We start from the raw sequence: 140,820 nt of genomic DNA, 5'->3' as shown, positions 1-140,820 counted from the left end.
TATCCCAGTGTCAGAGGCTGCCTCCCCAAGGTCAGGGAATGTATTTCTCGGACTTCCCCGAACAGGGAACCCCTGTGACTGAAGAGAGCTTCTTGGAGTTGTCCCTCGTGTTCCCCCACGCACTGACAATGGTTCCGGAATCCTGAGAGTGGGGAGGTTCCACCAACAGTCGACAGCGCGTGGGATCTAACGGAATGTTTAAAGTCGTCTCCCGTGAGGGTTTTCCTAATGTCTCTGTGCCAGGGAATGCTAGGGGTGATTGCAGGATATCCCAGTGTCAGAGGCTGCCTCCCCAAGGTCAGGGAACGTATTTCTCGGACTTCCCCGAACAGGGAACCCCTGTGACTGAAGAGAGCTTCTTGGAGTTGTCCCTCGAGTTCCCCCACGCACTGACAATGGTTCCGGAATCCTGAGAGTGGGGAGGTTCCAACAACAGTCGGCAGCGCGTGGGATCTAACGGAATGTTTAAACTCGTCTCCCGTGAGGGTTTTCCTAATGTCTCTGTGCCAGGGATAGCTAGGGGTGATTGCAGGATATCCCAGTGTCAGAGGCTGCCTCCCCAAGGTCAGGGAAGTTATTTCTCGGACTTCCCCGAACAGGTAACACCTGTGACTGAAGAGAGCTTCTTGGAGTTGTCCCTCGAGTTCCCCCACGCACTGACAATGGTTCCGGAATCCTGAGCGTGGGGAGGTTCCACCAATGGTCGGCAGCGCGTGGGTTCTAACGGAATGCCTAAGCTCGTCTCCCCTGAGGGTTTTCCTAATGTCTCTGTGCCAGGGAATGCTAGGGGTGATTGCAGGATATCCCAGTGTCAGAGGCTGCCTCTACAAGGACAGGGAAGTTATTTCTCGGACTTCCGCGAACAGGGAACACCTGTGACTGATGAGAGCTGCGTGGAGTTGTCTCTCGACCTTCCCCACGCACTGACAATCGTTCCGGAATCCTGAGCGTGGGGAGGTTCCACCAACGGTCGGCAGCGCGTGGATTCTTACGGAATGCCTAAGCTCGACTCCCCTGAGGGTTTTCCTAATGTCTCTGTGCCAGGGAATTCTAGGGGTGATTGCAGGATATCCCAGTGTCAGAGGCTGCCTCCCCAAGGTCAGGGAAAGTATTTCTCCGACTTACGCAAACAGGGAACACCTCTGACTGAAGAGAGCTGCGTGGAATTTTCTCTCGAGCTCCCCTAAGCACTGACAATGATTCCGGAATCCTGAGTTTGGGGAGGTTCCACCAACGGTCGGCAGCGCGTGGGTTCTAACGGAATGCCTAAGCTCGTCTCCCCTGAGTCTTTTCCTAATGTCTCTGTGCCAGGGAATGCTAGGGGTGATTGCAAGATATCCCAGTGTCAGTGGCTGCCTCCCCAAGGCCAGGGAAGAAATTTCTCGGACTACCCCGAACAGGGAACACCTGTGACTGAAGAGAGCTGCGTGGAGTTGTCTCTCGAGATCACCCACGCACTGACAATATTTCCGGAATCCTGAGCGTGGGGAGGTTCCACCAACGGTCGACAGCGCGTGGGTTCTAACGGAATGCGTAAGCTCGTCTCCCCTGAGTGTTTTCCTAATGTCTCTGTGCCAGGGAATGCTAGGGGTGATTGCAGGATATCCCAGTGTCAGACGCTGCCACCCCAAAGTCAGGGATGGTATTTCTCGGACTTCCCCGAACAGGGAACACCTGTGACTGAAGAGAGCTGCGTGGAGTTGTCTCTCGAACTCCCTCACGCACTGACAATGGTTCCGGAATCCTGAGCGTGGGGAGGTTCCACCAACGGTCGGCAGCGCCTGGGTTCTAACGGAATGCTTAAGCTCGTCTCCCCTGAGGGTTTTCCTAATGTCTCGGTGCCAGGGAATGCTAGGGGTGATTGCAGGATATCCCAGTGTCAGACGCTGCAACCCCAAGGTCAGGGAAGGTATTTCTCGGACTTCCCCGAACAGGGAATATCTGTGACTGAAGAGAGCTGCGTGGAGTTGTCTCTCGAGCTCCCCCACGCACTGACAATGGTTCCGGATCCTGAGAGTGGGGAGGTTCCACCAACGGTCGGCAGCGCGTGGGTTCTAACGGAATGCCTAAGCTCGTCTCCCCTGAGGGTTTTCCTAACTTCTCTGTGCCAGGTAATGCTAGCGGTGATTGCAGAATATCCCAGTGTCAGAGGCTGCCTCCCCAAGGTCAGGGAAGGTATTTCTCGGACTTCCCCGAACAGGGAACACCTGTGACTGAAGAGAGCTCCGTGGATTTCTCTCTCAAGCTCCCCCACGCACTGACAATGGTTCCGGAATCCTGAGCGTGGGGAGGTTCCCCCAAAGTTCGGCAGCGCGTGAGTTCTAACGGAATGCCTAAGCTCGTCTCTCCTGAGGCTTTTCCTAATGTCTCTGTGCCAGGAAATGCTAGGGGTGATTGCAGGATATCCCGGTGTCAGAGGCTGCCTCCCCAAGGTCAGTGAAGATATTTCTCGGACTTCCCCGAACAGAGAACTCCTGTGACTGAAGAGAGCTGTGTGGAGTTGTCTCTCGAGCTCCCCCACGCACTGAAAACGGCTGCGGAATCCTGAGCGTGGGGAGGTTCCACAAACGTTCGGCAGCGCGTGGGTTCTAACGGAATGCCTAAATTCGTCTCCCTGAGGGTTTTCTTAATATCCCTGTGCCAGGGAATTCTAGGGGGGTTTGCAGGAAATCCCACTGACAGACGCTGCCTCCCCAAGGTCAGGGAATGTAGTTCTCGGTCTTCCCCGAACAGGGAACACCTGTGACTGAAGAGAGCTGCGTGTAGTTGCCTCTCGAGCACCCCCACGCACCTACAATGGCTGCGGAATCCTGAGCGTGGGGAGGTTCCACCAACAGTCGGCAGCGCGTGGGTTCTAACGGAATGCCTAAGCTCGTCTCCCCTGTGTGTTTTCCTAATTTCCCTCTGCCAGGGAATGCTAGGGGTTTTGCAGGAAATCACAGTGTCAGAGGCTAACTCCCCAAAGTCAGGGAAGATATTTCGCGGACTTCCCCGAACAGGGAAAATCTGTGACTGAAGACAGCTGCGTGGAGTTGCCTCTCGAAGTCCCCCACGCACTGACAAAGGCTGCGGAATCCTGAGAGTGTGGAGGTTCCACCAACGGTCGGCAGCGTGAGGGTTCTTACGGAATGCCTATGCTCGTCTCCCCTGAGGCTTTTCCTTATTTCCCTGTGCCAGGGAATGCTAGGGGATATTGCAGGATATCCCAGTGACAGAGGCTGCCTACCCAAAGTCAGCTAAGTTATTTCTCGGACTTCCCCGAACGGGTAAGACCAGTGACTGAAAAGAGAAGCGTGGAGTTGCCTCTCGAGCTCCCCCACGCACTGACAATGGCTGCGGAATCCTGAGCGTGGGGAGGTTCCACCAACGGTCGGCAGCGCGTGGGTTCTAACAGAATGACTAAGCTCGTCTCTCCTGAGGGTTTTCCTAATGTCTCTGTGCCAGGGAATGCTAGGGGTGATTGCAGGATATCCCAGTGTCAGAGGCTGCCTCCCCAAGGTCAGGGAATGTATTTCTCGGACTTCCCCGAACAGGGAACCCCTGTGACTGAAGAGAGCTTCTTGGAGTTGTCCCTCGAGTTCCCCCACGCACTGACAATGGTTCCGGAATCCTGAGAGTGGGGAGGTTCCACCAACAGTCGACAGCGCGTGGGATCTAACGGAATGTTTAAAGTCGTCTCCCGTGAGGGTTTTCCTAATGTCTCTGTGCCAGGGAATGCTAGGGGTGATTGCAGGATATCCCAGTGTCAGAGGCTGCCTCCCCAAGGTCAGGGAAGGTATTTCTAGGACTTCCCCGAACAGGGAACCCCTGTGACTGAAGAGAGCTTCTTGGAGTTGTCCCTCGAGTTCCCCCACGCACTGACAATGGTTCCGGAATCCTGAGAGTGGGGAGGTTCCAACAACAGTCGGCAGCGCGTGGGATATAACGGAATGTTTAAACTCGTCTCCCGTGAGGGTTTTCCTAATGTCTCTGTGCCAGGGATAGCTAGGGGTGATTGCAGGATATCCCAGTGTCAGAGGCTGCCTCCCCAAGGTCAGGGAAAGTATTTCTCCGACTTACGCAAACAGGGAACACCTCTGACTGAAGAGAGCTGCGTGGAATTTTCTCTCGAGCTCCCCTAAGCACTGACAATGATTCCGGAATCCTGAGCTTGGGGAGGTTCCACCAACGGTCGGCAGCGCGTGGGTTCTAACGGAATGCCTAAGCTCGTCTCCCCTGAGTGTTTTCCTAATGTCTCTGTGCCAGGGAATGCTAGGGGTGATTGCAGGATATCCCAGTGTCAGACGCTGCCACCCCAAAGTCAGGGATGGTATTTCACGGACTTCCCCGAACAGGGAACACCTGTGACTGAAGAGAGCTGCGTGGAGTTGTCTCTCGTACTCCCTCACGCACTGACAATGGTTCCGGAATCCTGAGCGTGGGGAGGTTCCACCAACGGTCGGCAGCGCCTGGGTTCTAACGGAATGCCTAAGCTCATCTCCCCTGAGGGTTTTCCTAATGTCTCGGTGCCAGGGAATGCTAGGGGTGATTGCAGGATATCCCAGTGTCAGACGCTGCAACCCCAAGGTCAGGGAAGGTATTTCTCGGACTTCCCCGAACAGGGAATATCTGTGACTGAAGAGAGCTGCGTGGAGTTGTCTCTCGAGCTCCCCCACGCACTGACAATGGTTCCGATTTCCGGAAAGTGGGGAGGTTCCACCAACGGTCGGCAGCGCGTGGGTTCTAACGGAATGCCTAAGCTCGTCTCCCCTGAGGGTTTTCCTAATGTCTCTGTGCCAGGGAATGCTAGGGGTGATTGCAGGATATCCCAGTGTCAGAGGCTGCCTCCCCAAATTCAGGGAAGTTATTTCTCGAACTTGTCCGAACAGGGAACACTTGTGCCTGAAGGGAGCTGCTTGGAGTTTTCTCTCGAGCTCCCCCACGCACTGACAATTTTTCCGGAATCCTGAGCGTGGGGAGGTTCCACCAACGGTCGGCAGCGCGTGGGTTCAAACGGAAAGGCTAAGCTCCTCTCCCCTGATGGTTTTCCTAATGTCTCTGTGCCAGGGAATGCTATGGGTGATTGCAGGATATCCCAGTGTCAGAGGCTGCCTCCCCAAAGTCAGGGAAGGTATTTCTCGGGCTTCCCCGATCAGGGAACCCCTGTGACTGAAGAGAGCTGAGTGGAGTTTTCTCTCGAGCTCCCCCACGCACTGACAATGGTTCAGGAATCCTGAGCGTGGGGAGGTTCCACCAACGGTCGGCAGTGCGTGGGTTCTAACGGAATGCTTAAGCTCGTCTCCCCTGAGGGTTTTGCTAATGTCTCTTTGCCAGGGAATGCTAGGGGTGATTGCAGGATATCCCAGTGTCAGAGGCTGCCTCAACAAAGTTCAGGGAAGGTATTTCAGGGACTTCCCCGAACAGGGAATACCTGTGACTGAAGAGAGCTGCGTGGAGTTGTCTGTCGAGCTCCCCCACGCACTGACAATGGTTCCGGAATCCTGAGCGTGGGGAGGTTCCACCAACGGTCGGCAGCGCGTGGGTTCTAAAGGAATGCCTAAGCTCGTCTCCCCTGAGGTTTTTCCTAATTTCTCTGTGCCAGGGAATGCTATGGGTGATTGCCGGGTATCCCAGTGTCTGAGGCTGCCTCCCCAAGTTCAGGGAAAGTATTTCTCGGACTTTCCCGAAAAGGGAACACCTGTGACTGAAGAGAGCTGCGTGGAGTTGTCTCTCGAGCTCACCCACGCACTGACAATGGTTCCGGAATCCTGAGCGTGGGGAATTTCCCCAACGGTCGGCCGTGCGTGGGTTCTAACGGAATGCCTAAGCTCGTCTCCCCTGAGGGTTTTCCTAATGTCTCTGTGCCAGGGAATTCTAGGGGTGATTGCAGGATATCCCAGTGTCAGAGGCTGCCTCCCCAAGGTCAGGGAAAGTATTTCTCCGACTTACGCAAACAGGGAACACCTCTGACTGAAGAGAGCTGCGTGGAATTTTCTCTCGAGCTCCCCTAAGCACTGACAATGATTCCGGAATCCTGAGTTTGGGGAGGTTCCACCAACGGTCGGCAGCGCGTGGGTTCTAACGGAATGCCTAAGCTCGTCTCCCCTGAGGTTTTTCCTAATTTCTCTGTGCCAGGGAATGCTATGGGTGATTGCCGGGTATCCCAGTGTCTGAGGCTGTCTCCCCAAGTTCAGGGAAGGTATTTCTCGGACTTTCCCGAAAAGGGAACACCTGTGACTGAAGAGAGCTGCGTGGAGTTGTCTCTCGAGCTCACCCACGCACTGACAATGGTTCCGGAATCCTGAGCGTGGGGAATTTCCCCAACGGTCGGCCGTGCGTGGGTTCTAACGGAATGCCTAAGCTCGTCTCCCCTGAGGGTTTTCCTAATGTCTCTGTGCCAGGGAATTCTAGGGGTGATTGCAGGATATCCCAGTGTCAGAGGCTGCCTCCCCAAGGTCAGGGAAAGTATTTCTCCGACTTACGCAAACAGGGAACACCTCTGACTGAAGAGAGCTGCGTGGAATTTTCTCTCGAGCTCCCCTAAGCACTGACAATGATTCCGGAATCCTGAGTTTGGGGAGGTTCCACCAACGGTCGGCAGCGCGTGGGTTCTAACGGAATGCCTAAGCTCGTCTCCCCTGAGTCTTTTCCTAATGTCTCTGTGCCAGGGAATGCTAGGGGTGATTGCAAGATATCCCAGTGTCAGTGGCTGCCTCCCCAAGGCCAGGGAAGAAATTTCTCGGACTACCCCGAACAGGGAACACCTGTGACTGAAGAGAGCTGCGTGGTGTTGTCTCTCGAGATCACCCACGCACTGACAATATTTCCGGAATCCTGAGCGTGGGGAGGTTCCACCAACGGTCGACAGCGCGTGGGTTCTAACGGAATGCGTAAGCTCGTCTCCCCTGAGTGTTTTCCTAATGTCTCTGTGCCAGGGAATGCTAGGGGTGATTGCAGGATATCCCAGTGTCAGACGCTGCCACCCCAAAGTCAGGGATGGTATTTCTCGGACTTCCCCGAACAGGGAACACCTGTGACTGAAGAGAGCTGCGTGGAGTTGTCTCTCGAACTCCCTCACGCACTGACAATGGTTCCGGAATCCTGAGCGTGGGGAGGTTCCACCAACGGTCGGCAGCGCCTGGGTTCTAACGGAATGCTTAAGCTCGTCTCCCCTGAGGGTTTTCCTAATGTCTCGGTGCCAGGGAATGCTAGGGGTGATTGCAGGATATCCCAGTGTCAGACGCTGCAACCCCAAGGTCAGGGAAGGTATTTCTCGGACTTCCCCGAACAGGGAATATCTGTGACTGAAGAGAGCTGCGTGGAGTTGTCTCTCGAGCTCCCCCACGCACTGACAATGGTTCCGGATCCTGAGAGTGGGGAGGTTCCACCAACGGTCGGCAGCGCGTGGGTTCTAACGGAATGCCTAAGCTCGTCTCCCCTGAGGGTTTTCCTAACTTCTCTGTGCCAGGTAATGCTAGCGGTGATTGCAGAATATCCCAGTGTCAGAGGCTGCCTCCCCAAGGTCAGGGAAGGTATTTCTCGGACTTCCCCGAACAGGGAACACCTGTGACTGAAGAGAGCTCCGTGGATTTCTCTCTCAAGCTCCCCCACGCACTGACAATGGTTCCGGAATCCTGAGCGTGGGGAGGTTCCCCCAAAGTTCGGCAGCGCGTGAGTTCTAACGGAATGCCTAAGCTCGTCTCCCCTGAGGCTTTTCCTAATGTCTCTGTGCCAGGAAATGCTAGGGGTGATTGCAGGATATCCCGGTGTCAGAGGCTGCCTCCCCAAGGTCAGTGAAGATATTTCTCGGACTTCCCCGAACAGAGAACTCCTGTGACTGAAGAGAGCTGTGTGGAGTTGTCTCTCGAGCTCCCCCACGCACTGAAAACGGCTGCGGAATCCTGAGCGTGGGGAGGTTCCACAAACGTTCGGCAGCGCGTGGGTTCTAACGGAATGCCTAAATTCGTCTCCCTGAGGGTTTTCTTAATATCCCTGTGCCAGGGAATGCTAGGGGGGTTTGCAGGAAATCCCACTGACAGACGCTGCCTCCCCAAGGTCAGGGAATGTAGTTCTCGGTCTTCCCCGAACAGGGAACACCTGTGACTGAAGAGAGCTGCGTGTAGTTGCCTCTCGAGCACCCCCACGCACCTACAATGGCTGCGGAATACTGAGCGTGGGGAGGTTCCACCAACAGTCGGCAGCGCGTGGGTTCTAACGGAATGCCTAAGCTCGTCTCCCCTGTGTGTTTTCCTAATTTCCCTCTGCCAGGGAATGCTAGGGGTTTTGCAGGAAATCACAGTGTCAGAGGCTAACTCCCCAAAGTCAGGGAAGATATTTCGCGGACTTCCTCGAACAGGGAAAATCTGTGACTGAAGACAGCTGCGTGGAGTTGCCTCTCGAAGTCCCCCACGCACTGACAAAGGCTGCGGAATCCTGAGAGTGTGGAGGTTCCACCAACGGTCGGCAGCGTGAGGGTTCTTAAGGAATGCCTATGCTCGTCTCCCCTGAGGCTTTTCCTTATTTCCCTGTGCCAGGGAATGCTAGGGGATATTGCAGGATATCCCAGTGACAGAGGCTGCCTACCCAAAGTCAGCTAAGTTATTTCTCGGACTTCCCCGAACGGGTAAGACCAGTGACTGAAAAGAGAAGCGTGGAGTTGCCTCTCGAGCTCCCCCACGCACTGACAATGGCTGCGGAATCCTGAGCGTGGGGAGGTTCCACCAACGGTCGGCAGCGCGTGGGTTCTAACAGAATGACTATGCTCGTCTCTCCTGAGGGTTTTCCTAATGTCTCTGTGCCAGGGAATGCTAGGGGTGATTGCAGGATATCCCAGTGTCAGAGGCTGCCTCCCCAAGGTCAGGGAATGTATTTCTCGGACTTCCCCGAACAGGGAACCCCTGTGACTGAAGAGAGCTTCTTGGAGTTGTCCCTCGAGTTCCCCCACGCACTGACAATGGTTCCGGAATCCTGAGAGTGGGGAGGTTCCACCAACAGTCGACAGCGCGTGGGATCTAACGGAATGTTTAAAGTCGTCTCCCGTGAGGGTTTTCCTAATGTCTCTGTGCCAGGGAATGCTAGGGGTGATTGCAGGATATCCCAGTGTCAGAGGCTGCCTCCCCAAGGTCAGGGAAGGTATTTCTAGGACTTCCCCGAACAGGGAACCCCTGTGACTGAAGAGAGCTTCTTGGAGTTGTCCCTCGAGTTCCCCCACGCACTGACAATGGTTCCGGAATCCTGAGAGTGGGGAGGTTCCAACAACAGTCGGCAGCGCGTGGGATATAACGGAATGTTTAAACTCGTCTCCCGTGAGGGTTTTCCTAATGTCTCTGTGCCAGGGATAGCTAGGGGTGATTGCAGGATATCCCAGTGTCAGAGGCTGCCTCCCCAAGGTCAGGGAAAGTATTTCTCCGACTTACGCAAACAGGGAACACCTCTGACTGAAGAGAGCTGCGTGGAATTTTCTCTCGAGCTCCCCTAAGCACTGACAATGATTCCGGAATCCTGAGCTTGGGGAGGTTCCACCAACGGTCGGCAGCGCGTGGGTTCTAACGGAATGCCTAAGCTCGTCTCCCCTGAGTCTTTTCCTAATGTCTCTGTGCCAGGGAATGCTAGGGGTGATTGCAAGATATCCCAGTGTCAGTGGCTGCCTCCCCAAGGCCAGGGAAGAAATTTCTCGGACTACCCCGAACAGGGAACACCTGTGACTGAAGAGAGCTGCGTGGAGTTGTCTCTCGAGATCACCCACGCACTGACAATATTTCCGGAATCCTGAGCGTGGGGAGGTTCCACCAACGGTCGACAGCGCGTGGGTTCTAACGGAATGCGTAAGCTCGTCTCCCCTGAGTGTTTTCCTAATGTCTCTGTGCCAGGGAATGCTAGGGGTGATTGCAGGATATCCCAGTGTCAGACGCTGCCACCCCAAAGTCAGGGATGGTATTTCACGGACTTCCCCGAACAGGGAACACCTGTGACTGAAGAGAGCTGCGTGGAGTTGTCTCTCGTACTCCCTCACGCACTGACAATGGTTCCGGAATCCTGAGCGTGGGGAGGTTCCACCAACGGTCGGCAGCGCCTGGGTTCTAACGGAATGCCTAAGCTCATCTCCCCTGAGGGTTTTCCTAATGTCTCGGTGCCAGGGAATGCTAGGGGTGATTGCAGGATATCCCAGTGTCAGACGCTGCAACCCCAAGGTCAGGGAAGGTATTTCTCGGACTTCCCCGAACAGGGAATATCTGTGACTGAAGAGAGCTGCGTGGAGTTGTCTCTCGAGCTCCCCCACGCACTGACAATGGTTCCGATTTCCGGAAAGTGGGGAGGTTCCACCAACGGTCGGCAGCGCGTGGGTTCTAACGGAATGCCTAAGCTCGTCTCCCCTGAGGGTTTTCCTAATGTCTCTGTGCCAGGGAATGCTAGGGGTGATTGCAGGATATCCCAGTGTCAGAGGCTGCCTCCCCAAATTCAGGGAAGTTATTTCTCGAACTTGTCCGAACAGGGAACACTTGTGCCTGAAGAGAGCTGCTTGGAGTTTTCTCTCGAGCTCCCCCACGCACTGACAATTTTTCCGGAATCCTGAGCGTGGGGAGGTTCCACCAACGGTCGGCAGCGCGTGGGTTCAAACGGAAAGGCTAAGCTCCTCTCCCCTGATGGTTTTCCTAATGTCTCTGTGCCAGGGAATGCTATGGGTGATTGCAGGATATCCCAGTGTCAGAGGCTGCCTCCCCAAAGTCAGGGAAGGTATTTCTCGGGCTTCCCCGTTCAGGGAACCCCTGTGACTGAAGAGAGCTGAGTGGAGTTTTCTCTCGAGCTCCCCCACGCACTGACAATGGTTCAGGAATCCTGAGCGTGGGGAGGTTCCACCAACGGTCGGCAGTGCGTGGGTTCTAACGGAATGCTTAAGCTCGTCTCCCCTGAGGGTTTTGCTAATGTCTCTTTGCCAGGGAATGCTAGGGGTGATTGCAGGATATCCCAGTGTCAGAGGCTGCCTCAACAAAGTTCAGGGAAGGTATTTCAGGGACTTCCCCGAACAGGGAATACCTGTGACTGAAGAGAGCTGCGTGGAGTTGTCTGTCGAGCTCCCCCACGCACTGACAATTGTTCCGGAATCCTGAGCGTGGGGAGGTTCCACCAACGGTCGGCAGCGCGTGGGTTCTAACGGAATGCCTAAGCTCGTCTCCCCTGAGGTTTTTCCTAATTTCTCTGTGCCAGGGAATGCTATGGGTGATTGCCGGGTATCCCAGTGTCTGAGGCTGCCTCCCCAAGTTCAGGGAAGGTATTTCTCGGACTTTCCCGAAAAGGGAACACCTGTGACTGAAGAGAGCTGCGTGGAGTTGTCTCTCGAGCTCACCCACGCACTGACAATGGTTCCGGAACCCTGAGCGTGGGGAATTTCCCCAACGGTCGGCCGTGCGTGGGTTCTAACCGAATGCCTAAGCTCGTCTCCCCTGAGGGTTTTCCTAAAGTCTCTGTGCCGGGGAATGCTAGGGGTGATTGCAGGATATCCCAGTGTCAGAGGCTTCCTCCCGAAGGTCAGGGAAGCTATTTCTCGGACTTCCCCGAACAGGGAACACCTGTGACTGAAGAGAGCTTCGTGGAGTTGTCTCTCGAGCTCCCCCACGCACTGACAATATTTCCGGAATCCTGAGCATGGGGAGGTTCCACCAACGGTCGACAGCTCTTGGGTTCTAACGGAATGCCTAAGCTCGTCTCCCCTGAGGATTTTCCTAATGTCTCTTTGCCAGGGAATGCTATGGGTGATTGCCGGGTATCCCAGTGTCTGAGGCTGCCTCCCCAAGTTCAGGGAAGGTATTTCTCGGACTTTCCCGAAAAGGGAACACCTGTGACTGAAGAGAGCTGCGTGGTGTTGTCTCTCGAGCTCACCCACGCACTGACAATGGTTCCGGAATCCTGAGCGTGGGGAAGTTCCCCAACGGTCGGCCGTGCGTGGGTTCTAACGGAATGCCTAAGCTCGTCTCCCCTGAGGGATTTCCTAATGTCTTTGTGCCAGGGAATGCTAGGGGTGATTGCAGGATATCCCAGTGTCATAGGCTACCTCCCCAAAGTCAGGGAAGGTATTTCTCGGACTTCCCCGTACTGGGAACACCTGTGACTGAAGAGAGCTTCGTGGAGTTGCCTCTCGAGCTCCCCCACGCACTGACAATGGTTCCAGAATCCTGAGCGTGGGGAGGTTCCACCAACGGTCGGCAGCGCGTGGGATCTACCGGAATGCCTAAGCTCGTATCCCCTGAGGGTTTTCCTAATGTCTCTGTGCCAGGGAATGCTAGGGTGATTGCATTATATCCCAGTGTCAGAGGCGGACTCCCCAAGGTCAGGGAAGATGTTTCTCGGACTTCCCCGAACAAGGAACACCTGTGACTGAAGAGAGCTGCGTGAAGTTGTCCCTCGAGGTCCCCCACGCACTGACAATGTTTCCGGAATCCTGAGCGTGGGGAGGTTCCACCAACGGTCGTTAGCGCCTTGGTTCTATCGGAATGCCTAAACTCGTCTCCCCTTAGGGTTTTCCTAATGTCTCTGTGCCAGGGAATGCTAGGGGTGATTGCAGGATATCCCAGTGTCCGAGGCTGCCTCCCCAAAGTCAGGGAAGCTATTTCTCGGACTTCCCCGAACAGGGAACACCTGTGACTGAAGAGAGCTGCGTGGAGTTGTCTCTCGAGCTCCCCCACGCACTGACAATGGTTCCGGAATCCTAAGCGTGGGGAGGTTCCACCAACGGTCGGCAGCGCGTGGGTTCTAACGGAATGCCTAAGCTCGTCTCCCCTGAGTGTTTTCCTAATGTCTCTGTGCCAGGGAATGCTAGGGGTGATTGCAGGATATCCCAGTGTCAGAGGCTGTCTCCCCAAGGTCAGGGAAGATATTTCTCGGACTTCCATGAACATGGAATACCTGTGCCTGAAGGAGATGCGTGGAGTTGTCTCTCGATTTCCCCACGCACTGACAATGGTTCCGGAATCCTGAGCGTGGGGAGGTTCCACCAAATGTCGGCAGCGCGTGGGTTGTAATGGAATGCCTAAGCTCGTCTCCCCTGAGGTTTTTCCTAATGTCTCTGTGCCAGGGAATGCTAGGGGTGATTGCAGGATATCCCAGGGTCCGAGGCTGCCTCCCCAAGTTCAGGGAAGGTATTTCTCGGCTTTGCCCGAAGAGGGAACACCTGTGACTGAAGAGAGCTGCGTGGAGTTGTCTCTCGAGCTCCCCCACGCACTGACAATGTTTCCGGAATCCTGAGCGTGGGGAGGTCCCACCAACGGTCGTCAGCGCGTGGGTTCTAACGGAATGCATAAGCTTGTCTCCCCTGAGGGTTTTCCTAATGTCTCTGGGCCAGGGAATGCTAGGGTTGATTGCAGGATATCCCAGGGTCAGAGGCTGCCTCCCCAAGGTCAGGGAAGGTATTTCTCGGACTTCCGCGAACAGGGAACACCTGAGACTGAAGAGAGCGGCGTGGAGTTGTCTCTCGAGCTCCCCCACGCACTGACAATGGTTCCGGAATCCTGAGCTTGGGGAGGTTCCACCAACGGTCGGCAGCGCGTGGGTTCGAACGGAATGCCTAAGCTCGTCTCCGCTGATAGTTTTCCTAATGTCTCTGTGCCAGGGAATGCTAGGGGTGATTGCAGGATATCCCAGTGCCCGAGGCTGCCTCCCCAAGGTCAGGGAAGTTGTTTCCCGGACTTCCCCGAACAGGGAACACCTGTGACTGAAGAGAGCTGCGTGGAGTTGTCTCTCGAGCTCCCCCACGCACTGACAATTGTTCCGGAATCCTGAGCGTTGGGAGGTTCCACCAACGGTCGGCAGCACGTGGGTTCTAACGGAATGCCTAAGCTCGTCTCCCCTGAGGGTTTTCCTAATGTCTCTGTGCCAGGGAATGCTAGGGGTGATTGCAGGATATCCCAGTGACCGAGGCTGCCTCCCCAAGATCAGGGAATTTATAACCCAGACTTCCACGAACAGGGAACACCTGTGACTGAAGAGAGCTGCGTGGAGTTGTCTCTCGAGCTCCCCCACGCACTGACAATTGTTCCGGAATCCTGAGCGTGGGGAGGTTCCACCAACGGTCGGCAGCGCGTGGGTTGTAACGGAATGCCTAAGCTCGCCTCCCCTGTGGGTTTTCCTAATGTGTCTGTGCCAGGGAATGGTAGGGGTTTTGCAGGATATCCCAGTGATATACGCTGCCTCCCCAAGGTCAGGGAAGTTATTTCCCGGACTTCCCCGAACAGGGAACTCCTGTGAATGAAGAGAGCTGCGTGGAGATTTCTCTCGATCTCCCCCACGCACTGAAAATGTTTCCGGAATCCTGAGCGTGGGGAGGTTCCACCAACGGTCGGCAGCGCGTGGTTTCTAACGGAATGCCTAAGCTCGTCTCCCCTGAGGATTTTCCTAATGTCTCTGTGCCAGGGAATTCTAGGGGTGATTGCAGGATATCCCAGTGACCGAGGCTGCCTCCCCAAGGTCAGGAAAGCTATTTCTCGGACTTCCCGCACAGGGAACTCCTGTGAATGAAGAGAGCTGCGTGGAGTTTTCTCTCGAGCTCCCCCACGCACTGACAATGGTTCCGGAATCCTGAGCGTGTGTAGGTTCCACCAACGGTCGGCAGCACGTGGGTTCTAACGGAATGCTTAAGCTCCTCTCCACTGAGGGTTTTCCTAATGTCTCTGTGCCAGGGAATGGTACGGGGGTTTGCAGGATATCCCAGTGACATACGCTGCCTCCCCAAGTTCAGGGAAGGTATTTCCCGGACTTCCCCGAACAGGGAACTCCTGTGAATGAAGAGAGCTGCGTGGAGTTGTCTCTCGAGCTCCCCCACGCACTGACAATGGTTCCGGAATCCTGAGCGTGGGGAGGTTCCACCAACAGTCGGCAGCGCGTGGGTTCTAACGGAATACTTAAGCTCGCTTCCACTGAGGGTGTTCCTAATGTCTCTGTGCCAGGGAATGCTAGGGGTGATTGTAGGATATCCCAGTGACCGAGGCTACCTCCCCAAGGTCAGGAAAGTTATTTCCCGTACTTCCCCGAACAGGGAACTCCTGTGAATGAAGAGAGCTGCGTGGAGTTTTCTCTCGAGGTCCCCCACGCACTGACAATATTTCCGGAATCCTGAGCGTGGGGAGGTTCCACCAACGGTCGGCAGCACGTGGGTTCTAACGGAATGCCTAAGCTCGTCTTCCCTGAGGGTTTTCCTAATTTCTCTGGGCCAGTGAATGGTAGGTGGGTTTGCAGGATATCCCAGTGACATACGCTGCCTCCCCAAGTTCAGGAAAGTTATTTCCCGGACTTCCCCAAACAGGGAACTCCTGTGAATGAAGAGAGCTGCGTGGAGTTGTCTCTCGAGCTCCCCACGCACTGACAATGTTTCCGGAATCCTGAGCGTGGGGAGGTTCCACCAACGGTCGGAAGCACGTGGGTTCTAACTGAATGCCTAAGCTCGTCTCCCCTGAGGATTTTCCTAATTTCTCTGTGCCAGGGAAGCTAGGGGTGATTGCAGGATATCCCAGTGACCGAGGCTGCCTCCCCAAGGTCAGGGAAGGTTTATCCCAGACTTCCACGAAAAGGGAACACCTGTGACTGAAGAGAGCTGCGTGGAATTGTCTCTCGAGCTCCCCCACGCACTGACAATGGTTCCGGAATCCTGAGCGTGGGGAGGTTCCACCAACGGTCGGCAGCGCGTGGGTTCTAACGGAATGCCTAAGCTCGTCTCCCCTGAGGGTTTTCCTAATGTCTCTGTGCCAAGGAATGGTAGGTGGGTTTGCAGGTTATCCCAGTGACATACGCTGTCTCCCCAAGTTCAGGGAATGTATTCCCCGGACTTCCCCAAACAGGGAAATCCTGTGAATGAAGAGATCTGCGCGGAGTTGTCTCTCGAGCTCTCCCACGCACTGACAATGTTTCCGGAATCCTGAGAGTGGGGAGGTTCCACAAACGGTCGGCAGCGCGTGGGTTCAAACGAAATGCCTAAGCGCGTCTCCCCTGAGGTTTTTCCTAATGTCTCTGTGCCAGGGAATGGTAGGGGGGTTTGCAGGATATCCCAGTGACATACGCTGCCTCCTCAAGGTCAGGGAAGGTATTTCCCGGACTTCCCCGAACAGGGAACTCCTGTGACTGAAGACAACTTCGTGGAGTTGTCTCTCGAGCTCCCCCACGCACTGACAATGGTTCCGGAATCCTGAGCGTGGGGAGGTTCCACCAACGCTCGGCAGCGCGTTGGTTCTATCGGAATGCCTAAGCTCGTCTCCCCTGAGGGTTTTCCTAATTTCTCTGTACCAGGGAATGGTAGGGGGGTTTGCAGGTTATCCCAGTGACATACGCTGCCTCCCCAAAGTTAGGGAATGTATTTCCCGGACTTCCCCGAACAGGGAACACCTGTGACTGAAGAGAGCTGCGTGGAGTTGTCTCTCGAGCTCCCCCACGCACTGAAAATGTTTCCGGAATCCTGAGCGTGGGGAGGTTTCAACAACTGTCGGCAGCGCGTGGGTTCTAACGGAATGCCAAAGCTCGTCTCCCCTGAGGGTTTTCCTAATATCTCTGTGCCAGGGAATGCTAGGGGTGATTGCAGGATATCCCAGTGCCCGAGGCTGCCTCCACAAGGTCAGGTAAGGTGTTTCCCGGACTTCCCCGAACTGGGAACACCTGTGACTGAAGAGAGCTGCGTGGAGATGTCTCTCGAGCTCCCCCACGCACTGACAATGATTCCGGAATCCTGAGCGTATGGAGGTTCCACCAACGGTCGGCAGCGCGTGGGTTCTAACGGAGTGCCTAAACTCGTCTCCCCTTAGGGTTTTCCTAATGTCTCTGTGCCAGGGAATGCTAGGGGTGATTGCAGGATATCCCAGTGTCCGAGGCTGCCTCCCCAAAGTCAGGGAAGCTATTTCTCGGACTTCCCCGAACAGGGAACACCTGTGACTGAAGAGAGCTGCGTGGAGTTGTCTCACGAGCTCCCCCACGCACTGACAATGGTTCCGGAATCCTAAGCGTGGGGAGGTTCCACCAACGGTCGGCAGCGCGTGGGTTCTAACGGAATGCCTAAGCTCGTCTCCCCTGAGTGTTTTCCTAATGTCTCTGTGCCAGGGAATGCTAGGGGTGATTGCAGGATATCCCAGTGTCAGAGGCTGTCTCCCCAAGGTCAGGGAAGATATTTCTCGGACTTCCATGAACATGGAATACCTGTGCCTGAAGGAGATGCGTGGAGTTGTCTCTCGATTTCCCCACGCACTGACAATGGTTCCGGAATCCTGAGCGTGGGGAGGTTCCACCAAATGTCGGCAGCGCGTGGGTTCTAATGGAATGCCTAAGCTCGTCTCCCCTGAGGTTTTTCCTAATGTCTCTGTGCCAGGGAATGCTAGGGGTGATTGCAGGATATCCCAGGGTCCGAGGCTGCCTCCCCAAGTTCAGGGAAGGTATTTCTCGGCTTTGCCCGAAGAGGGAACACCTGTGACTGAAGAGAGCTGCGTGGAGTTGTCTCTCGAGCTCCCCCACGCACTGACAATGTTTCCGGAATCCTGAGCGTGGGGAGGTCCCACCAACGGTCGTCAGCGCGTGGGTTCTAACGGAATGCATAAGCTTGTCTCCCCTGAGGGTTTTCCTAATGTCTCTGGGCCAGGGAATGCTAGGGTTGATTGCAGGATATCCCAGGGTCAGAGGCTGCCTCCCCAAGGTCAGGGAAGGTATTTCTCGGACTTCCGCGAACAGGGAACACCTGAGACTGAAGAGAGCGGCGTGGAGTTGTCTCTCGAGCTCCCCCACGCACTGACAATGGTTCCGGAATCCTGAGCTTGGGGAGGTTCCACCAACGGTCGGCAGCGCGTGGGTTCGAACGGAATGCCTAAGCTCGTCTCCGCTGATAGTTTTCCTAATGTCTCTGTGCCAGGGAATGCTAGGGGTGATTGCAGGATATCCCAGTGCCCGAGGCTGCCTCCCCAAGGTCAGGGAAGTTGTTTCCCGGACTTCCCCGAACAGGGAACACCTGTGACTGAAGAGAGCTGCGTGGAGTTGTCTCTCGAGCTCCCCCACGCACTGACAATTGTTCCGGAATCCTGAGCGTTGGGAGGTTCCACCAACGGTCGGCAGCACGTGGGTTCTAACGGAATGCCTAAGCTCGTCTCCCCTGAGGGTTTTCCTAATGTCTCTGTGCCAGGGAATGCTAGGGGTGATTGCAGGATATCCCAGTGACCGAGGCTGCCTCCCCAAGATCAGGGAATTTATAACCCAGACTTCCACGAACAGGGAACACCTGTGACTGAAGAGAGCTGCGTGGAGTTGTCTCTCGAGCTCCCCCACGCACTGACAATTGTTCCGGAATCCTGAGCGTGGGGAGGTTCCACCAACGGTCGGCAGCGCGTGGGTTGTAACGGAATGCCTAAGCTCGCCTCCCCTGTGGGTTTTCCTAATGTGTCTGTGCCAGGGAATGGTAGGGGTTTTGCAGGATATCCCAGTGACATACGCTGCCTCCCCAAGGTCAGGGAAGTTATTTCCCGGACTTCCCCGAACAGGGAACTCCTGTGAATGAAGAGAGCTGCGTGGAGATTTCTCTCGATCTCCCCCACGCACTGAAAATGTTTCCGGAATCCTGAGCGTGGGGAGGTTCCACCAACGGTCGGCAGCGCGTGGTTTCTAACGGAATGCCTAAGCTCGTCTCCCCTGAGGATTTTCCTAATGTCTCTGTGCCAGGGAATTCTAGGGGTGATTGCAGGATATCCCAGTGACCGAGGCTGCCTCCCCAAGGTCAGGAAAGCTATTTCTCGGACTTCCCGCACAGGGAACTCCTGTGAATGAAGAGAGCTGCGTGGAGTTTTCTCTCGAGCTCCCCCACGCACTGACAATGGTTCCGGAATCCTGAGCGTGTGTAGGTTCCACCAACGGTCGGCAGCACGTGGGTTCTAACGGAATGCTTAAGCTCCTCTCCACTGAGGGTTTTCCTAATGTCTCTGTGCCAGGGAATGGTACGGGGGATTGCAGGATATCCCAGTGACATACGCTGCCTCCCCAAGTTCAGGGAAGGTATTTCCCGGACTTCCCCGAACAGGGAACTCCTGTGAATGAAGAGAGCTGCGTGGAGTTGTCTCTCGAGCTCCCCCACGCACTGACAATGGTTCCGGAATCCTGAGCGTGGGGAGGTTCCACCAACAGTCGGCAGCGCGTGGGTTCTAACGGAATACTTAAGCTCGCTTCCACTGAGGGTGTTCCTAATGTCTCTGTGCCAGGGAATGCTAGGGGTGATTGTAGGATATCCCAGTGACCGAGGCTACCTCCCCAAGGTCAGGAAAGTTATTTCCCGTACTTCCCCGAACAGGGAACTCCTGTGAATGAAGAGAGCTGCGTGGAGTTTTCTCTCGAGGTCCCCCACGCACTGACAATATTTCCGGAATCCTGAGCGTGGGGAGGTTCCACCAACGGTCGGCAGCACGTGGGTTCTAACGGAATGCCTAAGCTCGTCTTCCCTGAGGGTTTTCCTAATTTCTCTGGGCCAGTGAATGGTAGGTGGGTTTGCAGGATATCCCAGTGACATACGCTGCCTCCCCAAGTTCAGGAAAGTTATTTCCCGGACTTCCCCAAACAGGGAACTCCTGTGAATGAAGAGAGCTGCGTGGAGTTGTCTCTCGAGCTCCCCACGCACTGACAATGTTTCCGGAATCCTGAGCGTGGGGAGGTTCCACCAACGGTCGGAAGCACGTGGGTTCTAACTGAATGCCTAAGCTCGTCTCCCCTGAGGATTTTCCTAATTTCTCTGTGCCAGGGAAGCTAGGGGTGATTGCAGGATATCCCAGTGACCGAGGCTGCCTCCCCAAGGTCAGGGAAGGTTTATCCCAGACTTCCACGAAAAGGGAACACCTGTGACTGAAGAGAGCTGCGTGGAATTGTCTCTCGAGCTCCCCCACGCACTGACAATGGTTCCGGAATCCTGAGCGTGGGGAGGTTCCACCAACGGTCGGCAGCGCGTGGGTTCTAACGGAATGCCTAAGCTCGTCTCCCCTGAGGGTTTTCCTAATGTCTCTGTGCCAAGGAATGGTAGGTGGGTTTGCAGGTTATCCCAGTGACATACGCTGTCTCCCCAAGTTCAGGGAATGTATTCCCCGGACTTCCCCAAACAGGGAAATCCTGTGAATGAAGAGATCTGCGCGGAGTTGTCTCTCGAGCTCTCCCACGCACTGACAATGTTTCCGGAATCCTGAGAGTGGGGAGGTTCCACAAACGGTCGGCAGCGCGTGGGTTCAAACGAAATGCCTAAGCGCGTCTCCCCTGAGGTTTTTCCTAATGTCTCTGTGCCAGGGAATGGTAGGGGGGTTTGCAGGATATCCCAGTGACATACGCTGCCTCCTCAAGGTCAGGGAAGGTATTTCCCGGACTTCCCCGAACAGGGAACTCCTGTGACTGAAGACAACTTCGTGGAGTTGTCTCTCGAGCTCCCCCACGCACTGACAATGGTTCCGGAATCCTGAGCGTGGGGAGGTTCCACCAACGCTCGGCAGCGCGTTGGTTCTATCGGAATGCCTAAGCTCGTCTCCCCTGAGGGTTTTCCTAATTTCTCTGTACCAGGGAATGGTAGGGGGGTTTGCAGGTTATCCCAGTGACATACGCTGCCTCCCCAAAGTTAGGGAATGTATTTCCCGGACTTCCCCGAACAGGGAACACCTGTGACTGAAGAGAGCTGCGTGGAGTTGTCTCTCGAGCTCCCCCACGCACTGAAAATGTTTCCGGAATCCTGAGCGTGGGGAGGTTTCAACAACTGTCGGCAGCGCGTGGGTTCTAACGGAATGCCAAAGCTCGTCTCCCCTGAGGGTTTTCCTAATATCTCTGTGCCAGGGAATGCTAGGGGTGATTGCAGGATATCCCAGTGCCCGAGGCTGCCTCCACAAGGTCAGGTAAGGTGTTTCCCGGACTTCCCCGAACTGGGAACACCTGTGACTGAAGAGAGCTGCGTGGAGATGTCTCTCGAGCTCCCCCACGCACTGACAATGATTCCGGAATCCTGAGCGTATGGAGGTTCCACCAACGGTCGGCAGCGCGTGGGTTCTAACGGAGTGCCTAAGCTCGCCTCCCCTGAGGGTTTTCCTAATATCTCTGTGCCAGGGAATGCTAGGGGTGATTGCAGGATATCCCAGTGACCGAGGCTGCCTCCCTAAGTTCAGGGAAGTTATATCCCAGACTTCCACGAACAGGGAACACATGTGAATGAAGTGAGCTGCGTGGAGTTGTCTCTCCAGCTCCCCTACGCACTGACAATGGTTCCGGAATCCTGAGCGTGGGGAGGTTCCACCAACGGTCGGCAGCGCGTGGGTTCTAACGGAATGCCTAAGCTCGTCTCCCCTGAAGGTTTTCCTAATGTCTCTGTGCCAGGGAATGCTAGGGGTGATTGCAGGATATCCCAGTGACCGAGGCTGCCTCCCCAAGTTCAGGAAAGCTATATCCCAGACTTCCACGAACAGGGAACACTTGTGACTGAAGAGAGATGCGTGGAGTTGTCTCTCGAGCTCCCCTTCGCACTGACAATGGTTACGGAATCCTGAGCGTGGGGAGGTTCCACCAACGGTCGGCAGCGCGTGGGTTCTAACGGAATGCCTAAGCTCGTCTCCCCTGAGGATTTTCCTAATATCTCTGTGCCAGGGAATGCTAGGGGAGTTGCAATGTATCCCAGTGACCGAAGCTGCCTCCCCAAGTTCAGGGAAGTTATTTCCCGGACTTCCCCGAACAGGGAACTCCTGTTAATGAAGAGAGCTGCGTGGAGTTTTCTCTCGAGCTCCCCCACGCACTGACAATGTTTCCGGAATCCTGAGCGTGGGGAGGTTCCACCAACGGTCGGCAGCGAGTGGGTTCTAACGGAATGCCTAAGCTCGTCTCCCCTGAGGGTTTTCCTAATGTCTCTGTGCCAGGGAATGCTAGGGGTGATTGCAGGATATCCCAGTGTTCGAGGCTGCCTCCCCAAGATAAGCGAAGGTATATCCCAGACTTCCACGAACAGGGAACACCTGTGACTGAAGAGAGCTGCGTGGAGTTTTCTCTCGAGCTCCCCTACGCACTGACAATTGTTCCGGAATCCTGAGCGTGGGGAGGTTCCACCAACGGTCGGCAGCGCGTGGGTTGTAACGGAATGCCTAAGCTCGCCTCCCCTGTGGGTTTTCCTAATGTGTCTGTGCCAGGGAATGGTAGGGGTTTTGCAGGATATCCCAGTGACATACGCTGCCTCCCCAAGGTCAGGGAAGTTATTTCCGGACTTCCCCGAACAGGGAACTCCTGTGAATGAAGAGAGCTGCGTGGAGATTTCTCTCGATCTCCCCCACGCACTGAAAATGTTTCCGGAATCCTGAGCGTGGGGAGGTTCCACCAACGGTCGGCAGCGCTTGGTTTCTAACGGAATGCCTAAGCTCGTCTCCCCTGAGGATTTTCCTAATGTCTCTGTGCCAGGGAATTCTAGGGGTGATTGCAGGATATCCCAGTGACCGAGGCTGCCTCCCCAAGGTCAGGAAAGCTATTTCTCGGACTTCCCGCACAGGGAACTCCTGTGAATGAAGAGAGCTGCGTGGAGTTTTCTCTCGAGCTCCCCCACGCACTGACAATGGTTCCGGAATCCTGAGCGTGTGTAGGTTCCACCAACGGTCGGCAGCACGTGGGTTCTAACGGAATGCTTAAGCTCCTCTCCACTGAGGGTTTTCCTAATGTCTCTGTGCCAGGGAATGGTACGGGGGTTTGCAGGATATCCCAGTGACATACGCTGCCTCCCCAAGTTCAGGGAAGGTATTTCCCGGAGTTCCCCGAACAGGGAACTCCTGTGAATGAAGAGAGCTGCGTGGAGTTGTCTCTCGAGCTCCCCCACGCACTGACAATGGTTCCGGAATCCTGAGCGTGGGGAGGTTCCACCAACGGTCGGCAGCGCGTGGGTTCTAACGGCATACTTAAGCTCGCTTCCACTGAGGGTGTTCCTAATGTCTCTGTGCCAGGGAATGCTAGGGGTGATTGTAGGATATCCCAGTGACCGAGGCTACCTCCCCAAGGTCAGGAAAGTTATTTCCCGTACTTCCCCGAACAGGGAACTCCTGTGAATGAAGAGAGCTGCGTGGAGTTTTCTCTCGAGGTCCCCCACGCACTGACAATATTTCCGGAATCCTGAGCGTGGGGAGGTTCCACCAACGGTCGGCAGCACGTGGGTTCTAACGGAATGCCTAAGCTCGTCTTCCCTGAGGGTTTTCCTAATTTCTCTGGGCCAGTGAATGGTAGGTGGGTTTGCAGGATATCCCAGTGACATACGCTGCCTCCCCAAGTTCAGGAAAGTTATTTCCCGGACTTCCCCAAACAGGGAACTCCTGTGAATGAAGAGAGCTGCGTGGAGTTGTCTCTCGAGCTCCCCCACGCACTGACAATGTTTCCGGAATCCTGAGCGTGGGGAGGTTCCACCAACGGTCGGAAGCACGTGGGTTCTAACTGAATGCCTAAGCTCGTCTCCCCTGAGGATTTTCCTAATTTCTCTGTGCCAGGGATGCTAGGGGTGATTGCAGGATATCCCAGTGACCGAGGCTGCCTCCCCAAGGTCAGGGAAGGTATATCCCAGACTTCCACGAAAAGGGAACACCTGTGACTGAAGAGAGCTGCGTGGAATTGTCTCTCGAGCTCCCCCACGCACTGACAATGGTTCCGGAATCCTGAGCGTGGGGAGGTTCCACCAACGGTCGGCAGCGCGTGGGTTCTAACGGAATGCCTAAGCTCGTCTCCCCTGAGGGTTTTCCTAATGTCTCTGTGCCAGGGAATGGTAGGTGGGTTTGCAGGTTATCCCAGTGACATACGCTGTCTCCCCAAGTTCAGGGAATGTATTCCCCGGACTTCCCCAAACAGGGAAATCCTGTGAATGAAGAGATCTGCGCGGAGTTGTCTCTCGAGCTCTCCCACGCACTGACAATGTTTCCGGAATCCTGAGAGTGGGGAGGTTCCACAAACGGTCGGCAGCGCGTGGGTTCAAACGAAATGCCTAAGCTCGTCTCCCCTGAGGTTTTTCCTAATGTCTCTGTGCCAGGGAATGGTAGGGGGGTTTGCAGGATATCCCAGTGACATACGCTGCCTCCTCAAGGTCAGGGAATGTATTTCCCGGACTTCCCCGAACAGGGAACTCCTGTGACTGAAGACAACTTCGTGGAGTTGTCTCTCGAGCTCCCCCACGCACTGACAATGGTTCCGGAATCCTGAGCGTGGGGAGGTTCCACCAACGCTCGGCAGCGCGTTGGTTCTATCGGAATGCCTAAGCTCGTCTCCCCTGAGGGTTTTCCTATTTTCTCTGTACCAGGGAATGGTAGGGGGGTTTGCAGGTTATCCCAGTGACATACGCTGCCTCCCCAAAGTTAGGGAATGTATTTCCCGGACTTCCCCGAACAGGGAACACCTGTGACTGAAGAGAGCTGCGTGGAGTTGTCTCTCGAGCTCCCCCACGCACTGAAAATGTTTCCGGAATCCTGAGCGTGGGGAGGTTTCAACAACTGTCGGCAGCGCGTGGGTTCTAACGGAATGCCAAAGCTCGTCTCCCCTGAGGGTTTTCCTAATATCTCTGTGCCAGGGTATGCTAGGGGTGATTGCAGGATATCCCAGTGCCCGAGGCTGCCTCCACAAGGTCAGGTAAGGTGTTTCCCGGACTTCCCCGAACTGGGAACACCTGTGACTGAAGAGAGCTGCGTGGAGATGTCTCTCGAGCTCCCCCACGCACTGACAATGATTCCGGAATCCTGAGCGTATGGAGGTTCCACCAACGGTCGGCAGCGCGTGGGTTCTAACGGAGTGCCTAAGCTCGCCTCCCCTGAGGGTTTTCCTAATATCTCTGTGCCAGGGAATGCTAGGGGTGATTGCAGGATATCCCAGTGACCGAGGCTGCCTCCCTAAGTTCAGGGAAGTTATATCCCAGACTTCCACGAACAGGGAACACATGTGAATGAAGTGAGCTGCGTGGAGTTGTCTCTCCAGCTCCCCTACGCACTGACAATGGTTCCGGAATCCTGAGCGTGGGGAGGTTCCACCAACGGTCGGCAGCGCGTGGGTTCTAACGGAATGCCTAAGCTCGTCTCCCCTGAAGGTTTTCCTAATGTCTCTGTGCCAGGGAATGCTAGGGGTGATTGCAGGATATCCCAGTGACCGAGGCTGCCTCCCCAAGTTCAGGGAAGCTATATCCCAGACTTCCACGAACAGGGAACACCTGTGACTGAAGAGAGATGCGTGGAGTTGTCTCTCGAGCTCCCCCTCGCACTGACAATGGTTACGGAATCCTGAGCGTGGGGAGGTTCCACCAACGGTCGGCAGCGCGTGGGTTCTAACGGAATGCCTAAGCTCGTCTCCCCTGAGGATTTTCCTAATATCTCTGTGCCAGGGAATGCTAGGGGAGTTGCAATGTATCCCAGTGACCGAAGCTGCCTCCCCAAGGTCAGGGAAGTTATTTCCCGGACTTCCCCGAACAGGGAACTCCTGTTAATGAAGAGAGCTGCGTGGAGTTTTCTCTCGAGCTCCCCCACGCACTGACAATGTTTCCGGAATCCTGAGCGTGGGGAGGTTCCACCAACGGTCGGCAGCGAGTGGGTTCTAACGGAATGCCTAAGCTCGTCTCCCCTGAGGGTTTTCCTAATGTCTCTGTGCCAGGGAATGCTAGGGGTGATTGCAGGATATCCCAGTGTTCGAGGCTGCCTCCCCAAGATAAGCGAAGGTATATCCCAGACTTCCACGAACAGGGAACACCTGTGACTGAAGAGAGCTGCGTGGAGTTTTCTCTCGAGCTCCCCTACGCACTGACAATGGTTCCGGAATCCTGAGCGTTGGGATGTTCCACCAACGGTCGGCAGCGCGTGGGTTCTAACGGAATGCCTATGCTCGTATCCCCTGAGTGTTTTCCTAATTTCTCTGTGCCAGGGAATGGTAGGGGGGTTTGCAGGATATCCCAGTGACATACGCTGCCTCCCCAAGGTCAGGGAATGTATTTACAGGACTTCCCCGAACAGGGTAATCCTGTGAATGAAGAGAGCTTCGTGGAGTTGTCTCTCGAGCTCCCCCACCCACTGACAATGGTTCCGGAATCTTGAGCGTGGGGAGGCTCCACCAACTGTCGGCAGCGCGTGGGTTTTAACGGAATGCCTAAGCTCGTCTCCCCTGAGGATTTTCCTAATGTGTCTCTGCCAGTGAATGGTAGGGGGGTTTGCAGGATATCCCAGTGTCATACGCTGCCTACCCAAGGTCAGGGAAGTTATTTCCCGGACTTCCCCGAACAGGGAACTCCTGTGACTGAATAGAGCTGCGTGGAGTTGTCTCTCGAGCTCCCCCACGCACTGACAATGGTTCCGGAATCCTGACCGTGGGGAGGTTCCACCAACGGTCGGCAGCGCTTGGGTTCTAACGGAATGCCTAAGCTCGTCTCCCCTGAGGGTTTTCCGAATGTCTCTGTGCCAGGGAATGGAAGGGGGTTTAAAGAATATCCCAGTGACATACGCTGCCTCCACAAGGTCAGGGAAGGTATTTCACGGACTTGCCCGAACAGGGAACTCCTGTGAATGAAGAGAGCTGCGTGGAGTTGTCTCTCGAGCTCCCCCACGCACTGACAATTGTTCAGGAATCCTGAGCGTGGGGAGGTTCCACCAACGTTCGGCAGCGCTTGGGTTCTAACGGAATGCCTAAGCTCGACTCCCCTGTGAGTTTTCCTAATATCTCTGTGCCAGGGAATGGTAGGGGGGTTTGCAGGATATCCCAGTGACCGAGGCTGCCTCCCCAAGATCAGGGAAGCTATATCCCAGACTTCCACGAACAGGGAACACCTGTGACTGAAGAGAGCTGCGTGGAGTTGTCTCTCGAGCTCCCCCATGCACTGACAATGGTTCCGGAATCCTGAGCGTGGGGAGGTTCCACCAACGGTCGGCAGTGCGTGGGATCTAACGGAATGCCTAAGCTCGTCTTCCCTGAGGGTTTTCCTAATGTCTCTGTGCCAGGGAATGGTAGGGGTGATTGCAGGATATCCCAGTGACCGAGGCTGCCTCCCCAAGGTCAGAAAAGTTATTTCTCGGACTTCCCCGAACAGGGAACCCCTGTGAATGAAGAGAGCTGCGTGGAATTGTCTCTCGAGCTCCCCCACACACTGACAATGGTTCCGGAATCCTGAGCGTGGGGAGGTTCCACCAACGGTCGGCAGCGCGTGGGTGCTAACGGAATGTCTAATCTCGTTTCCCCTGATGGTTTTCCTAATGTCTCTGTGCCAGGGAATGGAAGGGGGGTTTGCAGGATATCCCAGTGACATACGCTGACTCCCCAAGTTCAGGGAAGGTATTTCCCGGACTTACCCGAGCAGGGAACTCCTGTGAATGAAGAGAGCTGCGTGGAGTTTTCTCTCGAGATCCCACACGCACTGACAATGATTCCGGAATCCTGAGCGTGGGGAGGTTCCACCAACGGTCGGCAGCGCGTGGGTTCTAACGGAATGCCTAAGCTCGTCTCCCCTGAGGATTTTCCTAATTTTTCTGTGCCAGGGAATGGTAGGGGGGTTTGCAGGTTATCCTAGTGACATACGCTGCCTCCCCAAGGTCAGGGAAGGTATTTCCCGGACTTCCCCGAACAGGGAACTCCTGTGAATGAAGAGAGCTGCGTGGAGTTGTCTCTCGAGCTCCCCCACGCACTGACAATTGTTCCGGAATCCTGAGCGTGGGGAGGTTCCACCAACGGTCGGCAGCGCGTGGGTTCTTACGGAATGCCTAAGCTCGTCTCCCCTGAGTTTTTTCCTACTGTCTCTGTGCCAGGGAATGGTAGGGGGGTTTGCAGGATATCCCAGTGACATACGCTGCCTCCCCAAGTTCAGGAAAGGTTTTTCCCGGACTTCCCCGAACAGGGAACTGCTGTGAATGAAGAGAGCTGCGTGGAGTTGTCTCTCGAGCTCCCCCACGCACTGACAATGGTTCTGGAATCCTGAGCGTGGGGAGGTTCCACCAACGGTCGGCAGTGCGTGGGTTCTAACGGAATGTCTAAGCTCGTCTCCCCTGAGGGTTTTCCTAATATCTCTGTGCCACTGAATGTTAGGTGGGATTGCAGGATATCCCAGTGAAATTCGCTGCCTCCCCAAATTCAGGGAAGGTATTTCCCGGACTTCCCCGAACAGGGACACCTGTGAATGAAGAGAGCTCCGTGGAGTTGTCTCTCGAGCTCACCCACGCACTGACAATGGTTCCGGAATCCTGAGCGTGGGGAGGTTCCACCAACGGTCGGCAGCGCGTGGGTTCTAACGGAATGCCTAAGCTCGTCTCCCCTGAGGGTTTTCCTAATGTCTCTGTGCCAGGGAATGTTAGGGGGGTTTGCAGGATATCCCAGTGACATACGCTGCCTCCCCAAGGTCAGGGAAGTTATTTCCCGGACTTCCCCGAACAGGGAACCCCTGTGAATGAAGAGAGCTGCGTGGAGTTTTCTCTCGAGATCCCCCACGCACTGACAATGGTTCCGGAATCCTGAGCGTGGGGAGGTTCCACCAACGGTCGGCAGCACGTGGGTTCTAACGGAATGCATAAGCTCCTCTCCCCAGAGGGTTTTCCTAATGTGTCTGTGCCAGGGAATGGTAGGGGGGTTTGCAGGATATCCCAGTGACATACGCTGCCTTCCCAAGGTCAGGGAATGTATTTCCCGGACTTCCCCGAACAGGGAACTCCTGAGAATGAAGAGAGCTGCGTGGAGTTGTCTCTCAAGCTCCCCCACGCACTGACAATGGTTCCGGAATCCTGAGCGTGGGGAGGTTCCACCAACGTTCGGCAGCCCGTGGGTTCTAACGGAATGCCTAAGCTCGTCTCCCCTGAGGGTTTTCCTAATGTCTCTGTGTCAGTGAATGGTAGGTGGGATTGCAGGATATCCCAGTGACATACCATGATTCCCCAAGATCAGGGAAGTTATTTCCCGGACTTCCCCGAACAGGGAACTCCTGTGAATGAAGAGAGCTGCGTGGAGTTGTCTCTCGAGCTCCCCCACGCACTGACAATGGTTCCGGAATCCTGAGCGTGGGGAGGTTCCACCAACGGTCGGCAGCCCCTGGGTTCTAACGGAATGACTAAGCTCGTCTCCCCTGAGGGTTTTCCTAATGTCTCTGTGCCAGGGAAAGCTAGGGGTGATTGCAGGATATCCCAGTGTCCAAGTCTGCCTCCCCAAGGTCAGGGAAGTTATTTCCCGGACTTCCCCGAACAGGGAACACCTGTGACTGAAGAGAGCTGCGTGGAGTTGTCTCTCGAGCTCCCCCACGCACTGACAATTGTTCCGGAATCCTGAGCGTGGGGAGATACCACCAACGGTCGGCAGCCCCTTGGTTCTAACGGAATGCCTAAGCTCGTCTCCCCTGAGGGTTTTCCTAATGTCTCTGTGCCAGGGAAAGCTAGGGGTGATTGCAGGATATCCCAGTGTTCAAGTCTGCCTCCCCAAGGTCAGGGAAGTTATTTCCCGGACTTCCCCGAACAGGGAACACCTGTGACTGAAGAGAGCTGCGTGGAGTTGTCTCTCGAGCTCCCCCACGAACTGACAATGGTTCCGGAATCCTGAGCGTGGGGAGGTTCCACCAACGGTCGGCAGCGCGTGGGTTCTAACGGAATGCCTAAGCTCGTCTCCCCTGAGGGTTTTCCTAATGTCTCTGTGCCAGGCAATGCTAGGGGTGATTGCAGGAAATCCCAGTGACCGAGGTTGCCTCCCCAAGGTCAGGGAAGGTATATCCCAGACTTCCACGAACAGTGAACACCTGTGACTGAAGAGAGCTGCGTGGAGTTGTCTCTCGAGCTCCCCCACGCACTGACAATGGTTCCGGAATCCTGAGCGTGGGGAGGTTCCACCAACGGTCGGCAGCGCGTGGGTTCTAACGGAATGCCTAAGCTCATCTCCCCTGAGGGTTTTCCTAATGTCTCTGTGCCAGGGAATGGTAGGGGGGTTTGCAGGATATCCCAGTGACATACGCTGCCTCCCCATGGTCAGGGAAGGTATTTCCCGGACTTCCCCGAACAGGGAACTCCTGTGAATGAAGAGAGCTGCGTGGAGTTGTCTCTCGAGCTCCCCCACGCACTGACAATGGTTCCGGAATCCTGAGCGTGTGGAGGTTCCACCAACGGTCGGCAGCGCGTTGGTTATAACGGAATGCCTAAGCTCGTCTCCCCTGAGGTTTTTCCTATTTTGTCTGTGCCAGGCAATTGTAGGGGGGTTTGCAGGATATCCCAGTGACATAGGCTGCCTCCCCAAGGTCAGGGAAAGTATTTCCAGGACTTCCCCGAACAGGGAACTCCTGTGAATGTAGAGAGCTGCGTGGAGTTGTCTCTCGAGCTCCCCCACGCACTGACAATGGTTCCGGAATCCTGAGCGTGGGTAGGTTCCACCAACGGTCGGCAGGGCGTGGGTTCTAACGGAATGCCTAAGCTCGTCTCCCCTGAGGGTTTTCCTAATGTCTCTGTGCCAGGGAATGGTAGGGGGGTTTGCAGGATATCCCAGTGACATACGCTGCCTCCCCAAGGTCAGGGAAGGTATTTCCCGGACTTCCCCGTACAGGGAACTCCTGTGAATGAAGAGAGTTGCGTGGAGTTGTCTCTCGAGCTCCCCCACGCACTGACAATGGTTCCGGAATCCTGAGCGTGGGGAGGTTCCACCAAAGTCGGCAGCGCGTGGGTTCTAACGGAATGCCTAAGCTCGCCTCCCCTGAGGGTTTTCCTAATGTCTCTGTGCCAGGGAATGTTAGGCGGGTTTGCAGGATATCCCAGTGACATACGCTGCCTCCCCAAGGTCAGGGAAAGTATTCCCCGGACTTCCCCGAACAGGGAACTCCTGTGAATGAAGAGAGCTGCGTGGAGTTGTCTCTCGAGCTCCCCCACGCACTGACAATGGTTCCGGAATCCTGAGCGTGGGGAGGTTCCACCAACGGTCGGCAGCTTGTGGGTTCTTACGGAATGCATAAGCTCGTCTCCCCCGAGGGTTTTCCTAATGTGTCTGTGCCAGGGAATGCTAGGGTTGATTGCAGGATATCCCAGAGCCCGAGGCTGCCTCCCCAAGTTCAGGAAAGTTATTTCTCGGACTTCCCTGAACAGGGATCTCCTGTGAATGAAGAGAGCTGCGTGGAGTTGTCTCTCGATCTCCCCCACGCACTGATAATGGTTCCGGAATCCTGAGCGTGGGGAGGTTCCACCAAAGGTCGGCAGCGCGTGGGTTCAACGGAATGCCTAAGCTCGTCTCCCCTGAGGATTTTCCTAATATGTCTGTGCCAGGGAATGTTAGGGGGGTTTGCAGGATATCCCAGTGACATACGCTGCCTCCCCAAGGTCAGGGAAGGTTTTTCCCGGACTTCCCCGTACAGAGAACTCCTGTGAATGAAGAGAGCTGCGTGGAGTTGTCTCTCGAGCTCCCCCACGCACTGACAATGGTTCCGGAATCCTGAGCGTGGGGATGTTCCACCAACGGTCGGCAGCGCGTGGGTTCTAACGGAATGCCTAAGCTCGTCTCCCCTGAGGGTTTTCCAAATGTCTCTGTGCCAGGGAATGCTAGGGGTGATTGCAGGATATCCCAGTGACCGAGGCTGCCTCCCCAAGGTCAGGGAAGTTATGTCCCGGACTTCCCCGAACAGGGAACACCTGTGACTGAAGAGAGCTGCGTGGAGTTGTCTCTCGAGCTCCCCCACGCACTGACAATGTTTCCGGAATCCTGAGCGTGGGGAGGTTCCACCAACGGTCGGCAGCGCTTGGGTTCTAACGGAATGCCTAAGCTCGTCTCCCCTGAGGATTTTACTAAAATCTCTTTGCCAGGGAATGGTAGGGGTATTTGCAGGATATCCCAGTGACATACGCTGCCTCCCCTAGTTCAGGGAATGTATTTCCTGGACTTCCCCGAACAGGGAACTCCTGTGAATGAAGAGAACTGCGTGGAGTTGTCTCTCGAGCTCCCCCACGCACTGACAATGGTTCCGGAATCCTGAGCGTTGGGAGGTTCCACCAATGGTCGGCTGCGCGTGGGTTCTAACAGAATGCCTAAGCTCGTCTCCCCTGAGGGTTTTCCTAATATCTCTGTGCCAGGGAATGTTAGGGGGGTTTGCAGGATATCCCAGTGTCATACGCTGCCTCCCCAAGGTCAGGGAAGGTATTTCCCGGACTTCCCCGAACAGGGAACTCCTGTGAATGAAGAGAGCTGCGTGGAGTTGTCTCTCGAGCTCCCCCACGCACTGACAATGGTTCCGGAATCCTGAGCGTGGGGAGGTTCCACCAACGGTCGGCAGCGCGTGGGTTTTAACGGAATGCCTAAGCTCGTCTCCCCTGAGGGTTTTCCTAATGTGTCTGTGCCAGGGAATGGTAGGGGGGTTTGCAGGATATCCCAGTGACATACGCTGCTTCCCCAAGTTCAGGGAAGGTATTTCCCGGACTTCCCCGAACAGGGAACTCCTGTGAATGAAGAGAGCTGCGTGGAGTTTTCTCTCGAGCTCCCCCACGCACTGACAATGGTTCCGGAATCTTGAGCGTGGGGAGGTTCCACCAACGGTCGGCAGCGCGTGGGTTCTAACGGAATGCCTAAGCTCGTCTCCCCTGAGGGTTTTCCTAATGTGTCTGTGCCAGGGAATGGTATGGGGGTTTGCAGGATATCCCAGTGACATACGCTGCCTCCCCAAATTCAGGGAAGCTATTTCCCGGACTTCCCCGAACAGGGAACTCCTGTGAATGAAGACAGCTGCGTGGAGTTGTCTCTCGAGCTCCCCCACGCACTGACAATGGTTCCAGAATTCTGAGCGTGGGGAGGTTCCACCAACGGTCGGCAGCGCGTGGGATCTAACGGAATGCTTAATCTTTTCTCCCCTGAGTGTTTTCCTACTTTCTCTGTGCCAGGGAATGCAAGGGGTGATTCCAGGATATCCCAGTGACCGAGGCTGCGTCCCCAAGTTCAGGAAAGTTATTTCCCGGACTTCCCCGAACAGGGAACTCCTGTGAATGAATAGAGCTGCGTGGAGTTGTCTCTCGAGCTCCCCCACGCACTGACAATGGTTCCGGAATCCTGAACGTGGGGAGGTTCCACCAACGGTCGGCAGCGCGTGGGTTCTAACGGAATGCCTAAGCTCGTCTCCCTTGAGGGTTTTCCTAATTTCTCTGTGCCAGGGAATTGTAGGGGGGTTTGCAGGATATCCCAGTGACATACGCTGCATCCCCAAGGTCAGGGAAGGTATTTCCCGGACTTCCCCGAACAGGGAACTCCTGTGAATGAAGAGAGCTGCGTGGAGTTTTCTCTCGAGCTCCCCCACGCACTGACAATGGTTCCGGAATCCTGAGAGTGGGGAGGTTCCACCAACGGTCGGCAGCGCGTGGGTTCTAACGGAATGCCTAAGCTCGTCTCCCCTGCGGGTTTTCCTAATGTCTCTGTGCCAGGGAATGCTAGGGGTGATTGCAGGATATCCCAGTGACCGAGGCTGCCTCCCCAAGGTCAGGAAAGTTATTTCTCGGACTTCCCCGAACAGGGAACTACTGTGAATGAAGAGAGCTGCGTGGAGTTGTCTCTCGAGCTCCCCCACGCACTGACAATGGGTCCGGAATCCTGAGCGTGGGGAGGTTCCACCAACGGTCGGCAGCGCGTGGGTTCTAACGGAATGCCTAAGCTCGTCACCCCTGAGGGTTTTCCTAATGTATCTGTGCCAATGAATGTTAGGTGGGTTTGCAGGATATCCCATTGATATACGCTGCCTCACCAAAGTCAGGGAAGTTATTTCCCGGACTTCCCAGAACAGGGAACTCCTGTGAATGAAGAGAGCTGCGTGGAGTTGTCTCTCGAGCTCCCCCACGCACTGACAATGGTTCCGGAATCCTGAGCGTGGGGAGGTTCCACCAACGGTCGGCAGCGCGTGGGTTCTAACTGAATGCCTAAACTCGTCTCCCCTGAGGGTTTTCCTAATGTCTCTGTGCCAGGGAATGCTAGGGGTGATTGCAGGGTATCCCAGTGACCGAGGCTGCCTCCCCAAGTTCAGGGAAGGTATTTCCCGGGCTTCCGCGAACAGGGAACACCTGTGACTGAAGAGAGCTGCGTGGAGTTGTCTCACGAGCTCCCCCACGCACTGAAAATTTTTCCGGAATCCTGAGCGTGGGGAGGTTCCACCAACGGTCGGCAGAGCGTGGGTTCTAACGGAATGCCTAAGGTCGTCTCCCCAGAGGGTTTTCCTAATGTCTCTTTGCCAGGGAATGGTAGGGGGGTTTGCAGGATATCCCAGTGTCATACGCTGCCTCCCCAAGTTCAGGGAAGGTATTTCACGGACTTCCCCGAACAGGGAAATCCTGTGAATGAAGAGAGCTGCATGGAGTTGTATCTCGAGCTCCCCCACGCACTGACAATTTTTCCGGATTCCTGAAGGTGGGGAGGTTCCACCAACGGTCGGCAGCGCGTGGGTTCTAACGGAATGCCTAAGCTCGTCTCCCCTGAGGGTTTTCCTAATGTCTCTGTGCCAGGGAATGCTAGGGGTGATTGCAGGATATCCCAGTGACCGAGGCTGCCTCCCCAAGATCAGGGAAGCTATATCCCAGACTTCCACGAACAGGGAACACCTGTGACTGAAGAGAGCTGCGTGGAGTTGTCTCTCGATCTCCCCCATGCACTGACAATGGTTCCGGAATCCTGAGCGTGGGGAGGTTCCACCAACGGTCGGCAGTGCGTGGGATCTAACGGAATGCCTAAGCTCGTCTTCCCTGAGGGTTTTCCTAATGTCTCTGTGCCAGGGAATGGTAGGGGTGATTGCAGGATATCCCAGTGACCGAGGCTGCCTCCCCAAGATCAGGGAAGCTATATCCCAGACTTCCACGAACAGGGAACACCTGTGACTGAAGAGAGCTGCGTGGAGTTGTCTCTCGAGCTCCCCCATGCACTGACAATGGTTCCGGAATCCTGAGCGTGGGGAGGTTCCACCAACGGTCGGCAGTGCGTGGGATCTAACGGAATGCCTAAGCTCGTCTTCCCTGAGGGTTTTCCTAATGTCTCTGTGCCAGGGAATGGTAGGGGTGATTGCAGGATATCCCAGTGACCGAGGCTGCCTCCCCAAGGTCAGAAAAGTTATTTCTCGGACTTCCCCGAACAGGGAACCCCTGTGAATGAAGAGAGCTGCGTGGAGTTGTCTCTCGAGCTCCCCCACACACTGACAATGGTTCCGGAATCCTGAGCGTGGGGAGGTTCCACCAACGGTCGGCAGCGCGTGGGTGCTAACAGAATGTCTAATCTCGTCTCCCCTGATGGTTTTCCTAATGTCTCTGTGCCAGGGAATGGAAGGGGAGTTTGCAGGATATCCCAGTGACATACGCTGACTCCCCAAGTTCAGGGAAGATATTTCCCGGACTTACCCGAGCAGGGAACTCCTGTGAATGAAGAGAGCTGCGTGGAGTTTTCTCTCGAGATCCCACACGCACTGACAATGATTCCGGAATCCTGAGCGTGGGGAGGTTCCACCAACGGTCGGCAGCGCGTGGGTTCTAACGGAATGCCTAAGCTCGTCTCCCCTGAGGATTTTCCTAATTTTTCTGTGCCAGGGAATGGTAGGGGGGTTTGCAGGTTATCCTAGTGACATACGCTGCCTCCCCAAGGTCAGGGAAGGTATTTCCCGGACTTCCCCGAACAGGGAACTCCTGTGAATGAAGAGAGCTGCGTGGAGTTGTCTCTCGAGCTCCCCCACGCACTGACAATTGTTCCGGAATCCTGAGCGTGGGGAGGTTCCACCAACGGTCGGCAGCGCGTGGGTTCTTACGGAATGCCTAAGCTCGTCTCCCCTGAGTTTTTTCCTACTGTCTCTGTGCCAGGGAATGGTAGGGGGGTTTGCAGGATATCCCAGTGACATACGCTGCCTCCCGAAGTTCAGGAAAGGTTTTTCCCGGACTTCCCCGAACAGGGAACTGCTGTGAATGAAGAGAGCTGCGTGGAGTTGTCTCTCGAGCTCCCCCACGCACTGACAATGGTTCTGGAATCCTGAGCGTGGGGAGGTTCCACCAAAGGTCGGCAGTGCGTGGGTTCTAACGGAATGTCTAAGCTCGTCTCCCCTGAGGGTTTTCCTAATATCTCTGTGCCACTGAATGTTAGGTGGGATTGCAGGATATCCCAGTGAAATTCGCTGCCTCCCCAAATTCAGGGAAGGTATTTCCCGGACTTCCCCGAACAGGGACACCTGTGAATGAAGAGAGCTCCGTGGAGTTGTCTCTCGAGCTCACCCACGCACTGACAATGGTTCCGGAATCCTGAGCGTGGGGAGGTTCCACCAACGGTCGGCAGCGCGTGGGTTCTAACGGAATGCCTAAGCTCGTCTCCCCTGAGGGTTTGCCTAATGTCTCTGTGCCAGGGAATGTTAGGGGGGTTTGCAGGATATCCCAGTGACATACGCTGACTCCCCAAGGTCAGGGAAGTTATTTCCCGGACTTCCCCGAACAGGGAACCCCTGTGAATGAAGAGAGCTGCGTGGAGTTTTCTCTCGAGATCCCCCACGCACTGACAATGGTTCCGGAATCCTGAGCGTGGGGAGGTTCCACCAACGGTCGGCAGCACGTGGGTTCTAACGGAATGCATAAGCTCCTCTCCCCAGAGGGTTTTCCTAATGTCTCTGTGCCAGGGAATGGTAGGGGGGTTTGCAGGATATCCCAGTGACATACGCTGCCTCCCCAAGGTCAGGGAATGTATTTCCCGGACTTCCCCGAACAGGGAACTCCTGAGAATGAAGAGAGCTGCGTGGAGTTGTCTCTCAAGCTCCCCCACGCACTGACAATGGTTCCGGAATCCTGAGCGTGGGGAGGTTCCACCAACGTTCGGCAGCCCGTGGGTTCTAACGGAATGCCTAAGCTCGTCTCCCCTGAGGGTTTTCCTAATGTCTCTGTGTCAGTGAATGTTAGGTGGGATTGCAGGATATCCCAGTGACATACCATGCTTCCCCAAGATCAGGGAAGTTATTTCCCGGACTTCCCCGTACAGGGAACTCCTGTGAATGAAGAGAGCTGCGTGGAGTTGTCTCTCGAGCTCCCCCACGCACTGACAATGGTTCCGGAATCCTGAGCGTGGTGAGGTTCCACCAACGGTCGGCAGCCCCTGGGTTCTAACGGAATGACTAAGCTCGTCTCCCCTGAGGGTTTTCCTAATGTCTCTGTGCCAGGGAAAGCTAGGGGTGATTGCAGGATATCCCAGTGTCCAAGTCTGCCTCCCCAAGGTCAGGGAAGTTATTTCCCGGACTTCCCCGAACAGGGAACACCTGTGACTGAAGAGAGCTGCGTGGAGTTGTCTCTCGAGCTCCCCCACGCACTGACAATTGTTCCGGAATCCTGAGCGTGGGGAGATACCACCAACGGTCGGCAGCCACTGGGTTCTAACGGAATGCCTAAGCTCGTCTTCCCTGAGGGTTTTCCTAATATCTCTGTGCCAGGGAAAGCTAGGGGTGATTGCAGGATATCCCAGTGTTCAAGTCTGCCTCCCCAAGGTCAGGGAAGTTATTTCCCGGACTTCCCCGAACAGGGAACACCTGTGACTGAAGAGAGCTGCGTGGAGTTGTCTCTCGAGCTCCCCCACGAACTGACAATGGTTCCGGAATCCTGAGCGTGGGGAGGTTCCACCAACGGTCGGCAGCGCGTGGGTTCTAACGGAATGCCTAAGCTCGTCTCCCCTGAGGTTTTTCCTAATGTCTCTGTGCCAGGCAATGCTAGGGGTGATTGCAGGAAATCCCAGTGACCGCGGTTGCCTCCCCAAGGTCAGGGAAGGTATATCCCAGACTTCCACGAACAGGGAACACCTGTGACTGAAGAGAGCTGCGTGGAGTTGTCTCTCGAGCTCCCCCACGCACTGACAATGGTTCCGGAATCCTGAGCGTGGGGAGGTTCCACCAACGGTCGGCAGCGCGTGGGTTCTAACGGAATGCCTAAGCTCATCTCCCCTGAGGGTTTTCCTAATGTCTCTGTGCCAGGGAATGGTAGGGGGGTTTGCAGGATATCCCAGTGACATACGCTGCCTCCCCATGGTCAGGGAAGGTATTTCCCGGACTTCCCCGAACAGGGAACTCCTGTGAATGAAGAGAGCTGCGTGGAGTTGTCTCTCGAGCTCCCCCACGCACTGACAATGGTTCCGGAATCCTGAGCGTGTGGAGGTTCCACCAACGGTCGGCAGCGCGTTGGTTATAACGGAATGCCTAAGCTCGTCTCCCCTGAGGTTTTTCCTATTGTGTCTGTGCTAGGCAATTGTAGGGGGGTTTGCAGGATATCCCAGTGACATAGGCTGCCTCCCCAAGGTCAGGGAAATTATTTCCCGGACTTCCCCGAACAGGGAACTCCTGTGAATGTAGAGAGCTGCGTGGAGTTGTCTCTCGAGCTCCCCCACGCACTGACAATGGTTCCGGAATCCTGAGCGTGGGTAGGTTCCACCAACGGTCGGCAGGGCGTGGGTTCTAACGGAATGCCTAAGCTCGTCTCCCCTGAGGGTTTTCCTAATGTCTCTGTGCCAGGGAATGGTAGGGGGGTTTGCAGGATATCCCAGTGACATACGCTGCCTCCCCAAGGTCAGGGAAGGTATTTCCCGGACTTCCCCGTACAGGGAACTCCTGTGAATGAAGAGAGTTGCGTGGAGTTGTCTCTCGAGCTCCCCCACGCACTGACAATGGTTCCGGAATCCTGAGCGTGGGGAGGTTCCACCAAAGTCGGCAGCGCGTGGGTTCTAACGGAATGCCTAAGCTCGCCTCCCCTGAGGGTTTTCCTAATGTCTCTGTGCCAGGGAATGTTAGGCGGGTTTGCAGGATATCCCAGTGACATACGCTGCCTCCCCAAGGTCAGGGAAAGTATTCCCCGGACTTCCCCGAACAGGGAACTCCTGTGAATGAAGAGAGCTGCGTGGAGTTGTCTCTCGAGCTCCCCCACGCACTGACAATGGCTCCGGAATCCTGAGCGTGGGGAGGTTCCACCAACGGTCGGCAGCTTGTGGGTTCTTACGGAATGCATAAGCTCGTCTCCCCCGAGGGTTTTCCTAATGTGTCTGTGCCAGGGAATGCTAGGGTTGATTGCAGGATATCCCAGAGCCCGAGGCTGCCTCCCCAAGTTCAGGAAAGTTATTTCTCGGACTTCCCCGAACAGGGATCTCCTGTGAATGAAGAGAGCTGCGTGGAGTTGTCTCTCGATCTCCCCCACGCACTGATAATGGTTCCGGAATCCTGAGCGTGGGGAGGTTCCACCAAAGGTCGGCAGCGCGTGGGTTCAACGGAATGCCTAAGCTCGTCTCCCCTGAGGATTTTCCTAATATGTCTGTGCCAGGGAATGTTAGGGGGGTTTGCAGGATATCCCAGTGACATACGCTGCCTCCCCAAGGTCAGGGAAGGTTTTTCCCGGACTTCCCCGTACAGAGAACTCCTGTGAATGAAGAGAGCTGCGTGGAGTTGTCTCTCGAGCTCCCCCACGCACTGACAATGGTTCCGGAATCCTGAGCGTGGGGATGTTCCACCAACGGTCGGCAGCGCGTGGGTTCTAACGGAATGCCTAAGCTCGTCTCCCCTGAGGGTTTTCCAAATGTCTCTGTGCCAGGGAATGCTAGGGGTGATTGCAGGATATCCCAGTGACCGAGGCTGCCTCCCCAAGGTCAGGGAAGTTATTTCCCGGACTTCCCCGAACAGGGAACACCTGTGACTGAAGAGAGCTGCGTGGAGTTGTCTCTCGAGCTCCCCCACGCACTGACAATGTTTCCGGAATCCTGAGCGTGGGGAGGTTCCACCAACGGTCGGCAGCGCTTGGGTTCTAACGGAATGCCTAAGCTCGTCTCCCCTGAGGATTTTACTAAAATCTCTTTGCCAGGGAATGGTAGGGGTATTTGCAGGATATCCCAGTGACATACGCTGCCTCCCCTAGTTCAGGGAATGTATTTCCTGGACTTCCCCGAACAGGGAACTCCTGTGAATGAAGAGAACTGCGTGGAGTTGTCTCTCGAGCTCCCCCACGCACTGACAATGGTTCCGGAATCCTGAGCGTTGGGAGGTTCCACCAATGGTCGGCTGCGCGTGGGTTCTAACAGAATGCCTAAGCTCGTCTCCCCTGAGGGTTTTCCTAATGTCTCTGTGCCAGGGAATGTTAGGGGGGTTTGCAGGATATCCCAGTGTCATACGCTGCCTCCCCAAGGTCAGGGAAGGTATTTCCCGGACTTCCCCGAACAGGGAATTCCTGTGAATGAAGAGAGCTGCGTGGAGTTGTCTCTCGAGCTCCCCCACGCACTGACAATGGTTCCGGAATCCTGAGCGTGGGGAGGTTCCACCAACGGTCGGCAGCGCGTGGGTTCTAACTGAATGCCTAAGCACGTCTCCCCTGAGTGTTTTCCTAATTTCTCTGTTCCAGGGAATGTTAGGGGGCTTTGCAGGATATCCCAGTGACATACGCTGCCTCCCCAAGGTCAGGGAAGATATTTCACGGACTTCCCCGAACAGGGAACTCCTGTGAATGAAGAGAGCTGCGTGGAGTTGTCTCTCGAGCTCCCCCACGCACTGACAATGGTTCCGGAATCCTGAGCGTGGGGAGGTTCCACCAACGGTCGGCAGCGCGTGGGTTCTAACGGAATGCCTAAGCTCGTCTCCCCTGAGGGTTTTCCTAATGTTTCTGTGCCAGGGAATGGTAGGGGAGTTTGCAGGATATCCCAGTGACATACGCTGCCTCCCCAAGGTCAGGGAAGGTATTTCCCGGAATTCCCCGAACAGGGAACTCCTGTGAATGAAGAGAGCTGCGTGGAGTTATATCTCGAGCTCCCGCACGCACTGACAATGGTTCCTGAATCCTGAGCGTGGGGAGGTTCCACCAACGGTCGGCAGCGCATGGGTTCTAACGGAATGCCTAATCTCGTCTCCCCTGAGGGTTTTCCTAATGTCTCTGTGCCAGGGAATGCTAGGGGTGATTGCAGGATATCCCAGTGACCGAGGCTGCCTCCCGAAGATCAGGAAAGGTATTTCTCGGACTTCCCCGAACAGGGAACTCCTGTGAATGAAGAGAGCTGCGTGGAATTTTCTCTCGAGCTCCCCCACGCACTGACAATGGTTCCGGAATCCTGAGCGTGGGGAGGTTCCACCAACGGTCGGCAGCGCGTGGGTTCTAACGGAATGCCTAAGCTCGTCTCCCCTGAGAGATTTCCTAATGTCTCTGTGCCAGGGAATGCTAGGGGTGATAGCAGGATTACCCAGTGACCTAGGCTGCCACCCCAAGGTCAGGAAAGGTATTTCTCGGACTTCCCCGTACAGGGAACTCCTGTGAATGAAGAGAGCTGCGTGGAGTTGTCTCTCGAGTTCCCCCACGCACTGACAATGTTTCCGGAATCCTGAGCGTGGGGAGGTTCCACCAACGGTCGGCAGCGCGTGGGTTCTAACGGAATGTCTAAGCTCGTCTCCCCTGGGAGTTTTCCTAATGTCTCTGTGCCAGGGAATGCTAGGGGGGTTTGCAGGATATCCCAGAGACATACGCTGCCTCCCCAAGGTCAGGGAAGATATTTCCCGGACTTCCCCGAACAGGGAACTCCTGTGAATGAAGAGAGCTGCGTGGAGTTGTCTCGCGAGCTCCCCCACGCATTGACTATTGTTCCGGAATCCTGAGCGTGGGGAGGTTCCACCAACGGTCGGCAGCGCGTGGGTTCTAACGGAATGCTTAAGCTCGTCTCCCCTGAGTGTTTTCCTAATGTCTCTGAGCCAGGGAATGGTAGGGGTGTTTGCAGGATATCCCAGTGTTATACGCTGCCTCCCCAAGGTCAGGGAATGTATTTCCCGGACTTCCCCGAACAGGGAACTCCTGTGAATGAAGAGAGCTGCGTGGAGTTGTCTCTCGAGCTCCCCCACGCACTGACAATGTTTCCGGAATCCTGAGCGTGGGGAGGTTCCACCAACGGTCGACAGCGCGTGGGTTCTAACGGAATGCCTAAGCTCGTCTCCCCTGAGGGTTTTCCTAATGTCTCTGTGCCAGGGAATGGTAGGGGGGTTTGCAGGATATCCCAGTGACATACGCTGCCTCCCCAAGTTCAGGGAAAGTATTTCCCGGACTTCCCCGAACAGGGAACTCCTGTGAATGAAGAGAGCTGCGTGGAGATGTCTCTCGAGCTCCCCCACGCACTGACAATTGTTCCGGAATCCTGAACGTGGGGAGGTTCCACCAACTGTCGTGAGCGCGTGGGTTCTAACGGAATGCCTAAGCTCGTCTCCCCTGAGTGTTTTCCTATTGTGTCTGTGCCAGGCAATGGTAGGGGGGTTTGCAGTATATCCCAGTGACATACGCTGCCTCCCCAAGGTCAGGGAAGGTATTTCCCGGACTTCCCCGAACAGGGAACTCCTGTGAATGAAGAGAGCTGCGTGGAGTTGTCTCTCGAGCTCCCCCACGCACTGACAATGGTTCCGGAATCCTGAGCGTGGGGAGGTTCCACCAACGGTCAGCAGCGAGTGGGTTCTAAAGGAATGCCTAAGCTAGTCCCCCTGAGGGTTTTCCTAATGTCTCTGTGCCAGGGAATGCTAGGGGTGATTGCAGGATATCCCAGTGACCGAGGCTGCCTCCCCAAGGTCAGGGAATGTATTTCCCGGACTTCCCCGTACAGGGAACACCTGTGACTGAAGAGAGCTGCGTGGAGTTCTCTCTCGAGCTCCCCCACGCACTGACAATGTTTCCGGAATCCTGAGCGTGGGGAGGTTCCACCAACGGTCGGCAGCGCGTGGGTTCTAACGGAATGCCTAAGCTCGTCTCCCCTGAGGGTTTTCCTAATGTGTCTGTGCCAGGGAATGGTAGGGGGGGTTGCCGGATATCCCAGTGACATACGCTGCCTCCCCAAGTTCAGGGAAGGTATTTCCCGGAATTTCCCGGACAGGGAACTCCTGTGAATGAAGAGAGCTGCGTGGAGTTGTCTCTCGAGCTCCCCCACGCACTGACAATGGTTCCGGAATCCTGAGCGTGGGGAGGTTCCAGCAACGGTCGTCAGCGCGTGGGTTCTAACTGAATGCCTAAGCACGTCTCCTCTGAGTGTTTTCCTAATTTCTCTGTTCCAGGGAATGTTAGGGGGCTTTGCAGGATATCCCAGTGACATACGCTGCCTCCCCAAGGTCAGGGAAGATATTTCACGGACTTCCCCGAACAGGGAACTCCTGTGAATGAAGAGAGCTGCGTGGAGTTGTCTCTCGAGCTCCCCCACGCACTGACAATGGTTCCGGAATCCTGAGCGTGGGGAGGTTCCACCAACGGTCGGCAGCGCGTGGGTTATAACGGAATGCCTAAGCTCGTCTCCCCTGAGGGTTTTCCTAATGTTTCTGTGCCAGGGAATGGTAGGGGAGTTTGCAGGATATCCCAGTGACATACGCTGCCTCCCCAAGGTCAGGGAAGGTATTTCCCGGAATTCCCCGAACAGGGAACTCCTGTGAATGAAGAGAGCTGCGTGGAGTTATCTCTCGAGCTCCCGCACGCACTGACAATGGTTCCTGAATCCTGAGCGTGGGGAGGTTCCACCAACGGTCGGCAGCGCATGGGTTCTAACGGAATGCCTAATCTCGTCTCCCCTGAGGGTTTTCCTAATGTCTCTGTGCCAGGGAATGCTAGGGGTGATTGCAGGATATCCCAGTGACCGAGGCTGCCTCCCGAAGATCAGGAAAGGTATTTCTCGGACTTCCCCGAACAGGGAACTCCTGTGAATGAAGAGAGCTGCGTGGAGTTTTCTCTCGAGCTCCCCCACGCACTGACAATGGTTCCGGAATCCTGAGCGTGGGGAGGTTCCACCAACGGTCGGCAGCGCGTGGGTTCTAACAGAATGTCTAAGCTCGTCTCCCCTGAGGGTTTTCCTAATGTGTCTGCGCTAGGGAATGGTAGGGGGGTTTGCAGGATATCCCAGTGACATACGCTGCCTCCCCAAATTCAGGGAAGGTATTTCCCGGACTTCCCCGAACAGGGAACTCCTGTGAATGAAGAGAGCTGCGTGGAGTTGTCTATCGAGCTCCCCCACGTACTGACAATGGTTCCGGAATCCTGAGCGTGGGGAGGTTCCACCAACGGTCAGCAGCGCGTGGGTTCTAACGGAATGCCTAAGCTCGTCTCCCCTGAGGGTTTTCCTAATGTGTCTGTGCCAGAGATTGGTAGGGGGATTTGCAGGATATCCCAGTGACATACGCTGCCTCCCCAAGGTCAGGGAAGGTATTTCCCGGACTTCCCCGAACAGGGAACACCTGTGACTGAAGAGAGCTGCGTGGAGTTGTCTCTCGAGCTCCCCCACGCACTGACAATTGTTCCGGAATCCTGAGCGTGGGGAGATACCACCAACGGTCGGCAGCCCCTGGGTTCTAACGGAATGCCTAAGCTCGTCTCCCCTGAGGGTTTTCCTAATGTCTCTGTGCCAGGGAAAGCTAGGGGTGATTGCAGGATATCCCAGTGTTCAAGTCTGCCTCCCCAAGGTCAGGGAAGTTATTTCCCGGACTTCCCCGAACAGGGAACACCTGTGACTGAAGAGAGCTGCGTGGAGTTGTCTCTCGAGCTCCCCCACGAACTGACAATGGTTCCGGAATCCTGAGCGTGGGGAGGTTCCACCAACGGTCGGCAGCGCGTGGGTTCTAACGGAATGCCTAAGCTCGTCTCCCCTGAGGGTTTTCCTAATGTCTCTGTGCCAGGCAATCCTAGGGGTGATTGCAGGAAATCCCAGTGACCGAGGTTGCCTCCCCAAGGTCAGGGAAGGTAGATCCCAGACTTCCACGAACAGGGAACACCTGTGACTGAAGAGAGCTGCGTGGAGTTGTCTCTCGAGCTCCCCCACGCACTGACAATGGTTCCGGAATCCTGAGCGTGGGGAGGTTCCACCAACGGTCGGCAGCGCGTGGGTTCTAACGGAATGCCTAAGCTCGTCTCCCCTGAGGGTTTTCCTAATGTCTCTGTGCCAGGGAATGGTATGGGGGTTTGCAGGATATCCCAGTGACATACGCTGCCTCCCCATGGTCAGGGAAGGTATTTCCCGGACTTCCCCGAACAGGGAACTCCTGTGAATGAAGAGAGCTGCGTGGAGTTGTCTCTCGAGCTCCCCCACGCACTGACAATGGTTCCGGAATCCTGAGCGTGTGGAGGTTCCACCAACGGTCGGCAGCGCGTTGGTTATAACGGAATGCCTAAGCTCGTCTCCCCTGAGGTTTTTCCTATTGTGTCTGTGCCAGGCAATTGTAGGGGGGTTTGCAAGATATCCCAGTGACATAGGCTGCCTCCCCAAGGTCAGGGAAAGTATTTCCCGGACTTCCCCGAACAGGGAACTCCTGTGAATGTAGAGAGCTTTGTGGAGTTGTCTCTCGAGCTCCCCCACGCACTGACAATGGTTCCGGAATCCTGAGCGTGGGTAGGTTCCACCAACGGTTGGCAGGGCGTGGGTTCTAACGGAATGCCTAAGCTCGTCTCCCCTGAGGGTTTTCCTAATGTCTCTGTGCCAGGGAATGGTAGGGGGGTTTGCAGGATATCCCAGTGACATACGCTGCCTCCCCAAGGTCAGGGAAGGTATTTCCCGGACTTCCCCGTACAGGGAACTCCTGTGAATGAAGAGAGTTGCGTGGAGTTGTCTCTCGAGCTCCCCCACGCACTGACAATTGTTCCGGAATCCTGAGCGTGGGGAGGTTCCACCAAAGTCGGCAGCGCGTGGGTTCTAACGGAATGCCTAAGCTCGCCTCCCCTGAGGGTTTTCCTAATGTCTCTGTGCCAGGGAATGTTAGGCGGGTTTGCAGGATATCCCAGTGACATACGCTGCCTCCCCAAGGTCAGGGAAAGTATTCCCCGGACTTCCCCGAACAGGGAACTCCTGTGAATGAAGAGAGCTGCGTGGAGTTGTCTCTCGAGCTCCCCCACGCACTGACAATGGTTCCGGAATCCTGAGCGTGGGGAGGTTCCACCAACGGTCGGCAGCTTGTGGGTTCTTACGGAATGCATAAGCTCGTCTCCCCCGAGGGTTTTCCTAATGTGTCTGTGCCAGGGAATGCTAGGGTTGATTGCAGGATATCCCAGAGCCCGAGGCTGCCTCCCCAAGTTCAGGAAAGTTATTTCTCGGACTTCCCCGAACAGGGATCTCCTGTGAATGAAGAGAGCTGCGTGGAGTTGTCTCTCGATCTCCCCCACGCACTGATAATGGTTCCGGAATCCTGAGCGTGGGGAGGTTCCACCAAAGGTCGGCAGCGCGTGGGTTCAACGGAATGCCTAAGCTCGTCTCCCCTGAGGATTTTCCTAATATGTCTGTGCCAGGGAATGTTAGGGGGGTTTGCAGGATATCCCAGTGACATACGCTGCCTCCCCAAGGTCAGGGAAGGTTTTTCCCGGACTTCCCCGTACAGAGAACTCCTGTGAATGAAGAGAGCTGCGTGGAGTTGTCTCTCGAGCTCCCCCACGCACTGACAATGGTTCCGGAATCCTGAGCGTGGGGATGTTCCACCAACGGTCGGCAGCGCGTGGGTTCTAACGGAATGCCTAAGCTCGTCTCCCCTGAGGGTTTTCCAAATGTCTCTGTGCCAGGGAATGCTAGGGGTGATTGCAGGATATCCCAGTGACCGAGGCTGCCTCCCCAAGGTCAGGGAAGTTATTTCCCGGACTTCCCCGAACAGGGAACACCTGTGACTGAAGAGAGCTGCGTGGAGTTGTCTCTCGAGCTCCCCCACGCACTGACAATGTTTCCGGAATCCTGAGCGTGGGGAGGTTCCACCAACGGTCGGCAGCGCTTGGGTTCTAACGGAATGCCTAAGCTCGTCTCCCCTGAGGATTTTACTAAAATCTCTTTGCCAGGGAATGGTAGGGGTATTTGCAGGATATCCCAGTGACATACGCTGCCTCCCCTAGTTCAGGGAATGTATTTCCTGGACTTCCCCGAACAGGGAACTCCTGTGAATGAAGAGAACTGCGTGGAGTTGTCTCTCGAGCTCCCCCACGCACTGACAATGGTTCCGGAATCCTGAGCGTTGGGAGGTTCCACCAATGGTCGGCTGCGCGTGGGTGCTAACAGAATGCCTAAGCTCGTCTCCCCTGAGGGTTTTCCTAATGTCTCTGTGCCAGGGAATGTTAGGGGGGTTTGCAGGATATCCCAGTGTCATACGCTGCCTCCCCAAGGTCAGGGAAGGTATTTCCCGGACTTCCCCGAACAGGGAATTCCTGTGAATGAAGAGAGCTGCGTGGAGTTGTCTCTCGAGCTCCCCCACGCACTGACAATGGTTCCGGAATCCTGAGCGTGGGGAGGTTCCACCAACGGTCGGCAGCGCGTGGGTTCTAACGGAATGCCTAAGCTCGTCTCCCCTGAGGGTTTTCCTAATGTGTCTGTGCCAGGTAATGGTAGGGGGGTTTGCAGGATATCCCAGTGACATACGCTGCTTCCCCAAGGTCAGGGAAGGTATTTCCCGGACTTCCCCGAACAGGGAACTCCTGTGAATGAAGAGAGCTGCGTGGAGTTTTCTCTCGAGCTCCCCCACGCACTGACAATGGTTCCGGAATCTTGAGCGTGGGGAGGTTCCAACAACGGTCGGTAGCGCGTGGGTTCTAACGGAATGCCTAAGCTCGTTTCCCCTGAGGGTTTTCCTAATGTCTCTGTGCCATCGAATGGTAGGGGGCTTTGCAGGATATTCCAGGGAAATATGCTGCCTCCCCAAGGCCAGGGAAGGTATTTCCAGGACTTCCCCGAACAGGGAACCCCCGTGAATGAAGAGAGCTGCGTTGAGTTGTCTCTCGAGCACCCCCACGCACTGACAATGTTTCCGGAATCCTGAGCGTGGGGAGGTTCCACCAACGGTCGGCAGCGCGTGGGTTCTAACGGAATGCCTAAGCTCGTCTCCCCTGAGGGTTTTCCTAATGTCTCTGTGCCAGGAAATGTTAGGGGTGATTGCAGGATATCCCAGTGACCGAGGCTGCCTCCCCAAGGTCAGGGAATGTTTTTCCCGGACTTACCCGAACAGGGAACTCCTGTGAATGAAGAGAGCTGCGTGGAGTTGTCTCTCGAGCTCCCCCACGCACTGACAATGTTTCCGGAATCCTGAGCGTGGGGAGGTTCCACCAACGGTCGGCAGCGCGTGGGTTCTAACGGAATGCCTAAGCTCGTCTCCCCTGAGGGTTTTCCTAATGTCTCTGTGCCAGGGAATGGTAGGGGGTTTTGCAGGATATCCCAGTGATATACGCTGCCTCCCCAAGATCAGGGAAGTTATTTCCCGGACTTCCCCAAACAGGGAACTCCTGTGAATTAAGAGAGCTGCGTGAAGTTGTCTCTCGAGCTCCCCCACGCACTGACAATGGTTCCGGAATCCTGAGCGTGGGGAGGTTCCACCAACGGTCGGCAGCGCGTGGGTTCAAACGAAATGCCTAAGCTCGTCTCCCCTGAGGGTTTACCTAATATCACTGTGCCAGGGAATGCTAGGGGTGATTGCAGGATAACCCAGTGACTGATGCTGCCTCCCCAAGGTCAGAAAATGTATTTCTCGGACTTCCCCGAACAGGGAAATCCTGTGAATGAAGAGAGCTGCGTGGAGTTGTCTCTCGAGCTCCCCCACGCACTGATAATGGTTCCGGAATCCTGAGCGTGGGGAGGTTCCACCAACGGTCGGCAGCGCGTGGGTTCTTACGGAATGTCTAAGCTCGTCTCCCCTGAGTGTTTTCCTAATTTCTCTGTGCCAGGGTATGGTAGGGGGGTTTGCAGGATATCCCAGTGACATACGCTGCCTCCCAAAGTTCAGGGAAGGTATTTCCCGGACTTCCCCGTACAGGGAACTCCTGTGAATGAAGAGAGCTGCGTGGAGTTGTCTCTCGAGCTCCCCCACGCACTGACAATGGTTCCGGAATCCTGAGCGTGGGGAGGTTCCTCCAACGGTCGGCAGCGCGTGGGTTCTAACGGAATGCCTAAGCTCGTCTCCCCTGAGGGTTTTCCTAATGTCTCTGTGCCAGGAAATGCTAGGGGTGATTGTAGGATATCCCAGTGACCGAGGCTGCCTCCCCAAGGTCAGGGAATGTTTTTCCCGGAATTACCCGAACAGGGAACTCCTGTGAATGAAGAGAGCTGCGTGGAGTTTTCTCTCGAGCTCCCCCAAGCACTGACAATTGTTCCAGAATCCTGACCGTGGGGAGGTTCCAACAACGGTCGGCAGCGCGTGGGTTCTAACGGAATGCCTAAGCTCGTCTCCCCTGAGGGTTTTCCTAATGTCTCTGTGCCAGGGAATGCTAGGGGTGATTGCAAGATAACCCAGTGACCGAGGCTAGCTCCCCAAGGTCAGGGAAGGTATTTCCCGGACTTACCCGAACAGGGAAATCCTGTGAATGAAGAGAGCTGCGTGGAGTTTTCTCTCGAGCTCCCCCACGCACTGACAATTTTTCCGGAATCCTTAGCGTGGGGAGGTTCCACCAACGGTCGGAAGCGCGTGGGTTCTAACGGAATGCCTAAGCTCGTCTCCCCTGAGGGTTTTCCTAATGTGTCTTTGCCAGGGACTGGTAGGGGGTTTGCAGGATATCCCAGTGACATACGCTGCCTCCCCAAGGTCAGGGAAGGTATTTCCCGGACTTCCCCGAACAGGGAACTCCTGTGAATGAAGAGAGCTGCGTGGAGTTGTCTCTCGAGCTCCCCCACGCCCTGACAATTTTTCCGGAATCCTGAGCGTGCGGAGGTTCCACCAACGGTCGGAAGCGCGTGGGTTCTAACGGAATGCCTAAGCTCGTCTCCCCTGAGTGTTTTCCTAATGTCTTTGTGACAGGGAATGCTAGGGGTGATTGCAGGATAACCCAGTGACCGAGGCTTGCTCCCCAAGGTCAGGGAAGGTATTTCCCGGACTTCCCCGAACAGGGAACTCCTGTGAATGAAGAGAGCTGCGTGGAGTTGTCTATCGAGCTCCCCCACGCACTGACAATGGTTCCGGAATCCTGAGCGTGGGGAGGTTCCACCAACGGTCGGCAGCGCGTGGGTTCTAACGGAATGCCTAAGCTCGTCTCCCCTGAGGTTTTTCCTAATGTCTCTGTGCCAGGGAATGTTAGGGTGGTTTGCAGGATATCCCAGTGACATACGCTGCCTCCCCAAGGTCAGGGAAGTTGTTTCCCGGACTTACCCGAACAGGGAATTCCTGTGAATGAAGAGAGCTGGTGGAGTTTTCTCTCGAGCTCCCCCACGCACTGACAATGGTTCCGGAATCCTGAAGCGTGGGGAGGATCCAACAACGGTCAGCAGCGCGTGGGTTCTAACGGAATGCCTAAGCTCGTCTCCTCTGAGGCTTTTCCTAATTTAACTGTTCCAGGGAATGCTAGGGGTGATTGCAGGATATCCCAGTGACTGAGGATGCCTCCCCAAGGTCAGGGGAGGTATTTCTCGGAATTCACCGAACAGGGAACTTCTGTTAATGAAGAATGCTGCGTGGAGTTGTCTCTCGAGCTCCCCCACGCACTGACAATGGTTCCGGAATCCTGAGCGTGGGGATGTTCCACCAACTGTCGGCAGCTCGTGGGTTCTAACGGAATGCCTAAGCTCGTTTCCCCTGAGGCTTTTCCTAATGTCTCTGTGCCAGGGAATGGTAGGGGTGATTGCAGGATATCCCCATGACCGAGGCGGCCTCCCCAAGTTCAGGGAAGATATTTCTCGGACTTCCACGTACAGGGAACACCTGTGACTATAGAGAGCTGCGTGGAGTTGTCTCTCGCGCTCCCCCACGCACTGACAATTGTTCCGGAATCCTGAGCGTGTGGAGGTTCCACCAACGGTCGGCAGCCGTGGTTTCTAACGGAATGCCTAAGCTCGTCTCCCCTGAGGATGTTCGTAATGTCTCTGTGACAGTGAATGCTGGGGTGATTGCAGGATATCCCAGTGACCTAGGCTGCATCCCCAAGGTCAAGGAAGGTATTTTCCAGACTTCCCCGAACAGGGAACACCTGTGACTGAAGAGAGCTGCGTGGAGTTGTCTCTCGAGCTCCCCCACGCACTGACAATGGTTCCGGAATCCTGAGCGTGGGGAGGTTCCACCAACGGTCGGCAGCGTGTGGGTTCTAACGGAATGTCTAAGCTCGTCTCCCCTGAGGGTTTTCCTAATGTCTCTGTGCCAGTGATTGTTAGGTGGGATTGCAGGATATCCCAGGGACATACGCTGCCTCCCCAAGGTCAGGGAAGGTATTTCCCGGACTCCCCCGAACAGGGAACTCCTGTGAATGAAGAGAGCTGCGTGGAGTTGTCTCTCGAGCTCCCCCACGCACTGACAATGTTTCCGGAATCCTGAGCGTGGGGAGGTTCCACCAACGGTCGGCAGCGCGTGGGTTCTGACGGAATGCATATGCTCGTCTCCCCTGAGTGTTTTCCTAATGTCTCTGTGCCAGGGAATGCTAGGGGTGATTGCAGGATATCCCAGTGTCAGAGGCTGCCTCCCCATGGTCAGGGAAGGTATTTCTTGGACTTCCCCGAACAGGGAACACCTGTGACTGAAGAGAGCTGCGTGGAGTTGTCTCTCGATCTCCCCCACGCACTTACAATGGTTCCGGAATCCTGAGCTTGGGGAGGTTCCACCAACGGTCGGCAGCGCGTGGGTTCTAACGGAATGCCTAAGCTCGTCTCCCCTGAGGTTTTTCCTAATGTCTCTGTGCCAGGGAATGCTAGGGGTGATTGCAGGATATCCCAGTGTCAGTGGCTGCTTCCCCAAGGTCAGGGAAGGTATTTCTCGGACTTCCCCGAACAGGGAACACCTGTGACTGAAGAGAGCTGCGTGGAGTTGTTTATCGAGCTCCCCCACGCACTGACAATGTTTCCGGAATCCTGAGTGTGGGGAGGTTCCACCAACGGTCGGCAGGGCGTGGGTTCTAACGGAATGCCTAAGCTCGTCCCCCCTGAGGGTTTTCCTAATGTCTCTGTGCCAGGGAATTTAGGGGTGATTGCAGGATATCCCAGTGTCAGAGGCTGCCTCCCCAAGGTCAGGGAAGGTATTTCTCGGACTTCCCCGAACAGGGAACACCTGTGACTGAAGAGAGCTGCGTGGAGTTGTCTCCGAGCTCCCCCACGCACTGACAGTGGTTCCGGAATCCTGAGCGTGGGGAGGTTCCACCAACGGTCGGCAGCGCGTGGGTTCTAACGGAATGCCTAAGCTCGTCTCCCCTGAGTGTTTTCCTAATGTCTCTGTGCCAGGGAATGCTAGGTGTGATTGCAGGATATCCCAGTGTCAGAGGCTGCCTCTCCAAGTTCAGGGAAGGTATTTCTCGGACTTCGCCGAGCAGGGAACACCTGTGACTGAAGAGAGCTTCGTGGAGTTGTCTCTCGAGCTCCCCCACGCACTGACAATGGTTCCGGAATCCTGAGCGTGGGGAGGTTCCACCAACGGTCGGCAGCGCGTGGGTTCTAACGGAATGCCTAAGCTCGTCTCCCCTGAGTGTTTTCCTAATGTCTCTGTGCCAGGGAATGCTAGGTGTGATTGCAGGATATCCCAGTGTCAGAGGCTGCCTCTCCAAGTTCAGGGAAGGTATTTCTCGGACTTCGCCGAGCAGGGAACACCTGTGACTGAAGAGAGCTTCGTGGAGTTGTCTCTCGAGCTCCCCCACGCACTGACAATGGTTCCGGAATCCTGAGCGTGGGGAGGTTCCACCAACGGTCGGCAGCGCGTGGGTTCTAACGGAATGCCTAAGCTCGTCTCCCCTGAGGGTTTTCCTAATATCTCTGTGCCAGGGAATGCTAGGGGTGATTGCAGGATATCCTAGTGTCAGAGGCTGCCTACCCCAAGGTCAGGGAAGGTATTTCTTGGACTTCCCCGAACAGGGAACAACTGTGACTGAAGAGAGCTGCGTGGAGTTGTCTCTCGAGCTCCCCCACGCACTGACAATATTTCCGGAATCCTGAGCGTGTGGAGGTTCCACCAAAGGTCGGCAGCGCGCGGATTCTAACGGAATGCCTAAGCTCGTCTCCCCTGAGGGTTTTCCTAATGTCTCTATGCCAGGGAATGCTAGGGGTGATTGCAGGATATCCCAGTGTCAGAGGCTGCATCCCCAAGGTCAGGGAAGGTATTTCTCGGACTTCCCCGTGCAGGAAACACCTGTGATTGAAGGGAGCTGCGTGGAGTTGTCTCCGAGCTCCCCCACGCACTGACAGTGGTTCCGGAATCCTGAGCTTGGGGAGGTTCCACCAACGGTCGGCAGCGCGTTGGTTCAAACGGAATGCCTAAGCTCGTCTCCCCTGAGGTTTTTCCTAATGTCTCTGTGCCAGGGAATGCTAGGGGTGATTGCAGGATATCCCAGTGTCAGTGGCTGCCTCCCCAAGATCAGGGAAGGTATTTCTCGGACTTCCCCGAACAGGGAACACCTGTGACTGAAGAGAGCTGCGTGGAGTTGTTTCTCGAGCTCCCCCACGCACTGACAATGGTTCCGGAATCCTGAGCGTGGGGAGGTTCCACCAACGGTCGGCAGGGCGTGGGTTCTAACGGAATGCCTAAGCTCGTCTCCCCTGAGGGTTTTCCTAATGTCTCTGTGCCAGGGAATTTTAGGGGTGATTGCAGGATATCCCAGTGTCAGAGGCTGCCTCCCCAAGGTCAGGGAAGGTATTTCTCGGACTTCCCCGAACAGGGAACACCTGTGACTGAAGAGAGCTGCGTGGAGTTGTCTCCGAGCTCCCCCACGCACTGACAGTGGTTCCGGAATCCTGAGCGTGGGGAGGTTCCACCAACGGTCGGCAGCGCGTGCTTTCAAACGGAATGCCTAAGCTCGTCTCCCCTGAGGGTTTTCCTAATGTCTCTGTGCCAGGGAATGCTAGGGGTGTTTGCAGGATATCCCAGTGTCAGAGGCTTCCTCCCGAAGGTCAGGGAAGCTATTTCTCGGACTTCCCCGAACAGGGAACACCTGTGACTGAAGAGAGCTGCGTGGAGTTGTCTCTCGAGCTCCCCCACGCACTGACAATGGTTCCGGAATCCTGAGCGTGGGGATTTTCCACCAACGGTCGGCAGCGCGTGGGTTCTAACGGAATGACTAAGCTCGTCTCCCCTGAGGGTTTTCCTAATGTCTCTGTGCCAGGGAATGCTAGGGGTGATTGCAGGATATCCCAGTGTCAGAGGTTGCCTCCCCAAGGTCTGGGAAAATATTTCACGGACTTCTCCGAACAGGGAACTCCTGTGACTGAAGAGAGCTGCGTGGAGTTGTCTCTCGAGCTTCCCCACGCACTGACAATGGTTCCGGAATCCTGAGCGTGGGGAGGTTCCACCAACGGTCGTCACCGCGTGGGTTATAACGGAATGCCTAAGCTAGTCTCCCCTGAGGTTTTTCCTAATTTCTCTGTGCCAAGGAATGCTAGGGGTGATTGCAGGCTCTCCCAGTATTAGATGCTTCTTCCCCAAGATCAGGGAAGGTACTTCTCGGACTTCCCCGAACAGGGAACACCTGTGACTGAAGAGAGCTGTGTGGAGATGTCTCTCGAGCTCCCCCACGCACTGACAATGGTTCCGGAATCCTGAGCGTGGGGAGGTTCCACCAACGGTCGGCAGGGCGTGGGTTCTAACGGAATGCCTAAGCTCGTCCCCCCTGAGGGTTTTCCTAATGTCTCTGTGCCAGGGAATTTTAGGGGTGATTGCAGGATATCCCAGTGTCAGAGGCTGCCTCCCCAAGGTCAGGGAAGTTATTTCTCGGACTTCCCCGAACAGGGAACACCTGTGACTGAAGAGAGCTGCGTGGAGTTGTCTCCGAGCTCCCCCACGCACTGACAGTGGTTCCGGAATCCTGAGCGTGGGGAGGTTCCACCAACGGTCGGCAGTGCGTGGGTTCTAACGGAATGCCTAAGCTCGTCTCCCCTGAGTGTTTTCCTAATGTCTCTGTGCCAGGGAATGCTAGGTGTGATTGCAGGATATCCCAGTGTCAGAGGCTGCCTCTCCAAGGTCAGGGAAGGTATTTCTCGGACTTCCCCGAGCAGGGAACACCTGTGACTGAAGAGAGCTTCGTGGAGTTGTCTCTCGAGCTCCCCCACGCACTGACAATGGTTTCGGAATCCTGAGCGTGGGGAGGTTCCACCAACGGTCGGCAGCGCGTGGGTTCTAACGGAATGCCTAAGCTCGTCTCCCCTGAGGGTTTTCCTAATATCTCTGTGCCAGGGAATGCTAGGGGTGATTGCAGGATATCCTAGTGTCAGAGGCTGCCTACCCCAAGGTCAGGGAAGGTATTTCTTGGACTTCCCCGAACAGGGAACAACTGTGACTGAAGAGAGCTGCGTGGAGTTGTCTCTCGAGCTCCCCCACGCACTGACAATATTTCCGGAATCCTGAGCGTGTGGAGGTTCCACCAAAGGTCGGCAGCGCGCGGATTCTAACGGAATGCCTAAGCTCGTCTCCCCTGAGGGTTTTCCTAATGTCTCTATGCCAGGGAATGCTAGGGGTGATTGCAGGATATCCCAGTGTCAGAGGCTGCATCCCCAAGGTCAGGGAAGGTATTTCTCGGACTTCCCCGTGAAGGGAAACACCTGTGATTGAAGGGAGCTGCGTGGAGTTGTCTCCGAGCTCCCCCACGCACTGACAGTGGTTCCGGAATCCTGAGCTTGGGGAGGTTCCACCAACGGTCGGCAGCGCGTTGGTTCAAACGGAATGCCTAAGCTCGTCTCCCCTGAGGTTTTTCCTAATGTCTCTGTGCCAGGGAATGCTAGGGGTGATTGCAGGATATCCCAGTGTCAGTGGCTACCTCCCCAAGGTCAGGGAAGGTATTTCTCGGACTTCCCCGAACAGGGAACACCTGTGACTGAAGAGAGCTGCGTGGAGTTGTTTCTCGAGCTCCCCCACGCACTGACAATGGTTCCGGAATCCTGAGCGTGGGGAGGTTCCACCAACGGTCGGCAGGGCGTGGGTTCTAACGGAATGCCTAAGCTCGTCTCCCCTGAGGGTTTTCCTAATGTCTCTGTGCCAGGGAATTTTAGGGGTGATTGCAGGATATCCCAGTGTCAGAGGCTGCCTCCCCAAGGTCAGGGAAGGTATTTCTCGGACTTCCCCGAACAGGGAACACCTGTGACTGAAGAGAGCTGCGTGGAGTTGTCTCCGAGCTCCCCCACGCACTGACAGTGGTTCCGGAATCCTGAGCGTGGGGAGGTTCCACCAACGGTCGGCAGCGCGTGGTTTCAAACGGAATGCCTAAGCTCGTCTCCCCTGAGGGTTTTCCTAATGTCTCTGTGCCAGGGAATGCTAGGGGTGTTTGCAGGATATCCCAGTGTCAGAGGCTTCCTCCCGAAGGTCAGGGAAGCTATTTCTCGGACTTCCCCGAACAGGGAACACCTGTGACTGAAGAGAGCTGCGTGGAGTTGTCTCTCGAGCTCCCCCACGCACTGACAATGGTTCCGGAATCCTGAGCGTGGGGATTTTCCACCAACGGTCGGCAGCGCGTGGGTTCTAACGGAATGACTAAGCTCGTCTCCCCTGAGGGTTTTCCTAATGTCTCTGTGCCAGGGAATGCTAGGGGTGATTGCAGGATATCCCAGTGTCAGAGGTTGCCTCCCCAAGGTCTGGGAAAATATTTCACGGACTTCTCCGAACAGGGAACTCCTGTGACTGAAGAGAGCTGCGTGGAGTTGTCTCTCGAGCTTCCCCACGCACTGACAATGGTTCCGGAATCCTGAGCGTGGGGAGGTTCCACCAACGGTCGTCACCGCGTGGGTTATAACGGAATGCCTAAGCTAGTCTCCCCTGAGGTTTTTCCTAATTTCTCTGTGCCAAGGAATGCTAGGGGTGATTGCAGGCTCTCCCAGTATTAGATGCTTCTTCCCCAAGATCAGGGAAGGTACTGCTCGGACTTCCCCGAACAGGGAACACCTGTGACTGAAGAGAGCTGTGTGGAGATGTCTCTCGAGCTCCCCCACGCACTGACAATGGTTCCGGAATCCTGAGCGTGGGGAGGTTCCACCAACGGTCGGCAGCGCGTGGGTTCTAACGGAATGCCTAAGCTCGTCTCCCCTGATGGTTTTCCTAATGTCTCTGTGCCAGGGAATGCTAGGGGTGATTGCAGGATATCCCAGTGTCAGAGGCTTCCTCCCCAAGGTCAGGGAAGCTATTTCTCGGACTTCCCCGAACAGGGAACACCTGTGACTGAAGAGAGCTGCGTGGAGTTTTCTCTCGAGCTCCCCCACGCACTGACAATGTTTCCGGAATCCTGAGCGTGGGGATTTTCCACCAACGGTCGGCAGCGCGTGGGTTCTAACGGAATGACTAAGCTCGTCTCCCCTGAGGGTTTTCCTAATGTCTCTGTCCCAGGGAATGCTAGGGGTGATTGCAGGATATCCCAGTGTCAGAGGTTGCCTCCCCAAGATCTGGGAAAATATTTCACGGACTTCCCCGAACATGGAACTCCTGTGACTGAAGAGAGCTGCGTGGAGTTGTCTCTCGAGCTTCCCCACGCACTGACAATGGTTCCGGAATCCTGAGCGTGGGGAGGTTCCACCAACGGTCGTCACCGCGTGGGTTATAACGGAATGCCTAAGCTAGTCTCCCCTGAGGTTTTTCCTAATTTCTCTATGCCAAGGAATGCTAGGGGTGATTGCAGGCTATCCCAGTATCAGATGCTTCTTCCCCAAGATCAGGGAAGGTACTTCTCGGACTTCCCCGAACAGGGAACACCTGTGACTGAAGAGAGCTGCGTGGAGATGTCTCTCGAGCTCCCCCACGCACTGACAATGGTTCCGGAATCCTGAGCGTGGGGAGGTTCCACCAACGGTCGGCAGCGCGTGGGTTCTAACGGAATGCCTAAGCTCGTCTCCCCTGAGGGTTTTCCTAATGTCTCTGTGCCAGGGAATGCTAGGGGTGATTGCAGGTTATCCCAGTGTCCAAGGCTGCCTCCCCAAGGTCAGGGAAGTTATTTCTCGGACTTCCCCGAACAGGGAACACCTGTGACTGAAGAGAGCTGCGTGGAGTTGTCTCTCGAGCTCCCCCACGCACTTACAATGGTTCCGGAATCCTGAGCTTGGGGAGGTTCCACCAACGGTCGGCAGCGCGTGGGTTCTAACGGAATGCCTAAGCTCGTCTCCCCTGAGGTTTTTCCTAATGTCTCTGTGCCAGGGAATGCTAGGGGTGATTGCAGGATATCCCAGTGTCAGAGGCTGCCTCCCCAAGGTCAGGGAATGTATTTCTCGGACTTCCCCGAACAGGGAACACCTGTGACTGAAGAGAGCTGCGTGGAGTTGTTTCTCGAGCTCCCCCACGCGCTGACATTGGTTCCGGAATCCTGAGCGTGGGGAGGTTCCACCAACGGTCGGCAGGGCGTGGGTTCTAACGGAATGCCTAAGCTCGTCTCCCCTGAGGATTTTCCTAATGTCTCTGTGCCAGGGAATGTTAGGGGTGATTGCAGGATATCCCAGTGTCAGAGGCTGCCTCCCCAAGGTCAGGGAAGGTATTTCTCGTACTTCCCAGAACAGGGAACACCTGTGACTGAAGAGAGCTGCGTGGAGTTGTCTCTCGAGTTCCCCCACGCACTGACAATGGTTCCGGAATCGTGAGCGTGGGGAGGTTCCACCAACGTTCGGCAGCACGTGGTTTCTAACGGAATGCCTAAGCTCGTCTCCCCTGATGGTTTTCCTAATTTCTCTGTGCCAGGGAATGCTAGGGGTGATTGCAGGATATCCCAGTGTCATAGGCTGCCTCCAGAAGTTCAGGGAAGGTATTTCTTGAACCTCCCCGAAAAGGGAACACCTGTGAATGAAGAGAGCTGCGTGGAGTTGTCTCTCGAGCTCCCGCACGCACTGACAATGGTTCCGGAATCCTGAGCGTGGGGAGGTTCCACCAACGGTCGGCAGCGCGTGGGTTCTAACGGAATGCCTAAGCTCGTCTCCCCTGAGGGTTTTCCTAATGTCTCTGTGCCAGGGAATGCTAGGGGTGATTGCAGGATATCCCAGTGTCAGAGTCTGCCTCCCCAAGGTCAGGGAAGGTATTTCTCGGACTTCCCCGAGCAGGGAACACCTGTGACTGAAGAGAGCTGCGTGGAGTTCTCTCTCGAGGTAGCCCACGCACTGACAATGTTTCCGGAATCCTGAGCGTGGGGAGGTTCCAAAAAAGGTCGGCAGCGCGTGGGTTCTAAAGGAATGCCTAAGCTCGTCTCCCCTGAGTGTTTTCCTAATGTCTCTGTGCCAGGGAATGCTAGGGGAGATTGCAGGATATCCCAGTGTCAGAGGCTGCCTCCCCAAGGTCAGGGAAAGTATTTCTCGGACTTCCCTGAACAGGGAACACCTGTGACTGAAGAGAGCTGCGTGGGGTTGTCTCTCGAGCTCCCCCACGCACTGACAATGGTTCCGGAATCCTGACGTGGGGAGGTTCCACCAACGATCGGCAACGCGTGGGTTCTAACGGAATGCCTAAGCTCGTCTCCCCTGGGGGTTTTCCTAATGTCTCTGTGCCAGGGAATGCTAGGGGTGATTGCAGGATATCCCAGTGTCAGAGGCTGCCTCCCCAAGGTCAGAGAAGGTTTTTCTCGGACTACCCCGAACAGGGAACACCTGTGACTGAAGTGAGCTTCGTGGAGTTGTCTCTCGAGCTCCCCCACGCACTGACAGTGGTTCCGGAATCCTGAGCGTGGGGAGGTTCCACCAACGGTCGGCACCGCGTGGGTTCTAACGGAATGCCTAAGCTCGTCTCCCCTGAGGGTTTTCCTAATGTCTCTGTGCCAGGGAATGATAGGGGTGATTTCAGGATATCCCAGTGTCAGAGGCTGCTTCCCCAAGGTCAGGGAAGGTATTTCTCGGACTTCCCCGAGCAGGGAACACCTGTGACTGAAGAGAGCTGCGTGGAGTTGTCTCTCGAGCTCTCCCACGCACTGACAATGATTCCGGAATCCTGAGCGTGGGGAGGCTCCACCAACGGTCGGCAGCGCGTGTGTTCTTACGGAATGCCTAAGCTCGTTTCCCCTGAGGGTTTTCCTAATGTCTCTGTGCCAGGGAATGCTAGGGGTGATTGCAGGATATCCCAGTGGCAGAGGCTGTCTCCCCAAGGTCAGGGAAGTTTTTTCTCGGACTTCCCTGAGCATGGAATATCTGTGACTGAAGAGAGCTGCGTGGAGTTGTCTCTCGAGATCCCCCACGCACTGAATATGGTTCCGGAATCCTGAGTGTGGGGAGGTTCCACCAACGGTCGGGAGCGCTTGGGTTCTAACGGAATGCCTAAGCTCGCCTCCCCTGAGGGTTTTCCTAATTTCTCTGTGCCAGGGAATGCTAGGGGTGATTGCAGGATAGTCCAGTGTCAGAGGCTGACACCCCAAGGTCAGTGAAGTTATTTCTCGGACTTCCCCGAACAGGGGACACTTGTGACTAAAGAGAGCTGCGTGGAGTTGTCTCTCGTCCTCCCAAACATACTGACAATGTTTCCGGATTCCTGAGCGTAGAGAGGTTCCAACAACGGTCGGCAGCGCGTGGGTTCTAACGGAATGCCTTAGCTTGCCTCCCCTGAGTGTTTTCCTAATGTCTCTGTGCCAGGGAATGCTAGGGGTGATTGCAGGATATCCCAGTGTCAGAGGCTGCCTCCCCAAGGTCAGGGAAGTTATTTCTCGGACTTCCCCGAACAGGGAACACCTGTGACTGAAGAGAGCTGCGTGGAGTTGTCTCTCGAGCTCCCCCACGCACTGACAATGGTTCCGGAATCCTGAGCGTGGGGAGGTTCCACCAACGGTCGGCAGCGCGTGGGTTCTAACGGAATGCATAAGCTCATCTCCCCTGAGGGTTTTCCTAATGTCTCTGTGCCAGTGAATGCTAGGGGTGATTGCTGGATATCCCAGTGTCAGAGGCTGCCTCCCCAAGGTCAGGGAATGTATTTCTCGGACTTCCCCGAACAGGGAACACCTGTGACTGATGAGAGCTGCGTGGAGTTGTCTCTCGAGCTCCCCCATGCACTGACAATGGTTCCGGAATCCTGAGCGTGGGGAGGTTCCACCAACGGTCGGCAGCGCGTGGGTTCTAACGGAATGCCTAAGCTCGTCTCCCCTGAGGGTTTTCCTAAAGTCTCTGTGCCAGGGAATGCTAGGGGTGATTGCAGGATATCCCAGTGTCAGAGGCTGCCTCCCCAAAGTCAGGGAAGGTATTTCTCGGACTTCCCCAAACAGGGAAAACTGTGACTGAAGTGAGCTGCGTGGAGTTGTCTCTCGAGCTCCCCCACGCACTGACAATGGTTCCGGAATCCTGAGCGTGGGGAGGTTCCACAAACGGTCGGCAGCGAGTGAGTTCTTACAGAATGCCTAACCTCGTCTCCACTGAGACTTTTCCTAATGTCTCTGTGCCAAGGAATGCTAGGGGTGATTGCAGGATATCCCAGGGTCAGAGGCTGCCTTCCCAAGATCAGGGAAGGTATTTCTCGGACTTCCCCAAACAGGGAACACCTGTGACTGAAGTGATCTGCGTGGAGTTGTCTCTCGAGCTCCCCCACGCACTGACAATGTTTCCGGAATCCTGAGCGTGGGGAGGTTCCACCAACGGTCGGCAGCGCGTGGGTTCTAACGGAATGCCTAAGCTCGTCTCCCCTGAGCCTTTTCCTACTATCTCTGTGCCAAGGAATGCTATGGGAGATTGCAGGATATCCCAGTGTCAGAGGCTGCCTCCCCAAGTTCAGGGAAGGTTTTTCTTGGACTTCCCCGGACAGGGAACACCTGTGACTGAAGAGAGCTGCGTGGAGTTGTCTCTCGAGCTCCCCCACACACTGACAGTGGTTCCGGAATCATGAGCGTGGGGAGGTTCCACCAACGGTCGGCAGCGCGTGGGTTCTAACGGAATGCCTTAGCTCATCTTCCCTGAGGCTTTTCCTAACGTCTCTGTGCCAGGGAATGCTAGGGGTGATTGCAGGATATCCCAGTGTCAGAGGCTGCCTCCCCAAGGTCAGGGAATGTATTTCTCGGACTTTCCCGAACAGGGAACACCTGTGACTGAAGAGAGCTGCGTGGAGTTGTCTCTCGAGCTTCCCCACGCACTGACAATAGTTCCGGAATCCTGAGCGTGGGGAGGTTCCACCAACGGTCGGCAGCGCGTGGGTTCTAACGGAATGCCTAAGCTCATCTTCCGTTAGCCTTTTCCTAATATCTCTGTGCCAGGGAATGCTAGGGGTGAATGCAAGATATCCCAGTGTCAGAGGCTGCCTCCCCAAGGTCAGGGAAGATATTTCTCGGACTTCCCCGAACAGGGAACACCTGTGACTGAAGAGAGCTGCGTGGAGTTGTCTCTCGAGCTCCCCCACGCACTGACAATGGTTCCGGAATCCTGAGCGTGGGGAGGTTCCACCAACGGTCGGCAGCGCGTGGTTTCTAACGGAATGCCTAAGCTCGCCTCCCCTGAGGGTTTTCCTAATTTCTCTGTGCCAGGGAATGCTAGGGGTGATTGCAGGATAGTCCAGTGTCAGAGGCTGACACCCCAAGGTCAGCGAAGTTATTTCTCGGACTTCCCCGAACAGGGGACACCTGTGACTAAAGAGAGCTGCGTGGAGTTGTCTCTCGTCCTCCCAAACATACTGACAATGTTTCCGGATTCCTGAGCGTAGGGAGGTTCCAACAACGGTCGGCAGCGCGTGGGTTCTAACGGAATGCCTTAGCTCGCCTCCCCTGAGTGTTTTCCTAATGTCTCTGTGCCAGGGAATGCTAGGGGTGATTGCAGGATATCCCAGTGTCAGAGGCTGCCTCCCCAAGGTCAGGGAAGTTATTTCTCGGACTTCCCCGAACAGGGAACACCTGTGACTGAAGAGAGCTGCGTGGAGTTGTCTCTCGAGCTCCCCCACGCACTGACAATGGTTCCGGAATCCTGAGCGTGGGGAGGTTCCACCAACGGTCGGCAGCGCGTGGGTTCTAATGGAATGCATAAGCTCATCTCCCCTGAGGGTTTTCCTAATGTCTCTGTGCCAGTGAATGCTAGGGGTGATTGCTGGATATCCCAGTGTCAGAGGCTGCCTCCCCAAGGTCAGGGAATGTATTTCTCGGACTTCCCCGAACAGGGAACACCTGTGACTGATGAGAGCTGCGTGGAGTTGTCTCTCGAGCTCCCCCATGCACTGACAATGGTTCCGGAATCCTGAGCGTGGGGAGGTTCCACCAACGGTCGGCAGCGCGTGGGTTCTAACGGAATGCCTAAGCTCGTCTCCCCTGAGGGTTTTCCTAAAGTCTCTGTGCCAGGGAATGCTAGGGGTGATTGCAGGATATCCCAGTGTCAGAGGCTGCCTCCCCAAAGTCAGGGAAGGTATTTCTCGGACTTCCCCAAACAGGGAAAAACTGTGACTGAAGTGAGCTGCGTGGAGTTGTCTCTCGAGCTCCCCCACGCACTGACAATGGTTCCGGAATCCTGAGCGTGGGGAGGTTCCACAAACGGTCGGCAGCGAGTGAGTTCTTACAGAATGCCTAACCTCGTCTCCACTGAGACTTTTCCTAATGTCTCTGTGCCAAGGAATGCTAGGGGTGATTGCAGGATATCCCAGGGTCAGAGGCTGCCTTCCCAAGATCAGGGAAGGTATTTCTCGGACTTCCCCAAACAGGGAACACCTGTGACTGAAGTGATCTGCGTGGAGTTGTCTCTCGAGCTCCCCCACGCACTGACAATGTTTCCGGAATCCTGAGCGTGGGGAGGTTCCACCAACGGTCGGCAGCGCGTGGGTTCTAACGGAATGCCTAAGCTCGTCTCCCCTGAGCCTTTTCCTAATATCTCTGTGCCAAGGAATGCTATGGGAGATTACAGGATATCCCAGTGTCAGAGGCTGCATCCCCAAGTTCAGGGAAGGTTTTTCTTGGACTTCCCCGGACAGGGAACACCTGTGACTGAAGAGAGCTGCGTGGAGTTGTCTCTCGAGCTCCCCCACACACTGACAGTGGTTCCGGAATCCTGAGCGTGGGGAGGTTCCACCAACGGTCGGCAGCGCGTGGGTTCTAACGGAATGCCTTAGCTCATCTTCCCTGAGGCTTTTCCTAACGTCTCTGTGCCAGGGAATGCTAGGGGTGATTGCAGGATATCCCAGTGTCAGAGGCTGCCTCCCCAAGGTCAGGGAATGTATTTCTCGGACTTCCCCGAACAGGGAACACCTGTGACTGAAGAGAGCTTCGTGGAGTTGTCTCTCGAGCTTCCCCACGCACTGACAATAGTTCCGGAATCCTGAGCGTGGGGAGGTTCCACCAACGGTCGGCAGCGCGTGGGTTCTAACGGAATGCCTAAGCTCATCTTCCGTTAGCCTTTTCCTAATATCTCTGTGCCAGGGAATGCTAGGGGTGAATGCAAGATATCCCAGTGTCAGAGGCTGCCTCCCCAAGGTCAGGGAAGATATTTCTCGGACTTCCCCGAACAGGGAACACCTGTGACTGAAGAGAGCTGCGTGGAGTTGTCTCTCGAGCTCCCCCACGCACTGACAATGGTTCCGGAATCCTGAGCGTGGGGAGGTTCCACCAACGGTCGGCAGCGCGTGGTTTCTAACGGAATGCCTAAGCTCGTCTCCCCTGAGGGTTTTCCTAATGTCTCTGTGCCAGGGAATGCTAGGGGTGTTTGCAGGATATCCCAGTGTCAGAGGCTTCCTCCCGAAGGCCAGGGAAGCTATTTCTCGGACTTCCCCGAACAGGGAACACCTGTGACTGAAGAGAGCTGCGTGGAGTTGTCTCTCGAGCTCCCCCACGCACTGACAATGTTTCCGGAATCCTGAGCGTGGGGATTTTTCACCAACGGTCGGCAGCGTGTGGGTTCAAACGGAATGACTAAGCTCGTCTCCCCTGAGGGTTTTCCTAATGTCTCTGTGCCAGGGAATGCTAGGGGTGATTGCAGGATATCCCAGTGTCAGAGGTTGCCTCCCCAAGGTCTGGGAAAATGTTTCACGGACTTCCCCGAACAGGGAACTCCTGTGACTGAAGAGAGCTGCGTGGAGTTGTCTCTCGAGCTTCCCCACGCACTGACAATGGTTCCGGAATCCTGAGCGTGGGGAGGTTCCACCAACGGTCGTCACCGCGTGGGTTAGAACGGAATGCCTAAGCTAGTCTCCCCTGAGGTTTTTCCTAATTTCTCTGTGCCAAGGAATGCTAGGGGTGATTGCAGGCTATCCCAGTATCAGATGCTTCTTCCCCAAGATCAGGGAAGGTACTTCTCGGACTTCCCCGAACAGGGAACACCTGTGACTGAAGAGAGCTGCGTGGAGATGTCTCTCGAGCTCCCCCACGCACTGACAATGGTTCCGGAATCCTGAGCGTGGGGAGGTTCCACCAACGGTCGGCAGCGCGTGGGTTCTAACGGAATGCCTAAGCTCGTCTCCCCTGAGGGTTTTCCTAATGTCTCTGTGCCAGGGAATGCTAGGGGTGATTGCAGGTTATCCCAGTGTCCAAGGCTGCCTCCCCAAGGTCAGAGAAGGTTTTTCTCGGACTACCCCGAACAGGGAACACCTGTGACTGAAGTGAGCTTCGTGGAGTTGTCTCTCGAGCTCCCCCACGCACTGACAGTGATTCCGGAATCCTGAGCGTGGGGAGGTTCCACCAACGGTCGGCACCGCGTGGGTTCTAACGGAATGCCTAAGCTCGTCTCCCCTGAGGGTTTTCCTAATGTCTCTGTGCCAGGGAATGCTAGGGGTGATTGCAGGATATCCCAGTGTCAGAGGCTGCTTCCCCAAGGTCAGGGAAGGTATTTCTCGGACTTCCCCGAGCAGGGAACACCTGTGACTGAAGAGAGCTGCGTGGAGTTGTCTCTCGAGCTCTCCCACGCACTGACAATGATTCCGGAATCCTGAGCGTGGGGAGGTTCCACCAACGGTCGGCAGCGCGTGGGTTCTAACGGAATGCCTAAGCTCGTCTCCCCTGAGGGTTTTCCTAATGTCTCTGTGCCAGGGAATGCTAGGGGTGATTGCAGGATATCCCAGTGGCAGAGGCTGCCTCCCCAAGGTAAGGGAAGTTTTTTCTCGGACTTCCCTGAGCATGGAACATCTGTGACTGAAGAGAGCTGCGTGGAGTTGTCTCTCGAGCTCCCCCACGCACTGAATATGGTTCCGGAATCCTGAGCGTGGGGAGGTTCCACCAACGGTCGGCAGCGCTTGGGTTCTAACGGAATGCCTAAGCTCGCCTCCCCTGAGGGTTTTCCTAATTTCTCTGTGCCAGGGAATGCTAGGGGTGATTGCAGGATATTCCAGTGTCAGAGGCTGACACCCCAAGGTCAGCGAAGTTATTTCTCGGACTTCCCCGAACAGGGGACACCTGTGACTAAAGAGAGCTGAGTGGAGTTGTCTCTCGTCCTCCCAAACTTACTGACAATGTTTCCGGATTCCTGAGCGTAGGGAGGTTCCAACAACGGTCGGCAGCGCGTGGGTTCTAACGAAATGCCTAAGCTCGTCTCCCCTGAGCGTTTTCCTAATGTCTCTGTGCCAGGGAATGCTAGGGGTGATTGCAGGATATCCCAGTGTCATAGGCTGCCTCCCCAAGTTCAGGGAAGGTGTTTCTCGAACCTCCCCGAAAAGGGAACACCTGTGACTGAAGAGAGCTGCGTGGAGTTGTCTCTCGAGCTCCCGCACGCACTGACAATGGTTCCGGAATCCGGAGCGTGGGGAGGTTTCACCAACGGACGGCAGCGCGTAGGTTCTAACGGAATGCATAAGCTCGTCTACCCTGAGGGTTTTCCTAATGTCTCTGTGCCAGGGAATGCTAGGGGTGATTGCAGGATATCCCAGTGTCTGAGGCTTCCTCCCCAAGATCAGGGAAGGTATTTCTCGGACTTCCCCGGACAGGGAACACCTGTGACTGAAGAGAGCTGCGTGGAGTTGTCTCTCGAACTCCCCCACGCACTGACAATGGTTCCGGAATCCTGAGCGTGGGGAGGTTCCACCAACGGTCAGCAGCGCGTGGGTTCTAACGGAATGCCTAAGCTCGTCACCCCTGAGGTTTTTCCTAATGTCTGTGTGCCAGGGAATGCTAGGGGTTATTGCAGGATATCCCAGTGTCAGAGGGTGCCTCCCCAAGCTCAGGGAAGTTATTTCTCGGACTTGCCCAAACAGGGAACACCTGTGACTGAAGAGAGCTGCATGGAGCTTTCTCTCGTGCTCCCCCACGCACTGACAATGGTTCCGGAATCCTGAGCGTGGGGAGGTTCCACCAACGGTCGGCAGCGCGTTGGTTCTAACGGAATGCCTAAGTTCGTCTCCCCTGAGGGTTTTCCTAATGTCTCTGTGCCAGGGAATGCTAGGGGTGATTGCAGGATATCCCTGTGTCAGAGGCTGCATCCCCAAGGTCAGGGAAGATATTTCTCTGTCTTCCCCGAACTGGGAACACCTGTGACTGAAGAGAGCTGCGTGGAGTTGTCTCTCGAGCTCCCCCACGCACTGACAATGGTTCCGGAATCCTGAGCGTGGGGAGGTTCCAACAGCGGTCGGCAGCGCGTTGGTTCTAACGGAATGCCTAAGCTCGTCACCCCTGAGGCTTTTCCTAATGTTTCTGGCCAGGGAATGCTAGGGGTGATTGCAGGATATCCCAGTGTCAGATGCTGCCTCCCCAAGGTCAGGGAAGTTATTTCTCGGACTTCCCCGAACAGGGAACACCTGTGACTGAAGAGAGCTGCGTGGAGTTCTCTCTCGAGCTCCCCCACGCACTGACAATGTTTCCGGAATCCTGAGCGTGTGGAGGTTCCACCAACGGTCGGCAGCGCGTGGGTTCTAACGGAATGCCTAAGCTCGTCTCCCCTGAGGGTTTTCCTAATGTCTCTGTGCCAGGGAATGCTAGGGGTGATTGCAGGATATCCCAGTGTCAGAGGCTGCCACCCCAAGGTCAGGGAAGGTATTTCTCGGACTTCCCTAAACAGGGAACACCTGTGACTGAAGAGAGCTGCGTGGAGTTGTCTCTCGAGCTCCCCCACGCACTGACAATGGTTCCGGAATCCTGAGCGTGGGGAGGTACCAAAAAAGGTCGGCAGCGCGTGGGTTCTAAAGGAATGCCTAAGCTCGTCTCCCCTGAGTTTTTTCCTAATGTCTCTGTGCCAGGGAATGCTAGGGGAGATTGCAGGATATCCCAGTGTCAGAGGCTGCCTCCCCAAAGTCAGGGAAGGTATTTCTCGGACTTCCCTGAACAGGGAACACCTGTGACTGAAGAGAGCTGCGTGGGGTTGTCTCTCGAGCTCCCCCACGCACTGACAATGGTTCCGGAATCCTGACGTGGGGAGGTTCCACCAAAGGTCGGCAGCGCGTGGCTTCTAACGGAATGCCTAAGCTCGTCTCCCCTGGGGGTTTTCCTAATGTCTCTGTGCCAGGGAATGCTAGGGGTGATTGCAGGATATCCCAGTGTCAGAGGCTGCCTCCCCATGGTCAGAGAAGGTTTTTCTCGGACTACCCCGAACAGGGAACACCTGTGACTGTAGTGAGCTTCGTGGAGTTGTCTCTCGAGCTCCCCCACGCACTGACAATGGTTCCGGAATCCTGAGCGTGGGGAGGTTCCACCAACGGTCGGCAGCGCGTGGGTTCTAACGGAATGCCTAAGCTCGTCTCCCCTGAGGGTTTTCCTAATGTCTCTGTGCCAGGGAATGCTAGGGGTGATTGCAGGATATCCCTGTGTCAGAGGCTGCATCCCCAAGGTCAGGGAAGATATTTCTCTGTCTTCCCCGAACAGGGAACACCTGTGACTGAAGAGAGCTGCGTGGAGTTGTCTCTCGTGCTCCCCCACGCACTGACAATGTTTCCGGAATCCTGAGCGTGGGGAGGTTCCAAAAAAGGTCGGCAGCGCGTGGGTTCTAAAGGAATGCCTAAGCTCGTCTCCCCTGAGTGTTTTCCTAATGTCTCTGTGCCAGGGAATGCTAGGGGAGATTGCAGGATATCCCAGTGTCAGAGGCTGCCTCCCCAAAGTCAGGGAAGGTTTTTCTCGGACTTCCCTGAACAGGGAACACCTGTGACTGAAGAGAGCTGCGTGGGGTTGTCTCTCGAGCTCCCCCACGCACTGACAATGGTTCCGGAATCCTGACGTGGGGAGGTTCCACCAACGGTCGGCAGCGCGTGGGTTCTAACGGAATGCCTAAGCTCGTCTCCCCTGGGGGTTTTCCTAATGTCTCTGTGCCAGGGAATGCTAGGGGTGATTGCAGGATATCCCAGTGTCAGAGGCTGCTTCCCCAAGGTCAGGGAAGGTATTTCTCGGACTTCCCCGAGCAGGGAACACCTGTGACTGAAGAGAGCTGCGTGGAGTTGTCTCTCGAGCTCTCCCACGCACTGACAATGATTCCGGAATCCTGAGCGTGGGGAGGTTCCACCAACGGTCGGCAGCGCGTGTGTTCTAACGGAATGCCTAAGCTCGTTTCCCCTGAGGGTTTTCCTAATGTCTCTGTGCCAGGGAATGCTAGGGGTGATTGCAGGATATCCCAGTGGCAGAGGCTGCCTCCCCAAGGTCAGGGAAGTTTTTTCTCGGACTTCCCTGAGTATGGAACATCTGTGACTGAAGAGAGCTGCGTGGAGTTGTCTCTCGAGCTCCCCCACGCACTGAATATGGTTCCGGAATCCTGAGCGTGGGGAGGTTCCACCAACGGTCGGCAGCGCTTGGGTTCTAACGGAATGCCTAAGCTCGTCTCCCCTGAGTGTTTTCCATAAAATCTCTGTGCCAGGGAATGGTAGGGGTGATTGCAGGATATCCCAGTGTCAGAGGCTGCCTCCCCAAATTCAGGGAATGTATTTCTCGGACTTCCCCGAACAGGGAACACCTGTGACTGAAGAGAGCTGCGTGGAGTTGTCTCTCGAGCTCCCCCACGCACTGACAATGGTTCCGGAATCCTGAGCGTGGGGAGGTTCCACCAACGGTCGGCAGCGCATGGGTTCTAACGGAATGCCTAAGCTCGTCTCCCCTGAGCCTTTTCCTAATGTCTCTGTGCCAAGGAATGCTAGGGGTGTTTGCAGGATATCCCAGTGTCAGAGGCTGCCTCCCCATGGTCAGAGAAGGTTTTTCTCGGACTACCCCGAACAGGGAACACCTGTGACTGAAGTGAGCTTCGTGGAGTTGTCTCTCGAGCTCCCCCACGCACTGACAGTGGTTCCGGAATCCTGAGCGTGGGGAGGTTCCACCAACGGTCGGCACCGCGTGGGTTCTAACGGAATGCCTAAGCTCGTCTCCCCTGAGTGTTTTCCTAATGTCTCTGTGCCAGGGAATGCTAGGGGTGATTGCAGGATATCCCAGGGTCAGAGGCTGCTTCCCCAAGGTCAGGGAAGGTATTTCTCGGACTTCCCCGAGCAGGGAACACCTGTGACTGAAGAGAGCTGCGTGGAGTTGTCTCTCGAGCTCTCCCACGCACTGACAATGATTTCGGAATCCTGAGCGTGGGGAGGTTCCACCAACGGTCGGCAGTGCGTGTGTTCTAACGGAATGCCTAAGCTCGTTTCCCCTGAGGGTTTTCCTAATGTCTCTGTGCCAGGGAATGCTAGGGGTGATTGCAGGATATCCCAGTGGCAGAGGCTGCCTCCCCAAGGTCAGGGAAGTTTTTTCTCGGACTTCCCTGAGCATGGAACATCTGTGATTGAAGAGAGCTGCGTGGAGTTGTCTCTCGAGCTCCCCCACGCACTGAATATGGTTCCGGAATCCTGAGCGTGGGGAGGTTCCACCAACGGTCGGCAGCGCTTGAGTTCTAACGGAATGCCTAAGCTCGCCTCCCCTGAGGGTTTTCCTAATTTCTCTGTGCCAGGGAATGCTAGGGGTGATTGCAGGATAGTCCAGTGTCAGAGGCTGACACCCCAAGGTCAGCGAAGGTATTTCTCGGACTTCCCCGAACAGGGGACACCTGTGACTAAAGAGAGCTGCGTGGAGTTGTCTCTCGTCCTCCCAAACTTACTGACAATGTTTCCGGATTCCTGAGCGTAGGGAGGTTCCAACAACGGTCGGCAGAGCGTGGGTTCTAACGGAATGCCTTAGCTCGCCTCCCCTGAGTGTTTTCCTAATGTCTCTGTGCCAGGGAATTCTAGGGGTGATTGCAGGATATCCCAGTGTCAGAGGCTGCCTCCCCAAGGTCAGGGAAGTTAATTCTCGGACTTCCCCGAACAGGGAACACCTGTGAATGAAGAGAGCTGCGTGGAGTTGTCTCTCGAGCTCCCCCACGCACTGACAATGGTTCCGGAATCCTGAGCGTGGGGAGGTTCCAACAACGGTCGGCAGCGCGTGGGTTCTAACGGAATGCCAAAGCTCGTCTCCCCTGAGGGTTTTCCTAAAATCTCTGTGCCAGGGAATGGTAGTGGTGATTGCAGGATATCCCAGTGTCAGAGGCTGCCTCCCCAAATTTAGGGAATGTATTTCTCCGACTTCCCCGAACACGGAACAACTGTGAGTGAAGTGAGCTGCGTGGAGTTGTTTCTCGAGCTCCCCCACGCACTGACAATGGTTCCGAAATCCTGAGCGTGGGGAGGTTCCACCAACGGTCGGCAGCGCGTGGGTTCTAACGGAATGCATAAGCTCATCTCCCCTGAGGGTTTTCCTAATATCTCTGTGCCAGTGAATGCTAGGGGTGATTGCTGGGTATCCCAGTGTCAGAGGCTGCCTCCCCAAGGTCAGGGAATGTATTTCTTGGACTTCCCCGAACAGGGAACACCTGTGACTGAAGAGAGCTGCGTGGAGTTGTCTCTCGAGCTCCCCCACGCACTGACAATGGTTCCGGAATCCTGAGCGTGGGAGGTTCCACCAACGGTCGGCAGCGCGTGGGTTCTAACGGAATGCCTAAGCTCGTCTCCCCTGAGCCTTTTCCTAATGTCTCTGTGCCAAGGAATGCTAGGGGTGAATGCAGGATATCCCAGTGTCAGAGGCTGCCTCCCAAAGTTCAGGGAAGGTTTTTCTTGGACTTCCCCGGACAGGGAACACCTGTGACTGAAGAGAGCTGCGTGGAGTTGTCTCTCGAGCTCCCCCACACACTGACAGTCGTTCCGGAATCCTGAGCGTGGGGAGGTTCCACCAACGGTCGGCAGCGCGTGGGTTCTAACGGAATGCCTTTGCTCATCTTCCCTGAGGCTTTTCCTAACGTCTCTGTGCCAGGGAATGCTAGGGGTGATTGCAGGATATCCCAGTGTCAGAGGCTGCCTCCCCAAGGTCAGGGAAGGTATTTCTCGGACTTCCCCGCGCATGGAACACCTGTGACTGAAGAGAGCTTCGTGGAGTTGTCTCTCGAGCTCCCCCAAGCACTGAAAATGGTTCCGGAATCCTGAGCGTGGGGAGGTTCCACCAAAGGTGGGCAGCGCGTGGGTTCAAACGGAATGCCTAAGCTCATCTTCCCTGAGGCTTTTCCTAATATCTCTGTGCCAGGGAATGCTAGGGGTGATTGCAGGATATCCCAGTGTCAGAGGCTGCCTACCCATGGTCAGGGAAGGTATTTCTCGGACTTCCCCGAACAGGGAACACCTGTGACTGAAGAGAGCTGCGTGGAGTTGTCTCTCGAGCTCCCCCACGCACTGACAATAGTCCCGGAATCCTGAGCGTGGGGAGGTTCCACCAACGGTGGGCAGCGCGTGGGTTCTAACGGAATGCCTAAGCTCGTATCCCCTGAGCGTTTTCCTAATATCTCTGTGCCAGGGAATGCTAGGGGTGATTGCAGGATATCCCAGTGTCAGAGGCTGCCTCCCATATGTCAGGGAAGGTATTTCTCGGACTTCCCCGAACAGGGAACACCTGTGACTGAAGAGAGCTGCGTGGAGTTGTCTCTCGTCCTCCCCCACTTACTGACAATGGTTCCGGATTCCTGAGCGTAGGGAGGTTCCAACAACGGTCGGCAGCGCGTGGGTTCTAACGGAATGCCTTAGCTCGTCTCCCCTGAGTGTTTTCCTAATGTCTCTGTGCCAGGGAATGCTAGGGGTGATTGCAGGATATCCCAGTGTCAGAGGCTGCCTCCCCAAGGTCAGGGAAGTTATTTCTCGGACTTCCCCGAACAGGGAACACCTGTGACTGAAGAGAGCTTCGTGGATTTCTCTCTCGAGTTCCCCCTCGCACTGACAATGTTTCCGGAATCCTGAGGGTGGGGAGGTTCCACCAATGGTCGGCAGCGCGTGGGTTCTAACGGAATGCCTAAGCTCGTCTCCCCTAAGAGTTTTCCTAATGTCTCTGTGCCAGGGAATGCTAGGGGTGATTGCAGGATATCCCAGTGTCAGAGGCTGCCACCCCAAGGTCAGGGAAAGTATTTCTCGGACTTCCCTGAACAGGGAACACCTGTGACTGAAGAGAGCTGCGTGGAGTTGTCTCTCGAGCTCCCCCACGCACTGACAATGGTTCCGGAATCCTGAGCGTGGGGAGGTTCCAAAAAAGGTCGGCAGCGCGTGGGTTCTAAAGGAATGCCTAAGCTCGTCTCCCCTGAGTGTTTTCCTAATATCTCTGTGCCAGGGAATGCTAGGGGAGATTGCAGGATATCCCAGTGTCAGAGGCTGCCTCCCCAAGGTCAGGGAAGGTATTTCTCGGACTTCCCTGAACAGGGAACACCTGTGACTGAAGAGAGCTGCGTGGGGTTGTCTCTCGAGCTCCCCCACGCACTGACAATGGTTCCGGAATCCTGAGCGTGGGGAGGTTCCACCAACGGTCGGCAGCGCGTGGGTTCTAACGGAATGCCTAAGCTCGTCTCCCCTGGGGATTTTCCTAATGTCTCTGTGCCAGGGAATGCTAGGGGTGATTGCAGGATATCCCAGTGTCAGAGGCTGCCTCCCCAAGGTCAGAGAAGGTTTTTCTCGGACTACCCCGAACAGGGAACACCTGTGACTGAAGTGAGCTTCGTGGAGTTGTCTCTCGAGCTCCCCCACGCACTGACAGTGGTTCCGGAATCCTGAGCGTGGGGAGGTTCCACCAACGGTCGGCACCGCGTGGGTTCTAACGGAATGCCTAAGCTCGTCTCCCGTGAGGGTTTTCCAAATGTCTCTGTGCCAGGGAATGCTAGGGGTGATTGCAGGATATCCCAGTGTCAGAGGCTGCTTCCCCAAGGTCAGGGAAGGTATTTCTCGGACTTCCCCGAGCAGGGAACACCTGTGACTGAAGAGAGCTTCGTGGAGTTGTCTCTCGAGCTCTCCCACGCACTGACAATGATTCCGGAATCCTGAGCGTGGGGAGGTTCCACCAACGGTCGGCAGCGCGTGTGTTCTAACGGAATGCCTAAGCTCGTTTCCCCTGAGGGTATTCCTAATGTCTCTGTGCCAGGGAATGCTAGGGGTGATTGCAGGATATCCCAGTGTCAGAGGCTGCCTCCCCAAGTTCAGGGAAGGTTTTTATTGGACTTCCCCGAACAGGGAACACCTGTGACTGAAGAGAGCTGCGTGGAGTTGTCTCTCGAGCTCCCCCAAGCACTGACAATGGTTCCGGAATCCTGAGGGTGGGGAGGTTCCACCAACGGTCGGCAGCGCGTGGGTACTAACGGAATGCCTAAGCTCGTCTCCCCTGAGGGTTTTCCTAATGTCTCTGTGCCAGGGAATGCTAGGGGTGATTGCAGGATATCCCAGTGGCAGAGGCTGCCTCCCCAAGGTAAGGGAAGTTTTTTCTCGGACTTCCCTGAGCTTGGAACATCTGTGACTGAAGAGAGCTGCGTGGAGTTGTCTCTCGAGCTCCCCCACGCACTGAATATGGTTCCGGAATCCTGAGCGTGGGGAGGTTCCAACAACGGTCGGCAGCGCTTGGGTTCTAACGGAATGCCTATGCTCGCCTCCCCTGAGGGTTTTCCTAATTTCTCAGTGCCAGGGAATGCTAGGGGTGATTGCAGGATAGTCCAGTGTCAGAGGCTGACACCCCAAGGTCAGCGAAGGTATTTCTCGGACTTCCCCGAACAGGGGAAACCTGTGACTAAAGAGAGCTGCGTGGAGTTGTCTCTCGTCCTCCCAAAATTACTGACAATGTTTCCGGATTCCTGAGCGTAGGGAGGTTCCAACAACGGTCGGCAGCGCGTGGGTTCTAACGGAATGCATTAGCTCGCCTCCCCTGAGTGTTTTCCTAATGTCTCTGTGCCAGGGAATGCTAGGGGTGATTGCAGGATATCCCAGTGTCAGAGGCTGCCTCCCCAAGGTCAGGGAAGGTATTTCTCGGACTTCCCCGAACAGGGAACACCTGTGACTGAAGAGAGCTGCGTGGAGTTGTCTCTCGAGCTCCCCCACGCACTGACAATGTTTCCGGAATCCTGAGCGTGGGGAGGTTCCACCAACGGTCGGCAGCGCGTGGGTTCTAACGGAATGCCTAAGCTCGTCTCCCCTGAGGGTTTTCCTAAAATCTCTGTGCCAGGGAATGGTAGGGGTGATTGCAGGATATCCCAGTGTCAGAGGCTGCCTCCCCAAATTCAGGGAAGGTATTTCTCCGACTTCCCCGAACACGGAACAACTGTGACTGAAGTGAGCTGCGTGGAGTTGTCTCTCGAGCTCCCCCACGCACTGACAATGTTTCCGAAATCCTGAGCGTGGGGAGGTTCCACCAACGGTCGGCAGCGCGTGGGTTCTAACGGAATGCATAAGCTCATCTCCCCTGAGAGTTTTCCTAATATCTCTGTGCCAGTGAATGCTAGGGGTGATTGCTGGTTATCCCAGTGTCAGAGGCAGCCTCCCCAAGGTCAGGGAATGTATTTCTCGGACTTCCCCGAACAGGGAACACCTGTGACTGAAGAGAGCTGCGTGGAGTTGTCTCTCGAGCTCCCCCATGCACTGACAATTGTTCCGGAATCCTGAGCGTGGGGAGGTTCCACCAACGGTAGGCAGCGCGTGGGTTCTAACGGAATGCCTAAGCTCGTCTCCCCTGAGGGTTTTCCTAAAGTCTCTGTGCCAGGGAATGCTAGGGGTGATTGCAGGATATCCCAGGGTCAGAGGCTGCCTTCCCAAGATCAGGGAAATTATTTCTCGGACTTCCCCAAACAGGGAACACCTGTGACTGAAGTGAGCTGCGTGGAGTTGTCTCTCGAGTTCCCCCACGCACTGACAATGGTTCCGGAATCCTGAGCGTGGGGAGGTTCCACCAACGGTCGGCAGCGCGTGGGTTCTAACGGAATGCCTAAGCTCGTCTCCCCTGAGCCTTTTCCTAATGTCTCTGTGCCAAGGAATGCTGGGGGTGATTGCAGGATATCCCAGTGTCAGAGGCTGCCTCCCCAAGGTCAGGGAATGTATTTCTCGGACTTCCCCGAACAGGGAACTCCTGTGACTGAAGAGAGCTGCGTGGAGTTGTCTCTCGAGCTTCCCCACGCACTGACAATAGTTCCGGAATCCTGAGCGTGGGGAGGTTCCACCAACGGTCGGCAGCGCGTGGGTTCTAACGGAATGCCTAAGCTCATCTTCCCTGAGCCTTTTCCTAATATCTCTGTGCCAGGGAATGCTAGGGGTGAATGCAGGATATCCCAGTGTCAGAGGCTGCTTCCCCAAGGTCAGGGAAGATATTTCTCGGACTTCCCCGAACAGGGAACACCTGTGACTGAAGAGAGCTGCGTGGAGTTGTCTCTCGAGCTCCCCCACGCACTGAAAATGGTTCCGGAATCCTGAGCGTGGGGAGGTTCCACCAAAGGTCGGCAGCGCGTGGGTTCTAACGGAATGCCTAAGCTCGTCTCCCCTGAAGCTTTTCCTAATGTCTCTGTGCCAGGGAATGCTAGGGGTGATTGCAGGATATCCCAGTGTCAGAAGCTGCCTCCCCAAGGTCAGGGAAGTTATTTCTCGGACTTCCCCGCGAATGGAACACCTGTGACTGAAGAGAGCTTCGTGGAGTTGTCTCTCGAGCTCCCCCACGCACTGAAAATGGTTCCGGAATCCTGAGCGTGGGGAGGTTCCACCAACGGTGGGCAGCGCGTGGGTTCTAACGGAATGCCTAAACTCATCTTCCCTGAGGCTTTTCCTAATGTCTCTGTGCCAGGGAATGCTAGGGGTGATTGCAGGATATCCCAGTGTCAGAGGCTGCCTCCCCAAGGTCAGGGAAGGTATTTCACGGACTTCCCCGAACAGGGAACACCTGTGACTGAAGAGAGCTGCGTGGAGTTGTCTCTCGAGCTCAACCACGCACTGACAATAGTTCCGGAATCCTGAGCGTGGGGAGGTTCCACCAACGGTGGGCAGCGCGTGGGTTCTAACGAAATGCCTAAGCTCGTCTCCCCTGAGCGTTTTCCTAATATATCTGTGCCAGGGAATGCTAGGGGTGATTGCAGGATATCCCAGTGTCAGAGGCTGACTCCCATATGTCAGGGAAGGTATTTCTCGGACTTCCCCGAACAGGGAACACCTGTGACTGAAGAGAGCTGCGTGGAGTTGTCTCTCGTGTTCCCCACGCACTGACATTGGTTCCGGAATCCTGAGCGTGGGGAGGTTCCACCAACGGTCGGCAGCGCGTGGGTGCTAACGGAATGCCTAAGCTCGCATCCCCTGAGGGTTTTCCTAATTTCTCTGTGCCAGGGAATGCTAGGGGTGATTGCAGGATAGTCCAGTGTCAGAGGCTGACTCCCCAAGGTCAGCGAAGGTATTTCTCGGACTTCCCCGAACAGGGGACACCTGTGAATGAAGAGAGCTGCGAGGAGTTGTCTCTCGTCCTCCCCCACTTACTGACAATGGTTCCGGATTCCTGAGCGTAGGGAGGTTCCAACAACGGTCGGCAGCGCGTGGGTTCTAACGGAATGCCTTAGCTCGTCTCCCCTGAGTGTTTTCCTAATGTCTCTGTGCCAGGGAATGCTAGGGGTGATTGCAGGATATCCCAGTGTCAGAGGCTGCCTCCCCAAGGTCAGGGAATTTATTTCTCGGACTTCCCCGAACAGGGAACACTTGTGACTGAAGAGAGCTGCGTGGAGTTGTCTCTCGTGCTCCCCCACGCACTGAAAATGGTTCCAGAATCCTGAGCGTGGGGAGGTTCCACCAACGGTCGGCAGCACGTGGGTTCTAACGGAATGCCTAAGCTCGTCTCCCCTGAGGGTTTTCCTAAAATCTCTGTGCCAGGGAATGGTAGGGGTGATTGTAGTATATCCCAGTGCCAGAGGCTGACTCCCCAAATTCAGGGAAAGTATTTCTCCGACTTCCCCGAACAGGGAACAACTGTGACTGAAGTGAGCTGCGTGGAGTTGTCTCTCGAGCTCCCCCACGCACTGACAATTGTTCCGAAATCCTGAGCGTGGGGAGGTTCCACCAACGGTCGGCAGCGCGTGGGTTCTAACGGAATGCATAAGCTCGTCTCCCCTGAGGATTTTCCTAATGTCTCTGTGCCAGTGAATGCTAGGGGTGATTGCTGGATATCCCAGTGTCAGAGGCTGCCTCCCCAAGGTCAGGGAATGTATTTCTCGGACTTCCCCGAACAGGGAACACCTGTGACTGAAGAGAGCTGCGTGGAGTTGTCTCTCGAGCTCCCCCAAGCACTGACAATGGTTCCGGAATTCTGAGCGTGGGGAGGTTCCACCAACGGTAGGCAGCGCGTGGGTTCTAACGGAATGCCTAAGCTCGTCTCCCCTGATGGTTTTCCTAAAGTCTCTGTGCCACTGAATGCTAGGGGTGATTGCAGGATATCCCAGTGTCAGAGGCTGCCTCCCCAAAGTCAGGGAAGGTATTTCTCGGACTTCACCGAACAGGGAACAACTGTGACTGAAGTGAGCAGCGTGGAGTTGTCTCTCGAGCTCCCCCACGCACTGACAATGGTTCCGAAATCCTGAGCGTGGGGAGGTTCCAACAACGGTCGGCAGCGCGTGGGTTTTAACAGAATGCATAAGCTCTTCTCCCCTGAGTGTTTTCCTAATGTCTCTGTGCCAGTGAATGCTAGGGGTGATTGCAGGATATCCCAGTGTCAGAGGCTGCCTCCCATATGTCAGGGAAGGTATTTCTCGGACTTCCCCGAACAGGGAACACCTGTGAATGAAGAGAGCTGCGTGGAGATGTCTCTCGAGCTCCCCCACGCACTGACAATGGTTCCGGAATCCAGAGCGTGGGGAGGTTCCACCAACGGTCGGCAGCGCGTGGGTTCTAACGGAATGCCTAAGCTCTTCTCCCCTGAGGGTTTTCCTAATGTCTCTGTGCCAGGGAATGCTAGGGGTGATTGCAGGATATTCCAGTGTCAGAGGCTGCCTCCCCAAGGTCACGGAAGGTATTTCTCAGACTTCGCCGAACAGGGAACACCTGTGACTGAAGAGAGCTGCGTGGAGATGTCTCTCGTGCTTCCCCACTTACTGACAATGGTTCCAGAATCCTGAGGTTGGGGAGGATCCAACAACGGTCGGCAGCGCGTGGGTTCTAACGGAATGCTTAAGCTCATCTCCCCTGAGGGTTTTCCTAATGTCTCTGTGCCAGGGAATGCTAGGGGTGAATGCAGGATATCCCAGGGTCAGAGGCTGCCTCCCCAAGATCAGGGAAGGTATTTCACGGACTTCCCCGAACAGGGAACACCTGTGACTGAAGAGAGCTGCGTGGAGTTGTCTCACGACCTCCCCCACGCACTGACAATGGTTCCGGAATCCAGAGCGTGGTGAGGTTCCACCAACCGTCGGCAGCGCGTGGGTTCTAACGGAATGCCTAAGCTCGTCTCCCCGGAGGGTTTTCCTAATGTCTCTGTGCCAGGGAATGCTAGGGGTGATTGCAGGATATTCCAGTGTCAGAGGCTGCCTCCCCAAGGTCACAGAAGGTATTTCTCGGACTTCCCCGAACAGCGAACACCTGTGACTGAAGAGAGCTGTGTGGAGTTGTCTCTCCAGCTCCCCCACGCACTGACAATGGTTCCGGAATCCTGAGGGTGGGGAGGTTCCACCAACGATCGGCACCGCGTTGGGTCTAACGGAATGCCTAAGCTCGTCTCCCCTGAGGGTTTTCCTAATGTCTCTTTGCCAGGGAATGCTAGTGGTGATTGCAGGATATCCCAGTGTCAGAGGCTGCCTCCCCAAACTCTGGGAAGGTATTTCTCGGCCTTCCCCGAACAGGGAACACCTGTGACTTAAGGGAGCTGCGTGGAGTTTTCTCTCGAGCTCCCCCACGCACTGACAATGGTTCCGGAATCCTGAGCGTGGGGAGGTACCAACAACGGTCGGCAGCGCGTGGGTTCTAACGGAATGCCTAAGCTCGTCTCCCCTGAGGCTTTTCCTAAAGTCTCTGTGCCAGGGAATGCTAGGGGTGATTGCAGGATAACCCAGTGTCAGAGGCTGCCTCCCCAAGGTCAGGGATGGTTTTTCTCGGACTTCCCCGAGCAGGGAACACCTGTGACTGAAGAGAGCTGCGTGGAGTTGTCTCTCGAGCTCCCCCACGCACTGACAATGGTCCCGGAATCCTGAGCGTGGGGAGGTTACACCAACGGTCGACAGCGCGTGGGGTTTAACGGAATGCCTAAGCTCGCCTCCCCTGAGGGTTTTCCTAATGTCTCTGTGCCAGGGAATGCTAGGTGTGATTTCAGGATATCCCAGAGTCAGAGGCTGCCTCCCCAAGGTCAGGGAAGGTATTTCTCGGACTTCCCCGAACAGGGAACACCTGTGACTGAAGAGAGCTACGTGGAGATGTCTCTCGTGCTCCCCCAGGCACTGACAGTGATTCCGGAATCCTGAGCGTGGGGAGGTTCCATCAAAGGTCGGCAGCGCGTGGGTTCTAACGGAATGCCTAAGCTCGTCTCCCCTGAGTGTTTTCCTAATGTCTCTGTGCCAGGGAATGCTAGGGGTGATTGCAGGATATCCCAGTGTCAGAGGCTGCCACCCCAAGGTCAGGGAAGGTTTTTCTCGGACTTCCCCGAGCAGGGAACACCTGTGACTGGAGATAGCTGCGTGGAGTTGTCTCTCGAGCTCCCCCACGCACTGACAATTGTCCCGGAATCCTGAGCGTGGGGAGGTTCCACCAACGGTCGGCAGCGCGTGGGTTCTAACGGAATGCCTAAGCTCGTCACCCCTGAGGCTTTTCCTAATGTTCCTTGCCAGGGAATTCTAGGGGTGATTGCAGGATATCCCAGTGTCAGAGGCTGCCTAACCAAGGTCAGGGAAGTTATTTCTAGGACTTCCTCGAAAAGGGAACACCTGTGACTTAAGAGAGCTGCGTGGAGTTGTCTCTCGAGCTCCCCAACGCACTGACAATGGTTCCGGAATCCTGAGCGTGGGGATGTTACACCAACGGTCGACAGCGCGTGGGGTTTAACGGAATGCCTAAGCTCGTCTCCCCTGAGGGTTTTCCTAATATCTCTGTGCCAGGGAATGCTAGGTGTGATTTCAGGATATCCCAGAGTCAGAGGCTGCCTCCCCAAAGTCAGGGAAGCTATTTCTCGGACTTCCCCAAACAGGGAACACCTGTGACTGAAGAGAGATGCGTGGAGATGTCTCTCGTGCTTCCCAACGCACTGACAATGGTTCCGGAATCCTGAGCGTGGGGAGGTTCCACCAACGGTCGACAGCGCGGGGGTTCTAACTGAATGTTTAAGCTCGTCTCCCCTGAGGGTTTTCCTAATGTCTCTGTGCCAGGGAATGCTAGGGGTGATTGCAGGATATCCCAGTGACAGAGGCTGCCTCCCCAAGGTAAGGGAAGGTATTTCTCGGACTTCCCCGATCAGGGAACACCTGTGACTTAAAAGCTGCATGGAGTTGTCTCTCGAGCTCCCCCACGCACTGACAATGGTTCCGGAATCCTGAGCGTGGGGAGGTTCCAAAAACGGTCGGCAGCGCGTGGGTTCTAACGGAATGCCTAAGCTCGTCTCCCCTGAGGCTTTTCCTAATGTCTCTGTGCCAGGGAATGCTAGGGTTGATTGCAGGATATGCCAGTGTCAGAGGCTGACTCCCCAACGTCAGGGAAGGTATTTCTCTGTCTTCCCCGAACAGGGAACACCAGTGACTGAAGAGAGCTACGTGGAGTTATCTCTCGTGCTCCCCCACGCACTGACAGTGATTCCGGAATCCTGAGCGTGGGGAGGATCCACCAACGGTCGGCAGCGCGTGGGTTCTAACGGAATGCCTAAGCTCGTCTCCCCTGAGGGTTTTCCTAATGTCTCTGTGCCAGGGAATGCTAGGGGTGATTGCAGGATAACCCAGTGTCAGAGGCTGCCTCCCCAGGTCAGGGATGGTTTTTCTCGGACTTCCCCGAGCAGGGAACACCTGTGACTGAAGAGAGCTGCGTGGAGTTGTCTCTCGAGCTCCCCCACGCACTGACAATGGTCCCGGAATCCTGAGCGTGGGGAGGTTACACCAACAGTCGACAGCGCGTGGGGTTTAACGGAATGCCTAAGCTCGCCTCCCCTGAGGGTTTTCCTAATGTCTCTGTGCCAGGGAATCCTAGGTGTGATTTCAGGATATCCCAGAGTCAGAGGCTGCCTCCCCATGGTCAGGGAAAGTATTTCTCGGACTTCCCCGGACAGGGAACACCTGTGACTGAAGAGAGCTACGTGGAGATGTCTCTCGTGCTCCCCCACGCACTGACAATTGTTCCGGAATCCTGAGCGTGGGGAGGTTCCACCAACTGTCGACAGCGCGTGGGTTCTAACTGAATGCCTAAGCTCGTCTCCCCTGAGGGTTTTCCTAATGTCTCTGTGCCAGGGAATGCTAGGTGTGATTTCAGGATATCCCAGAGTCAGAGGCTGCCTCCCCAAGGTCAGGGAAGGTATTTCTCGGACTTCCCCGAACAGGGAACACCTGTGACTGAAGAGAGCTGCGTGGAGATGTCTCTCGTTCTCCCCAACGCACTGACAATGTTTCCGGAATCCTGAGCGTGGGGAGGTTCCACCAACGGTCGACAGCGCGTGGGTTCTAACTGAATGTTTAAGCTCGTCTCCCCTGAGGGTTTTCCTAATGTCTCTGTGCCAGGGAATGCTAGGGGTGATTGCAGGATATCCCAGTGACAGAGGCTGCCTCCCCAAGGTAAAGGAAGGTATTTCTCGGACTTCCCCGATCAGGGAACACCTGTGACTGAAGAGAGCTGCGTGGAGTTGTCTCTCGAGCTCCCCCACGAACTGACAATGGTTCCGGAATCCTGAGGGTGGGGAGGTTCCACCAACGATCGGCAGCGCGTGGGTTCTAACGGAATGCCTAAGCTCGTCTCCCCTGAGGGTTTTCCTAATGTCTCTGTGCCAGGGAATGCTAGTGGTGATTGCAGGATATCCCAGTGTCAGAGGCTGACTCCCCAAGTTCAAGGAAGGTATTTCTCGGACTTCCCCGAACAGGGAACACCTGTGACTGAAGAGAGCTGCGTGGAGTTGTCTCTCGAGCTCCCCCACGCACTGACAATGGTTCCGGAATCCTGAGCGTGGGGAGGTTCCACCAACGGTCGGCAGCGCGTGGGTTCTAACGGAATACCTAAGCTCGTCTCCCCTGAAGGTTTTCCTAATGTCTCTGTGCCAGGGAATCCTAGTTGTGATTGCAGGATATCCCAGTGTCAGAAGCTGCCTCCCCAAGGTCAGGGAAGGTATTTCTCGGCCTTCCCCGAACAGGGAACACCTGTGACTGAAGAGAGCTGCGTGGAGTTGTCTCTCGAGCTCCCCCACGCACTGACAATGGTTCCGGAATCCTGAGCGTGGGGAGGTTCCACCATCTGTGGGCAGCGCGTGGGTTCTAACGGAATGCCTAAGCTCGTCTGCCCTGAGAATTTTCCTAATTTCTCTGTGCCAGGGAATGCTAGGGGTGATTGCAGGATATCCCATTGTCAGAGGCTGCCTCCCCAAGGTCAGGGAAGTTATTTCTCGGACTTCCCCGAGCAGGGAACACTTGTGACTGAAGAGGGCTGCGTGGAGTTTTCTCTCGAGCTCCCCCACGCACTGACAATATTTCCGGAATCCTGAGCGTGGGGAGGTTCCACCAACGGTCGGCAGCGCGTGTGTTCTAACGGAATGACTAAGCTCGTCTCCCCTGAGGGTTTTCCTAATGTCTCTGTGCCAGGGAATGCTTGGGGTGATTGCAGGATATCCCAGTGTTACAGGCTGCCTCCCCAAGGTCAGAGAAGGTATTTCTCGGACTTCCCTGAACATGGAACACCTGTGACTGAAGAGAGCTGCGTGGAGCTGTCTCTCGAGCTCCCCCACGCACTGACAATGTTTCCGGAATCCTGAGCGTGGGGAGGTTCCACCAACGGTCGGCAGCGCGTGTGATCTAACGGAATGCCTAAGCTCGTCTCCCCTGAGGGTTTTCCTAATGTCTCTGTGCCAGGGATTGCTAGGGGTGATTGCAGGATATCCCAGTGTCAGAGGCTGCCTCCCCAAGGTCAGGGAAGGTATTTTTCGGACTTCCCCATACAGGGAACTCCTGTGACTGAAGAGAGCTGCGTGGAATTGTCTCCCGAGCTCCCCCACGCACTGACAATGGTTCCGGAATCCTGAGCGTGGGGAGGTTCCACCAACGGTCGGCAGCGCGTGGGTTCTAACGGAATGCCTAAGCTCGACTCCCCTGAGGGTTTTCCTCATGTCTCTGTGCCAGGGAATGCTAGGGGTGATTGCAGGATATCCCAGTGTCAGAGGCTGCCTCCCCAAGGTCAGGGACGGTATTTCTCGGACTTCCCTGAACAGGGAACACCTGTGACTGAAGAGAGCTGCGTGGAGTTGTCTCTCGAGCTCCCCCACGCACTGACAATGTTTCCGGAATCCTGAGCGTGGGGAGGTTTCACCAACGGTCGGCAGCGCATGGGTTCTAACGGAATGCCTAAGCTCGTCTCCCCTGAGGCTTTTCCTAATATCTCTGTGCCAGGGAATGCTAGGGGTCATTGCAGGATATCCCAGTGTCCGAGGCTGCCTAACAATGGTCAGGGAAGGTATTTCTCGGTCTTCCCCGAACAGGGAACACTTGTGACTGAAGAGAGCTGCGTGGAGTTGTCTCTCGAGCTCCCCTACGCACTGACAATGGTTCCGGATTCCTGAGCGTGGGGAGGTTCCACCAACGGTCGGCAGCGCGTGGGTTCTAACGGAATGCCTAAGCTCGTCTCCCCTGAGGATTTTCCTAATGTCTCTGTGCCAGGGAATGCTAGGGGAGATTGCAGGATATCCCAGTGTCAGAGGCTGCCTCCCCAAGGTGAGGGAAGGTATTTCTCGGACTTCCCCGAACAGGGAACACCTGTGACTGAAAAGAGTTGCGTGGAGTTGTCTCTCGAGCTCCCCCACGCACTGACAATGGTTCCGGAATCCTGAGCGTGGGGAGGTTCCACCAACGGTCGGCAGAGCGTGGGTTCTAACGGAATGCCTAAGCTCGTCTCCACTGAGGGTTTTCCTAATGTCTCTGTGCCAGGGAATGCTAGGGGTTTTTGCAGGATATCCCAGTGTCAGAGGCTGACTCCCCAAGGTCAGGGAAGGTATTTCTCGGACTTCCCCATACAGGGAACTCCTGTGACTGAAGAGAGCTTCGTGGAATTGTCTCTCGAGCTCCCCCACGCACTGACAATGTTTCCGGAATCCTGAGCGTGGGCAGGTTCCAACAACGGTCGACAGCGCGTGGGTTCTAACGGAATGCCTAAGCTCGTCTCCCCTGAGTGTTTTCCTCATATCTCTGTGCCAGGGAATGCTAGGGGTGATTGCAGGATAGTCCAGCGTCAGAGGCTGACTCCCCAAGATCAGCGAAGGTATTTCTCGGACTTCCCCGAACAGGGGACACCTGTGAATGAAGAGAGCTGCGTGGAGTTGTTTCTCGTCCTCCCCTACTTACAGACAATGGTTTCGGATTCCTGAGGTTAGGGAGGTTCCAACAACGGTCGGCAGCGCGTGGGTTCTAACGGAATGCCTAAGCTCGCCTCCCCTGCGGGTTTTCCTAATGTCTCTGTGCCAGGGAATGCTAGGGGTGATTGCAGGATATCCCAGTGTCAGAGGCTGACTTCCCAAGGTCAGGGAAGTAATTTCTCGGACTTCCCCGAACAGGGAACACCTGTGACTGAAGAGAGCAGCGTGGAGTTTTCTCTCGAGCTCCCCCACACACTGACAATGGTTCCGGAACCTGAGCGTGAGGAGGTTCCACCAACGGTCGGCAGCGCGTGGGTTCTAACTGAATGCATAAGCTCCTCTCCCCTGAGGGTTTTCCTAATGTCTCTGTGCCAGGGAATGCTAGGGGTGATTGCAGGATATCCCAGTGTCTGAGGCTGCCTCCCCAAGGTCAGGGACGGTATTTCTCGGACTTCCCCGAACAGGGAACACCTGTGACTGAAGAGAGCTGCGTGGAGTAGTCTCTCGAGCTCCCCCACGCACTGACAATGGTTCCGGAATCCTGAGCGTGGGGAGGTTCCACCAACGGTCGGCAGCGCGTGGGTTCTAACGGAATGCCTAAGCTCGTCTCCCCTGAGGGTTTTCCTAATGTCTCTGTGCCAGGGAATGCTAGGGGTGATTGCAGGATATCCCAGAGTCAGAGGCTGCGTCCCCAAGGTCAGGGAAGGTATTTCTCGGACTTCCCCGAACAGGGAACACCTGTGACTGAAGAGAGCTGCGTGGAGTTTTCTCTCGAGCTCCCCCACGCACTGACAATGTTTCCGGAATCCTGAGCGTGGGGAGGTTCCACCAACGGTCGGCAGCGCGTGTGATCTAACGGAATGCCTAAGCTCGTCTCCCCTGAGGGTTTTCCTAATGTCTCTGTGCCAGGGATTGCTAGGGGTGATTGCAGGATATCCCAGTGTCAGAGGCTGCCTCCCCAAGTTCAGGGAAGATATTTCTTGGACTTCCCCGAACAGGGAACACCTGTGACTGAAGAGAGCTGCGTGGAGTTGTCTCTGGAGCTCCCCCACGCACTGACAATGGTTCCGGAATCCTGAGCGTAGGGAGGTTCCAAAAACGGTCGGCAGCGCGTGGGTTCTAACGGAATGCCTAAGCTCGTCTCCCCTGAGGGTTTTCCTAATATCTCTGTGCCAGGGAATGCTAGGGGTGATTGCAGGATATCCCAGTGTCAGAGGCTGACTCCCCAAGGTCAGGGAAGTTGTTTCTCGGACTTCCGCGAACAGGGAACACCTGTGACTGAAGAGAGCTGCGTGGAGTTGTCTCTCGAGCTCCCCCACGCACTGACAATGGTTCCGGAATCCTGAGCGTCGGGAGGTTCCACCAACGGTCGGCAGCGCGTGGGTTCTAACGGAATGCATAACCTCGTCTCCCCTAACGGTTTTCCTAATGTCTCTGTGCCAGGGAATGCTAGGGGTGATTGCAGGATATCCCAGTGTCAGAGGCTGCCTCCCCAAGGTCAGGGAAGGTATTTCTCGGACTTCCCCGAACAGGGAACACCTGTGATTGAAGAGAGCTGCGTGGAGTTGTCTCTCGAGCTCCCCCACGCACTGACAATGGTTCCGGAATCCTGAGCGTGGGGAGGATCCACCAACGGTCGGCAGCACGTGGGTTCAAACGGAATGCTTAAGCTCATCTCCCCTGAGGCTTTTCCTAATTTCTCTGTGCCAGGGAATGCTAGGGGTGATTGCAGGATATCCCAGTGTCAGAGGCTGCCTCCCCAAGGTCAGGGAAGGTATTTCTCGGACTTCCCCATACAGGGAACTCCTGTGACTGAAGAGAGCTGCGTGGAATTGTCTCTCGAGCTCCCCCCCGCACTGACAATGGTTCCGGAATCCTGAGCGTGGGGAGGTTCCACCAACGGTCGGCAGCACGTGGGTTCTAACGGAATGCCTAAACTCGACTCCCCTGAGAATTTTCCTCATGTCTCTGTGCCAGGGAATGCTAGGGGTGATTGCAGGATATCCCAGTGTCAGAGGCTGCCTCCCCAAGGTCAGGGACGGTATTTCTCGGACTTCCCCGAACAGGGAACACCTGTGACTGAAGAGAGCTGCGTGGAGTTGTCTCTCGAGCTCCCCCACGCACTGACAATGTTTCCGGAATCCTGAGCGTGGGGAGTTTCCACCAACGGTCGGCAGCACGTGGGTTCTAACGGAATGCCTAAGCTCATCTCCCCTGAGGCTTTTCCTAATTTCTCTGTGCCAGGGAATGCTAGGGGTGATTGCAGGATATCCCAGTGTCAGAGGCTGCCTCCCCAAGGTCAGGGAAGGTATTTCTCGGACTTCCCCGAACAGGGAACACCTGTGACTGAAGAGAGCTGCGTGGAGTTGTCTCTCGAGTTCCCCACGCACTGACAATGGTTCCGGAATCCTGTGCGTGGGGAGGTTTCACCAACGGTCGGCAGCGCATGGGTTCTAACGGAATGCCTAAGCTCGTCTCCCCTGAGGCTTTTCCTAATGTCTCTGTGCCAGGGAATGCTAGGGGTGATTGTAGGATATCCCAGTGTCAGAGGCTGCCTCCCAATGGTCAGGGAAGGTATTTCTCGGTCTTCCCGGAACAGGGAACTCTTGTGACTGAAGAGAGCTGCGTGGAGTTGTCTCTCGAGCTCCCCCACGCAGTGACAATGGTTCCGGAATCCTGAGCGTGGGCAGGTTCCACCAACGGTCGGCAGCGCGTGGGTTCTAACGGAATGCCTAAGCTCGTCTCCCCTGAGTATTTTCCTAATTTCTCTGTGTAAGGGAATGCTAGCGGTGATTGCAGGATATCCCAGTGTCAGCGGCTGCCTCCCCACGGTCAAGGAAGTTATTTCTCGGACTTCCACGAACAGGGAACACCTGTGACTGAAGAGAGCTGCGTGGAGTTGTCTCTCGAGCTCCCCCACGCACTGACAATTTTTCCGGAATCCTGAGCGTGGGGAGGTTCCACCAACGGTCGGCAGCGCGTGGGTTCCTACGGAATGCCTAAGCTCGTCTCCCCTGAGGCTTTTCCTAATGTCTCTGTGCCAGGGAATTCTAGGGGTGATTGCAGGATATCCCAGTGTCAGAGGCTGCCTCCCCAAGGTCAGGGAAGGTATTTCTCGGACTTCCCCGAACAGGGAACACCTGTGACTGAAGAGAGCTACGTGGAGTTGTCTCTCGAGCTCCCCCACGCACTGACAATGGTTCCGGAATCCTGAGCGTGGGGAGGTTTCACCAACGGTCGGCAGCGCCTGTGTTCTAACGGAATGCCTAAGCTCGTCTCCCCTGAGGCTTTTCCTAATGTCTCTGTGCCAGGGAATGCTAGGGGTGATTGCAGGATATCCCAGTGTCAGAGGCTGCCTCCCAATGTTCAGGGAAGGTATTTCTCGGACTTCCCCGAACAGGGAACACCTGTGACTGAAGAGAGCTGCGTGGAGTTGTCTCTCGAGCTCCCCCACGCACTGACAATGGTTCCGGAATCCTGAGCGTGGGCAGGTTCCACCAACGGTCGGCAGCTCGTGGGTTTAACGGAATGCATAAGCTCGTCTCCCCTGAGGGTTTTCCTCATGTCTCTGTGCCAGGGAATACTAGGGGTGATTGCAGGATATCCCAGTGTCAGAGGCTGCCTCCCCAAGGTCAGGGACGGTATTTCTCGGACTTCCCCGAACAGGGAACACCTGTGACTGAAGAGAGCTGCGTGGAGTTGTCTCTCGAGCTCCCCCACGCACTGACAATGGTTCCGGAATCCTGAGCGTGGGGAGGTTCCACCAACGGTCGGCAGCACGTGGGTTCTAACGGAATGCCTAAGCTCGACTCCCCTGAGGGTTTTCCCAAATGTCTCTGTGCCAGGGAATGCTAGGGGTGATTGCAGGATATCCCAGTGTCAGAGGCTGCCTCCCCAAGGTCAGGGAAAGTATTTCTCGGACTTCCCCGTAAAGGGAACTCCTGTGACTGAAGAGAGCTGCGTGGAGTTGTCTCTCGAGATCCCCCACGCACTGACAATTGTTCCGGAATCCTGTGCGTGGGGAGGTTCCACCAACGGTCGGCAGCGCTTGTGTTCTAACGGAATGCCTAAGCTCGACTCCCCTGAGGGTTTTCCCTCATGTCTCTGTGCCAGGGAATGCTAGGGGTGATTGCAGGATATCCCAGTGTCAGAGGCTGCCTCCCCATGGTCAGGGAAGTTATTTCTCGGACTTCCCCGAACAGGGAACACCTGTGACTGAAGTGAGCTGCGTGGAGTAGTCTCTCGAGCTCCCCCACGCACTGACAATGGTTCCGGAATCCGGAGCTTGGGGAGGTTTCACCAACGGTCGGCAGCGCGTGGGTTCTAACGGAATGCCTAAGCTCTTCTCCCCTGAGGGTTTTCCTAATGTCTCTGTGCCAGGGAATGCTAGGGGTGATTGCAGGATATCCCAGTGTCAGAGGCTGCCTCCCAATGTTCAGGGAAGGTATTTCTCGGACTTCCCCGAACAGGGAACACCTGTGACTGAAGAGAGCTGCGTGGAGTTGTCTCTCGAGCTCCCCCACGCACTGACAATGGTTCCGGAATCCTGAGCGCGGGCAGGTTCCACCAACGGTCGGCAGCTCGTGGGTTTAACGGAATGCATAAGCTCGTCTCCCCTGAGGGTTTTCCTCATGTCTCTGTGCCAGGGAATGCTAGGGGTGATTGCAGGATATCCCAGTGTCAGAGGCTGCCTCCCCAAGGTCAGGGACGGTATTTCTCGGACTTCCCCGAACAGGGAACACCTGTGACTGAAGAGAGCTGCGTGGAGTTGTCTCTCGAGCTCCCCCACGCACTGACAATGGTTCCGGAATCCTGAGCGTGGGGAGGTTCCACCAACGGTCGGCAGCACGTGGGTTCTAACGGAATGCCTAAGCTCGTCTCCCCTGAGGCTTTTCCTAATTTCTCTGTGCCAGGGAATGCTAGGGGTGATTGCAGGATATCCCAGTGTCAGAGGCTGCCTCCCCAAGATCAGGGAAGGTATTTCTCGGACTTCCCCGTACAGGGAACACCTCTGACTGAAGAGAGCTGCGTGGAGTTGTCTCTCGAGCTCCCCCACGCACTGACAATGGTTCCGGAATCCTGAGCTTGGGGAGGTTTCACCAACGGTCGGCAGAGCGTGGGTTCTAACGGAATGCCTAAGCTCGTCTCCCCTGAGGCTTTTCCTAATGTCTCTGTGCCAGGGAATGCTTGGGGTGATTGTAGGATATCCCAGTGTCAGAGGCTGCCTCCCAATGGTCAGGGAAGGTATTTCTCGGTCTTCCCCGAACAGGGAACACTTGTGACTGAAGAGAGCTGCGTGGAGTTGTCTCTCGAGCTCCCCCACGCACTGACAATGGTTCCGGAATCCTGTGCGTGGGGAGGTTCAACCAGCGGTCGGCAGCGCGTGGGTTCTAACGGAATGCCTAAGCTCGACTCCCCTGAGGGTTTTCCCACATGTCTCTGTACCAGGGAATGCTAGTGGTGATTGCAGGATATCCCAGTGTCAGAGGCTGCCTCCCCAAGGTCAGGGAAGGTATTTCTCGGACTTCCCCGTAAAGGGAACTCCTGTGACTGAAGAGAGCTGCGTGGAGTTGTCTCTCGAGCTCCCCCACGCACTGACAATTGTTCCGGAATCCTGTGCGTGGGGAGGTTCCACCAACGGTCGGCAGCGCTTGTGTTCTAACGGAATGCCTAAGCTCGACTCCCCTGAGGGTTTTCCCTCATGTCTCTGTGCCAGGGAATGCTAGGGGTGATTGCAGGATATCCCAGTGTCAGAGGCTGCCTCCCCATGGTCAGGGAAGTTATTTCTCGGACTTCCCCGAACAGGGAACACCTGTGACTGAAGTGAGCTGCTTGGAGTAGTCTCTCGAGCTCCCCCACGCACTGACAATGGTTCCGGAATCCTGAGCGTGGGGAGGTTCCACCAACGGTCGGCAGCGCGTGGGTTCTAACGGAATGCCTAAGCTCGTCTCCCCTGAGGCTTCTCCTAATTTCTCTGTGCCAGGGAATGCTAGGGGTGATTGCAGGATATCCCAGTGTCAGAGGCTGACTCCCCAAGGTCAGGGAAGGTATTTCTCGGACTTCCCCGAACAGGGAACACCTGTGACTGAAGAGAGCTGCGTGGAGTTGTCTCTCGAGCTCCCCCACGCACTGACAATGGTTCCGGAATCCTGAGCGTGGGGAGGTTCCACCAACGGTCGGCAGCGCGTGGGTTCTAACGGAATGCCTAAGCTCATCTCCCCTGAGGATTTTCCAAATGTCTCTGTGCCAGGGAATGCTAGGGGTGATTGCAGGATATCCCAGTGTCAGAGGCTGCCTCCCCAAGGTCAGGGAATGTATTTCTCGGACTTCCCCGTACAGGGAACACATGTGACTGAAGAGAGCTACGTGGAGTTGTCTCTCGAGCTCCCCCACGCACTGACAATTGTTACGGAATCCTGAGCGTGCGCAGGTTCCAACAACGGTCGGCAGCGCGTGGGTTCTAACGGAATGCCTAAGCTCGTCTCCCCTGAGTGTTTTCCTAATTTCTCTGTGCCAGGGAATGCTAGCGGTGTTTGCAGGATATCCCAGTGTCAGAGGCTGCCTCCCCAAGATCAGGGAAGGTATTTCTCGGACTTCCCCGAACAGGGAACACCTGTGACTGAAGAGAGCTGCGTGGAGTTGTCTCTCGAGCTCCACCACGCACTGACAATGGTTCCGGAATCCTGAGCGTGGGGAGGTTCCACCAACGGTCGGCAGCGCGTGTGTTCTAACGGAATGCCTAAGCTCGTCTCCCCTGAGGGTTTTCCTAATGTCTCTATTCCAAGGATTGCTAGGGGTGATTGCAGGATATCCCTGTGTCAGAGGCTGCCTCCCCAAGTTCAGGGAAGTTATTTCTTGGACTTCCCCGAACAGGGAACACCTGTGACTGAAGAGAGCTGCGTGGAGTTGTCTCTCGAGCTCCCCCACGCACTGACAATGGTTCCGGAATCCTGAGCGTGGGGAGGTTCCAAAAACGGTCGGCAGCGCGTGGGTTCTAACGGAATGCCTAAGCTCGTCTCCCCTGATGGTTTTCCTAATGTCTCTGTGCCAGGGAATGCTAGGGGTGATTGCAGGATATCCCAGTGTCAGAGGCTGACTCCCCAAGGTCAAGGAAGGTATTTCTCGGACTTCCGCGAACAGGGAACACCTGTGACTGAAGAGAGCTGCGTGGAGTTGTCTCTCGAGCTCCCCCACGCAATGACAATGGTTCCGGAATACTGAGCGTCGGGAGGTTCCACCAACGGTCGGCAGCGCGTGTGTTCTAACGGAATGCCTAAGGTCGTCTCCCCTAACGGTTTTCCTAATGTCTCTGTGCCAGGGAATGCTAGGGGTGATTGCAGGATATCCCAGAGTCAGAGGCTGCCTCCCCAAGGTCAGGGAAGGTATTTCTCGGACTACCCCGAACAGGGAACACCTGGGACTGAAGTGAGGTGCGTGGAGCTGTCTCACGAGCTCCCCCACGCCCTGACAATGGTTCCGGAATCCTGAGCGTGGGGAGATTCCACCAACGGTCGGCAGCGCGTGGGTTCTAACGGAATGCCTAAGCTCGTCTCCCCTGAGGGTTTTCCTAATTTCTCTGTGCCAGGGAATGCTAGGGGTGATTGCAGGATATCCCATTGTCAGAGGCTGCCTCCCCAAGGTCAGGGAAGTTATTTCTCGGACTTCCCCGAACAGGGAACACATGTGACTGAAGAGAGCTGCGTGGAGTTGTCTTTCGAGGTCCCCCACGCACTAACAATGGTTCCGGAATCCTGAGCGTGGAGAGGTTCCACCAACGGTCGGCAGCACGTGGGTTCTAACGGAATGCCTAAGCTCGTCTCCCCTGAGAGTTTTCCTAATATCTCTGTGCCAGGGAATGCTAGGGGTGATTGCAGGATATCCCAGTGTCAGAGGCTGACTCCCCAAGGTCAGGGAAGGTATTTCTCGGACTTCCCCGAACAGGGAACACCTGTGAATGAAGAGAGCTGCGTGGAGTTGTCTGTCGAGCTCCCCCACGCACTGAATATGGTTCCGGAATCCTGAGCGTGGGGAGGTTCCACCAACGGTCGGCAGCGCGTGGGTTCTAACGGAATGCCTAAGCTCGCATCCCCTGAGGGTTTTCCTAATTTCTCTGTGACAGGGTTATGCTAGGGGTGATTGCAGTATAGTCCAGTGTCAGAGGCTGAATCCCCAAGGTCAGCGAAGGTATTTCTCGGACTTCCCCTAACAGGGGACACCTGTGAATTAAGAGAGCTGCGTGGAGTTGTCTCTCGTCCTCCCCCACTTACTGACAATTGTTCCGGATTCCTGAGCGTAGGGAGGTTCCAACAACTGTCGGCAGCGCGTGGCTTCTAACGGAATGCCTTAGCTCGTCTCCCCTGAGTGTTTTCCTAATGTCTCTGTGCCAGGGAATGCTAGGGGTGATTGCAGGATATCCCAGTGTCAGAGGCTGCCTCCCCAAGTTCAGGGAAGTTATTTCTCGGACTTCCCCGAACAGGGAACACCTGTGACTGAAGAGAGCTGCGTGGAGTTGTCTCTCGAGCTCCCCCACGCACTGACAATGGTTCCGGAATCCTGAGCCTGGGGAGGTTCCAACAACGGTCGGCAGCGCGTGGGTTCTAACGGAATGCCTAAGCTCGTCTCCCCTGAGGGTTTTCCTAATATCTCTGTGCCAGGAAATGCTAGGGGTGATTGCAGGATGTCCCAGAGTCACAGGCTGCCTCCCCAAGGTCAGGGAAGCTATTTCTCGGACTTCCCCGAACAGGGAACCCCTGTGACTGAAGAGAGCTGCGTGGAGTTGTCTCTCGAGCTCCCCCACGCACTGACAATGTTTCCGGAATCCTGAGCGTGGGGAGGTCCCACCAACGGTCGGCAGCGCGTGGGTTCTAACGGAATGCCTAAGCTCGCCTCCCCTGCGGGTTTTCCTAATGTCTCTGTGCCAGGGAATGCTAGGGGTGATTGCAGGATATCCCAGTGTCAGAGGCTGCCTCCCCAAGGTCAGGGAAGGTATTTCTCGGACTTCCCCGAACAGGGAACACCTGTGACTGAAGAGAGCTGCGTGGAGTTGTCTCTCCAGCTCCCCCACGCACTGACAATGGTTCCGGAATCCTGAGCGTGGGGAGGTTCCACCAACGGTCGGCAGCGCGTGTGTTCTAACGGAATGCCTAAGCTCGTCTCCCCTGAGGGTTTTCCTAATGTCTATGTGCCAGGGATTGCTAGGGGTGATTGCAGGATATCCCAGTGTCAGAGGCTGCCTCCCCAAGTTCAGGGAAGGTATTTCTTGGACTTCCCCGAACAGGGAACACCTGTGACTGAAGAGAGCTGCGTGGAGTTGTCTCTCGAGCTCCCCCACGCACTGACAATGGTTCCGGAATCCTGAGCGTGGGGAGGTTCCAAAAACGGTCGGCAGCGCGTGGGTTCTAACGGAATGCCTAAGCTCGTCTCCCCTGAGTGTTTTCCTAATGTCTCTGTGCCAGGGAATGCTAGGGGTGATTGCAGGATATCCCAGTGTCAGAGGCTGACTGCCCAAGTTCAGGGAAGTTATTTCTCGGACTTCCGCGAACAGGGAACACCTGTGACTGAAGAGAGCTGCGTGGAGTTGTCTCTCGAGCTCCCCCACGCACTGACAATGGTTCCGGAATCCTGAGCTTCGGGAGGTCCCACCAAAGGTCGGCAGCGCGTGGGTTCTAACGGAATGCCTAAGCTCGTCTCCCCTAACGGTTTTCCTAATCTCTCTGTGCCAGGGAATGCTAGGGGTGATTGCAGGATATCCCAGTGTCAGAGGCTGCCTCCCCAAGGTCAGGGAAGTTATTTCTCGGACTACCCCGAACAGGGAACACCTGGGACTGTAGTGAGATGCGTGGAGTTGTCTCACGAGCTCCCCCACGCACTGACAATTGTTCCGGAATCCTGAGCGTGGGGAGATTCCACCAACGGTCGGCAGAGCGTGGGTTCTAACGGAATGCCTAAGCTCGTCTCCCCTGAGGGTTTTCCTAATTTCTCTGTGCCAGGGAATGCTAGGGGTGATTGCAGGATATCCCAGTGTCAGAGGCTGCCTCCCCGAGGTCAGGGAAGTTATTTCTCGGACTTCCCCGAACAGGGAACACCTGTGAATGAAGAGAGCTGCGTGGAGTTGTCTATCGAGGTCCCCCACGCACTGACAATGGTTCCGGAATCCTGAGCGTGGGGAGGTTCCACCAACGGTCGGCAGCGCGTGGGTTCTAACGGAATGCCTAAGCTCGTCTCCCCTGAGGGTTTTCCTAATATCTCTGTGCCAGGGAATGCTAGGGGTGATTGCAGGATATCCCAGTGTCAGAGGCTGACTCCCCAAGGTCAGGGAAGGTATTTCTCGGAATTCCCCGAACAGGGAACACCTGTGACTGAAGAGAGCTGCGTGGAGTTGTCTGTCGAGCTCCCCCACGCACTGAATATGGTTCCGGAATCCTGAGCGTGGGGAGGTTCCACCAACGGTCGGCAGCGCGTGGGTTCTAACGGAATGCCTAAGCTCGCCTCCCCTGAGGGTTTTCCTAATTTCTCTGTGACAGGGAATGCTAGGGGTGATTGCAGGATAGTCCAGTGTCAGAGGCTGACTCCCCAAGGTCAGCGAAGGTATTTCTCGGACTTCCCCGAACAGGGGACACCTGTGAATGAAGAGAGCTGCGTGGAGTTGTCTCTCGAGCTCCCCCACGCACTGACAATGGTTCCGGAATCCTGAGCGTGGGGAGGTCCCACCAACGGTCGGCAGCGCGTGGGTTCTAACGGAATGGCAAGCTCGTCACCCCTGAGGCTTTTCCTAATGTCTCTGTGCCAGGGAATTCTAGTGGTGATTGCAGGATATCCCAGTGTCATAGGCTGACTCCCCAAGGTCAGGGAAGGTATTTTTCGGACTTCCCCGAACAGGGAACACCTGTGACTGAAGAGAGCTGCGTGGAATTGTCTCTCGAGTTCCCCACGCACTGACAATGGTTCCGGAATCCTGAGCGTGGGGAGGTTCCACCAACGGTCGGCAGCGCGTGGGTTCCAACGGAATGCCTAAGCTCGTCTCCCCTGAGTGTTTTCCTAATGTCTCTGACCAAGGGAATGCTAGGGGTGATTGCAGGACATCCCAGTGTCAGAGGCTGCCTCCCCAAGGTCAGGGAAGGTATTTCTCGGACTTCCCCGAACAGGGAATACCTGTGACTGAAGAGAGCTGCGTGGAGTTGTCTCTCGTGCTCCCCCACGTACTGACAATGGTTCCGGAATCCTGAGCGTGGGGAGGTTCCAACAACGGTCGGCAGCGCTTGGGTTCTAACGGAATGCCTAAGCTCGTCTCCCCTGAGGGTTTTCCTAATGTCTCTGTGCCAGGGAATGCTAGGGGTGATTGCAGGATATCCCAGTGTCAGAGGCTGCCTCCCCAATTTCAGGGAAGTTATTTCTCGGACTTCCCCGAACAGGGAACACCTGTAAATGAAGAGAGCTTTGTAGAGTTGTCTCTCGAGCTCCCCCATGCATTGACAATGGTTCCGGAATCCTGAGCGTGGGGAGGTTCCACCAACGGTCGTCAGCGCGTGGGTACTAACGAAATGCCTAAGCTCGTCTCCCCTGAGTATTTTCCTAATGTCTCTGTGCCAGGGAATGCTAGGGGTGATTGCAGGATATCCCAGTGTCAGAGGCTGCGTCCCCAAGGTCAGGGAAGGTCTTTCTCGGACTTCCCCGAACAGGGAACACCTGTGACTGAAGAGAGCTGCGTGGAATTTTCTCTCGAGCTCCCCCACGCACTGACAATGGTTCCGGAGTCCTGAGCTTGGGGAGGTTCCACCAACGGTCTGCAGCGCGTGGGTTCTAACGGAATGCCTAAGCTCGTCTCCCCTGCGGTTTTTCCTAATGTCTCTGTGCCAGGGAATGCTAGCGGTGATTGCAGGATATCCCAGTGTCAGAGGCTGCCTCCCCAAGGTCAGGGAAGGTATTTCTCGGACTTCCCCGAAAAGGGAACACCTGTGACTGAAGAGAGCTTCGTGGAGTTGTCTCTCGAGATCCCCCACGCACTGACAATGGTTCCGGAATCCTGAGCGTGGGGAGGTCCCACCAACGGTCGGCAGCGCGTGGGTTCTAACGGAATGCCTAAGCTCGCCTCCCCTGCGGGTTTTCCTAATGTCTCTGTGCCAGGGAATGCTAGGGGTTATTGCAGGATATCCCAGTGTCAGAGGCTGACTCCCCAAGGTCAGGGAAGTTATTTCTCGGACTTCCCCGAACACGGAACACCTGTGACTGAAGAGAGCAGCGTGGAGTTGTCTCTCGAGCTCCCCCACACACTGACAATGGTTCCGGAACTTGAGCGTGAGGAAGTTCCACCAATGGTCGGCAGCGCGTGAGTTCTAACGGAATGCATAAGCTCGTCTCCCCTGAGGGTTTTCCTAATGTCTCTGTGCCAGGGAATGCTAGGGGTGATTGCAGGATATCCCAGTGTCTGAGGCTGCCTCCCCAAGGTCAGGGAAGATATTTCTCGGACTTCCCCGAACAGGGAACACCTATGAGTGAAGAGAGCTGCGTGGAGTTGTCTCTCGAGCTCCCCCACGCACTGACAATGGTTCTGGAATCCTGAGCGTGGGGAGGTTCCACCAACGGTCGGCAGCGCGTGGGTTCTAACGGAATGCCTAAGCTCGTCTCCCCTGAGGGTTTTCCTAATATCTCTGTGCCAGGGAATGCTAGGGGTGATTGCAGGATATCCCAGTGTCAGAGGCTGCGTCCCCAAGTTAAGGGAAGGTATTTCTCGGACTTCCCCGAACAGGGAACACCTGTGACTGAAGAGAGCTGCGTGGAGTTTTCTCTCGAGCTCCCCCACTCACTGACAATGGTTCCGGAATCCTGAGCGTGGGGAGGTTCCACCAACGGTCGGCAGCGCGTGGGTTCTAACGGAATGCCTAAGCTCGTCTCCCCTGCGGGTTTTCCTTATGTCTCTGTGCCAGGGAATGCTAGGGGTGATTGCAGGATATCCCAGTGTCCGAGGCTGCCTCCCCAAGGTCAGGGAAGGTATTTCTCGGACTTCCCCGTACAGGGAACACCTGTGACTGAAGAGAGCTGCGTGGAGTTGTCTCTCGAGCTCCCACACGCACTGACAATGTTTCCGGAATCCTGAGCGTGGGGAGGTCCCACTAACGGTTGGCAGCGCGTGGGTTCTAACGGAATGCTTAAGCTCGTCTCCCCTGCGGGTTTTCCTAAAGTCTCTGTGCCAGGGAATGCTCGGGGTGATTGCAGGATATCCCAGTGTCAGAGGCTGCCTCCCCAAGGTCAGGGAAGATATTTCTCGGACTTCCCCGAACAGGGAACACCTGTGACTGAAGAGAGCAGCGTGGAGTTGTTTCTCGATTTCCCCCACACACTGACAATGGTTCCGGAATCCTGAGCGTGGGGAGTTCCACCAACGGTCGGCAGCGCGTGGGTTCTAACGGAATGCCTAAGCTCGTCTCCCCTGAGGCTTTTCCTAATGTCTCTGTGCCAGGGAATGCTAGGGGTGATTGCAGGATATCCCAGTGTCAGAGGCTGCCTCCCCAAGGTCAGGGAAGGTATTTCTTGGACTTCCCCGAACAGGGAACACCTGTGACTGAAGAGAGCTGCGTGGAGTTGTCTCTCGAGCTCCCCCACGCACTGACAATGGTTCCGGAATCCTGAGCGTGGGGAGGTTCCACCAAAGGTCGGCAGCGCGTGGGTTCTAACGGAATGCCTAAGCTCGTCTCCCCTGAGGGTTTTCCTAATGTCTCTGTGCCAGGGTATGCTAGGGGAGATTGCAGGATATCCCAGTGTCAGAAGCTGCCTCCCCAAGGTCAGGGAAGGTGTTTCTCGGACTTCCCCGTACAGGGAACACCTGTGACTGAAGAGAGCTGCGTGGAGTTGTTTCTCGAGTTCCCCATGCACTGACAATGGTTCCAGAATCCTGAGCGTGGGGAGGTTCCACCAACGGTCGGCAGCGCGTGGGTTCTAACGGAATCCTAATCTCGTCTCCCCTGAGGGTTTTCCTAATGTCTCTGTGCCAGGGAATGCTAGGGGTGATTGCAGGATATCCCAGTGTCAGAGGCTGCCTCCCCAAGGTCAGGGAAGGTATTTCTTGGACTTCCCCGAACAGGGAACACCTGTGACTGAAGAGAGCAGCGTGGAGTTGTCTCTCGAGGTCCCCCACACTCTGACAATGGTTAGGGAATTCTGAGCGTGGGGAGGTTCCACCAACGGTCGGCAGCGCGTGGGTTCTAACGGAATGCCTAAGCTCGTCTCCCCTGAGGGTTTTCCTAATGTCTCTGTGCCAGGGAATGCTAGGGGTGATTGCAGGATATCCCAGTGTCAGAAGCTGCGTCCCCAAGGTCAGGGAAGGTATTTCTCGGACTTCCCCGAACAGGGAACACCTGTGACTGAAGAGAGCTGTGTGGAGTTTTCTCTCGAGCTCCCCCACGCACTGACAATGATTCCGGAATCCTGAGCGTGGGGAGGTTCCACCAACGGTCGGCAGCGCGTGGGTTCTAACGGAATGCCTAAGCTCGTCTCCCCTGCGGGTTTCCTAATGTCTCTGTGCCAGGGAATGCTAGGGGTGATTGCAGGATATCCCAGTGTCAGAGGCTGCCTCCCCAAATTCAGGGAAGGTATTTCTCGGACTTCCCCGAACAGGGAACACCTGTGACTGAAGAGAGCTTCGTGGAGTTGTATCTCGAGCTCACCCACGCACTGACAATGGTTCCGGAATCCTGAGCTTGGGGAGGTCCCACCAACGGTCGGCAGCGCGTGGGTTCTAACGGAATGCCTAAGCTCGCCTCCCCAGCGGGTTTTCCTAATGTCTCTGTGCCAGGGAATGCTAGGGGTGATTGCAGGATATCCCAGTGTCAGAGGCTGCCTCCCCAAGGTCAGGGAAGTTATTTCTCGGACTTCCCCGAACAGGGAACACCTGTGACTGAAGAGAGCAGCGTGGAGTTGTCTCTCGAGCTCCCCCACACACTGACAATGGTTCCGGAATCCTGAGCGTGGGGAGGTTCCACCAACGGTCGGCAGCGCGTGGGTTCTAACGGAATGCCTAAGCTCGTCTCCCCTGAGGGTTTTCCTCATGTCTCTGTGCCAGGGAATGCTAGGGGTGATTGCAGGATATCCCAGTGCCAGAGGCTGCCTCCCCAAGGTCAGGGACAGTATTTCTCGGACTTCCCCGAACAGGGAACACCTGTGACTGAAGAGAGCTGCGTGGAGTTGTCTCTCGATCTCCCCCACGCACTGACAATGGTTCCGGAATCCTGAGCGTGGGGAGGTTCCACCAACGGTCGGCAGCGCGTGGGTTCTAACGGAATGCATAAGCTCATCTCCCCTGAGGCTTTTCCTAAATTCTCTGTGCCAGGGAATGCTAGGGGTGATTGCAGGATATCCCAGTGTCAGAGGCTGCCTCCCCAAGGTCAGGGAAGTTATTTCTCGGACTTCCCTGAGCAGGGAACACCTGTGACTGAAGAGAGCTGCGTGGAGTTGTCTCTCGAGCTCCCCCACGCACTGACAATGGTTCCGGAATCCTGAGCGTGGGGAGGTTCCACCAACGGTCGGCAGCGCGTGGGTTCTAACAGAATGCCTAAGCTCGTCTCCCCTGAGGGTTTTCCAAATGTCTCTGTGCCAGGGAATGCTAGGGGTGATTACAGGATATCCCAGTGTCAGAGGCTGCCTCCCCAAGGTCAGGGAAGATATTTCTCAGACTTCCCCGAACAGGGAACACCTATGACTGAAGAGAGCTGCGTGGAGTTGTCTCTCGAGCTCCCCCACGCACTGAAAATGGTTCCGGAATCCTGAGCGTGGGGAGGTTCCAACAACGGTCGGCAGCGCGTGGGTTCTAACGGAATGCCTAAGCTCGTCTCCCCTGAGGGTTTTCCTAATGTCTCTGTGCCAGGGAATGCTAGGGGTGATTGCAGGATATCCCAGTGTCAGAAGCTGCGTCCCCAAGGTCAGGGAAGGTATTTCTCGGACTTCCCCGAACAGGGAACACCTGTGACTGAAGAGAGCTGTGTGGAGTTTTCTCTCGAGCTCCCCCACGCACTGACAATGGTTCCGGAATCCTGAGCGTGGGGAGGTTCCACCAACGGTCGGCAGCGCGTGGGTTCTAACGGAATGCCTAAGCTCGTCTCCCCTGCGGGTTTCCTAATGTCTCTGTGCCAGGGAATGCTAGGGGTGATTGCAGGATATCCCAGTGTCAGAGGCTGCCTCCCCAAATTCAGGGAAGGTATTTCTCGGACTTCCCCGAACAGGGAACACCTGTGACTGAAGAGAGCTTCGTGGAGTTGTATCTCGTGCTCACCCACGCACTGACAATGGTTCCGGAATCCTGAGCTTGGGGAGGTCCCACCAACTGTCGGCAGCGCGTGGGTTCTAACGGAATGCATAAGCTCGCCTACCCAGCGGGTTTTCCTAATGTCTCTGTGCCAGGGAATGCTAGGGGTGATTGCAGGATATCCCAGTGTCAGAGGCTGCCTCCCCAAGTTCAGGGAAGTTATTTCTCGGACTTCCCCGAACAGGGAACACCTGTGACTGAAGAGAGCAGCGTGGAGTTGTCTCTCGAGCTTCCCCACACACTGACAATGGTTCCGGAATCCTGAGCGTGGGGAGGTTCCACCAACGGTCGGCAGCGCGTGGGTTCTAACGGAATGCCTAAGCTCGTCTCCCCTGAGGGTTTTCCTCATGTCTCTGTGCCAGGGAATGCTAGGGGTGATTGCAGGATATCCCAGTGTCAGAGGCTGCCTCACCAAGGTCAGGGACAGTATTTCTCGGACTTCCCCGAACAGGGAACACCTGTGACTGAAGAGAGCTGCGTGGAGTTGTCTCTCGATCTCCCCCACGCACTGACAATGGTTCCGTAATCCTGAGCGTGGGGAGGTTCCACCAACGGTCGGCAGCACGTGGGTTCTAACGGAATGCCTAAGCTCATCTCCCCTGAGGCTTTTCCTAAATTCTCTGTGCCAGGGAATGCTAGGGGTGATTGCAGGATATCCCAGTGTCAGAGGCTGCCTCCCCAAGGTCAGGGAAGGTATTTCTCGGACTTCCCCGAGCAGGGAACACCTGTGACTGAAGAGAGCTGCGTGGAGTTGTCTCTCGAGCTCCCCCACGCACTGACAATGGTTCCGGAATCCTGAGCGTGGGGAGGTTCCACCAACGGTCGGCAGCGCGTGGGTTCTAACAGAATGCCTAAGCTCGTCTCCCCTGAGGGTTTTCCAAATGTCTCTGTGCCAGGGAATGCTAGGGGTGATTACAGGATATCCCAGTGTCAGAGGCTGCCTCCCCAAGGTCAGGGAAGATATTTCTCGGACTTCCCCGAACAGGGAACACCTATGACTGAAGAGAGCTGCGTGGAGTTGTCTCTCGAGCTCCCCCACGCACTGAAAATGGTTCCGGAATCCTGAGCGTGGGGAGGTTCCAACAACGGTCGGCAGCGCGTGGGTTCTAACGGAATGCCTAAGCTCGTCTCCCCTGAGGGTTTTCTTCATGTCTCTGTGCCAGGGAATGCTAGGGGTGATTGCAGGATATCCCAGTGTCAGGGGCTGCCTCACCAAGGTCAGGGACAGTGTTTCTCGGACTTCCCCGAACAGGGAACACCTGTGAATGAAGAGAGCTGCGTGGAGTTTTCTCTCGATCTCCCCCACGCACTGACAATGGTTCCGGAATCCTGAGCGTGGGGAGGTTCCACCAACGGTCGGCAGCACGTGGGTTCTAACGGAATGCCTAAGCTCATCTCCCCTGAGGCTTTTCCTAAATTCTCTGTGCCAGGGAATGCTAGGGGTGATTGCAGGATATCCCAGTGTCAGAGGCTGCTTCCCCAAGGTCAGGGAAGGTATTTCTCGGACTTCCCCGAGCAGGGAACACCTGTGACTGAAGAGAGCTGCGTGGAGTTGTCTCTCGAGCTCCCCCACGCACTGACAATGGTTCCGGAATCCTGAGCGTGGGGAGGTTCCACCAACGGTCGGCAGCGCGTGGGTTCAAACAGAATGCCTAAGCTCGTCTCCCCTGAGGCTTTTCCTAATGTCTCTGTGCCAGGGAATGCTAGGGGTGATGGCAGGATATCCCAGTGTCAGAGGCTGCCTCCCCAAGGTCAGGGAAGATATTTCTCGGACTTCCCCGAACAGGGAACACCTATGACTGAAGAGAGCTGCGTGGAGATGTCTCTCGAGCTCCCCCACGCACTGAAAATGGTTCCGGAATCCTGAGCGTGGGGAGGTTCCAACAACGGTCGGCAGCGCGTCGGTTCTAACGGAATGCATAAGCTCGTCTCCCCTGAGGGTTTTCCTAATGTCTCTGTGCCAGGGAATGCTAGGGGTGATTGCAGGATATCCCAGTGTCAGAAGCTGCGTCCCCAAGGTCAGGGAAGGTATTTCTCGGACTTCCCCGAACAGGGAACACCTGTGACTGAAGAGAGCTGTGTGGAGTTTTCTCTCGAGCTCCCCCACGCACTGACAATGGTTCCGGAATCCTGAGCGTGGGGAGGTTCCACCAACGGTCGGCAGCGCGTGGGTTCTAACGGAATGCCTAAGCTCGTCTCCCCTGCGGGTTTCCTAATTTCTCTGTGCCAGGGAATGCTAGGGGTGATTGCAGGATATCCCAGTGTCAGAGGCTGCCTCCACAAATTCAGGGAAGGTATTTCTCGGATTTCCCTGAACAGGGAACACCTGTGACTGAAGAGAGCTTCGTGGAGTTGTATCTCGAGCTCACCCACGCACTGACAATGGTTCCGGAATCCTGAGCTTGGGGAGGTCCCACCAACGGTCGGCAGCGCGTGGGTTCTAACGGAATGCCTAAGCTCGCCTCCCAAGCGGGTTTTCCTAATGTCTCTGTGCCAGGGAATGCTAGGGGTGATTGCAGGATATCCCAGTGTCAGAGGCTGCCTCCCCAAGGTCAGGGAAGTTATTTCTCGGACTTCCCCGAACAGGGAACACCTGTGACTGAAGAGAGCAGCGTGGAGTTGTCTCTCGAGCTCCCCCACACACTGACAATGGTTCCGGAATCCTGAGCGTGGGGAGGTTCCACCAACGGTCGGCAGCGCGTGGGTTCTAACGGAATGCCTAAGCTCGTCTCCCCTGAGGGTTTTCCTCATGTCTCTGTGCCAGGGAATGCTAGGGGTGATTGCAGGATATCCCAGTGTCAGAGGCTGCCTCACCAAGGTCAGGGACAGTATTTCTCGGACTTCCCCGAACAGGGAACACCTGTGACTGAAGAGAGCTTCGTGGAGTTGTCTCTCGATCTCCCCCACGCACTGAAAATGTTTCCGGAATCCTGAGCGTGGGGAGGTTCCACCAACGGTCGGCAGCGCGTGGGTTCTAACGGAATGCCTAAGCTCATCTCCCCTGAGGCTTTTCCTAAATTCTCTGTGCCAGGGAATGCTAAGGGTGATTGCAGGATATCCCAGTGTCAGAGGCTGCCTCCCCAAGGTCAGGGAAGTTATTTCTCGGACTTCCCCGAGCAGGGAACACCTGTGACTGAAGAGAGCTGCGTGGAGTTGTCTCTCGAGATCCCCCACGCACTGACAATGGTTCCGGAATCCTGAGCGTGGGGAGGTTCCAACAACGGTCGGCAGCGCGTGGGTTGTAACAGAATGCCTAAGCTCGTCTCCCCTGAGGGTTTTCCAAATGTCTCTGTGCCAGGGAATGCTAGGGGTGATTACAGGATATCCCAGTGTCAGAGGCTGCCTCCCCAAGGTCAGGGAAGATATTTCTCGGACTTCCCCGAACAGGGAACACCTATGACTGAAGAGAGCTGCGTGGAGTTGTCTCTCGAGCTCCCCCACGCACTGAAAATGGTTCCGGAATCCTGAGCGTGGGGAGGTTCCAACAACGGTCGGCAGCGCGTGGGTTCTAACGGAATGCCTAGGCTCGTCTCCCCTGAGGGTTTTCCTAATGTCTCTGTGCCAGGGAATGCTAGGGGTGATTGCAGGATATCCCAGTGTCAGAAGCTGCGTCCCCAAGGTCAGGGAAGGTATTTCTCGGACTTCCCCGAACAGGGAACACCTGTGACTGAAGAGAGCTGTGTGGAGTTTTCTCTCGAGCTCCCCCACGCACTGACAATGGTTCCGGAATCCTGAGCGTGGGGAGGTTCCACCAACGGTCGGCAGCGCGTGGGTTCTAACGGAATGCCTAAGCTCGTCTCCCCTGCGGGTTTCCTAATGTCTCTGTGCCAGGGAATGCTAGGGGTGATTGCAGGATATCCCAGTGTCAGAGGCTGCCTCCCCAAATTCAGGGAAGGTATTTCTCGGACTTCCCCGAACAGGGAACACCTGTGACTGAAGAGAGCTTCGTGGAGTTGTATCTCGAGCTCACCCACGCACTGACAATGGTTCCGGAATCCTGAGCTTGGGGAGGTCCCACCAACGGTCGGCAGCGCGTGGGTTCTAACGGAATGCCTAAGCTCGCCTCCCCAGCGGGTTTTCCTAATGTCTCTGTGCCAGGGAATGCTAGGGGTGATTGCAGGATATCCCAGTGTCAGAGGCTGCCTCCCCAAGGTCAGGGAAGTTATTTCTCGGACTTCCCCGAACAGGGAACACCTGTGACTGAAGAGAGCAGCGTGGAGTTGTCTCTCGAGCTCCCCCACACACTGACAATGGTTCCGGAATCCTGAGCGTGGGGAGGTTCCACCAACGGTCGGCAGCGCGTGGGTTCTAACGGAATGCCTAAGCTCGTCTCCCCTGAGGGTTTTCCTCATGTCTCTGTGCCAGGGAATGCTAGGGGTGATTGCAGGATATCCCAGTGTCAGAGGCTGCCTCAACAAGGTCAGGGACAGTATTTCTCGGACTTCCCCGAACAGGGAACACCTGTGACTGAAGAGAGCTGCGTGGAGTTGTCTCTCGATCTCCCCCACGCACTGACAATGGTTCCGGAATCCTGAGCGTGGGGAGGTTCCACCAACGGTCGGCAGCGCGTGGGTTCTAACGGAATGCCTAAGCTCGTCTCCCCTGAGGGTTTTCCTCATGTCTCTGTGCCAGGGAATGCTAGGGGTGATTGCAGGATATCCCAGTGTCAGAGGCTGCCTCACCAAGGTCAGGGACAGTATTTCTCGGACTTCCCCGAACAGGGAACACCTGTGACTGAAGAGAGCTGCGTGGAGTTGTCTCTCGATCTCCCCCACGCACTGACAATGGTTCCGTAATCCTGAGCGTGGGGAGGTTCCACCAACGGTCGGCAGCACGTGGGTTCTAACGGAATGCCTAAGCTCATCTCCCCTGAGGCTTTTCCTAAATTCTCTGTGCCAGGGAATGCTAGGGGTGATTGCAGGATATCCCAGTGTCAGAGGCTGCCTCCCCAAGGTCAGGGAAGGTATTTCTCGGACTTCCCCGAGCAGGGAACACCTGTGACTGAAGAGAGCTGCGTGGAGTTGTCTCTCGAGCTCCCCCACGCACTGACAATGGTTCCGGAATCCTGAGCGTGGGGAGGTTCCACCAACGGTCGGCAGCGCGTGGGTTCTAACAGAATGCCTAAGCTCGTCTCCCCTGAGGGTTTTCCAAATGTCTCTGTGCCAGGGAATGCTAGGGGTGATTACAGGATATCCCAGTGTCAGAGGCTGCCTCCCCAATGTCAGGGAAAATATTTCTCGGACTTCCCCGAACAGGGAACACCTATGACTGAAGAGAGCTGCGTGGAGTTGTCTCTCGAGCTCCCCCACGCACTGAAAATGTTTCCGGAATCCTGAGCGTGGGGAGGTTCCAACAACGGTCGGCAGCGCGTGGGTTCTAACGGAATGCCTAAGCTCGTCTCCCCTGAGGGTTTTCCTAATGTCTCTGTGCCAGGGAATGCTAGGGGTGATTGCAGGATATCCCAGTGTCAGAAGCTGCGTCCCCAAGGTCAGGGAAGTTATTTCTCGGACTTCCCCGAACAGGGAACACCTGTGACTGAAGAGAGCTGTGTGGAGTTTTCTCTCGAGCTCCCCCACGCACTGACAATGGTTCCGGAATCCTGAGCGTGGGGAGGTTCCACCAACGGTCGGCAGCGCGTGGGTCCTAACGGAATGCCTAAGCTCGTCTCCCCTGCGTGTTTCCTAATGTCTCTGTGCCAGGGAATGCTAGGGGTGATTGCAGGATATCCCAGTGTCAGAGGCTGCCTCCCCAAATTCAGGGAAGGTATTTCTCGGACTTCCCCGAACAGGGAACACCTGTGACTGAAGAGAGCTTCGTGGAGTTGTATCTCGAGCTCACCCACGCACTGACAATGGTTCCGGAATCCTGAGCTTGGGGAGGTCCCACCAACGGTCGGCAGCGCGTGGGTTCTAACGGAATGCCTAAGCTCGCCTCCCCAGCGGGTTTTCCTAATGTCTCTGTGCCAGGGAATGCTAGGGGTGATTGCAGGATATCCCAGTGTCAGAGGCTGCCTCCCCAAGGTCAGGGAAGTTATTTCTCGGACTTCCCCGTACAGGGAACACCTGTGACTGAAGAGAGCAGCGTGGAGTTGTCTCTCGAGCTCCCCCACACACTGACAATGGTTCCGGAATCCTGAGCGTGGGGAGGTTCCACCAACGGTCGGCAGCGCGTGGGTTCTAACGGAATGCCTAAGCTCGTCTCCCCTGAGGGTTTTCCTCATGTCTCTGTGCCAGGGAATGCTAGGGGTGATTGCAGGATATCCCAGTGTCAGAGGCTGCCTCACCAAGGTCAGGGACAGTATTTCTCGGACTTCCCCGAACAGGGAACACCTGTGACTGAAGAGAGCTGCGTGGAGTTGTCTCTCGATCTCCCCCACGCACTGACAATGGTTCCGGAATCCTGAGCGTGGGGAGGTTCCACCAACGGTCGGCAGCGCGTGGGTTCTAACGGAATGCCTAAGCTCGTCTCCCCTGAGGGTTTTCCTCATGTCTCTGTGCCAGGGAATGCTAGGGGTGATTGCAGGATATCCCAGTGTCAGAGGCTGCCTCACCAAGGTCAGGGACAGTATTTCTCGGACTTCCCCGAACAGGGAACACCTGTGACTGAAGAGAGCTGCGTGGAGTTGTCTCTCGATCTCCCCCACGCACTGACAATGGTTCCGTAATCCTGAGCGTGGGGAGGTTCCACCAACGGTCGGCAGCACGTGGGTTCTAACGGAATGCCTAAGCTCATCTCCCCTGAGGCTTTTCCTAAATTCTCTGTGCCAGGGAATGCTAGGGGTGATTGCAGGATATCCCAGTGTCAGAGGCTGCCTCCCCAAGGTCAGGGAAGGTATTTCTCGGACTTCCCCGAGCAGGGAACACCTGTGACTGAAGAGAGCTGCGTGGAGTTGTCTCTCGAGCTCCCCCACGCACTGACAATGGTTCCGGAATCCTGAGCGTGGGGAGGTTCCACCAACGGTCGGCAGCGCGTGGGTTCTAACAGAATGCCTAAGCTCGTCTCCCCTGAGGGTTTTCCAAATGTCTCTGTGCCAGGGAATGCTAGGGGTGATTACAGGATATCCCAGTGTCAGAGGCTGCCTCCCCAAGGTCAGGGAAGATATTTCTCGGACTTCCCCGAACAGGGAACACCTATGACTGAAGAGAGCTGCGTGGAGTTGTCTCTCGAGCTCCCCCACGCACTGAAAATGTTTCCGGAATCCTGAGCGTGGGGAGGTTCCAACAACTGTCGGCAGCGCGTGGGTTCTAACGGAATGCCTAAGCTCGTCTCCCCTGAGGGTTTTCCTAATGTCTCTGTGCCAGGGAATGCTAGGGGTGATTGCAGGATATCCCAGTGTCAGAAGCTGCGTCCCCAAGGTCAGGGAAGGTATTTCTCGGACTTCCCCGAACAGGGAACACCTGTGACTGAAGAGAGCTGTGTGGAGTTTTCTCTCGAGCTCCCCCACGCACTGACAATGGTTCCGGAATCCTGAGCGTGGGGAGGTTCCACCAACGGTCGGCAGCGCGTGGGTTCTAACGGAATGCCTAAGCTCGTCTCCCCTGCGTGTTTCCTAATGTCTCTGTGCCAGGGAATGCTAGGGGTGATTGCAGGATATCCCAGTGTCAGAGGCTGCCTCCCCAAATTCAGGGAAGGTATTTCTCGGACTTCCCCGAACAGGGAACACCTGTGACTGAAGAGAGCTTCGTGGAGTTGTATCTCGAGCTCACCCACGCACTGACAATGGTTCCGGAATCCTGAGTTTGGGGAGGTCCCACCAACGGTCGGCAGCGCGTGGGTTCTAACGGAATGCCTAAGCTCGCCTCCCCAGCGGGTTTTCCTAATGTCTCTGTGCCAGGGAATGCTAGGGGTGATTGCAGGATATCCCAGTGTCAGAGGCTGCCTCCCCAAGGTCAGGGAAGTTATTTCTCGGACTTCCCCGAACAGGGAACACCTGTGACTGAAGAGAGCAGCGTGGAGTTGTCTCTCGAGCTCCCCCACACACTGACAATGGTTCCGGAATCCTGAGCGTGGGGAGGTTCCACCAACGGTCGGCAGCGCGTGGGTTCTAACGGAATGCCTAAGCTCGTCTCCCCTGAGGGTTTTCCTAATGTCTCTGTGCCAGGGAATGCTAGGGGTGATTGCAGGATATCCCAGTGTCAGAGGCTGCCTCCCCAAGGTCAGGGAAGTTATTTCTCGAACTTCCCCGAACAGGGAACACCTGTGACTGAAGAGAGCAGCGTGGAGTTGTCTCTCGAGCTCCCCCACACACTGACAATGGTTCCGGAATCCTGAGCGTGGGGAGGTTCCACCAACGGTCGGCAGCGCGTGGGTTCTAACGGAATGCCTAAGCTCGTCTCCCCTGAGGGTTTTCCTCATGTCTCTGTGCCAGGGAATGCTAGGGGTGATTGCAGGATATCCCAGTGTCAGAGGCTGCCTCACCAAGGTCAGGGACAGTATTTCTCGGACTTCCCCGAACAGGGAACACCTGTGACTGAAGAGAGCTGCGTGGAGTTGTCTCTCGATCTCCCCCACGCACTGAAAATGGTTCCGGAATCCTGAGCGTGGGGAGGTTCCACCAACGGTCGGCAGCGCGTGGGTTCTAACGGAATGCCTAAGCTCATCTCCCCTGAGGCTTTTCCTAAATTCTCTGTGCCAGGGAATGCTAGGGGTGATTGCAGGATATCCCAGTGTCAGAGGCTGCCTCCCCAAGGTCAGGGAAGTTATTTCTCGGACTTCCCCGAGCAGGGAACACCTGTGACTGAAGAGAGCTGCGTGGAGTTGTCTCTCGAGATCCCCCACGCACTGACAATGGTTCCGGAATCCTGAGCGTGGGGAGGTTCCACCAACGGTCGGCAGCGCGTGGGTTGTAACAGAATGCCTAAGCTCGTCTCCCCTGAGGGTTTTCCAAATGTCTCTGTGCCAGGGAATGCTAGGGGTGATTACAGGATATCCCAGTGTCAGAGGCTGCCTCCCCAAGGTCAGGGAAGATATTTCTCGGACTTCCCCGAACAGGGAACACCTATGACTGAAGAGAGCTGCGTGGAGTTGTCTCTCGAGCTCCCCCACGCACTGAAAATGGTTCCGGAATCCTGAGCGTGGGGAGGTTCCAACAACGGTCGGCAGCGCGTGGGTTCTAACGGAATGCCTAGGCTCGTCTCCCCTGAGGGTTTTCCTAATGTCTCTGTGCCAGGGAATGCTAGGGGTGATTGCAGGATATCCCAGTGTCAGAAGCTGCGTCCCCAAGGTCAGGGAAGGTATTTCTCGGACTTCCCCGAACAGGGAACACCTGTGACTGAAGAGAGCTGTGTGGAGTTTTCTCTCGAGCTCCCCCACGCACTGACAATGGTTCCGGAATCCTGAGCGTGGGGAGGTTCCACCAACGGTCGGCAGCGCGTGGGTTCTAACGGAATGCCTAAGCTCGTCTCCCCTGCGTGTTTCCTAATGTCTCTGTGCCAGGGAATGCTAGGGGTGATTGCAGGATATCCCAGTGTCAGAGGCTGCCTCCCCAAATTCAGGGAAGGTATTTCTCGGACTTCCCCGAACAGGGAACACCTGTGACTGAAGAGAGCTTCGTGGAGTTGTATCTCGAGCTCACCCACGCACTGACAATGGTTCCGGAATCCTGAGCTTGGGGAGGTCCCACCAACGGTCGGCAGCGCGTGGGTTCTAACGGAATGCCTAAGCTCGCCTCCCCAGCGGGTTTTCCTAATGTCTCTGTGCCAGGGAATGCTAGGGGTGATTGCAGGATATCCCAGTGTCAGAGGCTGCCTCCCCAAGGTCAGGGAAGTTATTTCTCGGACTTCCCCGAACAGGGAACACCTGTGACTGAAGAGAGCTGCGTGGAGTTGTCTCTCGATCTCCCCCACGCACTGACAATGGTTCCGTAATCCTGAGCGTGGGGAGGTTCCACCAACGGTCGGCAGCACGTGGGTTCTAACGGAATGCCTAAGCTCATCTCCCCTGAGGCTTTTCCTAAATTCTCTGTGCCAGGGAATGCTAGGGGTGATTGCAGGATATCCCAGTGTCAGAGGCTGCCTCCCCAAGGTCAGGGAAGGTATTTCTCGGACTTCCCCGAGCAGGGAACACCTGTGACTGAAGAGAGCTGCGTGGAGTTGTCTCTCGAGCTCCCCCACGCACTGACAATGGTTCCGGAATCCTGAGCGTGGGGAGGTTCCACCAACGGTCGGCAGCGCGTGGGTTCTAACAGAATGCCTAAGCTCGTCTCCCCTGAGGGTTTTCCAAATGTCTCTGTGCCAGGGAATGCTAGGGGTGATTACAGGATATCCCAGTGTCAGAGGCTGCCTCCCCAAGGTCAGGGAAGATATTTCTCGGACTTCCCCGAACAGGGAACACCTATGACTGAAGAGAGCTGCGTGGAGTTGTCTCTCGAGCTCCCCCACGCACTGACAATGGTTCCGGAATCCTGAGCGTGGGGAGGTTCCACCAACGGTCGGCAGCGCGTGGGTTCTAACGGAATGCCTAAGCTCGTCTCCCCTGCGTGTTTCCTAATGTCTCTGTGCCAGGGAATGCTAGGGGTGATTGCAGGATATCCCAGTGTCAGAGGCTGCCTCCCCAAATTCAGGGAAGGTATTTCTCGGACTTCCCCGAACAGGGAACACCTGTGACTGAAGAGAGCTTCGTGGAGTTGTATCTCGAGCTCACCCACGCACTGACAATGGTTCCGGAATCCTGAGCTTGGGGAGGTCCCACCAACGGTCGGCAGCGCGTGGGTTCTAACGGAATGCCTAAGCTCGCCTCCCCAGCGGGTTTTCCTAATGTCTCTGTGCCAGGGAATGCTAGGGGTGATTGCAGGATATCCCAGTGTCAGAGGCTGCCTCCCCAAGGTCAGGGAAGTTATTTCTCGGACTTCCCCGAACAGGGAACACCTGTGACTGAAGAGAGCAGCGTGGAGTTGTCTCTCGAGCTCCCCCACACACTGACAATGGTTCCGGAATCCTGAGCGTTGGGAGGTTCCACCAACGGTCGGCAGCGCGTGGGTTCTAACGGAATGCCTAAGCTCGTCTCCCCTGAGGGTTTTCCTAATGTCTCTGTGCCAGGGAATGCTAGGGGTGATTGCAGGATATCCCAGTGTCAGAGGCTGCCTCACCAAGGTCAGGGACAGTATTTCTCGGACTTCCCCGAACAGGGAACACCTGTGACTGAAGAGAGCTGTGTGGAGTTGTCTTTCGATCTCCCCCACGCACTGACAATGGTTCCGGAATCCTGAGCGTGGGGAGGTTCCACCAGCTGTCGGCAGCACGTGGGTTCTAACGGAATGCCTAAGCTCATCTCCCCTGAGGCTTTTCCTAAATTCTCTGTGCCAGGGAATGCTAGGGGTGATTGCAGGATATCCCAGTGTCAGAGGCTGCCTCCCCAAGGTCAGGGAAGGTATTTCTCGGGCTTCCCCGAACAGGGAACAACTGTGACTGAAGAGAGCTGCGTGGAGTTGTCTCTCGAGCTCCCCCACGCACTGACAATGGTTCCGGAATCCTGAGCGTGGGGAGGTTTCACCAACGGTCGGCAGCTCATGGGTTCTAACGGAATGCCTAAGCTCGTCTCCCCTGAGGCTTTTCCTAATTTCTCTGTGCCAGGGAATGCTAGGGGTGATTGCAGGATATCCCAGTGTCAGGGGCTGCCTCCCAATGGTCAGGGAAGGTATTTCTCGGTCTTCCCCGAACAGTGAACACCTGTGACTGAAGAGAGCTGCGTGGAGTTGTCTCTCGATTTCCCCCACGCACAGACAATGTTTCCGGAATCCTGAGCGTGGGGAGGTTCCACCAACTGTCGGCAGCGCGTGGGTTCTAACGGAATGCCTAAGCTCGTCTCCCCTGAGGATTTTCCTAATGTCTCTGTGCCAGGGAATGCTAGGGGTGATTGCAGGATATCCCAGTGTCAGAGGCTGCCTCACCAAGGTCAGGGACAGTATTTCTCGGACTTCCCCGAACAGGGAACACCTGTGACTGAAGAGAGCTGCGTGGAGTTGTCTCTCGATCTCCCCCACGCACTGACAATGGTTCCGGAATCCTGAGCGTGGGGAGGTTACACCAACGGTCGGCAGCACGTGGGTTCTAACGGAATGCCTAAGCTCATCTCCCCTGAGGCTTTTCCTAAATTCTCTGTGCCAGGGAATGCTAGGGGTGATTGCAGGATATCCCAGTGTCAGAGGCTGCCTCCCCAAGGTCAGGGAAGGTATTTCTCGGACTTCCCCGAACAGGGAACAACTGTGACTGAAGAGAGCTGCGTGGAGTTGTCTCTCGAGCTCCCCCACGCACTGACAATGGTTCCGGAATCCTGAGCGTGGGGAGGTTTCACCAACGGTCGGCAGCGCATGGGTTCTAACGGAATGCCTAAGCTCGTCTCCCCTGAGGCTTTTCCTAATGTCTCTGTGCCAGGGAATGCTAGGGGTGATTGCAGGATATCCCAGTGTCAGGGGCTGCCTCCCAATGGTCAGGGAAGGTATTTCTCGGTCTTCCCAGAACAGTGAACACCTGTGACTGAAGAGAGCTGCGTGGAGTTGTCTCTCGATTTCCCCCACGCACAGACAATGTTTCCGGAATCCTGAGCGTGGGGAGGTTCCACCAACTGTCGGCAGCGCGTGGGTTCTAACGGAATGCCTAAGCTCGTCTCCCCTGAGGGTTATCCTCATGTCTCTGTGAAAGGGAATGCTAGGGGTGATTGCAGGATATCCCAGTGTCAGAGGCTGCCTCCCCAAAGTCAGGGACGGTATTTCTCGGACTTCCCCGAACAGGGAACACCTGTGACTGAAGAGAGCTGCGTGGAGTTGTCTCTCGAGCTCCCCCACGCACTGAAAATGGTTCCGGAATCCTGAGCGTGGGGAGGTTCCACCAACGGTCGGCAGCGCGTGGGTTCTAACGGAATGCCTAAGCTCGTCTCCCCTGAGGCTTTTCCTAATGTCTCTGTGCCAGGGAATGCAAGGGGTGATTGCAAGATATCCCAGTGTCAGTGGCTGCCTCCCCAAGGTCAGGGAAGAAATTTCTCGGACTACCCCGAACAGGGAACACCTGTGACTGAAGAGAGCTGCGTGGAGTTGTCTCTCGAGATCACCCACGCACTGACAATGTTTCCGGAATCCTGAGCGTGGGGAGGTTCCACCAACGGTCGGCAGCGCGTGGGTTCAAACGGAATGCCTAAGCTCGACTCCCCTGAGGGTTTTCCTAATATCTCTGTGCCAGGGAATGCTAGGGGTGATTGCAGGATATCCCAGTGTCAGACGCTGCAACCCCAAAGTCAGGGATTGTATTTCTCGGACTTCCCCGAACAGGGAACACCTGTGACTGAAGAGAGCTGCGTGGAGTTGTCTCTCGAACTCCCTCACGCACTGACAATGGTTCCGGAATCCTGAGCGTGGGGAGGTTCCACCAACGGTCGGCAGCGCCTGGGATCTAACGGAATGCCTAAGCTCGTCTCCCCTGAGGGTTTTCCTAATGTCTCGGTGCCAGGGAATGCTAGGGGTGATTGCAGGATATCCCAGTGTCAGACTCTGAAACCCCAAGGTCAGGGAAGGTATTTCTCGGACTTCCCCGAACAGGGAATATCTGTGACTGAAGAGAGCTGCGTGGAGTTGTCTCTCGAGCTCCCCCACGCACTGACAATGGTTCCGGATCCTGAGAGTGGGGAGGTTCCACCAACGGTCGGCAGCGCGTGGGTTCTAACGGAATGCCTATGCTCGTCTCCCCTGAGGGTTTTCCTAATGTCTCTGTGCCAGGGAATGCTAGGGGTGATTGCAGGATATCCCAGTGTCCGAGGCTGCCTCCCCAAGGTCAGGGAAGCTATTTCTCGGACTTCCCCGAACAGGGAACACCTGTGACTGAAGAGAGCTGCGTGGAGTTGTCTCTCGAGCTCCCCCACGCACTGACAATGGTTCCGGATTCCTGAGCGTGGGGAGGTTCCACCAACGTTCGGCAGCGCGTGGGTTCTAACGGAATGCCTAAGCTCGTCTCCCCTGAGGGTTTTCCTAATGTCTCTGTGCCAGGGAATGCTAGGGGTGATTGCAGGATATCCCAGTGTCAGAGGCTGCCTCCCCAAGGTCAGGGAAGCTATTTATCGGACTTCCCCGAACAGGGAACACCTGTGACTGAAGAGAGCTGCGTGGAGTTGTCTCTCGAGCTACCCCACTCACTGACAATGGTCCCGGAATCCTGAGCGTGGGGATGTTCCCCCAACGGTCGGCAGCGCGTGGGTTCTAACGGAATGCCTAAGCTCGTCTCCCCTGAGGGTTTTCCTAATGTCTCTGTGCCAGGGAATGCTAGGGGTGATTGCAGGATATCCCAGTGTCAGAGGCTGCCTCCCCAAATTCAGGGAAGTTATTTCTCGAACTTGTCCGAACAGGGAACACTTGTCCCTGAAGTGAGCTGCTTGGAGTTTTCTCTCGAGCTCCCCCACGCACTGACAATTTTTCCGGAATCCTGAGCGTGCTGAGGTTCCACCAACGGTCGGCAGCGCGTGGGTTCAAACGGAAAGGCTAAGCTCGTCTCCCCTGATCGTTTTCCTAATGTCTCTGTGCCAGGGAATGCTAGGGGTGATTGCAGGATATCCCAGTGTCAGAGGCTGCCTCCCCAAAGTCAGGGAAGTTATTTCTCGGGCTTCCCCGTTCAGGGAACCCCTGTGACTGAAGAGAGCTGAGTGGAGTTTTCTCTCGAGCTCCCCCACGCACTGACAATGGTTCAGGAATCCTGAGCGTGGGGAGGTTCCACCAACGGTCGGCAGTGCGTGGGTTCTAACTGAATGCTTAAGCTCGTCTCCCCTGAGGGTTTTGCTAATGTCTCTTTGCCAGGGAATGCTAGGGGTGATTGCAGGATATCCCAGTATAAGAGGCTGCCTCCCCAAGTTCAGGGAAGGTATTTCAGGGACTTCCCAGAACAGGGAATACCTGTGACTGAAAAGAGCTGCGTGGAGTTGTCTGTCGAGCTCCCCCACGCACTGACAATGGTTCCGGAATCCTGAGCGTGGGGAGGTTCCACCAACGGTCGGCAGCGCGTGGGTTCTAACGGAATGCCTTAGATCGTCTCCCCTGAGGTTTTTCCAAATTTCTCTGTGGCAGGGAATGCTAGGGGTGATTGCAGGATATCCCAGTGTCACAGGCTGCCTCCCCAAGGTCAGGGAAGTTTTTTCTCGGACTTCAACGAACAGGGAACACCTGTGAATGAAGAGAGCTTAGTGGAGTTGTCTCTCGAGTTTCCGCACGCACTGACAATGGTTCCGGAATCCTGAGCGTGGGGAGGTTCCACCAACGGTCGGCAGCGCGTGGGTTCCAACGGAATGCCTAAGCTCGTCTCCCCTGAGGGTTTTCCTAATATCTCTGTGCCGGGGAATGCTAGGGGTGATTGCAGGATATCCCAGTGTCAGAGGCTGCATCCCCAAGGTCAGGGAAGGTATTTCTCGGACTTTCCCGAACAGGGAACACCTGTGACTGAAGAGAGCTGCGTGGAGTTGTCTCTCGAGCTCCCCCACGCACTGACAATGTTTCCGGAATCCTGAGCATGGGGAGGTTCCACCAACGGTCGACAGCGCTTGGGTTCTAACGGAATGCCTAAGCTCGTCTCCCCTGAGGATTTTCCTAATGTCTCTGTGCCAGGGAATGCTAGGGAAGATTGCCGGGTATCCCAGTGTCTGAGGCTGCCTCCCCAAGTTCAGGGAAGGTATTTCTCGGACTTTCCCGAACAGGGAACACCTGTGACTGAAGAGAGCTGCGTGGAGTTGTCTCTCGAGCTCACCCACGCACTGACAATGGTTCCGGAATCCTGAGCGTGGGGAAGTTCCCCAACGGTCGGCCGTGCGTGGGTTCTAACGGAATGCCTAAGCTCATCTCCCCTGAGGCTTTTCCTAAATTCTCTGTGCCAGGGAATGCTAGGGGTGATTGCAGGATATCCCAGTGTCAGAGGCTGCCTCCCCAAGGTCAGGGAAGGTATTTCTCGGACTTCCCCGAACAGGGAACAACTGTGACTGAAGAGAGCTGCGTGGAGTTGTCTCTCGAGCTCCCCCACGCACTGACAATGGTTCCGGAATCCTGAGCGTGGGGAGGTTACACCAACGGTCGGCAGCACGTGGGTTCTAACGGAATGCCTAAGCTCATCTCCCCTGAGGCTTTTCCTAAATTCTCTGTGCCAGGGAATGCTAGGGGTGATTGCAGGATATCCCAGTGTCAGAGGCTGCCTCCCCAAGGTCATGGAAGGTATTTCTCGGACTTCCCCGAACAGGGAACAACTGTGACTGAAGAGAGCTGCGTGGAGTTGTCTCTCGAGCTCCCCCACGCACTGACAATGGTTCCGGAATCCTGAGCGTGGGGAGGTTTCACCAACGGTCGGCAGCGCATGGGTTCTAACGGAATGCCTAAGCTCGTCTCCCCTGAGGCTTTTCCTAATGTCTCTGTGCCAGGGAATGCTAGGGGTGATTGCAGGATATCCCAGTGTCAGGGGCTGCCTCCCAATGGTCAGGGAAGGTATTTCTCGGTCTTCCCAGAACAGTGAACACCTGTGACTGAAGAGAGCTGCGTGGAGTTGTCTCTCGATTTCCCCCACGCACAGACAATGTTTCCGGAATCCTGAGCGTGGGGAGGTTCCACCAACTGTCGGCAGCGCGTGGGTTCTAACGGAATGCCTAAGCTCGTCTCCCCTGAGGGTTATCCTCATGTCTCTGTGAAAGGGAATGCTAGGGGTGATTGCAGGATATCCCAGTGTCAGAGGCTGCCTCCCCAAAGTCAGGGACGGTATTTCTCGGACTTCCCCGAACAGGGAACACCTGTGACTGAAGAGAGCTGCGTGGAGTTGTCTCTCGAGCTCCCCCACGCACTGAAAATGGTTCCGGAATCCTGAGCGTGGGGAGGTTCCACCAACGGTCGGCAGCGCGTGGGTTCTAACGGAATGCCTAAGCTCGTCTCCCCTGAGGCTTTTCCTAATGTCTCTGTGCCAGGGAATGCAAGGGGTGATTGCAAGATATCCCAGTGTCAGTGGCTGCCTCCCCAAGGTCAGGGAAGAAATTTCTCGGACTACCCCGAACAGGGAACACCTGTGACTGAAGAGAGCTGCGTGGAGTTGTCTCTCGAGATCACCCACGCACTGACAATGTTTCCGGAATCCTGAGCGTGGGGAGGTTCCACCAACGGTCGGCAGCGCGTGGGTTCAAACGGAATGCCTAAGCTCGACTCCCCTGAGGGTTTTCCTAATATCTCTGTGCCAGGGAATGCTAGGGGTGATTGCAGGATATCCCAGTGTCAGACGCTGCAACCCCAAAGTCAGGGATTGTATTTCTCGGACTTCCCCGAACAGGGAACACCTGTGACTGAAGAGAGCTGCGTGGAGTTGTCTCTCGAACTCCCTCACGCACTGACAATGGTTCCGGAATCCTGAGCGTGGGGAGGTTCCACCAACGGTCGGCAGCGCCTGGGATCTAACGGAATGCCTAAGCTCGTCTCCCCTGAGGGTTTTCCTAATGTCTCGGTGCCAGGGAATGCTAGGGGTGATTGCAGGATATCCCAGTGTCAGACTCTGAAACCCCAAGGTCAGGGAAGGTATTTCTCGGACTTCCCCGAACAGGGAATATCTGTGACTGAAGAGAGCTGCGTGGAGTTGTCTCTCGAGCTCCCCCACGCACTGACAATGGTTCCGGATCCTGAGAGTGGGGAGGTTCCACCAACGGTCGGCAGCGCGTGGGTTCTAACGGAATGCCTATGCTCGTCTCCCCTGAGGGTTTTCCTAATGTCTCTGTGCCAGGGAATGCTAGGGGTGATTGCAGGATATCCCAGTGTCCGAGGCTGCCTCCCCAAGGTCAGGGAAGCTATTTCTCGGACTTCCCCGAACAGGGAACACCTGTGACTGAAGAGAGCTGCGTGGAGTTGTCTCTCGAGCTCCCCCACGCACTGACAATGGTTCCGGATTCCTGAGCGTGGGGAGGTTCCATCAACGTTCGGCAGCGCGTGGGTTCTAACGGAATGCCTAAGCTCGTCTCCCCTGAGGGTTTTCCTAATGTCTCTGTGCCAGGGAATGCTAGGGGTGATTGCAGGATATCCCAGTGTCAGAGGCTGCCTCCCCAAGGTCAGGGAAGCTATTTATCGGACTTCCCCGAACAGGGAACACCTGTGACTGAAGAGAGCTGCGTGGAGTTGTCTCTCGAGCTACCCCACTCACTGACAATGGTCCCGGAATCCTGAGCGTGGGGAGGTTCCCCCAACGGTCGGCAGCGCGTGGGTTCTAACGGAATGCCTAAGCTCGTCTCCCCTGAGGGTTTTCCTAATGTCTCTGTGCCAGGGAATGCTAGGTGTGATTGCAGGATATCCCAGTGTCAGAGGCTGCCTCCCCAAATTCAGGGAAGTTATTTCTCGAACTTGTCCGAACAGGGAACACTTGTCCCTGAAGAGAGCTGCTTGGAGTTTTCTCTCGAGCTCCCCCACGCACTGACAATTTTTCCGGAATCCTGAGCGTGCTGAGGTTCCACCAACGGTCGGCAGCGCGTGGGTTCAAACGGAAAGGCTAAGCTCGTCTCCCCTGATCGTTTTCCTAATGTCTCTGTGCCAGGGAATGCTAGGGGTGATTGCAGGATATCCCAGTGTCAGAGGCTGCCTCCCCAAAGTCAGGGAAGTTATTTCTCGGGCTTCCCCGTTCAGGGAACCCCTGTGACTGAAGAGAGCTGAGTGGAGTTTTCTCTCGAGCTCCCCCACGCACTGACAATGGTTCAGGAATCCTGAGCGTGGGGAGGTTCCACCAACGGTCGGCAGTGCGTGGGTTCTAACTGAATGCTTAAGCTCGTCTCCCCTGAGGGTTTTGCTAATGTCTCTTTGCCAGGGAATGCTAGGGGTGATTGCAGGATATCCCAGTATAAGAGGCTGCCTCCCCAAGTTCAGGGAAGGTATTTCAGGGACTTCCCAGAACAGGGAATACCTGTGACTGAAAAGAGCTGCGTGGAGTTGTCTGTCGAGCTCCCCCACGCACTGACAATGGTTCCGGAATCCTGAGCGTGGGGAGGTTCCACCAACGGTCGGCAGCGCGTGGGTTCTAACGGAATGCCTTAGATCGTCTCCCCTGAGGTTTTTCCAAATTTCTCTGTGGCAGGGAATGCTAGGGGTGATTGCAGGATATCCCAGTGTCACAGGCTGCCTCCCCAAGGTCAGGGAAGTTTTTTCTCGGACTTCAACGAACAGGGAACACCTGTGAATGAAGAGAGCTTAGTGGAGTTGTCTCTCGAGTTTCCGCACGCACTGACAATGGTTCCGGAATCCTGAGCGTGGGGAGGTTCCACCAACGGTCGGCAGCGCGTGGGTTCCAACGGAATGCCTAAGCTCGTCTCCCCTGAGGGTTTTCCTAATATCTCTGTGCCGGGGAATGCTAGGGGTGATTGCAGGATATCCCAGTGTCAGAGGCTGCATCCCCAAGGTCAGGGAAGGTATTTCTCGGACTTTCCCGAACAGGGAACACCTGTGACTGAAGAGAGCTGCGTGGAGTTGTCTCTCGAGCTCACCCACGCACTGACAATGGTTCCGGAATCCTGAGCGTGTGGAAGTTCCCCAACGGTCGGCCGTGCGTGGGTTCTAACGGAATGCCTAAGCTCGTCTCCCCTGAGGGATTTCCTAATGTCTTTGTGCCAGGGAATGCTAGGGGTGATTGCAGGATATCCCAGTGTCATAGGCTACCTACCCAAAGTCAGGGAAGGTATTTCTCGGACTTCCCCGTACTGGGAACACCTGTGACTGAAGAGAGCTGTGTGGAGTTGTCTCTCGAGCTCCCCCACGCACTGACAATGGTTCCGGAATCCTGAGCGTGGTGAGGTTTCACCAACGGTCGGCAGCGCGTGGGATCTACCAGAATGCCTAAGCTCGTATCCCCTGAGGGTTTTCCTAATATCTCTGTGCCAGGGAATGCTAGGGTTGATTGCAGTATATTCCAGTGTCAGAGGCTGCCTCCCCAAGGTCAGGAAAGGTATTTCTCAGGCTTCCCCGAACAGGGAACACCTGTGACTGAAGAGAGTTGCGTGGAGTTGTCTCTCGAGCTCCCCCATGCACTGACAATGGTTCCGGAATCCTGAGGGTGGGGAGGTTCCACCAACTGTCGGCAGCGCGTGGGTTCTAACGGAATGCCTAAGCTCGTCTCCCCTGAGGATTTTCCTAATGTCTCTGTGCCAGGGAATGCTAGGGGTGATTGCAGGATATCCCAGTTTCAGAGGCTGCCTCCCCAAGGTCAGGGAAGGTATTTCTCGGACTTCCCCTAACAGGGAACACCTGTGACTGAAGAGAGCTGCGTGGAATTCTCTCTCGAGATCCCCCACGCACTGACAATGGTCCCGGAATCCTGAGCGTTTAGAGGTTCCACCACCGGTCGGCAGCGCATAGGTTCTAACGGAATGCCTAAGCTAGTCTCTCCTGAGGATCTTCCTAAAGTCTCTGTGCCAGGGAATGCTAGGGGTGAATGCAGGGTATCCCAGATCAGAGGCTGCATCCCCAAAGTCAGGGAATGTATTTCTCGGACTTCCCCGAACAGGGAACCCCTGTGACTGAAGAGAGCTGCGTGGAGTTGTTTCTCGAGCACCCCCAACCACTGACAATGCTTCCGGAATACTGAGTGTGGGGAGGTTCCACCAAAGGTCGGCAGCGCGTAGGTTCTAACGGAATACCTAAGCTCGTCTCCCCTGCTTGTTTTGCAAATGTCTCTGTGCCAGGGAATTCTAGGGGTGATTGCAGGATATCCCAGTGTCAGAGGCTGCCTCCCCAAGGTCAGGGAAGGTATTTCTCGGACTTCCCCGTACAGGGAACACCTGTGACTGAAGAGAGTTGCATTGAATTGTCTCTCGAGCTCCCCCACGCACTGACAATTTTTTCGGAATCCTGAGCGTGGGGAGGTTCCACCAACGGTCGGCAGAGCGTGGGTTCTAACGGAATGCCTTAGCTCGTCTCCCCTGAGGATTTTCCTTATATCTCTGTGCCAGGGAAATCTAGGGGTGATTGCAGGATATCCCAGTGTCAGAGGCTGCCTCCCCAAGGTCAGGGAAGGTATTTCTCAGACTTCCCCTAACATGGAACACCTGTTACTGGACAGAGCTGCGTGGAGTGGTCTCTCGAGATCCCCCACGCACTGACAATGGTTCCGGAATCCTGAGCGTGGGGAGGTTCCCCCAACGGTCGGCAGCGCGTGAGTTCTAACGGAATGCCTAAGCTCGTCTCCCCTGAGGATTTTCCTAATGTCTCTGTGCCAGGGAATGCTAGGGGTGATTGCAGGATTTCCCAGTGTCAGATTCTGCCTCCCCAAGGTCAGGGATGGTATTTCTCGGACTTCCCCGAACAGGGAACACCTGTGACTGAAGAGAGCTGCGTGGAGATGTCTCTCGAGCTCCCCCACGCACTGACAATTTATCCGGAATCCTGAGCGTGGGGAGGTTCCACCAACGGTCGGCAGCGCGTGGGTTCTAACGGAATGCCTAAGCTCGTCTCCCCTGCGTTTTTTCCTAATGTCTTTGTTCCAGGGAATGATAGGGGAGATTGCAGGATATCCCAGTGTCAGAAGCTGCCTCCCCAAGGTCAGGGAAGTTATTTCTCGGACTTCCCCGAAAGGGAACACCTGTGACTGAAGAGAGCTGCGTGGAGTTGTCTGTCGAGCTCCCCCACGCACTGACATTGGTTCCGGAATCCTGAGCGTGGGGAGGTTACAACAACGGTCGGCAGGGGGTGGGTTCTATCGGAATGCCTAAGCTCGTCTCCCCTGAGGGTTTTCCTAATGTCTCTGTGCCAGGGAATGCTAGGGGTGATTGCAGGATATCCCAGGGTCAGTGACTGCCTCCCCAAAGTCAGGGAATATTTTTCTCGGACTTCTCCGAACAGGGAACACCTGTGACTGAAGAGAGCTGCGTGGAGTTGTCTCTCGAGCTCCCCCACGCACTGACATTGGTTCCGGAATCCTGAGCGTGGGGAGGTTCCACCAACGGTCGGCAGCGCGTGGTTTCTAACGGAATGCCTAAGTTCGTCTCCCCTGAGGTTTTTCCTAATGTCTCTGTGCCAGGGAATGCTAGGGGTGATTGCAGGATATCCCAGTGTCAGAGGCTGCCTCCCCAAGGTCAGGGAAGGTATTTCTCAGACTTCCCCGAACAGGGAACACCTGTGACTGAAGAGAGCTGCGTGGAGTTGTCTCTCGAGCTCCCCCATGCACTGACAATGGTTCCGGAATCCTGAGCGTGGGGAGGTTCCAACAACGGTCGGCAGCGCGTGGGTTCAAACGGAATGCCTAAGCTCGTCTCCCCTGAGGGTTTTCCTAATATCTCTGTGCCAGGGAATGCTAGGGGTGATTGCAGGATATCCCAGTGTCAGAGGCTGACTCCCCAAGGTCAGGGAAGATATTTCTCGGACTTCCCCGAACAGGGAACACCTGTGATCGAAGAGAGATGCGTGGAGATTTCTCTCGAGCTCCCCCACGCACTGACAATGGTTCCGGAATCCAGAGCGTGGGGAGGTCCACCAAATTTCGACAGTTCGTGGGTTCTATCGGAATGCCTAAGCTCATCTCCCCTGAGGGTTTTCCTAATATCTCTGTGCCAGGGAATGCTAGGGGTTATTGCAGGATATCCCAGTGTCAGAGGCTGCCTACCCAAGGTCAGTGAAGTTATTTCTCGGACTTCCACGAACAGGGAACACCTGTGAGTGAAGAGAGATGCGTGGATTTGTCTCTCGTGCTCCCCCTGGCACTGACAATGGATCCGGATTCCTGAGCGTGGGGAGGTTCCACCAACGGTCGGCAGGGCGTGGGTTCTAACGGAATGCCTAAGCTCGTCTCCTCTGAGGGTTTTCCTAATGTCTCTATGCCAGGGAATGCTAGGGGTGATTGCAGGATATCCCAGTGTCAGAGGCTGCCTCCCCAAGGTCAGGGAAGGTATTTCTCGGACTTCCCCGAACAGGGAACACCTGTGACTGAGGAGAGCTGCGTGGAGTTGTCTCTCGAGTTCCCCCACGCACTGACAATGGTTCCGGAATCCTGAGCGTGGGAAGCTTCCACCAACGGTCGGCAGCACGTGGGTTCTAACGGAAAGCCTAAGCTCGTCTCCCCTGAGGGTTTTCCTAATGTTTCTGTGCCAGGGAATGCTTGGGGTGATTGCAGGATATCCCAGTGTCAGAGGTTGCCTCCCCAAGGTCAGGGAAAGTAGATCTCGGACTTCCCCTAACAGGGATCACCTGTGACTGAAGAGACCTGCGTGGAGTTGTCTCTCGAGCTCATCCACGCACTGACAATGTTTCCGGAATCATGAGCGTTGCGATGTTCCAGCAACGGTCGGCAGCGCGTGGGTTCTAACGGAATGCCTAAGCTCGTCTCCCCTGAGGGTTTTCCTAATATCTCTGAGCCAGGGAATGCTAGGGGTGATTGCAGGATATCCCAGTGTCAGAGGCTGCCTCCCCAAGGTCAGGGAAGGTATTTCTCGGACTTCCCCGATCAGGGAACACCTGTGACTGAAGAGAGCTGCGTGGAGTTGTCTCTCGGGCTGCCCCACGCACTGACAATGTTTCCGGAATCCTGAGCGTGGGGAGGTTCCACCAACGGTCGGCAGCGCGTTGGTTCTAACGGAATGCCTAAGCTCATCTCCCCTAAAGTTTTTCCTAATATCTCTGTGCCAGGGAATGCTAGGGGTGATTGCAGGATATCCCAGTGTCAGAGGCTGCCTCCCAAAGGTCAGTGAAGTTATTTCTCGGACTTCCCCGAACAGGGAACACCTGTGAGTGAAGAGAGATGCGTGGAGTTGTCTCTCGTGCTCCCCCTCGAACTGACAATGGATCCGGATTCCTGAGCGTGGGGAGGTTCCACCAACGATCGGCAGCGCGTGGGTTCTAACGGAATGCCTAAGCTCGTCTCCCCTGAGGGTTTTCCTAATGTCTCTGTGCCAGGGAATGCTTGGGGTGATTGCAGGATATCCCAGTGTCAGAGGCTGCCTCCCCAAGGTCAGGGAATGTATTTCTCGGACTTCCCCGAACAGGGAACACCTGTGACTGAAGAGAGCTGCGTGGATTTGTCTCTCGAGCTCCCCCACGCACTGACAATGGTTCCGGAATCCTGAGCGTGGGGAGCTTCCACCAACGGTCGGCCGCGCGTGAGTTCTAACGGAAAGCCTACGCTCGTCTCCCCTGAGGGTTTTCCTAATGTCTCTGTGCCAGGGAATGCTAGGGGTGATTGCAGGATATCCCAGTGTCAGAGGCTGCCTCCCCAACGTCAGGTAAGATAGTTCTCGGACTTCCCCTAACAGGGATCACCTGTGACTGAAGAGACCTGCCTGGAGTTGTCTCTCGTGCTGCCCCACGCACTGACAATGGTTCCGGAATCCTGAGCGTGGGGAGGTTCCACCAACGGTCGGCAGCGCGTGGGTTCTGACGGAATGCTTAAGCTCGTCTCCCCTGAGGCTTTTCCTAATGTCTCTGTGCCAGGAAAAGCTAGGGGTGATTGCAGGATATCCCGGTGTCAGAGGCTGCCTCCCCAAGGTCAGTGAAGATATTTCTCGGACTTCCCCGAACAGAGAACTCCTGTGACTGAAGAGAGCTGTGTGGAGTTGTCTCTCGAGGTCCCCCACGCACTGAGAACGGCTGCGGAATCCTGAGCGTGGGGAGGTTCCACAAACGTTCGGCAGCGCGTGGGTTCTAACGGAATGCCTAAATTCGTCTCCCTGAGGGTTTTCTTAATATCCCTGTGCCAGGGAATGCTAGGGGGGTTTGCAGGAAATCCCACTGACAGACGCTGCCTCCCCAAGGTCAGGGAATGTAGTTCTCGGTCTTCCCCGAACAGGGAACACCTGTGACTGAAGAGAGCTGCGTGTAGTTGCCTCTCGAGCACCCCCACGCACCTACAATGGCTGCGGAATCCTGAGCGTGGGGAGGTTCCACCAACAGTCGGCAGCGCGTGGGTTCTAACGGAATGCCTAAGCTCGTCTCCCCTGTGTGTTTTCCTAATTTCCCTCTGCCAGGGAATGCTAGGGGTTTTGCAGGAAATCACAGTGTCCGAGGCTAACTCCCCAAAGTCAGGGAAGATATTTCGCGGACTTCCCCGAACAGGGAAAATCTGTGACTGAAGACAGCTGCGTGGAGTTGCCTCTCGAAGTCCCCCACGCACTGACAAAGGCTGCGGAATCCTGAGAGTGTGGAGGTTCCACCAACGGTCGGCAGCGTGAGGGTTATTACGGAATGCCTATGCTCGTCTCCCCTGAGGCTTTTCCTTATTTCCCTGTGCCAGGGAATGCTAGGGGATATTGCAGGATATCCCAGTGACAGAGGCTGCCTACCCAAAGTCAGCTAAGTTATTTCTCGGACTTCCCCGAACGGGTAAGACCAGTGACTGAAAAGAGAAGCGTGGAGTTGCCTCTCGAGCTCCCCCACGCACTGACAATGGCTGCGGAATCCTGAGCGTGGGGAGGTTCCACCAACGGTCGGCAGCGCGTGGGTTCTAACAGAATGACTAAGCTCGTCTCTCCTGAGGGTTTTCCTAATGTCTCTGTGCCAGGGAATGCTAGGGGTGATTGCAGGATATCCCAGTGTCAGAGGCTGCCTCCCCAAGGTCAGGGAATGTATTTCTCGGACTTCCCCGAACAGGGAACCCCTGTGACTGAAGAGAGCTTCTTGGAGTTGTCCCTCGAGTTCCCCCACGCACTGACAATGGTTCCGGAATCCTGAGAGTGGGGAGGTTCCACCAACAGTCGACAGCGCGTGGGATCTAACGGAATGTTTAAACTCGTCTCCCGTGAGGGTTTTCCTAATGTCTCTGTGCCAGGGAATGCTAGGGGTGATTGCAGGATATCCCAGTGTCAGAGGCTGCCTCCCCAAGGTCAGGGAAAGTATTTCTCCGACTTACGCAAACAGGGAACACCTCTGACTGAAGAGAGCTGCGTGGAATTTTCTCTCGAGCTCCCCTAAGCACTGACAATGATTCCGGAATCCTGAGCTTGGGGAGGTTCCACCAACGGTCGGCAGCGCGTGGGTTCTAACGGAATGCCTAAGCTCGTCTCCCCTGAGCCTTTTCCTAATGTCTCTGTGCCAGGGAATGCTAGGGGTGATTGCAAGATATCCCAGTGTCAGTGGCTGCCTCCCCAAGGCCAGGGAATAAATTTCTCGGACTACCCCGAACAGGGAACACCTGTGACTGAAGAGAGCTGCGTGGAGTTGTCTCTCGTACTCCCTCACGCACTGACAATGGTTCCGGAATCCTGAGCGTGGGGAGGTTCCACCAACGGTCGGCAGCGCCTGGGTTCTAACGGAATGCCTAAGCTCGTCTCCCCTGAGGGTTTTCCTAATGTCTCGGTGCCAGGGAATGCTAGGGGTGATTGCAGGATATCCCAGTGTCAGACGCTGCAACCCCAAGGTCAGGGAAGGTATTTCTCGGACTTCCCCTAACAGGGAATATCTGTGACTGAAGAGAGCTGCGTGGAGTTGTCTCTCGAGCTCCCCCACGCACTGACAATGGTTCCGGATCCTGAGAGTGGGGAGGTTCCACCAACGGTCGGCAGCGCGTGGGTTCTAACGGAATGCCTAAGCTCGTCTCCCCTGAGGGTTTTCCTAATGTCTCTGTGCCAGGGAATGCTAGGGGTGATTGCAGGATATCCCAGTGTCAGAGGCTGACTCCCCAAGGTCAGGGAAGGTATTTATCGGACTTCCCCGAACAGGGAACACCTGTGACTGAAGAGAGCTGCGTGGTGTTTTCTCTCGAGCTACCCCACTCACTGACAATGGTCCCGGAATCCTGAGCGTGGGGAGGTTACCCCAACGGTCGGCAGCGCGTGGGTTCTAACGGAATGCCTAAGCTCGTCTCCCCTGAGGGTTTTCCTAATGTCTCTGTGCCAGGGAATGCTAGGGGTGATTGCAGGATATCCCAGTGTCAGAGGCTGCCTCCCCAAATTCAGGGAAGTTATTTCTCGAACTTGTCCGAACAGGGAACACTTGTGCCTGAAGTGAGCTGCTTGGAGTTTTCTCTCGAGCTCCCCCACGCACTGACAATTTTTCCGGAATCCTGAGCGTGGGGAGGTTCCACCAACGGTCGGCAGCGCGTGGGTTCAAACGGAAAGGCTAAGCTCCTCTCCCCTGATGGTTTTCCTAATGTCTCTGTGCCAGGGAATGCTATGGGTGATTGCAGGATATCCCAGTGTCAGAGGCTGCCTCCCCAAAGTCAGGGAAGGTATTTCTCGGGCTTCCCCGATCAGGGAACCCCTGTGACTGAGGAGAGCTGAGTGGAGTTTTCTCTCGAGCTCCCCCACGCACTGACAATGGTTCAGGAATCCTGAGCGTGGGGAGTTTCCACCAACGGTCGGCAGTGCGTGGGTTCTAACGGAATGCTTAAGCTCGTCTCCCCTGAGGGTTTTGCTAATGTCTCTTTGCCAGGGAATGCTAGGGGTGATTGCAGGATATCCCAGTGTCAGAGGCTGCCTCAACAAAGTTCAGGGAAGGTATTTCAGGGACTTCCCCGAACAGGGAATACCTGTGACTGAAGAGAGCTGCGTGGAGTTGTCTGTCGAGCTCCCCCACGCACTGACAATGGTTCCGGAATCCTGAGCGTGGGGAGGTTCCACCAACGGTCGGCAGCGCGTGGGTTCTAACGGAATGCCTAAGCTCGTCTCCCCTGAGGTTTTTCCTAATTTCTCTGTGCCAGGGAATGCTATGGGTGATTGCCGGGTATCCCAGTGTCTGAGGCAGCCTCCCCAAGTTCAGGGAAGGTATTTCTCGGACTTTCCCGAAAAGGGAACACCTGTGACTGAACAGAGCTGCGTGGAGTTGTCTCTCGAGCTCACCCACGCACTGACAATGGTTCCGGAATCCTGAGCGTGGGGAATTTCCCCAACGGTCGGCCGTGCGTGGGTTCTAACGGAATGCCTAAGCTCGTCTCCCCTGAGGGTTTTCCTAATGTCTCTGTGCCGGGGAATGCTAGGGGTGATTGCAGGATATCCCAGTGTCAGAGGCTTCCTCCCGAAGGTCAGGGAAGCTATTTCTCGGACTTCCCCGAACAGGGAACACCTGTGACTGAAGAGAGCTTCGTGGAGTTGTCTCTCGAGCTCCCCCACGCACTGACAATATTTCCGGAATCCTGAGCATGGGGAGGTTCCACCAACGGTCGACAGCTCTTGGGTTCTAACGGAATGCCTAAGCTCGTCTCCCCTGAGGATTTTCCTAATGTCTCTTTGCCAGGGAATGCTATGGGTGATTGCCGGGTATCCCAGTGTCTGAGGCTGCCTCCCCAAGTTCAGGGAAGGTATTTCTCGGACTTTCCCGAAAAGGGAACACCTGTGACTGAAGAGAGCTGCGTGGAGTTGTCTCTCGAGCTCACCCACGCACTGACAATGGTTCCGGAATCCTGAGCGTGGGGAAGTTCCCCAACGGTCGGCCGTGCGTGGGTTCTAACGGAATGCCTAAGCTCGTCTCCCCTGAGGGATTTCCTAATGTCTTTGTGCCAGGGAATGCTAGGGGTGATTGCAGGATATCCCAGTGTCATAGGCTACCTCCCCAAAGTCAGGGAAGGTATTTCTCGGACTTCCCCGTACTGGGAACACCTGTGACTGAAGAGAGCTGCGTGGAGTTGCCTCTCGAGCTCCCCCACGCACTGACAATGGTTCCAGAATCCTGAGCGTGGGGAGGATCCACCAACGGTCGGCAGCGCGTGGGATCTACCGGAATGCCTAAGCTCGTATCCCCTGAGGGTTTTCCTAATGTCTCTGTGCCAGGGAATGCTAGGGTGATTGCATTATATCCCAGTGTCAGAGGCGGACTCCCCAAGGTCAGGGAAGATGTTTCTCGGACTTCCCCGAACAAGGAACACCTGTGACTGAAGAGAGCTGCGTGAAGTTGTCCCTCGAGGTCCCCCACGCACTGACAATGTTTCCGGAATCCTGAGCGTGGGGAGGTTCCACCAACGGTCGTTAGCGCCTTGGTTCTATCGGAATGCCTAAACTCGTCTCCCCTTAGGGTTTTCCTAATGTCTCTGTGCCAGGGAATGCTAGGGGTGATTGCAGGATATCCCAGTGTCCGAGGCTGCCTCACCAAAGTCAGGGAAGCTATTTCTCGGACTTCCCCGAACAGGGAACACCTGTGACTGAAGAGAGCTGCGTGGAGTTGTCTCTCGAGCTCCCCCACGCACTGACAATGGTTCCGGAATCCTAAGCGTGGGGAGGTTCCACCAACGGTCGGCAGCGCGTGGGTTCTAACGGAATGCCTAAGCTCGTCTCCCCTGAGTGTTTTCCTAATGTCTCTGTGCCAGGGAATGCTAGGGGTGATTGCAGGATATCCCAGTGTCAGAGGCTGTCTCCCCAAGGTCAGGGAAGGTATTTCTCGGACTTCCATGAACATGGAATACCTGTGCCTGAAGGAGATGCGTGGAGTTGTCTCTCGATTTCCCCACGCACTGACAATGATTCCGGAATCCTGAGCGTGGGGAGGTTCCACCAAATGTCGGCAGCGCGTGGGTTCTAATGGAATGCCTAAGCTCGTCTCCCCTAAGGTTTTTCCTAATGTCTCTGTGCCAGGGAATGCTAGGGGTGATTGCAGGATATCCCAGGGTCCGAGGCTGCCTCCCCAAGTTCAGGGAAGGTATTTCTCGGCTTTGCCCGAAGAGGGAACACCTGTGACTGAAGAGAGCTGCGTGGAGTTGTCTCTCGAGCTCCCCCACGCACTGACAATGTTTCCGGAATCCTGAGCGTGGGGAGGTCCCACCAACGGTCGTCAGCGCGTGGGTTCTAACGGAATGCATAAGCTTGTCTCCCCTGAGGGTTTTCCTAATGTCTCTGGGCCAGGGAATGCTAGGGTTGATTGCAGGATATCCCAGGGTCAGAGGCTGCCTCCCCAAGGTCAGGGAAGGTATTTCTCGGACTTCCGCGAACAGGGAACACCTGAGACTGAAGAGAGCGGCGTGGAGTTGTCTCTCGAGCTCCCCCACGCACTGACAATGGTTCCGGAATCCTGAGCTTGGGGAGGTTCCACCAACGGTCGGCAGCGCGTGGGTTCGAACGGAATGCCTAAGCTCGTCTCCGCTGATAGTTTTCCTAATGTCTCTGTGCCAGGGAATGCTAGGGGTGATTGCAGGATATCCCAGTGCCCGAGGCTGCCTCCCCAAAGTCAGGGAAGGTGTTTCCCGGACTTCCCCGAACAGGGAACACCTGTGACTGAAGAGAGCTGCGTGGAGTTGTCTCTCGAGCTCCCCCACGCACTGACAATTGTTCCGGAATCCTGAGCGTTGGGAGGTTCCACCAACGGTCGGCAGCACGTGGGTTCTAACGGAATGCCTAAGCTCGTCTCCCCTGAGGGTTTTCCTAATGTCTCTGTGCCAGGGAATGCTAGGGGTGATTGCAGGATATCCCAGTGACCGAGGCTGCCTCCCCAAGATCAGGGAATTTATAACCCAGACTTCCACGAACAGGGAACACCTGTGACTGAAGAGAGCTGCGTGGAGTTGTCTCTCGAGCTCCCCCACGCACTGACAATTGTTCCGGAATCCTGAGCGTGGGGAGGTTCCACCAACGGTCGGCAGCGCGTGGGTTGTAACGGAATGCCTAAGCTCGCCTCCCCTGTGGGTTTTCCTAATGTGTCTGTGCCAGGGAATGGTAGGGGTTTTGCAGGATATCCCAGTGACATACGCTGCCTCCCCAAGGTCAGGGAAGTTATTTCCCGGACTTCCCCGAACAGGGAACTCCTGTGAATGAAGAGAGCTGCGTGGAGATTTCTCTCGATCTCCCCCACGCACTGAAAATGTTTCCGGAATCCTGAGCGTGGGGAGGTTCCACCAACGGTCGGCAGCGCGTGGTTTCTAACGGAATGCCTAAGCTCGTCTCCCCTGAGGATTTTCCTAATGTCTCTGTGCCAGGGAATTCTAGGGGTGATTGCAGGATATCCCAGTGACCGAGGCTGCCTCCCCAAGTTCAGGAAAGCTATTTCTCGGACTTCCCGCACAGGGAACTCCTGTGAATGAAGAGAGCTGCGTGGAGTTTTCTCTCGAGCTCCCCCACGCACTGACAATGGTTCCGGAATCCTGAGCGTGTGTAGGTTCCACCAACGGTCGGCAGCACGTGGGTTCTAACGGAATGCTTAAGCTCCTCTCCACTGAGGGTTTTCCTAATGTCTCTGTGCCAGGGAATGGTACGGGGGTTTGCAGGATATCCCAGTGACATACGCTGCCTCCCCAAGTTCAGGGAAGGTATTTCCCGGACTTCCCCAAACAGGGAACTCCTGTGAATGAAGAGAGCTGCGTGGAGTTGTCTCTCGAGCTCCCCCACGCACTGACAATGGTTCCGGAATCCTGAGCGTGGGGAGGTTCCACCAACAGTCGGCAGCGCGTGGGTTCTAACGGAATACTTAAGCTCGCTTCCACTGAGGGTGTTCCTAATGTCTCTGTGCCAGGGAATGCTAGGGGTGATTGTAGGATATCCCAGTGACCGAGGCTACCTCCCCAAGGTCAGGAAAGTTATTTCCCGTACTTCCCCGAACAGGGAACTCCTGTGAATGAAGAGAGCTGCGTGGAGTTTTCTCTCGAGGTCCCCCACGCACTGACAATATTTCCGGAATCCTGAGCGTGGGGAGGTTCCACCAACGGTCGGCAGCACGTGGGTTCTAACGGAATGCCTAAGCTCGTCTTCCCTGAGGGTTTTCCTAATTTCTCTGGGCCAGTGAATGGTAGGTGGGTTTGCAGGATATCCCAGTGACATACGCTGCCTCCCCAAGTTCAGGAAAGTTATTTCCCGGACTTCCCCAAACAGGGAACTCCTGTGAATGAAGAGAGCTGCGTGGAGTTGTCTCTCGAGCTCCCCCACGCACTGACAATGTTTCCGGAATCCTGAGCGTGGGGAGGTTCCACCAACGGTCGGAAGCACGTGGGTTCTAACTGAATGCCTAAGCTCGTCTCCCCTGAGGATTTTCCTAATTTCTCTGTGCCAGGGATGCTAGGGGTGATTGCAGGATATCCCAGTGACCGAGGCTGCCTCCCCAAGGTCAGGGAAGGTATATCCCAGACTTCCACGAAAAGGGAACACCTGTGACTGAAGAGAGCTGCGTGGAATTGTCTCTCGAGCTCCCCCACGCACTGACAATGGTTCCGGAATCCTGAGCGTGGGGAGGTTCCACCAACGGTCGGCAGCGCGTGGGTTCTAACGGAATGCCTAAGCTCGTCTCCCCTGAGGGTTTTCCTAATGTCTCTGTGCCAGGGAATGGTAGGTGGGTTTGCAGGTTATCCCAGTGACATACGCTGTCTCCCCAAGTTCAGGGAATGTATTCCCCGGACTTCCCCAAACAGGGAAATCCTGTGAATGAAGAGATCTGCGCGGAGTTGTCTCTCGAGCTCTCCCACGCACTGACAATGTTTCCGGAATCCTGAGAGTGGGGAGGTTCCACAAACGGTCGGCAGCGCGTGGGTTCAAACGAAATGCCTAAGCTCGTCTCCCCTGAGGTTTTTCCTAATGTCTCTGTGCCAGGGAATGGTAGGGGGGTTTGCAGGATATCCCAGTGACATACGCTGCCTCCTCAAGGTCAGGGAAGGTATTTCCCGGACTTCCCCGAACAGGGAACTCCTGTGACTGAAGACAAATTCGTGGAGTTGTCTCTCGAGCTCCCCCACGCACTGACAATGGTTCCGGAATCCTGAGCGTGGGGAGGTTCCACCAACGCTCGGCAGCGCGTTGGTTCTATCGGAATGCCTAAGCTCGTCTCCCCTGAGGGTTTTCCTAATTTCTCTGTACCAGGGAATGGTAGGGGGGTTTGCAGGTTATCCCAGTGACATACGCTGCCTCCCCAAAGTTAGGGAATGTATTTCCCGGACTTCCCCGAACAGGGAACACCTGTGACTGAAGAGAGCTGCGTGGAGTTGTCTCTCGAGCTCCCCCACGCACTGAAAATGTTTCCGGAATCCTGAGCGTGGGGAGGTTTCAACAACTGTCGGCAGCGCGTGGGTTCTAACGGAATGCCAAAGCTCGTCTCCCCTGAGGGTTTTCCTAATATCTCTGTGCCAGGGAATGCTAGAGGTGATTGCAGGATATCCCAGTGCCCGAGGCTGCCTCCACAAGGTCAGGTAAGGTGTTTCCCGGACTTCCCCGAACTGGGAACACCTGTGACTGAAGAGAGCTGCGTGGAGATGTCTCTCGAGCTCCCCCACGCACTGACAATGATTCCGGAATCCTGAGCGTATGGAGGTTCCACCAACGGTCGGCAGCGCGTGGGTTCTAACGGAGTGCCTAAGCTCGCCTCCCCTGAGGATTTTCCTAATATCTCTGTGCCAGGGAATGCTAGGGGTGATTGCAGGATATCCCAGTGACCGAGGCTGCCTCCCTAAGTTCAGGGAAGTTATATCCCAGACTTCCACGAACAGGGAACACATGTGAATGAAGTGAGCTGCGTGGAGTTGTCTCTCCAGCTCCCCTACGCACTGACAATGGTTCCGGAATCCTGAGCGTGGGGAGGTTCCACCAACGGTCGGCAGCGCGTGGGTTCTAACGGAATGCCTAAGCTCGTCTCCCCTGAAGGTTTTCCTAATGTCTCTGTGCCAGGGAATGCTAGGGGTGATTGCAGGATATCCCAGTGACCGAGGCTGCCTCCTCAAGTTCAGGGAAGCTATATCCCAGACTTCCACGAACAGGGAACACCTGTGACTGAAGAGAGATGCGTGGAGTTGTCTCTCGAGCTCCCCCTCGCACTGACAATGGTTACGGAATCCTGAGCGTGGGGAGGTTCCACCCACGGTCGGCAGCGCGTGGGTTCTAACGGAATGCCTAAGCTCGTCTCCCCTGAGGATTTTCCTAATATCTCTGTGCCAGGGAATGCTAGGGGAGTTGCAATGTATCCCAGTGACCGAAGCTGCCTCCCCAAGGTCAGGGAAGTTATTTCCCGGACTTCCCCGAACAGGGAACTCCTGTTAATGAAGAGAGCTGCGTGGAGTTTTCTCTCGAGCTCCCCCACGCACTGACAATGTTTCCGGAATCCTGAGCGTGGGGAGGTTCCACCAACGGTCGGCAGCGAGTGGGTTCTAACGGAATGCCTAAGCTCGTCTCCCCTGAGGGTTTTCCTAATGTCTCTGTGCCAGGGAATGCTAGGGGTGATTGCAGGATATCCCAGTGTTCGAGGCTGCCTCCCCAAGATAAGCGAAGGTATATCCCAGACTTCCACGAACAGGGAACACCTGTGACTGAAGAGAGCTGCGTGGAGTTTTCTCTCGAGCTCCCCTACGCACTGACAATGGTTCCGGAATCCTGAGCGTTGGGATGTTCCACCAACGGTCGGCAGCGCGTGGGTTCTAACGGAATGCCTATGCTCGTATCCCCTGAGTGTTTTCCTAATTTCTCTGTGCCAGGGAATGGTAGGGGGGTTTGCAGGATATCCCAGTGACATACGCTGCCTCCCCAAGGTCAGGGAATGTATTTACAGGACTTCCCCGAACAGGGTAATCCTGTGAATGAAGAGAGCTTCGTGGAGTTGTCTCTCGAGCTCCCCCACCCACTGACAATGGTTCCGGAATCTTGAGCGTGGGGAGGCTCCACCAACTGTCGGCAGCGCGTGGGTTTTAACGGAATGCCTAAGCTCGCCTCCCCTGAGGATTTTCCTAATGTGTCTCTGCCAGTGAATGGTAGGGGGGTTTGCAGGATATCTCAGTGTCATACGCTGCCTACCCAAGGTCAGGGAAGTTATTTCCAGGACTTCCCCGAACAGGGAACTCCTGTGACTGAATAGAGCTGCGTGGAGTTGTCTCTCGAGCTCCCCCACGCACTGACAATGTTTCCGGAATCCTGACCGTGGGGAGGTTCCACCAACGGTCGGCAGCGCTTGGGTTCTAACGGAATGCCTAAGCTCGTCTCCCCTGAGGGTTTTCCGAATGTCTCTGTGCCAGGGAATGGAAGGGGGTTTAAAGAATATCCCAGTGACATACGCTGCCTCCACAAATTCAGGGAAGGTGTTTCACGGACTTGCCCGAACAGGGAACTCCTGTGAATGAAGAGAGCTGCGTGGAGTTGTCTCTCGAGCTCCCCCACGCACTGACAATGGTTCAGGAATCCTGAGCGTGGGGAGGTTCCACCAACGTTCGGCAGCGCGTGGGTTCTAACGGAATGCCTAAGCTCGACTCCCCTGTGAGTTTTCCTAATATCTCTGTGCCAGGGAATGGTAGGGGGGTTTGCAGGATATCCCAGTGACCGAGGCTGCCTCCCCAAGGTCAGGGAATGTATTTCCCGGACTTCCCGGAACAGGGAACTCCTGTGAATGAAGAGAGCTGCGTGGAGTTTTCTCTCGAGCTCCCCCACGCACTGACAATGGTTCCGGAATCCTGAGCGTGGGGAGGTTCCACCAACGGTCGGCAGCGCGTGGGTTCTAACGGAATGCCTAAGCTCGTCTCCCCTGCGGGTTTTCCTAATGTCTCTGTGCCAGGGAATGCTAGGGGTGATTGCAGGATATCCCAGTGACCGAGGCTGCCTCCCCAAGGTCAGGAAAGTTATTTCTCGGACTTCCCCGAACAGGGAACTACTGTGAATGAAGAGAGCTGCGTGGAGTTGTCTCTCGAGCTCCCCCACGCACTGACAATGGGTCCGGAATCCTGAGCGTGGGGAGGTTCCACCAACGGTCGGCAGCGCGTGGGTTCTAACGGAATGCCTAAGCTCGTCACCCCTGAGGGTTTTCCTAATGTATCTGTGCCAATGAATGTTAGGTGGGTTTTCAGGATATCCCATTGATATACGCTGCCTCACCAAAGTCAGGGAAGTTATTTCCCGGACTTCCCAGAACAGGGAACTCCTGTGAATGAAGAGAGCTGCGTGGAGTTGTCTCTCGAGCTCCCCCACGCACTGACAATGGTTCCGGAATCCTGAGCGTGGGGAGGTTCCACCAACGGTCGGCAGCGCGTGGGTTCTAACGGAATGCCTAAGCTCTTCTCCCCTGAGGGTTTTCCTAATGTCTCTGTGCCAGGGAATTGTAGGGGGGTTTGCAGGATATCCCAGTGACATACGCTGCCTCTCCAAGTTCAGAGAAAGTATTTCCGGGACTTCCCTGAACAGGGAACTCCTGTGAATGAAGAGAGCTCCGTGGAGTTGTCTCTCAAGCACCCCCACCCACTGACAATGGTTTCGGAATCCTGAGCGTGGGGAGGTTCCACCAACGGTCGGCAGCGCGTGGATTCTAACGGAATGCCTAAGGTCGTCTCTCCAGAGGGTTTTCCTAATTTCTCTGTGCCAGGGAATGGTAGGGGGGTTTGCAGGATGTCCCAGTGACATACGCTGCCTCCCCAAGTTCAGGGAAGGTATTTCCCGGACTTCCCCGAACAGGGAAATCCTGTGAATGAAGAGAACTGCGTGGAGTTCTCTCTCGAGCTCCCCCACGCACTGACAATTTTTCCGGAATCCTGAGCGTGGGGAGGTTCCACCAACGGTCGGCAGAGCGTGGGTTCTAACGGAATGCCTAAGGTCGTCCCCCCAGAGGGTTTTCCTAATGTCTCTTTGCCAGGGAATGGTAGGGGGGTTTGCAGGATAACCCAGTGACATACGCTGCCTCCCCAAGTTCAGGGAAGGTATTTCACGGACTTCCCCGAACAGGGAAATCCTGTGAATGAAGAGAGCTGCGTGGAGTTGTCTCTCGAGCTCCCCCACGCACTGACAATTTTTCCGGATTCCTGAAGGTGGGGAGGTTCCACCAACGGTCGGCAGCGCGTGGGTTCTAACGGAATGCCTAAGCTCGTCTCCCCTGAGGGTTTTCCTAATGTCTCTGTGCCAGGGAATGCTAGGGGTGATTGCAGGATATCCCAGTGACCGAGGCTGCCTCCCCAAGATCAGGGAAGCTATATCCCAGACTTCCACGAACAGGGAACACCTGTGACTGAAGAGAGCTGCGTGGAGTTGTCTCTCGAGCTCCCCCATGCACTGACAATGGTTCCGGAATCCTGAGCGTGGGGAGGTTCCACCAACGGTCGGCAGTGCGTGGGATCTAACGGAATGCCTAAGCTCGTCTTCCCTGAGGGTTTTCCTAATGTCTCTGTGCCAGGGAATGGTAGGGGTGATTGCAGGATATCCCAGTGACCGAGGCTGCCTCCCCAAGGTCAGAAAAGTTATTTCTCGGACTTCCCCGAACAGGGAACCCCTGTGAATGAAGAGAGCTGCGTGGAGTTGTCTCTCGAGCTCCCCCACACACTGACAATGGTTCCGGAATCCTGAGCGTGGGGAGGTTCCACCAACGGTCGGCAGCGCGTGGGTGCTAACGGAATGTCTAATCTCGTCTCCCCTGATGGTTTTCCTAATGTCTCTGTGCCAGGGAATGGAAGGGGGGTTTGCAGGATATCCCAGTGACATACGCTGACTCCCCAAGTTCAGGGAAGGTATTTCCCGGACTTACCCGAGCAGGGAACTCCTGTGAATGAAGAGAGCTGCGTGGAGTTTTCTCTCGAGATCCCACACGCACTGACAATGATTCCGGAATCCTGAGCGTGGGGAGGTTCCACCAACGGTCGGCAGCGCGTGGGTTCTAACGGAATGCCTAAGCTCGTCTCCCCTGAGGATTTTCCTAATTTTTCTGTGCCAGGGAATGGTAGGGTGGTTTGCAGGTTATCCTAGTGACATACGCTGCCTCCCCAAGGTCAGGGAAGGTATTTCCCGGACTTCCCCGAACAGGGAACTCCTGTGAATGAAGAGAGCTGCGTGGAGTTGTCTCTCGAGCTCCCCCACGCACTGACAATTGTTCCGGAATCCTGAGCGTGGGGAGGTTCCACCAACGGTCGGCAGCGCGTGGGTTCTTACGGAATGCCTAAGCTCGTCTCCCCTGAGTTTTTTCCTACTGTCTCTGTGCCAGGGAATGGTAGGGGGGTTTGCAGGATATCCCAGTGACATACGCTGCCTCCCCAAGTTCAGGAAAGGTTTTTCCCGGACTTCCCCGAACAGGGAACTGCTGTGAATGAAGAGAGCTGCGTGGAGTTGTCTCTCGAGCTCCCCCACGCACTGACAATGGTTCTGGAATCCTGAGCGTGGGGAGGTTCCACCAAAGGTCGGCAGTGCGTGGGTTCTAACGGAATGTCTAAGCTCGTCTCCCCTGAGGGTTTTCCTAATATCTCTGTGCCACTGAATGTTAGGTGGGATTGCAGGATATCCCAGTGAAATTCGCTGCCTCCCCAAATTCAGGGAAGGTATTTCCCGGACTTCCCCGAACAGGGACACCTGTGAATGAAGAGAGCTCCGTGGAGTTGTCTCTCGAGCTCACCCACGCACTGACAATGGTTCCGGAATCCTGAGCGTGGGGAGGTTCCACCAACGGTCGGCAGCGCGTGGGTTCTAACGGAATGCCTAAGCTCGTCTCCCCTGAGGGTTTGCCTAATGTCTCTGTGCCAGGGAATGTTAGGGGGGTTTGCAGGATATCCCAGTGACATACGCTGCCTCCCCAAGGTCAGGGAAGTTATTTCCCGGACTTCCCCGAACAGGGAACCCCTGTGAATGAAGAGAGCTGCGTGGAGTTTTCTCTCGAGATCCCCCACGCACTGACAATGGTTCCGGAATCCTGAGCGTGGGGAGGTTCCACCAACGGTCGGCAGCACGTGGGTTCTAACGGAATGCATAAGCTCCTCTCCCCAGAGGGTTTTCCTAATGTCTCTGTGCCAGGGAATGGTAGGGGGGTTTGCAGGATATCCCAGTGACATACCATGCTTCCCCAAGATCAGGGAAGTTATTTCCCGGACTTCCCCGAACAGGGAACTCCTGTGAATGAAGAGAGCTGCGTGGAGTTGTCTCTCGAGCTCCCCCACGCACTGACAATGGTTCCGGAATCCTGAGCGTGGTGAGGTTCCACCAACGGTCGGCAGCCCCTGGGTTCTAACGGAATGACTAAGCTCGTCTCCCCTGAGGGTTTTCCTAATGTCTCTGTGCCAGGGAAAGCTAGGGGTGATTGCAGGATATCCCAGTGTCCAAGTCTGCCTCCCCAAGGTCAGGGAAGTTATTTCCCGGACTTCCCCGAACAGGGAACACCTGTGACTGAAGAGAGCTGCGTGGAGTTGTCTCTCGAGCTCCCCCACGCACTGACAATTGTTCCGGAATCCTGAGCGTGGGGAGATACCACCAACGGTCGGCAGCCCCTGGGTTCTAACGGAATGCCTAAGCTCGTCTCCCCTGAGGGTTTTCCTAATGTCTCTGTGCCAGGCAATGCTAGGGGTGATTGCAGGAAATCCCAGTGACCGAGGTTGCCTCCCCAAGGTCAGGGAAGTTATATCCCAGACTTCCACGAACAGGGAACACCTGTGACTGAAGAGAGCTGCGTGGAGTTGTCTCTCGAGCTCCCCCACGCACTGACAATGGTTCCGGAATCCTGAGCGTGGGGAGGTTCCACCAACGGTCGGCAGCGCGTGGGTTCTAACGGAATGC

The sequence above is a fragment of the Vicugna pacos genome, unplaced genomic scaffold (genome assembly GCF_048564905.1).
Source record: "Vicugna pacos unplaced genomic scaffold, VicPac4 SAC-SAT, whole genome shotgun sequence".
In the NCBI taxonomy this organism is placed as follows: domain Eukaryota; kingdom Metazoa; phylum Chordata; class Mammalia; order Artiodactyla; family Camelidae; genus Vicugna; species Vicugna pacos.
This window is presented reverse-complemented; position numbering follows the sequence as displayed.